At 49.9% G+C, this 144,179-nt stretch overlaps 2 protein-coding genes across 2 annotated transcripts; one reads left to right on the plus strand and one right to left on the minus strand.

The window, feature by feature from the left end:
- Positions 1-55,788: 55,788 nt before the first annotated feature.
- On the minus strand, positions 55,789-120,929 carry KCTD16 (potassium channel tetramerization domain containing 16). Its single transcript, XM_086621646.1, is given in 3 exon segments — positions 55,789-56,240; positions 120,097-120,499; positions 120,501-120,929. Coding segments are annotated over 3 exon segments (1,284 nt in total).
- A 9,207-nt stretch (positions 120,930-130,136) lies between these two features.
- Positions 130,137-137,471, plus strand: YIPF5 (Yip1 domain family member 5). The gene is given in 7 exon segments (XM_086621672.1): positions 130,137-130,147; positions 130,378-130,488; positions 132,311-132,483; positions 133,759-133,904; positions 135,917-136,098; positions 136,740-136,783; positions 136,786-137,471. Coding segments are annotated over 6 exon segments (762 nt in total). The 5' UTR covers positions 130,137-130,147; positions 130,378-130,387; the 3' UTR covers positions 136,902-137,471.
- Positions 137,472-144,179: the final 6,708 nt, after the last annotated feature.

The following is a 144,179-nucleotide window of genomic DNA, read 5'->3' on the forward strand; positions in this document are numbered from 1 at the left end:
AGAGCTGGGTGGAGAGAGGCTGCAAAAATGAGACTGGCCTTAACCATGGTGGACAAATGGCTTAAGACAGGTCTGTAGATCAACTCACTTAGATGGTGAAACCAGACAAGAGTTCAGGCACAAAAGCCTGTCTTGAGGGATGAAATGGAAACAAACTTCAAGGTAAGTAAAGCCTTGGAATAGTTGCCCTGAATTACTCATTTTCCAGGGTAATACGAGACAAAAGCAAGGCTGACACCGGAGGAACGGAGGAGAGGGTCAGCAAAATGAGCTGGTCGTTTCCCTGTGGGACAGAGGGACGAGGAAGCTGTTATCCCTTCCAGGATTTGCTCTAGAAAGCAATGTGGAATTGAAACTGTAATTTTTAGGATCCAGTGTGGTTATGGATTTTTGTTCTTCAAAGGTATTTTGTAGGTCTCCTGAGAATGGCAAGTGAGAAGCTGGCGATGGAGAGACTGTTATTTGGGAAAGGTTTGCCCAGAGGTAAGCAGGAGCTTCTGCCCTTCGCTGGCTCTTTGAACTCCTTTGGACACGTGGTGTCTGATGGCTCTGACAAAGCTTTGATTGAGACTTCCGATGCAGTGGATGATAGATGCTACGTGCTGAGGCTGCGCATGGGTAGGGCCTGGGGACTTGTTGGCAGTGGGGCTCACTGCGGTGGCTGCAGAGATACGTTGGCAAGCGTATGCCAGGGCATGGTATGGGTTCATTCAAGGTGTATTGACCAGCGATGTCCTGAACTCATCAGTAGATAGCATGTGATGGTGATGGCTCACAGCTGCACAGTTTTCCCATAGTTCAATTGGAGGTGAATTCATCTCTGATACGCAACGACGTTTTGAATTCCCATTGGGAAAGCTGTCTCAGCCTTTTTTCATTCCATTCTTTATAATCCATTGTGATTTATTCTACAAACTTACTGGGATTCTGCTGTCTCTGGAGACACAGGAGTGAAGTCAGCTGCTCTCAGCAGCAACAGTCAATACGTGGCCAAACTTTTCTTGATTTCCACTGTGTCCAGGTGAGTCGATGTGGCAGTGTTCATTGAACTGAAATGTCTCCTTTTAAGGTCTTCCACACCATTGTGTCATGATACGCACATTAATGACACCAGATTAAAGTAGTATCTAAAGAAGAATTTGTGCAGCTGGTGGTTAATTGTTCTCCAGTTGCAGCAGTTTTTTAGTCATCTTTATTTGTTGGAGTAGCCATGTATTTCTCCTCTTTCTAGGGAACCAGCAGAACTGCTTAATTATTCCATTGCTGTACTGATACTAAGGGGATGAAGCTAAGCAGATACCTTGTACTTTTGGAAATCTGTGCACTAATGAGATTTTCTGCATGAGCAATTTTGGAAAAGTTCTGTTTGTACTCGGTTTTACAAGCTAGGCAAGAACTTCTCTTAATGTTCCACCAGACAATTGATTAAAATTCCTTAATTTGAAAGAAAAATGTAAAAATACAGAAATAGAAGTGTTTATCAAGGGTGTCTTCAAGTCCGTAGTATACAGCATAGAGGCACAAAGCTTGAGGGATGGAGATTTTTTTTCTGCAAGAGATGTTGGTATGGTGGCCACCACTGGGCAGCGAATGTTCTTGGCTGCCGGCCGCTGAAGTGGCCAGGGCTGTTCTGAAGGTCAGTGCTGACCCACTCATGGTAAAAATCTGCCCCTCCACTTCTTTATGACTGAATAGACCTTTTAAATAGAAAGTCGTAAGATGTTTTTGACAAATGAGCTGGAATAATAGAGAGAGGATCTTTGTTTTTCTACTTCATTTTTGGCTCCAGCATTCCTTGCATCTGTGCACCAGCAGAAGTGGCTGTGAACTGTTCAAGGGCTGGCTAGAAACGGCGAAGGAGAGATAAAGAATCTCCATGCGGCCGCATCCGCCGCAGTCCATCTGCTCAGAGACATGCCCAGATTAGGTGCCTACGTGGCACTTCTCACTTGGACATCCCTCAACCAGGGTTTGTCCCTTCCGGGCAAATACAGCCCGGGATGTTTCTGCTGACAGAGAACAATTTTAGACCCATCTGTTCAAGCAGCAAGAGACCTTTCTTCTAACTCTGTATGTCAGCAAGAATGACTCTGTTTTGCTCTTTTTCCCTTCCTTTCCTGGCCCATTGTGCGCTTTAGGTTTGTGTTTTCTAGCCATCACCTGGTTTTACTGTTTGGGGTTTTTTTTGTGGGAGGATTGGGTTTCATACTTTTTCTGAGGTTTTTCTAATCTGCTTTTCAATAATATCTTTTTTGTCTTTCTGCATGATTTTTATCTGAGCTTTCCAATAGCTCTTCATGAAATATCATTAATCTGGACTTGATTCTTTGGCTGCTTTACCTAATCGTTCCATGATGGGATGAATGAAACACATTCATTGAGGAATTGCGGTGGGAGGAACTCTTGTTATTGTTTATGGTTTACCTGTTCTTTGGAGAAAACACTTTAATCTCCAGCACCATCAGACTTCTATAAACACTGACTGTGTTAATGAGAGTGCGGAAAGAAATCGCGTTTGTGCCAACAGTGGGGAACAAAAATATGTAATTTCTCCATTAGTCTATCAGGTTAGCTCATGTAAACAACATGATTAAATTTGTCTGTGTGCATCGTGCTATATAAATAATAATGATAATTAAAAAACCATGCAAGGCCCAAAGAATAACAAGATTATGTTAGGGAAGAGCTCGGAGGGGGATGGCAGCATTGAAACAACCATCGACAGACGTAATCCATCAGTGCCAGAGATGGTCTGGACACTGGTGACTGGTGGGGCCTTTTAGGGGCTGGAAAATGAACGCAGACCCAAAGTTGAATATCCCACCACCCCCAGTCTCTGTGGTGCTCCGTGTCCCAGGAACGAAGGGTCATAGAACGGAGTCGAAGCTTTACCTGTACGGAGACTTCTCGTGCGGGAAAGCAATCCTGAAGTGAAGGAGTTTGAACAAGAAGCGGGCTTCAACCTCAGCACCTCCCTGCATGCCTTTCTGAGCTGGTGCTTTCAATGCTTTGCTCACAAGCAAACCAAGTGGTTACTTAATTCGTTGTGTTAACCCTTTAAATAAGGCGGCGGAAGGGAGTTTGTGGTCATGAGATCCCTGTGTGGCACAAAGATTTTGGCTGCTGTTTAGGAGTTTCCTATATGAAATTTGAGTAGCTCTGTCAGTGGTGAGACAGACTCCTGTTAAACGGTGGTCACCTATGTCTATGGTCCCTGCTAAAGGCAGAATTCTCCGGGTATTGCCCAAACCCTGGCGAGAAGGGTGCGCTGTTCCCTGGCTCTCCCGGGCAGGGCTGGAGCATCCCGGGCTGGCGCACGGAGAGCGGCCACGGACCAGCCGGAGCGGTCTGGAGAGCTTCCCAGGAGGAAGGGCTCTGGGATGCCAGATGGAGTTTTCCCTGGGCTCTGATAGTTCTGCTGAGCGCATGCATAGATTGGAAATAAATTGGGAACGTGCAGAACGAAATAATTCGCAGCTACACTAAATTACAGGAATGGTCAGCGCTTTGGCACATGCAGATGAGCAGCTGGTAGATGAGTTCAGCAGAGCTGCCACGATTTGGGATTTAAAGACAAAGCCACTGCATGGCAGGGAACTGGAAGGTGGCTTTTTTTACCTCTCCGTGTTCGCTGCTGTCTCCAGCATGTACAAAACAGTGCTAAGTAAAAGCAAAGACAAGTGTTTGAAGTTATGGAAATGCAGCTCTGAAACATTATGGAAATTGGTGGATATTTGCAATAGTATCATTTACTTAATGTCGTGTTGATCTGAAAATAGCTGTTTTCCATTATGGAAAAAGAAAAAAAAGAAACATAACGTGCTGCTGCTTTATCCTTGTTTATTCCCGTGAGACTACCTAGATTGTCAGAAAGCAAAAGTAAGTGTGTGTGATTTAAGGGCACAACGGACCATGAGAAATCCATGAGTGTCTCAGGAGCTGCTGTATCACCATCTGTGGCTGCTCAGTGCTGCTGCCTGTGGAATAGGAATAAGGCTGTCCCAGAGCTGCAGCCTACGGAGCGTTACCCGGCCCGCACCGAGGGGAGCTGTGGCTTTAAGGGTTTCATCTCTACCTGCCTCGCCATGGCACTCATGTCCCTCCCTTACCACATCTAGTGGACCTGCCAAAAAAAGTGCTATTCAGACACTTCACAACAATGAAGATTCATGTTTCTTTTAGGGAGAAAATTCCCATGCAGATCTTTCCCGATGTCTTTTTCTTAAGAATGTTTGTGTGAATAATATTCTTTATTTAGAAATACAAAACCCTGTAGGTGGTTGAGGGTTTGCTATACTGTTCCCTACTGAGATTTTTATCAGAATTATTCTAGAACTCAGTAACGGATGACAGAAGAAGTACTAGATGGACTCTGAAACGCTGTAGATTTGGGACTTCACTGAAAACCCTTAGAAGATTTAAAAAATCAGTATACTTCTGTACTGTGTTGAAGCATCTTCCTTTTAGGCACTGCAGCACACTTAAATCCGAATCCTCAAAGATAATTTAGAGTCCTGTTGCGTGAGTATTAAACATACAATTACTATTAAAGGTCGAGACCTCAGTCTTTAATCGTGAACGTAAGAAGGTTGTTGTGATGGTGTGAGATGAGCATCACTACATCCAGAGTAATTAATTTCAAACTTTAGACACTGTCTGGCTCTTACGTGTAGGGAGGATGTAAGGCACCATCTTCCTTTCATGTAGACAGCGTGAAGCAGGATGGTTTCAGCACCTTTTGTTCTCACCCCCAGATTTGGTCCAGGCCATTTTCAGCCTGGGACCGGCAGTGAGACCAGAGGAGAGAAAAGACTTTCCGGGCGATGCACAGCGTGGGCACAGATACCCCAGCTCTGGACTCGAAACACGTTCTCTCTCCTGTCTGTTGGTTTGTGCCACTTTGGCTGCATCCTCTACCCAGTAATGGTGGAAACTAACCCCACCTGTCCGAGGGCATGCCCATCCCATCCCTGGTTTTGAGGTGGTGCCACTGCACCTGGAAGGAGGGCAAGACCAGGGGCAGGTTTGCTGTGAGCGCGCTGCTGTCCAACAACTCCTGCTTTCCTGCGCCTTGATGCACAGTTAGGTAGGCAGCTCAGCAAATCTCCACGGCAACCCCATGTGTACCATAAAATTGTGAATTATCTTGTTTAGAGGAGGTTCATTAGGAAGATTAATGAGGTATTATTTTCCTCTCATTCAATGTCCTGGTACAGAGGGGGCACAGCAATTTTCCCAGCTGTGCGCAGCAGCAATTGGGCCTCTCCAGGGTCCGCAGCACCACGGCGCTGTGATCAGTTAAACTGCTCAATCTTTGGAAGTGTCGTTTGTCAGCTTAATTAGCCCTAAAGGAAGCACTTGTTTTAAAATAGGACAACAGTTTTGTTTTTCCCCGAGAAGGACATAGTGTTATTAGCAGTAGCAACTTGTTTAAATGAAAGAGCTTTTAAGCTGAGTTTTGTATGAACCCCTACGAATCATTCGGGTTTTTCCTTCCGCCCCTGAAGTCTCCGGCTTGTCCGTACCCTGTCTCCTGGGAGCTGCCAGCCTCATCAGCGTCGGATTAGTGCAATTTCGTGGTTCTGCAAGGGGTCAGGTACCATCACTCAGCGAGGCAAGACAAGTAAGATGTCTTTGTCGAGGAGATGGGTAAGCCATGCAACAGTCCTGCTGTCTGCTGCTCCTTTTCAGCTGGGACGTTTCTGTCTTTGGTTTATAGCAGAAGAATTCAGAATTTCTTATTGTGCTGTTCTTCCAGGGTTAAAAGGTCAGAGCAAGTCTTGGAAAAAGCTGCAGAAAGCCGTGGCTGCGGGTGAGCCTGGTGTTACGTGTGTGCCACAGGCAGATGTGACTACAAAAACCAGTTCAGGCTAAAAATAGCCACTGAGGTTTTAGATAGAATTAAAATTTGTGGAGGAGCTGGGACTCAATGAGCATCAACAAGCAGATCTGTAGCCCTATTCCCAACCCAAGGATGATAGCCTCGATAGACTTCCTCCTTCAGAGAAAATTAGATGCTCTTGTTTTTAAAAAAGGAACTAGGTGTTAAAAAAACCCCACCTCTACCTGAACATTCTATTTCAGTCAAGAAAATATGTCCTCAGTTTCAGGAGGTGTTCTGTAATTATGATCACAGTTATGTATTTTTTCTTATTTATTATTATTCATACTATGTGTAACAACTGAGTTTGATTTAGGTGGTTTTTTGCGCTGTGCTTAAAAATACGAAGCTTTCGGATGTGTTTACTGCTCTGTGTTTTCTGCCCCGAGCAATTATTTGCACAGCTGGAACCCTCGTAAATTGGTGCTGGTTTCAGACTGCCCGAGCCGAGGCGGTTTTGGTGCGAGCAGGGGCAGAAGGGCTCCCCACGCCGTGGTTCAGCAAAGCTGCTCTTCAGCTCTGCATGAGCAGCAGGGGAAAAAGTCAAATTCCTGAATTTCGGTGCTGTCTGAGCCATGATTCCCCGTTCTGAGCTGGGAGCTCACACCGGCCGCTCTGCCAGCGGGGTTGGGCAGAAAATGCCACGACAGCCGCAGGGCAGCGGGTCCCTGGTAGCTCCAGGAGAAGGTTCCTCCACCTGGTTACGGCCGTTGCGGCTGAGCTCTGGCTCAGGGCTTCAGTCGGGCGCTCTGGCCCTTAGCACGCTTGGATTTCTTGTTCCTTTGTTTGTTTGGGATTTTTGTTTTGTTTTGTTTTTTAGTGATTGTGTTTTCACTGATTCCCACGGCAGCTGTAGGAACAGCAGCACAGAGCCAGGTGATGGCCGTGGGGCACCGGGCACCGCGCAGCCCCCCTGCCCGTGCCAGCAGCTCCGCTGTGCCCATCTCTGCCACGTCCGTCGGACGGGCACCACGTCACCGCAGAGGCTCCCAGTCTGGTTGCGGGGTGTTATGGGAGGACCGTGTGGGGCAGAGTAATTGCAATTTCAGACGGTTCTCATTATCGCCGTGCTATTAATTACTTTAATGATGCATATATTTAGATTGAAAATATGATACCAGGAAAGTTTAATTAAAAAAATCAATAACTCATTAACAGATTATTGCTATACCTACATGCATCACCATATTAATCTCCCGTGCTGGAAAAGCAGTTGTGATCCAGGTCTGCGCCCATGGATCTTTGTTAGAAGCGATTTGTTGGTAGGACAATCACAAAAGGAAAGTTATTCAGTCGCCACTTCAAGAGGCTGTGGAACACAAAGCAGATCAATTCTTCCCTTCGGGCTAGGCAGAGCTGGCACGTACCCCAGGTAATATTTATTCTTCCTATTTTTATTCAAAGAGAAAATATTGTTTTGGTGTTTTTGTGGCTGGTTGAAACTCTCTCCTTTCACAGTACGTGGGAAGGAATAAGTCATCGAACTTTTAATTTGCTGCCACAGTTTTGGGACATAACCCAGGAATTTTATCACTAAGCAGCACACCTCGATGTCGGGGACGAGGCACCCCCGCTCCTCCGTAGCCACCACCGGCTGCGGTGGGACGTCTGCCCGGCACCGAGGGACCGGCTGCTGCTCTCACGTGCCTGAGGCGGCTCAGACGTGTGACTGAAGGTTTAGCAGCACTCTGGGTTCCTGGGAATGCATCTGTGTGTGCGTGTGTGCACACATACGTACCGAGCAGAACGATGTCTGGTGTTTCTCAGCGGCACAGATGGGAGAAGGAGCAGCAGTGAGCTCTGGAAACCACCCAAATGTTTAAATGAGAAGCGAGCTGAAGAAAGGACGTTTCGGAAAATGCATTTTGTTCCTTAGTGGATAAAATACGCTCTTTACTGGTGTGTTCCCATGCATCAGAATAGTCTTTAATTAAATTATCCTGACTGGTACAAAGTCATCGTCTCTCAGGCAGCGACAGACTCACACTGCACAACGGAGACCTCGACCAGCCATGGGGACCATTGCTGGGCTCTGCAGACTGGTAGGTCCAGTCCGTGACAGCCTCTGGATTTATGCCAGTGACACAGAAAACTGCTGGTTTTCAACCACTGCACTCCTGTTACGTGGATCTCTGCTGACCTGCGTCAAAGCTGCGGCTGCGGGTGCAAACGGGCCGGTAACGGGGGCTGTCTGTGGCACCAGGCTACAAATACAGGCCGTGGCTTTTCAGGTTGTGAGTTCCTCCTGGTGGGAGGCTGCGTTATTGGCTGCAAGCACTTCTCAAATAATATGAATTTTATTTTTTATAGTTGTTATATTTATTTTTATTTCAATTCGTTACAGCGTAGAGAGCAGCAGCAAACTTGGTGCCATGCTGCTCTCCATGCCCTGAGGACACCTGACTGGCCCCACCAGGGACCCCCTGCTGCTGCCGGTGTCCTTGTGGCCCCGTTTCAGTTGGGGGCCATCGGTCCCTGCCCCAGCAATACCGCAGGATGCCAATGTCCATGCAGTTAGGAGAAAAGGAGCAGTCGGCTGAGTGGGGAACCACACGCCTGCAGGCATCTCCTCCTGAAATCAAACATTGCTGGTTATCCACCTCTGGTCTGGTACGTGGGCATTAAGCAATTGATATGAAAACAGCCTTGTCCAGCCCTGCAGGGTTCCAGGACTGAGCGGATGAGGCCTCAGCTGATGCCCGGGCAGCTGCTGGCATCACCATGTGTCTTCCAGAAGCCATTGGGGTCTTCCCTGCCCATCACAAACAGCTGTCTAGAGAAGGTATGATAAAACTTGGATAAAATTTTGGAAGCGCTTATCTTAACCAACACATCATGTTTCTGTTTCTTCTTTTATTCCCCTGATATCTGAGGTTGTTTGTGGATTAGCACTGGATTCATAGCAGTTATTGAACTTGGTTCAATCAGTCGCTGCACAAGCAGCTTTGCTCCTGATGCTGCCTGAAGCAAAGAGGTCCTCTGCTGACCCGGTCAGTCCCTGTGACCACAGGCACTGCTGCAAACCTTGTCTCCAAAGGGTGCTTGGAGGAGCATTGTTCTGATGTAGGAGTTTCCCAGATTTGATGGCACCCCTGTGGTTAAATGAAAACCGGCAGGTTTCAGCTCATCTCAGTCCGAGTGGGACGGAGATGCACACGCAGCAGCTGGAGTCAGGGCTGGGCACTAAGGGAGCCTTCTGCCAGCAAAGCCAACCACCAGCTGTCCCCCCGGGCTGTCGCTGGCAATTCTGCCAGTGACCCGTTGCTGTACCCGTCCCCTCTCCTCTCCGCCCTTCGCTCCCGTTCGTTCGGCTGCAGCAGGGCACGTTTCTGCTGGTGACGGACCCGCTGCCCCCAGTGCCACAGGTCACCTCTCCGGGTGCCTCCTACGTCCCCTGGAGCTTTCTCCATGGAGAAGATGTGACACGAGCTGTTTGCTCAGGTACAATGGGTTTAGGGAGGAAGAGCTTGAGAAGGTTTCTTTTTTTTTTTCCCAGCTAATTAATTTTTCTTTTAGAAGATTTTTTTTTTTGCTAATTTACTGGGGGTTTATTATACTTAAGAAAAAGGTACGTTCACATCCACAACAATTAAAACTGGCTTTACCATTTTCTAGATTCTCCATCTAACTCCTCAAGCTTAAGATGCAAGAGTCATGAGAGAAACCCTTGTGGGTGCACCCTATTGCAGGCATCAGGTCACACCCCAAGTTTCCGAGCCTGTAAGTATGTTAGTGGTAACAACAATTCATTATTAATAATTCTGCTCCAGCCAATGTGCAGTGCTTTTCATCTTCATTGTGCTGTATGTACATTAACTAATAAATCTCCACAATATCCCAGTGAGAGTGGTAAGTGCTGTTATTCTTGTTTTATGGATAGCAAAATGAGATACAGAGAGGTTAACAGCAAGTCTAATTGGACAATAATTACCCACTTACCACACTGAAAATTAAGAAATAATCCTCCCATTGTCATTACATCAGCAGAACAAGGAGAGAGCAGTGTCCACGTTGTCCCTATCCCACCATTTAGCCGAACAACTTATAAGCGAATGAAAGCACAGGGAGTGCAAGAGCAGACAAATACGTTGTTCCTTTTTTGTTTAACATCTATTATCCATCACTGAGTCACTTCAGGATAGAAGAAAATTACTAAATTTCCTCTGAAATCTATTAGGGGATGATTTAAAACAAAGTCAAGCTCCATTTGTAAAACATATCTTTTGGAAAAGAAATAGAAAAAATAGGATTTAATTACTGATATGGACTGATTTCACTTAATTTTTCTGAGGAGAGAAAAAAGCGTAGAAAAAATTTTCTGACTTAAGACAATAGGAAAACCAGGACATCCAGAATTTTCCTGTGACAGATACGCTGGTTGCTGTGTGTCCTTGTAGGGGCTATCCCCGTCTTCCAACAGACCAGGTTGCTCAAAGCCCCATCCAACCTGGCCTTGAACACTTCCAGGGATGGGGCAGCCACAGCTTCTCTGGGCAACCTGTGCCAGTGCCTCACCACCCTCAGAGGGAAGAATTTCTTCCTAATACCTAGTCTAAATCAGCTCTTTTTCAGTTTCAGACCATTGCTTCTGTGTCCTACACATAAGGGAAGAGTTAATCAGTGGTTATAAAAATTCAGGCACTCTAAGTATTGTAGAGTTTTTTTGAAAACTTTATCTCTGAATTAATTTGAAAGTGTAGATCAAGTCCTAAAACCTATTTTTAAACCTTAAATGCTTTCTAAAAGTTTTACCTGAAGATATTGCTCTGTCAGACTCCCAGAATGGGCAGGAATGGCTGCACACAGATAGAAATAAATGATTGCCTATGCAACTTGGAGAGATTTCTGGTATAGCATTTAAAAAACTAAAGCACGAGGATAACATTGCCTACATAGTCGTATTTCTGTAGGTGTTTCGTGATCAGTACCACACAGTTTGTTGTGGAATTAGATGCAAAAGAAACATAATAGTATTTTCCAGTTTTTTTTCAAAAATGTGTAAGGTCCAGTACAAAAATCATCATCTTTATCTGGGAGTGAATTCTGTAGCACAAAGGTAACTTTTGATTAAATTCTATAAAGATGGCCAATAGATCTGCAAAAATCTATTATTTGCAATTAATTTCAGTAGAACTGTTCCATAAGCTCTCAAACTGTGAGCTCAGAAAGGAGATCAGCCTTTTGATGCACGATTTTTTGATGTGAATGCTTCTCCTAGTAAAAAATGATGGCAAACAAAAATAGATTTTCTGTCATGGGTGGAATCGTTCTTTTTCTTAATGCACTCCAAATATTTCTGTAGAGAAACATCTGCTCTTTAAATACATATTAGAGAACATCAAGGAAAGTCGATACCTTTTATCAATGAGTAAAATATTAAAACTAATGATCTGACCTGTTTCTTATTTAGCTATTGATTCTGCCTCTCTCTCTCTTGTTTTGTTTTCCTGAAAAAACACAAAGTTAGAGATTGGGTTTTAGAATCAGATGGAACAGCCCAGGTTGGAAGGGACCTGATCTAGGTGGTCCTGCTCTGGCAGGGGGATTGGACTAGATGATCCTTTGAGGTCCCTTCCAATCCCTGACATTCTGTGATTCTGTGACCTCAGAAGATTGTCTGGTCCAATTTTTCATGGGAAAGGGAGCCTCGATGAGATCACCTAGAGCCTGTCCAGTCGCATCTTGGAAACGTCCCGCTGGGGACTCCACCGCATCCCTGGGAAGGTTGTTCCAGTGACTGATTGTTCTCAGGGCAAAAAAATAATCTTCCTTAAATTGAGATGAAATTTCTCCCAGTGCAACTTGTTGCCTTTTGTCTTCTCCATGTGACCACATGGTTTTCTTTTCTAAAAAGAGTGGCAGGGGATGAAACATTTAGAAGCTGTTTCAGTGCTTCTTCTCTTGACCTGAGTAATTATTCTGGCTATCTTTCTGAGCCCAAAGCTAACAGCAGAGTTGATTCTGGTCCGCTGTAAACAAAGCAGTGTGCTTCTATTCATCAAATTACTTTGCTTTTCTCTGAAGGTCAGGGTGAAAACACTGACTGAGCACCTGAGATAAGTGGGAACCAACGCCGGTGCCTGGGGCTTCCCAGTGCCCACCTCGACGCTCTGCCAGCGGCCCCGGCTCTCCTCCGTGGACCTCCTTCCCTCTTCACAGTATGTTAGAAGATGCACTTTTTGTTCAAATTGGGTTTCTGACGAGTACGTTTAGTTCAATAAAAGGTTATCCAGCTGCAGTTTTATATCTGGCTGCGCGGCCGGGGAGCAGCTGGACGTGCTCCCGTGGCCCCACGCTGAGACACGTCTGTCCTCTCACGCTGGCGTTGGGACACCCTACGCACACCCATCCCACGGGATGAGGCTCAAGTGGGTGGATGGGAGCGGTGCTGAAGGTGCCCAGTGCAGGAGCAAACTGGGGTGTGTGGTGGGCAGCACCCCTGCCCCACGCCAGCCCGCAGCCACGGTGGGCACTGCCCCGTCGCGGTGGCCACCGCTGCACTTCCACTCTGCGGTCAGAGGGGTTTTGCTCGATGGTTGTTCCTCTTGTGATGGGTGAATCACGTCATTCTGAAATGGCTCATGTGAATCAATCTGTTTAATGTGGTGCTGGAAGGGTGGGGGCTTCTACGTGTTTTATTTACATTGATGTTGCTTTTAGTGGGAAAACGGTAGGTTTGGTGCATAGATTTTAATCAGGACTGAAAATAGCTTCTCAAGATAGAACTAAGATTGGATGGAACAATTCATTTTTATATGAGTCTGAACTGCCTGTTTCAGTGATTCGAATGATTAAAAATTGAACAGGAGATTGATCCTGGATTAAATAAGCAATTGAGTATTTTAAGTTGCAAGTAGTGCTGTTGCGAGTAAACGAAATAAGCGGCTTCAGCCCTGCTTCCCGAGGGCCACCCTGCCCCGTCCAGCACCAGATGGCTTAACCCAACACGCTGCTTGAGACAGTTCTGGATGACACCAGTGCTGCCCGGGGAACCCACGCTCCTCTGGCAAGGAGCTCTTACCTGTTGCCCTCGATTATTCTTGGGTTGCCCAGTACAGCTCGACAGGCTGAAAGCGCGGTCAGCTGCGAACAGAGGGAGAGAAAATCCCAAAGTCCACAAAGGGCAAAAATAAGTTTAAAAGGTTTAAATGGGCTGAGTGGCACCAGGGGCAGCGTGTGCCTGGCCACCTGCTGCTGCCCCAGACACGAGGGATGTTCTTGCTGCAGGAGCAGGGGTGGGATCCTCGGCGGTGCTCGTAGGGGTGGCTTTGCAAAGGAATGTCCTCTGCGCCTCGGGGAAGGCGCGTGAGACTGCTGAAGGCAGCGCTGGGAAAAAGACTGCCGAAAAAAGTGCCTTTCTAATAAATATTGAAATAGGCCCTTCCCAGAGTTGGGCAGTATTAGTTCTGGCGCTGGTTCAAGCCTGTCTCTCATCGAGTGATTGATTTCTTCATTTCTGCTCTCTCCTGCCGGCCCCGGGGAACGTGATCGAGTCAAATCTGCAGAACCTTAAAAGCGCAGCGAGTTTATCGGAGCGGGAGGGGGGTGCTGGGGGGGAGGCCGGGCACGTCTCGGGCTGTGCGCTCGCAGAACGAGTGATCTCGACAGCCTGATTTCACCTGCTGCTTTGGAAGAGGCTGGGTTGGGGTGTGAGAGGTGGGATTAGTGACCCAAGGGGCGTTTATGCAGGGTATGACCGTGCCATAAACCACCAGTGCTCGGGGCTGGTCCTCAGCCGGGTCCCCGTTGGCATCAGTCGGTTCCTGCCACGGAACTTCAGAAACGCGTTTTCTGTTTTTCTGAAAGAAGGAGGAGTAGAGCAAAGCTGCTGTGCCTGGCGGGGTATTTCCAGATCCTTAAACTGGATTACACTGTACATAACGTGCGTATTTCTTGCTCCTCCTCTCCTCCTCAGACCCCTGTGCTCAGGGCACCAGCAGAAATCTCCCCCCTGCCGAGTGCTGGGCAAGAAAAGATGATGATCTGATGCTGAGGATGAGCAAAGACCAGGACGTGCAGGTGACACAGGTACTGGTCCATTGGCATTTAGCACATAGTTTCTGTATTTCAGGTACAGAATCTAAAATTTAAATCTCCTGTAGTCAGCACAACATCACAACAGAAGGGAAGAGGACAAGGGACACGGGCAGCGTTTCTTCCCTTGTGCCCAGAATCTCACCGCGAAGCGGTGCCACAGGGGCGGCTGCGTGGGGCGGGCGGGTGCAGCTGGCAAAGCACCAACCTCCCCAGAAGAAGAAAAGAATCACAAGTGCCCGAGGTGTCGCTGGGGAAAGCTGGAAGAGCGCAGTTTTCTTTCAGACCAAGACAATTTTACGAGCGTTTTTTAAATAACCCGCACGTTGGGTTTTTGTTCATCCTTGTTTCTCTGGGAAAAGGACAAGCTGCCACCAGCACTGTCTGCCCCGGCGCGGGGAGCGTTATCTCGCTCTGCAGCCTGCGCCGCGTCGTCCTGGGGCAGATCAACTCAAGAAGGTCAGTGACTCTCTGTTTATTTACATATGTAGTGGTTTTGTTTCCGCTGCGAGTTCTTTGTCACAAGGTTGAACCACCCTGGTAATTGCAGCCGTTGGCTGACTTCGGTGTCCAGGGCCGTAACTAACTGTGAAGAAATGCAAGAAATAACAAAGCGGTCAGTAATGGAGCATAGAATCATAGAATGGTTAGGGCTGGAAGGGACCTTCAAAGGTCATCTAGTCCAACCCCCCTGCAAGGAACAGGGATATCTCCAACTAGATCAGGTTGCTCAGGGCCTCGTCCAACCTGGCCTTGAACGTCTCCAGGGATGGAGCATTCACCACCTCATAAAAACATTTCCTCGTGGGCAGCACACGTTTAAGTTCCTAAGCTTAAAGGACTTGGGAAAACTGCACCAAACTCAGTTAAAGCGATGGTTGTCTCACCACGAAGTTACTTGCAATGCTTTTTTGTTGATTTTACCCAACACTGTATTGTTTTGTAAACTGAGATTGTTTTTATACTTCACGAGAATGATAAATATTTGTTGGCTGAGTTCTGCTATTATTTGGGTCAAGTCTTTCAGTCAAGCAGAACTGTTGGGAAGCACAGGATGTGATTTTCATTGATTTCCCGTTTCTCTCCAGGACAGGACAGGCAGTGCCGCAGGTCCCCAGGAGCTCTCTGCTGTCCTGTGCATCCTCCAGAAACGTGGAAAAGTTCAGCCAGGCCCTCCTGAGAAGCAGTCCAGAAATACCCTGCAGACAGACGGGATAAGGGCAAGGTCAGTGCTCGGCGGTTTGGACTCTTTCCCATCTGCTGTCCAGGTAAACCATCTCTTAACCCTGCAGAAACTTTACACACTGCTGCTGCTGGAGATGTAAAAGTGAAGGAGTTGAGTAGAGTTTAGCAGGAAACTATACGGTGCCCAGAAGAAAAATAGCTTTTAATTTTATAGTCGGTTTTAATTGATATCTACCTGATGACTGTTTTAGCTTGTTTTTTACTGAAGGGTTGAGCATTGGGTAAGATCTTTTACAAATATGACTCAGGACATGCACAAAGTCAAGATGACTACATAATGCTGTGCTGCTCAGCTGACAGAGCAGGAGAGAGAATAAATGTTAAATGCAATTAAATATACAACAAATTTTCAGTGTATGGCATCCCAATCCACCAAGAAATTTTGCTTGCTTCTGGCCAGGAAAATGTCCTATTCATATTGCTTGGAAAAAATAGTTACACTGCTTATGCTTATTTGCACACTTACAGCTTACTAGAAGCAGGCTGATTTTCCCCCACTCGCTGACACAGTTCTTTGGAGAATTCCTGCTATTCCAGTATCAGCAATACTGTGCCTGTTGGGGGAATGAATTCCTGCAGGAATTTGGTTTCCAAACCGAAAGATGCAAGACCAAAACACTCCTCCTTCCCAGACACATCCAATGACCATCTATATTGAGGAGAAAAGAACGTGTTAAACACACGGACACATTATCCTTCCCTGGCAAAGGAGGCTGCAGCAGGCCCGGTGGGCACTGGCAGGGTGCCCTCGGGCCGACACCAGCCGCCCACGCATCCTCCATCTGCTGCCCAGCAGCCTCCTCGCCCAGCGACGGCTCCTGACCCTGCGGCAGGAGTGCCACGGCCGCGGGGAGCCACCAGCACCGCTGCTCTTGGAAGGGCAGCGCCTGATGAGAGTGGTAGAACACTGGAACAGGTTGCCCAGAGAGGTGGTGGATGCTCCATCCCTGGAGACGTTCAAGGCCAGGTTGGACAAGGCCCTGAGCAACCTGATCTAGTTGGAGATATCCCTGTTCCTTGCAGGGGGGTTGGACTAGATGACCTTCGAAGGTCCCTTCCAGCCCTAACCATTCTATGATTCTATGATTCTATGATTCTATGATCCGCGCTCAGCCTCCAGGATTGGAGTTGAGTGAGATGAGGACCTTCTTGAAAGCCAGTCCTTAAGTCACAGCCAGAACCCTGAGCAAGGCAGAAAAACTTCACCTACTGCCCTGAAAAATGTCCAATAAGGATATGTTGAATTTATAATGGGAATTTAGCCCTCCCACATTCTAAAATAATTTAAGAAACCTTAAAAAATTAAATCACATTCAATCCTGGATGAAAGGAAAGGTAATGGGAGAAAGTTTCTCCTAATCAGTTTAGTGTCTCGGGAAAAAGCAGAAAAAGAATTCTTCCTGTGCGAGTGGAGCTGTTCCTTCTTATCCTTCTTACTCCAACGTAAAAACCAAATAAAGCATCTGGAATTACAGTGAAACTTACTATAAAGAGCTCAGTTAAATCTTCCAAATATCTCTCAACCAAGAGTTTCAAAAAAATAAAAACCTTTGCTGACTAAAGAGAATAGATCAGAACACTTTGAGGTTTAAAAAAAGAGTATCGTATGTTGAGGAAGAAAGATGAGGCCATGTCATCACAGGACAGGTATGGGAGTGTTTTATCTGAAAGAATATATCAATGATCCGAGAAAAACCCACACCTGCAAGGTATTCCCAAAGCATCTCCAAACACACAGGCTGCAGGCTGCAACAAAGAGGTAGTTATACAGTTGTACAAATTTAAACAGCTTTTATAAAGACAGATTAGGATTGAAATAGGAAGGAGAAGGACCATCATGATTAAGATAAAATGAGTGGAAGAAAATAGCCCTGGAATTGCAAAAATGCTGGAGTGGGTCACAAAACGGGAGGTGGGGTAAGGAAATTTGAACATCATCTTTCACAGAAGTTATAAGCAGAGTGGGATGTGGGAATTTCCCCTTCAGTGAAAAAATCAATAGGGAGAGTCAGGAGGAAGGGATTTACTGGATTACAGCATCAAAAGCATTTAAATTCTCCATTCCCAGGTAGCCTGTGTTTGATGTATTCCTAGTGAGTGTGTCCCTTCAGCTTCCGCAGCGCTGACGTTTTCACTCTCTGATCTTCAGGGTTGTTTTCCAAGTGATGCAAAAGAAACCAGCAAGGACCATTAATACACAGTTTATCTGTAGTATTGTTCATGTTCAGCTTTCAGAGCAATTACGGAATTACACCGTTTCTGCAAGAACTGAAATGGATGCTGAAGGACAAGGAGCAGAAGCAGGACCCGTTTCCCGTTCCTTTTCACTGGGAAGTTCACAAAGGACCATGTGGATCTTACGTACGTCCTTTCACGTCAGCAAGAGTTCTCCACCCCTGGGTGCAGCCTGGAGAGCCGGGGGTCAGCAGGTGGGTACCCAGCACCGGTGCAGGCTGAGCTTCGGGGTTTGCAGGCACGTTTCTCGTTAGTGACTCCATCAGCTGCTGAGAGGGGAGAGCTGCTGGCAGCAGGCAGAGAGAGGGCCTCTTCCCACAAAGCCATGAAAGCCCTCAGCATACATCACAACGACAAAGCAGTGACCCTCCTCCTCTTTTTCTCGTACAAAGTTTAATGCAGCTTTTCACATTTCACACAAGGATATTAAGAAACAAATTAGCCTCGAAACTTCAATTAGTCCAAATCCCAATGAGGCCCCTGGGAAGAGATAACCAAGTAAACAAACTTCTTAACGTTCCCCCAGCAAGACCAACTGTCAGGACAGTGCTCTTCAGAAAATTAATCAAATCAGTTGCCCAGAGAAAATGGCCCAAGACGACTTTCTCAGCGTTTACAGGAACTTCTGCCAGGTGTCGCTGCTATTCGTGAGGTGTAGGTGAGTGGGAAACTGGCCATCCTACCAATAACGACGGGGTTTGCGTTGCCCTGCTCCAGACCTTACGTGTTTTCCAGACAAAGTGGCATTTCAGCAGCTGTGTCGCTGTTTCAGGCAGTCAGTGCCAAGGCAGGACTTTGGCATTTTGCTGCACAAGTGATCCGTGTGCTCCGGAGGTTTTCGGGTCTCTCTCCAAAGTTTCTTCTGTGAGACTATTTGAGATCATAAGCCAACCTAATGGGCTTGGGCATAGTTTGTGTCAGTTCTCCTGCTCCAAACATGGTGGAGCCAGACAAAATTGCAAATTATCGTGTGCAGTTGCCTTTTATAGCAGAAAATCTTAGAGACGTGGTTTAGTGGTGGACTTGGCAGTGTTAATGGTTGGACTCGATGATCTTCAAGGTCTTTTCCAACCTAAAAGATCCTATGATTCTCTGATGATGCATGCACAGCTTAGGACTGCCACAAGCCCGTAATGAACAAAATACAATCCTCTTTCTGGGAACCCTTTTCCAGACATGTCCCATGCACCAGACCCAGTGGGACGAGGACACCAGTGGCTGTGACAGTGGTGCTCACCTTCCAAGATAGGACCCACGTGGGAGTGGAGAGGAGTGCCGTGAGTGTAGCTGGTAACATTTACCCGTGTGCTTGACTGCTGGAGTTTTGCTGGCGATTGCTGGAGCGAGATAAAAGTGTTCCAGGAAGAGAGGAGCAGGAGGAAAAAAATGAACTCCAAATATGCAGAGGAGTGTCTTAGTTTTACAGATGCGCATGGCAGCGATCAAAACACCACCTGCACACCCTGGAATCGAACACTTGCCCTGAGCTCACAGGATGCACAAAATATATGTTTAATGAAGCAGCCAGCCGTTTGTGGATCCAGGAGGCTTAAGAAGTGGAGTGTAGGATATGTGTGTGCAATGCCTGTTCATGGCAGATTATTTGAGAGTAAAAGAGGAAAACAGATCCATTTCATCATAATGTTGATCTTTGATTTTTATGAGTTAGTAGGTGGAGTCCCAAAGCTTTCAAAATAAGTTCAGGTGCTACCTGGAGTCTTTCGGAGACGTGTAGGTCCTTGTAGCATGTCTAGTAAAGCTGGGCACGCTTAGTGAAGGTGAGCCATTGAGCAGGGTGAGCCAAGGTCCTCACCCACATCTCGAGGTGCTGAGACCCCTCAGCATCTCCAGCCACAGGAGGAGGCTGAGCCGTGGCCGCAGCGGGCAGAGGTGACTGCGGAGGGGACGACAGCCAGTAAATAGTGGGGTGGCACAGAACCTGGGCAAGACTTTTCCCAAAACACTTGCCTGACGTTAGCCTGGGCACGCACTCACTGCTTGATGCTCGGGTGCTGGACTGAGAAGTCGTGGGCACATTGTCAGCTTCAGGGTCCCTACGTCGCTGCACCAACTCCGCAGGGACTGGCTTCCTGTTCGGGTGTCCCGGGCAGGATGAGGCCAGCGCCGAGTCCGTCTGTGCATCTCAACGACCGGCCGGGCTCCTCAAGCATGGGAGGGTTGTGATGGTGATAACCACGGGCAGCTCGGCTCTGCCCTCCCTCTTCAACCCTTTGCACGTGGCTCGGGATCCTGGGATCCCTCCAAATTTGGAGAAAATCTGACATCAGAGTGTGTTTTTTGCTTTCAGAGCTCGCCCCGAGAGTGCCTGGCACAGTCAGGCAGGGAGAGGCAGGCGAGGACGTGCCATCCCCCTCGCCCAGGGCTCTGCCCGTCTGTCCTCGGCACCCACATCTGCTCGTGGCAAGGACGCACTACGCCTTCACGAAACATGGTGGTTCAATTTGAATTTATTTTCTGTAATCATTAGCAATAATTTCTAATCAGAATGAGATCTGCTGATGGATGGAAATAGTCCCCCAGAATTGAAACGGATACTCCCTGAAATCTTTAGTTCAATGCTTTTATTAAGATGTCAGTGATTGCCAGATTTAAATACACATTTTTAATCCTGAAAATTGTCGTTATGTGAATTATGATCAAGTCCTAATATGCCCAACTTAGAACAAAATATATTGGAAAATACATTTCAAGCTATTGCTTGGACTGCAGCCTAATACATCTTAACTGTAATAATTGCTTTCTCTGAATAGGCTTGGTCACACAACAAACACATTACTAAATTTTAGGAGTGAAAAAAATGGAAATAAAGAACAGGCTTTTTTCACACTATTTTTATTTTAGTGTGCATCAAATCCTGTTTTTATAACTTATTAATGATAAATTGATCTCAGGAGATATCAACTCTGTATTTACAGAGTGTTTAGACATGCTGGGGGCTGTTTTAAATGTACCAGCTGCTCAGAGCCGATTTAAGTACCCAGATGTTCTTATTAGCATAACATTCAAATGCGGTGCCCTCCTTATCTGCATCCTCCAAACGCAGGAACGCAACAGCGTGGCACCAGCAGCACAGCAGATCCGTGCAGGAAAAGCCCCTTCTCCTCCCCCCTGGGACCTGCCCAGGGGTGGAACCTGCAGCAAAGCACAGCTCCACCACCCCATCACCCCTGCAGGTCCTCTCTCGCGGTCATGGCCGATGAGGTTGGGTGTGAGCTCAGCATGGAGAGGCACGTGGTGGTGGCGATGGAGAGATGGGGCTTCCTGCAGACGGCACGGGGAGGCCGAGGCTGAAGAGCCCTTGGGTTACCCGTGAGCAGCTGAAACCCGACGAGCCTCTGCGTGGTTTGGTCTCGCTGCACCGCGTCGTGTTCATGTGGTTGTTGCTGCTCTGCTTTCTTCTGCGGTGGTGTTTTTTTTTTTCCAGCTCTGCTCTTGTCCTTGCTTTGGATTTTTGAGGGATGAGCTATAATGGGAAGTAATGTTAGTGGTCTTTGAACCAAAGGAGCTGCAGGTAATGACAGCAAATTGGTGTCTGGCTCCACGAATTGCAGGTTACAGAAATGGGCCTGAGTCGCAGTTCAGGGCTGGAGTGCTGCAGAACTGAAAAGGTCAAATCCGAGCCCGGAGTGACTCTTTTCTGGCGTGTTTGAATGTTGCAGGGAGGTCTGTCCATCTCTCCGGTGACGAAGCAGCAGAAGCCTCGTTACGGCTTTTCTGAATCATCTCGGAATTCTCCCAGGCTTTCAGAGTAATCTTCAAAGTTAAAAAAGTTCATTTAAGTTTTCTTTCCTTATTGGGTATTTTAAAACATGCTTTCTATTGCTAATCACGATGAAAATGACAGCAATTATGACATAAAGCAAATGTTATCACAGGGGATATAAAGCCCTTTTACAAAGGGGCTGTTCTCTCCAGGTAGCAGAGGTGAGAGAAGACTCTTCAGCACCTCATTTTCAGTTTTCCATTTCAAGTCCTAGGTTGTTTCCTAAAGAAAAAAAAAATCTTTTATTTCAGTCTACCCACGAACAGGAATTTTATGAAATTTCACCGGGAAATCTCCATTCACTTCAGCTCAACCTCCTAAACCCACCACACTTCCACGGTATGAATAAGCACCTGGACTTCTGAATGTTTTAGACCAACATCCAATTTTATCTCTTTTTTTATTTGACCTTCCACTATGCTTTAAGACTGTTAAACAGCTTCAGTCCCCAACCGTTTTCTCACTGGGATATTTTATGTATATGACTTTCCACATACATATTTTTGTTCTTCATTTTTCCTTGCAGCAACTTTGAGCAATCCCTCCCAGCACTCGGTGCCTGCATTTTAATACCGTGTGGTTTTAGCCTGGATGGTTCCAATAACTGGAAGCTTTACTCTAGAGATCAGGACCATCTGAGGAAGAGAGATGGAGGCTGTTTGGGGGCTCCTCGCTCCCCCATTAAGAAACATCCAACTACCCACAGGAAATACAAAGAAACGGCAACAACAGAACTGGAAATAACTTCGAAGTCAAACTGGTATCTTGTGAAAGATGAGGAAAACATTACCAAGAAAATATCAGAGGCTCAAGAAGGATTTTCCTAGGCACTTTGTTACAGAAGTCTTTACCACCCCCCGCAGAGGCAATCAAGACTAATGGGAACATTAGTACAGCGGAGGACTACATATCAAAAGAGTCCCTGGAGCAAATAACACCCAGTAACTAGAGCATCACTGGCACCGTGCTCCAAACCACCCCATTCTGTCACAGACATGAGTAAAAGGGTCGTAAACAGCAGAGAGAAAATTTTTGCCTTGTGACTGCAAATAAGCACCCAGCAGAGCTGTTAAAAGTTGCTTGCTGAAGAGAAAAATATGATTCTTCCAGTTTTATGGGCCATGTTCAGATAGCTCTTACTCCTGTACCATAAATCCAATTTTCCCATGGATTAAATGGAAAGCCATCACAGGCTGTGCTGAATAATGCACTGGGCTGTCACACCTCTGCTGCGCGGTGTGCCCCTCCTCCTCAGCGCTCACGCACGGCTCTGCGGCGCGGCGGTGCCCACGGCTGCAGCGGGTGCCAGCAGCACCGCTGTGCTCGCCGCCCCGGCTGCCAGGCTTTGCAGCAGGGCTTCCCACTGCAGGCATGAGGAGTACCACAGGTACCATCACAGATGTTCACGTGGGATCTCGGTTCTTGCATGAACACTTGGGTCATTTTGGTAAATTTAAATTAATTAAAAAAAAAAAAAAGTTATGGTAGAGTTTAAGCTGAAAATACACAGCCAGCGGTGGCTTGAGCAATATCTGACTGCCCCAGAAGAAGGCTCGCAGAGGTAGGTGCAGGGGGACGTGCTACCACACCACGTATGTTGTGTGCCATGATTAATGCTAAATGAAAAGAAATGCCACTCACTGCTCTGTGTTTCAAATAAACAACCCGAGTCAGCCGATGCAGCAAGAGGTGCTCCAAGGTTGCTCCTCGCTATATTTAGATGGAAGGAAAAGATCCAATTTCTCAGGAAACACTGCCTGAGACACGTAAGAATCATAGAATCATGGAATGGTCTGGGTTGGAAGGGACCTCAAAGATCATCCAGTTCCAACCCCCCTGCCAGGGGCAGGGACACCCTCCACTACACCAGGTTGCCAAAGCCCCATCCAACCTGGCGTTGAACACTGCCAGGGATGGGGCATCACGTATGGGGCAGCACCTCAGTCACTTGATATCAACATTTGTGTATTTTCCTTTATTTTGCTTTTATCTTTTGAGTCTCTATGGATGTTTGGGAAATGTGGCAGGCTCTCCCTGCGTGCTTCCATCGGTGGCCAACTTGAGATGCTCCTCTGAAGGCACAGCCCTGCTCGCAGTGCAGTCAGTGGGAATTTAATCCTCCCCTGGTTTACCAGAAACGGGGTTGGATTCGTTTGTTGTTGCGCATCCCTGGCACTGTCTGCTGCTGCTCTGCACGCTTGCACTGCTGTTCACCAGGATGATTTTGTACTGCTCCGTTCTTGCGCTGACGGCTGACCCTCTGTCGTGTTTTGCTGGGTGCGAGCGCACCGGGGAGCGCTCGCCTGCACGCTGGTTTCAACATTTGAACTCAGAAAAAGGCGTCTCCGTTTTTATTATTCATGTCTACATGTTGAAATTAATCTTCTCGTACTAAGGTGAAGAACAAAATCCCAGGCAGATTAAAATCCCCGGGTTTGGGGAGTTTCCTCGGGCTCCACAAGAACCAGGCTTCCCCCCAGGATTGCCGTACCCCTCTTCTGGAGCCGTTTCTGCCAGTCGGGGTCTCGAGGGCTTAAGGTCTGGCAATGCCACCGGCTGGCTCGGGGCAGCCGCCTTCTGCTCGAACGCTCCGCAGAGATGTGCCTGAACGCGTTTGGGTCAGAGCAGAGTCAGTTTGAACACTTTGGACTTGAATCTTATGTGAAAACGGGCGGCTAAAAATAAACCTATAGAGATTCCTGGAAGCAATGCTGGGCTGTGGGTGGGAGAGATGGGCACGACGTTTTTGAGATGTCAACTCTTTTCTCACTCAGTTGGGTTGGAAAATTTAAATTCTAAGAATTTTCCTGAAACAGTAGTCGGTGTTAGGAATTTGAGTTCTCAATCAGAGCATCACATTTAGATGTTATCACGCTGTAATTTCGTCTGGGTTTGTCCTTGGAACTTTTTTAAACCAGAAGTGAGCAACGACTTCTAAAATGCAAAGTCACTTCAAATCAGAAAATATTTTTTCCAAAAAATGAAAGATGCGAGAGCTGTCAAAGCTAAACCTTCATCCTCAGTCACAGCCTATGGAGCTGATATTGCCCGATAATAAAATGGTTTTTTTTTTTTTGCAAAAGCGAGTGGTGAACCAAGAGTGGTGAGTGGGGGACTCAGCACCCCCCATTTCCCACCATTTACCTGATCCCCCAGGGAGCATCTGCCGCGTAACCCACAGAGTAAAAATGACTCAAAGGTCCCTGCTCCAGGTAAAGGCCAGTTCTGCAGGAGGGTGTTTGCTGGACACAAGTGACCGTGTTAACGGAGCAAGTGCTGGCGAGTTCTTGGTGTCCTCGCTCTGCAGGCACGGGGGTGCCTGGGGGCACCGGCTGCGGGCGGCTCCGGACGTGCTCGTCCCCGTGATTTTATTCAGGTACCAGTTTTAACAATTTCAGCTGGATGCTGACAACTGGAATCAGATTTGCGCGGGGACACTGGCGAAAGGCCGTGTTTTATCGCCGTGGCGCAGACGAGGCGCAGTGCTTCTATAAATGTTTTATGCTGCCCAGATTGCAATTCAGTGTAGAGACTAAAAAAAAAGTGCCGTAGTAAAAGCCGCCGCGGCCGTGCGGCAGCTCTCCTCGCCCGCTGCCGTGCTCACTCCATTTCTTCCCTTTCCATCCAGTCCCAGAGCTGTCCCCAGCCCATTTCTCTCCAGAACAGATTTAATTCCGTGTCTGTCTGTCTGTCATCCTCTCCCTCTCCCTCTTAGGACCCCAGCTGCTTCCCCACTAATTGCACCACCTGACATGACACAGGTATTTTCATAGCTCCAGTAAAAGCCGTTGATTATTTTACAGGCTGATTTCCAGTCTGTTGTCTGATGAGTTCCTGGCAACCCGAGCGCAAGGCACCGGCGGCTGGATGGCCTCATGCAAGTTTAATGAAGCACAAGGTAAGTGGAAATACAATGCAGAGAGGAGGTCAGCAAAATCATTTAATTAATTAAATAAGATAGAAAAACTTTAATTTCCATGAGACAGTGTTATCTTTCTGGAAATGCACCTAAACACCAGTTGAGTCAAGAGGTGACCCGAGAGCTTGTGTTTAGGTGCATCTCCAGGAGGATTGGAGTCTCATCTAGCACGTGATGGGACGTTTCATTTCAAAGGGGACAGTAGATGATCTTTGAGGTCCCTTCCAACTCTAACCATTCTATGATTCTATGACAGTCCCACGCTTCGGGTGCCACTCGGGTGTGCGAAGTGCAGGCAAAGTCGGGACGTTTACGGGGAGCGGCGTAGCCTGGTATTGCTGAATGACAGAGAAAGCATCACTTGAGTGCTGAGAGTAATTAATATCTGTGGTTCCCCACAAGACCTTTAATCCATTGCCACAGAATACACTACAAAATGGTAAACTTAAGCTGAGCAGACCCTCCAGCCCTCCCCGCCTCTGCCCTGAAGTGGTTAATGTGCTTTAAAACACTGGTGTTCTCATGAGCTGTCGGCTGACTCCTGCCAGCTGAGCGGAGAAGTGACTCAGTTTTCCAGTTTAAGGGTGGCAGATGTGTGTGTGGGAGGGCTGCGAGCGAAGCGGGGGGTGGTGTTGTTTTTAAGGCAACCAAAATCTGCTCCACCAGCTTTAATGTAACCTGCTTTCCCCGGCCGGAGGCACGGCACGGCGGTGGTGGGGGTCCCGCGGCTGGGCACAGGCGCAGCTGCCCACACAGGGGTCTGACGAGCCCGAAGGGCAGAGGGGCAGGGGCAGGGGCACGGAGAGCAGCTTTGGGCTGCCCAGACCCTGTGCGAGGTCTCCCGGGAGCCGTGTCCCTGCTTGGTCTTTGCAGCGGATCCGGCAGCAGTGGGGCCGGCTCAGGTGCTGCGTTTGCCAAACCCCCTCTTCCGCTCATCCCGCCGCGATCCCCCGTGCCCTCCGACGCGCAGGAAAGCCTCTGCCAGCCTGACCTGGATGTGCACCTCGTTTGTTTGGCTCAAAGACGCCTTGCTTTAACGTTCCACCGGGTGCTGGGCAGGTCAGAGCCCTGCTTTGAGCTCTGCCTAAACGGCAAAAAGCTCTAATAAAAAAATCAAACATTAGTAAGTTCTTGCACTTCCCAGTGTAGGTACAGACGAGACTTGAATGATGCCAGCAGGACTTGGAGGGCAGCTAAAGTTTATTTTTTATCCTTTTCTTTCTGTTCTCCTTCAAAAAGAACAACTAATTGTAAGCACCTGGGATGTGGGCTCCAGTATTGAAAGGGTAATTTGGCACAGGAAGGATCCGACAGCAGCGCCTCATGTTAATCCAAACCCGGTGATAAAAGTACGGTCTGTTATTCATAATTAGTCCTGTCTCGAACTATGGAGGTTACCAGTATCCAAAAGAGCCGTTTTGGCTCCGGAACAATGCGCCGTCACAACATGCAGCGCAGCGGGAGACAGAGCTGCTCAGCGGCTGCCGGCCCCGCTCCGGCATCTCCCAGACATGTATCACCCCCCACGGACCCTCCCCAGCCCCTCCTGCACCAGCCCTCTGCTTTCCCAACGACCCACACAGGGCTGAGGCGGAGGCAGGACCTGTCCCGGTGCAGGGGTGATGGCAGCATCCGTCTCCTCCGGGCACGGCACGCAGCCAGGAGCTCCAGGGAACAGCAGTAACGCTCACCCGGGAATCTGAACTTCAGCATCACTGGTAACAGCTTATTAGTAGAAAGAAGAAACCAGCGATCAAAGATCTCACAGTGGAGGAAACGTGGCGTACTTTGAATTGTTCTGCACAGAACACAGTCTTCAGAAGCATCGTTTTCCTTTATGCTTGAAAATTAGAGTCTCTGCTTTTGAGTTGCTGGACCAGGAAACCAGAAGCAGCGTTTGTGCGATGGCTGAGAGAGACGCTTCTCTACGACGCCCAAATGAAAACTCATTGCAAATGTGCAACAAGAAGGAATGCAAATGTACAGACGAAATGGCAGATGAGTTCAGCAAAGAGAAGCGCTGTGTGTTTAGTGGAAAATGACACAGTAACGTGTCTGCACACTTCAGATGAGAACCACATTAATTCATTCCAGAGCTGGTTCGTTACCGTACTCCCATCACAGCGCTACTTCGCGTGGTGACAGTGGAATTCCTGCCGGAACCCTGCCCCATCCTCGCAGAAAATAGAAGCAAGTGGCAACAGATGGCAAGAGAGGGCAACTACTTAGGAAAGGCCAGGGAAGATGCAGAGTGCTGGTTTGGGTTCGCAGTTTGAAATATAGCTCAAGGTCACAGATCTGGAGATCTGCAACCTGCTCCATCTCACTGGAGATGTCCTGCAGCGGGACGCAAGCCTTTCCCTCTTCCCCGCTATGTTGAGAAGGTGAGTGCTCAGCTGCCTCAGACCCCATGTGGGAGAGCAAAGAGCGGGGATGGCGTTAAGATTTACTTTATTCATATCTGTAAAGCATTTAAAATCCCCATAGGTGATGGAACCTCGAAGGTCAGAGTTGGTTCGTTTCAAATCATGCCCTGGAAATAGGTGGTACCAAACACGGCACCAGGCCAGGGCTGAGCTGGACCCTCATGTATTGGCACGTGCCTAGTGAACCCCCGGAGCCAGACCCCAACGCTCTGCACTGGGAGGGCTTTGGAAGGGCCTTTCAACACGTCTCAGTGATGCATGGGTGGGAAAGGTGGTGTGGTTTTGGTTTTTTCTTTAGATCAGTATAGGAACTGCTATTGTACCATTGCTGTGTCAAAATTGTCAATCAGAGGTTTGAGGAGGTTGTTTTTTCTCTGCCCCTTTTAACCATCTTTGTTTTTGCAAATTAAAAGATGTTTTCCTGTTAGACTCAATTTCTACTTCAAATAAGTAGCATTTATGCTGGGGAGAAACTCTTCAGACTGCTCAGGAATTGGGCAGTAAATCAACGGCAGCTCCAGAACGCGTTAGTGATGCTGAGAAACTGAAATGAAGTCGCGGATCGACAGGAGGGTTTTCAGAGCGACACACGAGTCAAACCACACCTTGTCGGTTTGGACCTCTGGGTGATGGTCTCTGAGAGCTGATGCTTCCCCGGTGGCCTTGGAGGGTCGATGAACCGCCACGAGACAGCAGCCATCCGTTGTACTCCACGACGACTCCATTCAGCAGCTATTTATGCACGCTCCAGATTTTCCAGTACTAGATGAAATCCCACTGACGTCTCGTCTCCATGCCCATGTGAAACCTCTGCTTACCTGCCTGCCTCTAGACAGGAGTAAAACCCTCCTTCTGCTTCTTCATCAGTGATAGAATTACCTAGAAACGGAACACGCGGGAAGCAGCTTGTAGGTGCTCTGAGCTCCAGCTTCCAGCGCCAAGACAACTAAACATTTGGGGCTGAAGATCTGCAAGGAGACACACCGCTGGGAACTGGAGCAAATGAAGCATTGAGAAGGCAGCAGCTGCTCGGCGAGCAGAACCGCGCGGCCCCGCAGCGCACCCGCGGCAGCAGGAGCTTTGCTTTTCCTTCTTCCCTTTTTTTGGCTCTACCTCGCAGTGCCGGTCGGCAAACGGGAGGGAGAAATGACCAAGGGATTCGCATCTCAGCCCTGGCGGCTGTAGCACCACGGGGAGGTTTCCCGGCGGCGAACGCGCTGCAGAGATGAGCGTTGTGGAGCACTCAGGCTGTGTGAAGAGGCATCCTTCTGCGAGGCGAGCGCTGATTTCTGCCCACAGCAGCCTGGGATGTGGCTGCGTGTTGAACGATGGGTGTGTTTCCAGGTGGTACGTTTTTCAGGTGTCCACCCGAGGAATGGGGTGTATTTCTGGGGACACGGGCTGTTCCCTGTTTCGCCTGTCTCTCTGATAGGTACTGCTCTTCACTCCATCCTTTGCCATGTTGAAGCCTCTCCGGAGGGCTGGCACCCTGGGTTTGTAGGGCAGGCAGCCCAGAAACCAGCTTCCTTTATGCACCTCACTTAGGAGCAGCATATGGAAATGATCCGATTAATCATCTATGATTCCTTGCGAGCACGTTAGAATGGGATCACAGTGTTTGCGCAAAGGAAATCTTTTCCATGGCCACACTTAATTTTGTTGAGTAGTCTCAGTGCTGTCACATCCTGACTCTCCTGTACCTGGTGGCACGTGCTCAGGCTTCTGTTGTTCCTGGTCTCTTCACTTAATTAGTCCTTCTTCCTTACGCTAGCCCTGAAACGTCATCCCTGCACCAGCTCAACATGTCTGTTTTATGATTAATTTGCCTCGTGCCTGAACTCTGAGCCCATTTTAAAAGCCTCAGCAGCCTGGGACTTCCTACGAGGTTTTCCATTTCCTTTTCTTATTTACTGTAGAAAATTGCTGATGGAAGAAAAAAAAGTTCTCCTTTTGCTCATGGAAAATACATCAGAAACTGAATACAGCTTCAAGGAATAGCTGAGGTCCATCTGGCTGAAGCAGGAAGGCAGAAACCAAAAGGGGACAACAAAAGGGAGAACATCTGGATTTAGGTCCCGAGATATCCATGGAATAGGCTGACGTACCAAAATACCCAACTCACCACCTTAATGACTCGGTGCGTGGGGGCCCTTGCTGAAACAGGGGTGGAGAAGAGGGAGCGAGGATAAGCAGGGATTATAGAGAATATGAACTAACATCAGGTTATCACCCAGAAACCTGTTTCCTACAGTACTTCTGTCCTCCCTCCCTGGCTCGGGTTGTTCTGAAACGCTCGCACTGGTGCCTCGTTGCAAAGCTCCGGCATCTTCGTCAAGAAATAGGGTCCAGCAAGAATGGGCTTCCGGAGTCAGGGGGTGCTGGAGCAAGTTTCCATTCTGCTCAGCCTCTCTTGGTGACCTTGGCAAGCCTCTTCTGCTGACCATTCTTCGTCTGCGAGGGGCTGGTACCACCTCCCTTCCTGCTGCTGTGGGCGCAAAAGGTGCTTATATGTATGTATATACACACGCACATATAGAATCATATCATATAAAAGTTTTCTGCATTGAAATACTTGGAGGTGAGTTAAAAAGCAAATACGAAGTGTTTTTGTGGTTGGATATGTTTGTCACTGTGTCACAGCAGTAGCTCATGGTGTGAGTAACGGTTATAAAAGCACTTTGAGCTTATCTGACAGTAAATGTTTTGTGGCTGTTCTCTATTTCTGCCCCTCGTATTTTCAACTCCTGACTGTGTCATCATTGTTTATTGGCACCGAACTCCCGCTCGGCGCGCAGAGCCGTGCCGGCTGGGAGGGCCGCGGCAGTGCCCGGCGTGGGGAGCGCGGCGGCGGGCACGGGGGCAGGATGTGGCCGGGGCAGCGCGGCAGTCCCGGCTGATTTCACACGCCGTGGCAGAACTCAGTTGGGATGCCCGGTGCAAGGGAAGGTTTCAGGATCAGGTGAAATACGGTAGCTCGCTTTTGAGCATCGTGAATTTTCAGGTGGGCAGAGCTGAACGAATTGCCCTTTACCCAAAAATGTAATTTCTCTGTTGCAGAAAAGCAGCGTTTGTGAAGAGCTCCAAGCTGGGCAGCCCCCGCACGCCGTCTCTGACCCGTAACAAAGCAGCATCCCGTGGGGTGTGGAGGCAGCGATAAATTCCGTATTGGCACTGGACAAAATTTAATATCTGCTGCATTTTCCTCTATGTAGGACGGTACTTACTGCAAGGTAATGTGCTGGCAATGCTGAATAATTCAAGTAGCCAAAGGCACTTCTAGATACAGGCACACGTACTTCAGACCTGCAGCCCTTCCTCATCCCCTTCTTCAGTTCTGGCCCCCACCGAGCCCTCCTTGTCTTTGTGAGGCTGTGGTGCACAGCTCTCAAACGATGAAGCTCTACCTCCTTCAGCCTGTGATCAGATTATCTCTGCTTTTACCCTGGAGCGCCGATTAAAAAAGAATCCCATGCAATCCTACAAAAAAGCATGGAATAGGGGAAGACTGGTCACAAAGTGCTCCCTTTCTGTGTCGCCGTGCACACCACACCAGGCACCGCTGCTCCTGCTCGTGGAAGGCCATTGAAGCAGGTGCTGTGTTCATATTTATAAGTCCCCACTGAAACACTGTTCGAGCAGCTCGTGGGAAATGCTGCACGTGACCGGGCTCCCCAGTGCCCTCCGTCCTCCCGTGCTTCTTGCGCACATTATGCTCATTGCCAGTGGAATTTCGTGTTATTCATAATCTGCTTTTTAAACCTTAAAATGCCTGAAGAGAGGCGTTGACGTCCCTGTTCTCCCCAGATCCGCCCAGGGAGTGCTGCTCCCTAAACAGGAGGCTCTGCTCAAACGAGCTTAAAAGTAACAGGCAAACGAGCTGGGCCAAGCGCTGGCGGGCGGCTCGGGGGATGCTCTGCCTCCAGCAGCCCAGAGCCCGCGGGATGCGGTGCTCCCGGCTCTGCCGGCGCCGGGAGGGAGGAAATGGCGTTGCCCCCACATATTTCTACTTTTCTTGGGTTTTTCAAGAGTGACATCAGCAGAGAGCATTTCTGACCTAAACCTGCCAGGGACAGAACGCTCCGCCGGAGCCTGTGCCTTTGCTCGGCCGGCAGCTCCCCGCTCCATCTCGGTGCTCGGCTGGTGTGGCAGCCTGGGAGCACTCGCCAGTTCTTTTCAGCGTGTCATTACTGGGCTATTAGCTGCCTGTGAACTGTGTAATTGAGACAGAGCGGATTATGCGTGCACAGGAGATGTTGCCACGTGTCCTCACCTACCCCTGGACCCGCTGGCACACGTACCCCGGCGGTGGCTGGCAGCCGCGGCCGCCTTGTCCCATGATGTTGCTTGTTCGTTGGCATTGGCATCATGCCATGTTGTTTGTGTAGCTGGGTTGAACGGGCATAAAGAGAGAAGAAAAATGAAAGGTGAATATTCTAATGATTTTTCGCATGAATTTGTACCAAATTTTGAGAGGAATGATGGATAACTTTATGAATAGGTAGCAATAAACCAGATACTCATTTAGCAAGAAACAGTAGAGCCAGGTGAGCCTTAATTCCATGACTCTTTTTCACTGAAACGTCAATGATCCAGGTATTTTTACTGCTTTGTTTCTGTTGGTAGACTCAGAAGCCAGATGAAACCACTGTGAAGTCTCAACTGACCTCCCTAGAGCACGGGGACAAAATCCTTCCCAGCCAAACCCGCCGTGTGTCAAATGATGTGTCGAATGTTACAGAGCTACTGGGTCTGATCGGAGGTGATCTGCTGTCCTGGAGCACCAGGTGACACATATTGTTTTTTCATGATCAGTTTCAGTATAAAAATAGAACAAGAAGGTGAAGCCTGGGGAGAGATGGACAGGAATGTTAAGGCACATCCATCGCAGAGGCTCAAAGAGTGGCACAGATGCACGACGGTGTCTTGTTTTGGATGTATTTGGAGACCTTTTCCAGTTTATTATTTTCTGACGGTAGGATTCGAGTATCCAAACACAGGTGTGGCTGCGGCTGACCACATGCAATGATGCCTTCTGGTCAGCCGTGTACCAGAAAACAGGAAAGATAAGAGTGCTTGCAGAGCAGTGGTTTCCAAACGGTTCTTAGACATTTCAGTAATTAGGTCTAGGGATCACAGCGGGAAATGGCAGGGCAAGGTGCTTAGGAAGAGCTGGTCAAAACATTTTTTATGAAAACAGGAACATGGATATGTTTAATAATTTTCTTTGAAACATTAACAATACAATTAAAAATTCCCGTGGAGGAACACAGAGCATTTCACCAGGTGGTCGGGTGGGCACAGGCATTTATTTGTTTTGGTGACCAACTCAGTTCCTGGTCCCTCGTCCCGTTCCAGTCCCTGAACGGTGGCTCCGTAACAGCCCCTGGGAACTGCTCCGGGCAACTCTGCGGCCGCTCCGTGCCAGCCCCTGCCCGTGGCCATGGCCGTTTCATGGTGGTAGAGCCCCCCGGCAGGATGAGGCCATGCACCCCTCCTCTTCTCTGCAGGACATCTGTATTGCACCGAGCAGTGCTGCGCACCCCACCGCCCGCAACGCTCCTCCCGCAGCCCTGGGCTTGGAGGCTGCGCTCCAACCAGTAGGAAGGAGGGAGCGGAGCTGATGGTGAGCACTCCCTGGGCCACGCACCGTTGGGACAGAGGGACGTTTCTTTGTGGAAATGCTCAGAGAAGTGAAGGCAAGTGAATATAGGTGTGAATTTAGCTAAAGTGGGACTAAACCCTGTTTTGAGTCTCCTAAACGAAGGTAAGTTGAACCCAGGTCCCTTTGATTCTGAAAACATTTTAGAGATTTAATGATTCAGCCAGTTGTTTTGCCTGATTGAAAACGCATAATTCATTGCACATTTAAACTCCGCAGAGTTCAGGTGTTTCTTGGTGCAACGTTTTGTCTTAGTTCTTCATATCCAGGGAATCCTCACGTGGGTGTGGGCAGGCAGAGCGCCAGAGGGAAGTCAGCCCTCCGGGGGATTTGCAGGTGACCTGGAGAAAAAAGGCTTTCAAATCCGTATTGATCCAATGTTTTTTTATTGCTCTGAACTACGGAGAGCACGGACGGGGACGGGCGGGCAGAGGGATGCCAGCGTGCGGCGGATGCCACGTGCTGGCGGCGGTGCCTGCTGGGAGCGAGGTGGGGCAGGTCCATCCCGCCTGCGGACTGCAGCACTGGGGAGATGAGCCCCCGCTGATGGTGGCCAGGGGTCCCTGGCACAGCGCACCAGGAGCCGCTGGTACGTCTGGCCACGCTGCACCCAGCTTGGCTGGGGGCACGGCTCAACCTACAACTGGGATGGGACCTGCTGCCACCAAGCTGCCCCCACTTAGCAATGGGGTGAGGCAAAGCTGTTGAACAGCTCACAGTATTACGCTCAGATCCATCATATCTGGAAATATTTGTTCTGTCCCCTTTTTTTAAAAAAAGTCTTGGAGAGTTATTCGCTTATCACAGAGGAGCATCGTGTTTACGGGAGCGTGGATCGAGTCTGCACTTGGTTTGCTCTTCCAGTCTTTGGCCGTGTTCTTGTCCGCCTGGTGCTGCGCGCGGCGACCAGCTCCGAGCAGGCACACCGGCCAGGCTTTGGGGTGCGGGTGCGCGTCTCTGCTCTCCCACGGATGCCCACTGGCACCTATAGTACGAGAGATTTCTCCTGGTGTAAAACCAAGGTGGAGGTGTGGAGATCTGTTCTTCCCGAGAAGCCGAGCCGTGTCTGCCGGCCCTGGTGAGGGGGGTCCCCAGGGGCTTCCGCATCCAAGGTGGAGAGCAGCAGCGTTGCTGCGCTATGTGGGCAGGAATGAGCCGGGGAGACATTTCCCAGCATGGGGAGAACAATTCGCTTCCCTTCTCCGGCAGTTTTTAAAGTATTAGCAACCATGGTAACTGGGACAGGAGCGCAGCCAGCGCGCGGTGCGTTCAGCTCGACACAATTATCTCTGCAGAACATTAACGGTAAAAATAAACACGACTTGCACCAGATTCCTCAGCCGCCTCGCTCGGTGCCGTGCGGGACCTGCCGAGGGGTTGGCGTGGTTTGGGCGAGCGTGTCGCACGCCGAGGCCTGTGCGATCGGTCGGTGACGACGGCCCCTCTGCCCATCACCATCGCTTCTCCTTGAGCTGCGTCTGGGGAAGAAGAGGAAGACCTCGGCAGCTTTAGGTCTGCAGCCCAAGACACGTGCAGGGTATCTTGTTGGTAAGCTCTCTGCAGGCTGAAGTACACCATGATCTTTCTTTTAATGGCTATTTCTGATTTTTATTTCATTCTTATGTTACTTAGAGAAATCCTTAGCATCCCCTGAATTTACTGATACACCAATACATCTGCCTATTAAGCACAACTGTTTCCACTCAAGATAGCTTCTGGAGAAGGTAGGTAGTGTTTCAGCAGTACTTACTGTATTTAATATGGCTTATGCATTGCCATGCTCAAACACTTGGAATCGATGTTTGCTCTTATATCTATTGGCCAAGATCAGTAATAATTGAGATTTGATTGATAAGAGTGCGTCATCCGTTGACAGCAGAACGAACCTTGGAGAGCAAGGGTCTTGGCTTAGAAATGCTGGGTAAGCTCAGCTGAAGGTGCACAGATTGTGCCTTAAAGCAATTGCTAGAAATAAGTTTAGGAAGAAAAAAGGATTTGGATGCTTCATTTTGTCAACAAACATATTGTGACTTCAGACTCAGAATAGTTTGGATTTGACATCTCTGCCTCACATCAGTGTATACTCTACAGGAGATGGCAGAACGTGGGGAAAAATCATTAGCAAATTGGTCTTGTTTGAAATCAGCCATTCATCATCAGTTTGTGCATTTCAAATTGCATTCACACTCAATGTTGGGCATGAAATATAAGCCCAACGTGCTTTTCTCATTTGTAGCGTTGTGATAAATTCCTCCTCCGCCTTCAGCAGAGGAGTAGGATTGAAAAGAGCCACGTCAAATACTCCTCCGTTTTCGTTTGCAAGTGGATCACCAGCACATTGGGCTCCCGTGCCTTGTCAGGAATGGGTCACTGATAGATTCACAGTGGCAAATATTTAGTGACAAAACGACACAACTCAAATCACTACTAAGGTGCTGTGGTTTTATTTCCAAACCCATAGAAGAAGTTCCCTGCAGTGGGTGAGGACATCCCGACTGCAGAGGGACAGAGGGAAGAGCACCTTGTGTGCCACATCGCTCCTCATCAGGATAGCAATTAAATCATCAAGCAAAAGCGTGTGGAAGGAGGGAAGAAAGTTTGAGTACAGGAAGCATAAAGATTGTCTTTTTTCCCTCGTCTTTTTTAGTAAATGCTGTGGAAATCAAGGGAAAGGCATAGATTGCAAGCTCTTAACCACTAAAGATTTTTGCAAGAGTCATTTCCGCCAATGTCTTACATTCCATATATAGATCTTGAGCCTGTGCTTTTAAGGGACTGACAAATGCACAATAACCCCAGATGACTGTTGCTTCATTGCTTGGCCGTACAGATAAGAGGAATGCTTTCTTTTGATTGAGATCTTAAATCAATTGTTCCTTTACCCAGTGCCTAGTGGTTATTATCCAAGGAGAAGATAAAGTTCAGATGGTAAATTGTTAATATTGTAAGAAAAATGTCTGTTGTGTCCTGCTTAAAGTTTCCTGCCCAGATGAAGTACATCTTCCTATAGCATCTAAGATGGTGCGTAATCCATCAGAGTACGTGTTCGATCCGCGGCCGTCCCGGCTCGCTCCGTCGCTGCACCGCTGGGTGTTACAGCGCAGCTGTGCGGGATCAGCCGGCGCTCGGCAGGGCTGGGGGGCAGGTCCTCGCTCCCCACCATCCCTGGCAGGGCTGGCGCTCTGCCCGGGCGAGGGGCGAGCTGCCGGCAAGACCCTGCCCAGCTGTTGGGGAAAGGAGCCAGCTGTGCCGCAGCACATCCCCTTGTCCTGCACCAAAGCATCGGGGACTGCGCTGAGCTGGAAAAAAGCCCCAGGGGGTCCCTCGCTTCAGGCGTGCCTGTCCCTGTGGTTTCCCGTGGGTGACACGTGGAGGTGGAGGAGGGCAGGGGCTGCGGGCCAGCCCACCAGCAGGGAGGCGGTGGGATGGAGCGTCCCGAGCTGTGACCACCGGATCTTTTGCTCTTGAGCCACCAGCACTTTGAAAGCAGAGTCCTTAAAGTGCTTTCTGGGATTATTCATCGCCTTTTCAAGTTCCACGACTACAGTAAAAAATGAAAACTGTTTCGATGTTCTTCCTTTATCTCTTTATATCTGTGTTACCAAAGATACCAAATTTCCTCTCGAGCACTCAAAATACATAGTCTCACATTTGCTTCCCAAATGAGCAGCAACTGTAATTCTTCATCTGCTCATCTCTGATTTAGCTGGGGTCATTGTATTTCATACCAATTTGTTGGTGAATTTTCACCTTGTGTCATTGAGAGAAATAGTTCTGTTATTTTCTGATGGTGACTCATGTTGCACCTTATGAACTTTAACTAGTCTCAGGGTCATTCTCATTGACAAATTGCTGTAGGCTGCTCGAGTAATTATTTGTCCTTGGGAAGATATATGTCCTCTATTGAAGGTATCCTAAGAATAAAACGATCTCACTATTAAAATGTCTACTCTATCACTAGAAGATTAAATACTTACCCTTTCGACTAGTTCACGATAGTCCTTGGGAAGCAGAGATGTACAAAAAGTACTAAAAGCTACTCCATGAAAGGCTGCTTTGTAGAGAAGGTATACAATTAATATGAATGTATATAATTAATTCTGATATGTTTCTATTTTCGTTTCATTTTGGTGGTTTAGATCTGACGGCGATCACCAAGGAAACTAAAAAACGCTCATGGCTCTCCACATCCCAGCAAGGTGGATTTAGATGCTCCTGGTCAGGGGCAGCTGCTTCACTTGGGTCAAGGACAAGAAGTGCCAAGTGGTCCCAGGTAATGGCTCTCCTCCTTCTCTCTCTCTTGGGTTTAAAGCCATCTCAGGTCCCCACTGTGATCTCTGACAACTGTTCTTGAAAGGTGACCTCCACCACAGCTACCTGGGGCTGAAGGAGGCAGAGCAGGAGCCCCAGAGCCTTTTCCTGGCCAAGAGACAGGCACAGGCAGGATCCAGCAGATGGAACTCCGGTCTGGCTCGTATCTTTGGGTGCTGCCACAGCAAACGTGCACAGAAGTTGGCAGCGAAACTCCGTTGGTTCATTTAAGCTCCTGCGTGCCAAGTCTGAGCCCACACAGCTACAGCCCTGTGCCCTCTGTTTTGGTAAGTGGCCAGAGCAAGGGGGACGCCCTGAACCTGAGCTTGTTCTCTGAGATAAGCTCAGAGAACTAAAGCAAACCCCAGTTTCCTCGGAGTCGATGGGAAGCCTGAGGGAAGGCTGGCGAGCCAGGATCTGACCCCACATTTGGTACGGAAGCAACAAAGGGTGAAGAAACTCTGCCCTGGCAGATCCTGGTTACCAGCCACAGAGCCCAACTCTGTAGCAAACTCAGACCCGTGTGTGGGGCCGGATCCTTCCCCTCACCTGCTCCTCCAGGTTCAGATTCAAGGACCCGACATAAAAGAGAAATTCAGTTTCCTCGTTGCTCCCTCAAACCCTCTTCTATTTCCTGTCTCCTTAACGCAGAATTTGTGGCGGTGTCAGCTGCTGCTGTTGTGACAGATGCTGGAAGAGGCTGGCAGTATTTTTGGTGCTAAAAGCAGTACTTCTCTGTTGACAAACTGTTAAAAAAAGAGATTTACTGTTATGGTGCTGCTTCCCCTCAGGGTCATTTTCTAGAGGGAATGACTTTGGCTCTGTCAGTCGGGGCCGTGCCAGGGCACAGCACCAGGAGACACGTGGGCACCAGAGCCCCCGGGGAAGGACACGCAGGCGCCAGGGCCCCCGGGGAAGGACAGTGTCCCGCGTGTCCTACATGCTCACCCGACAAATTCAAAATAGCAGCTGGTCCAGAAGCGAACAGCTCTTCACGCCGAGTTCCTTGTTGGTTTTCCTGCACTGTTGAGATTCCACTGTGAGTCTGGTTCTCGCTGAGAGGCAAAGAAGTTCAAAGATCCTTGAACATATCCATGCACTTAAATTTTTTTCTGCATTGGTGTTGTCCCAAATGGTTCCATTAACTCCTCTCCAGCCGAAAGACAACGGCACGGCCCTACTCCAGGACTCACTTTTCCCACCCGGCTTTGCTGATGACTCGGTGCCTGGAGCCGGGAGCCCCCGCGTCCCCCAGCCCGGCTCTGCACAACGTCCCTCATTTCTCTTCCACAGAAGCAAAAAGTGGCTTTTCCCACTCCTCTGGTTGACGTGCTCATGACCAGCTGCACACGTTTAACGTGTGGCCAGGGTAAACTTCTGAGTTAGTGCTGCTTTATGGATGTCGTGATGATGTCCTACTCCATGCCACCCTCCTCCAAGCAGTCTCTTTTTTTCAGTATATGGCTTGGAGAGCTTGTACTGCACAGTTTGTGCTTTTCTTGCTCTGGGAATAAATAGATGGCAGTTGTCAATCTAGGACGTTTCACCAACGTTGCATGCAGTGGCTTTTTTGGCTCATATAGACACTTCGGGGATTTTAGATGATCTTTTTGAGTGCTAACAGAAATCATGTAGCTACACAGCTCCATTAAAGGCTTTGCAAATATTCTACAGGAAGTGTCTCCTGCCTCTATTGAATTCCTGATTTTTTCCTATTGACAGGAATCAATAGCATCATACATGAGGAAACAGATAAATATATATCAAGCTAACGAGATGTAAATGGCTCTTCAGAGCAAGTTGGCCTCACAAATTTCCACTTGTCTCTGCATTTTCTTATTGTTTGGCTAAAATATTCAGCTATGCATGTTATCCCACTCACCTTGAATGTATCTGAAACCTCCAATCTCTCTTCAACGTGTTTTCAGCATTTTGCAATGTCAGATGTTGCTTCCAGCTGTAAGAGACATTATCTTTTATACTTCTTTAAAGTAAAAGCAATTTAGAGCATTTACATCTGCAGACACAGTAGCTCCTTGTGGAGCCCAACACCCAAGAGGTGCTTGTTTTTATACACTATTGGACTATATCAAAGGCAGCATTGTAGAGTAGTTAATGATTGCCTTTTCATGTCAGTTTTTAAATTCTTGTGTAGTGTCTTTATTATTCATACCAATCTGTCTGTTAGATCGTCTTCCATAGACACTCCAGATTAAATTTTCTTCATTATCATTATAGAACTAGATGAATAAGTGGCACATCTGTTCACGGAGTGGTTTATTATCTGTTCTGATGAGGTTTTGGATGAATAGCGGAATGACTTAAATATGGAGCAGAGAAACGTGTGCAGCTTTATGCATAATCTTAAATTCATAACCAGTGCTGCTAACTCGAGGAATCTGATTCTATATAGAAGAGGCAATTATTAATTAATGATCTGGGCCAATTTATCACGAGGGCCAACTTAATGAAGGGACAAGACAAGACAGAAAACAAACCTGCATGTGAAACAGCACTAATGAAGACCCACACATTGTGTAACTGGTTCTCATTCCGTCACTGCAAAGGAAAACTCTATAAATATTTCATAAACACACCATTCTAGCCATGTAAAGCCAAATCGCACCAATAAATCTACTTATCCAGAAGTTATTTCCTAATTTCTTACAGCTGCTTCATTTACAAAGGAGGACGCTGATCATTTGTCTAGCAAAGAGACAAAAAGGCTAAATTTTCCACACCCATATGGTAGTGGTGGTTTCCACAAACGCTCCCAAATGGCAAAGCACACGCCATCCCCTCCTGCCTTGGCTGTCCCACAGGGAGGCAGAGCCCTTGGGGGCAGCTCTGGATGGGCACAGCAGCCAAGGTTTGCCAGCTGCAGGGCAGGGTCCCTTTCGGAGGGGCTACTTCTCTCTTCCATGCCTCAACCATTGCTTGAGGTCCCGAGGAAGGTGCCCCAGTCTCAGCTGGGTGCCAAGGTGGGAAGGAAGCAGAAGGAATACTGGAGTCTGGAGTAAAAAAGTCCTGCTCCTCTCGGGTGCACCGAGCACTGTTTGATGCCCAGAATGTTTGACAAGGCACTTTATTGACTCCCTGCAGATGAGGTAAAACGAAGCGTCGGATTCTTATATGATCTTTATATGTTTATTTTGGGAATGTGAAAAGTAAGTGGATTGTATGTAAAATATGAGCCCGTGTCAGACGGAAGAGCTGTGTCTTGAGACCCAAGTGACAAATCACTGGAGCTGCAGGAGCTGTCAGGGTATACAAGGTTGCCAGGAACAATCAATGAAATTATGGCCTTGTACTACATGGTTGTTTATCTGCTATTATGGAAATAAGGTACCATCAAAACTGTTGAAAAAACTTGAGGATTACAGTATGCACAATTTTGGGATATGACAGCAACATTTAATCATGTTATTCTGACAGGTTCTGTTCACAAAAAAATAAATCTAAAGTTCTACTGTTGTTGCCTGCATATAGCTGAAACGATAACAATTAATGTTATTTGTCAGCTGTTGTGCAAGAACAAATTTGGAATAGTTTATAGTGTCTCAGCTGAAATCCCAGAGTAGCACAGGTGATATAACAAACACAAGGACACTCCTTATCAGTATTAGCATTCAATCACAGAATGGTTTGGGTTGGAAGGGACCTTCAAGATGATCTAGTTCCAACCCCCCTGCCATGGGCAGGGACACCCTCCACTACACCAGGTTGCCCAAAGCCTCATCCAACCTGGCCTTGAACACTTCCAGGGATGGGGCAGCCACAACTTCTCTGGGCAACCTGTGCCAGTGCCTCACCACCCTCAATGTAAAAACTTTCTTCCTTAGATCTCATCTAAATCTGCCCTCTTTCAGTTTAAAGTCATTGCCCTGTGTCCTGTCACTCCACACCCGTGTCCAAAGCCCCTCTCTAGCTTTCTTGTAGCCCGTTTAGGTACTGGAAGGTGCTGGAAGGTCTCCCCGGAGCCTTCTCTTCTCCAGGCTGAACAGCCCCAACTCTCTCAGCCTGTCTCCAGAGCAGAGGTGCTCCAGCCCTCGCATCATCTCCATGGCCTCCTCTGGACTCACTCCAACAGCTCCATGTGCTTCTTGTGCTGGGGACTCCAGAGCTGAACGCAGTATTCCAGGTGGGGTCTCAGGAGAGCAGAGCAGAGGGGCAGAATCACCTCCCTTGACCTGCTGGCCACGCTCCTCTTGATGCAGCCCAGGACACGGGTGGCTTTCTGGGCTGCCTGCGCACGGTGCCAGCTCATGTTGAGCTTCTCATCCACCAGCACCCCCAAGTCCTTCTCCTCAGGGCTGCTCTCCATCCATTCTCCACCCAGCCTGTACTTGTGCTTGGGATTGCCCCAACCCATGTGCAGGACCTTGCACTTGGCCTTGTTGAACTTCATGAGGTTCTCACAGGCCCATCTCTCCAGGTCCCTCTGGATGGCATCCCTTCCCTCCAGCGTGTCCACCACACCACACAGTTGGTGTCGTCTGCAAACTTGCTGAGGGTGCACTCGATCCCACTGTCCATGTCACCGACAAGATGTTAAACAGCACCGGCCCCAGTACTGACCCCTGAGGAACACCACTCGTCACTGCTTCTCATATTGCTGCTTCTACCAGCAAAAGTGCCCATGGGATTAGCAATTCTCCTGGATTTCAATGGAAAATCTGCACGAACGAACAGCCCAGCAGACAAGGGCACAGTGTGGGGCTCCGAGCGCTGCCGCACAGCACCGGCTCCGCTCGGGCTCTGGAGTCCTCCTTTAATGGAGAAAAAAAAATTCAGCTAATCCCACTTGATTGTCTTTTGCTGTCTAGAGTTATGTGGAAATATTTAGCTTCCATCTGAAAATACGTAAGGAAAGTTAATTTAATATATCATTTAAAGAACAGATCGTTTTACACTCAAAATTCTCTGCTGCTAATAAGGCATTAAGAGCTTAATTTCAGGCTCAAGCTCAGATGTGGGAGAGAAGAGGCATTCCCAGCCTCCGGCTCAGGCCCGGGGAATATCTCAATCACAACATGTTAGTATTTTTAGTAAACAATATTAATTGAATAAGCACATTTTCAAAAACAACGCAGAAAAAGCTTTTTGCCCCAAAACTGTTCTCACACCACACTGTTGCCTACAGTTTGTTGAGATGCTTTGCTTTTCTTATTTATTTCCCAGATTCTGTAAGTCAAAAGGTTTGTACTATGGCTTTCATGAGGAGATGTGGTTTAAGCCTAAATCGCTGTTGTAGGAATCTTAAATATTTTTTTTTCAAAGTTTAGTGCAGATGAGCTTTAGACCATCGTCTTTGTGATCCATCATACCAGCAGCTACTGACCATTTTTGTCTACTTCTGAAGGTAGTGTCCATCACCTCTGCTCTTGACGAGCCCTAAGGAGAAAAACATTTACCAGGATCTATTAGAACAGTCTAAAAAAAAAATGTAGAAATGACATTTTGTAGACAGAGTATGATCTGATTGGAAGATAGCAGAAGCTTGACGCTTTCCCTCAAAAAGTCTGTGCTGCGTCCTTATATAGTTCCTGTCATCACAGCATCCACGCACCTCACTCCGCCTATCTTAGGAGATCCTTTTTATATATTTTTGCATCAATCCCGTGGGGAAAGATTCCAAAAGAGGAGAGCAGGATGCCAGACCCCATTCAGCTGGCATAAAACTCACCTGGAGCTCCGAGCCTGCCATCTCCTCTTGGCTCCAGCCCCTTCAGCCCAAAGCCCTAAAGTGCTCCCCAACGTGGCCCTCGGTGCCCACTGCTGGAGCAGCTCCGATTCCTCCTGGGAGCAGAGGGGTGGGGGGGTGTGGGCTGCAGGCGCCGGGCAGGTCCCATACAGGGGGGTTTGGGAGTCCCTGGACCCCTCCTTGGAGCTGCCCGTGTGCTGAGGTCCTGCATTCCGCGGCGGAACCGGGGCCGAGGGTCGGGGCAGCACCCACAAACGGAGCCGGAGGGGTTCCTGCCGGGGCGTGGGCGCTTCCCTGCCCCTGGATCCAGCACAGGTATGGGCACACACTTTCTTTCCAGCAGACACGGCATTTGCCCAGGAACTGTCCAGAACTTTATATGCCTAAATTTGACACCACATACATTTAGCTATAATAGTAAAATCAGTGGGACCATTAAAGTAGATTATGCACTAATAATTATGCAAATATTCCTTCAGTGAAACTATAAAAATCTCATGAAGATTTAGCATATGGCTATTACAAGGAGAGAAATATGTGGAAAATGAAAATGAAGATCATTAACTTTAAGGAGTTAGGGGAATTTTTTTGTCATCATTTAAATACATGATCTGGGATGCCTTTGCAGGTTTAACCTGGAGGAGATGATTAGTTATAACAGTGCTAAAATACAACTGCAGGATGAAAATTCAATCTGCCTGGAGAAATGATGGCTGGAAAACAGAGCTCATCTGTTTTGTCCTTTTAGAAAGAGCTTAAATACAGTAGCAGGGCATTTATAAAAAGCAGAATAGCATTTGTATTCCTATCAGGCAGATCTAAAGGGAATATTTTCCTGTTTCAGGGCATAGATGAGTGGTTGGAAGAAATTACAAAGGGGTTTGGCTGCTCCCCCCTCCCATGCCCCTGGTTTCAGCTCTGCCTGGAAGAGCAGGAGACTCGCTGCGGCGCCCAGTGCGGAGCAAAGCGGGTAACTGGTTGCCCCACCAGCCCTAACGGCCGGCCATTGCGCTGTGGCTGCTGGTACGAAATGGTGCAATATTTGACAAAGAGGCCGCCCGAAGGAGCGAATTCAGTTTAATTTAGTAAGCTGGGTTCAGCATCCAGGTCCTGACACAACACTTGGTACTTAATTAACCTTAAACATACAGGAATCCCTGGAAGTGCAGATCCCATGGTGACAGGCGAGTCTTTGAGGCTGATGGCTCTATCCTGATGGGAAAAACCACATTTATTTGATTTTGTTTGGTTTGGTTTGTTTGGTTGGGTTTTTCTGGTTTGTTTGGTTTTGTTACAACGAAGTACCAGCTGGAGTGTGTTGAAGTCAGAAACTCAAAGTGCATTTTCACCATTGGCCCCAGCGCGTGCCCAGTCCTGGTCCAGTGCCCACCCGCCCGCGGCAGCGCCAGCGCGGGGACTGCAGCGCTGCTGGCAGAGGTGCCTGGGGAGGTACCAGGGGTCGTGCTGCGGTGGGTGCCAGCTGGCATGGTGTGGGTAACCCGCACACTGAAACTGCACAAGTCGAGCGACTGTGTGCCCATGTCTGGCACTGGGAACCGGCGGCTGCAGTGGGCTGGGGGCACTGGCAGCCGGACCCCCACCCTGTCCTTCCCCGGGAGCCAGGGCGTTGGGCTGGGGTTAGAAGGATGGGCGGACGCACCCAGGCTAATACTGCTGTTAATTGAGGGATCATTAGAGACGAGATGTAGTTTTAATCCGTCTGTTACTGCACGTGTGGGCACGGACCGTGGCTGTCGCCCATCCCAGGCTGCTCGTCGCCATCCAACCCCGTCATCAGCAGCACGACCGCGTCACCCGCCGGCAACCACGCGTGGTTGGTGCTGCCCCAAAGCTGCAGCCGTGCCTGCGCCCTCCGTGTTTGCTACTGGTTTGCGCCTGGAGCCGTGCTGGTTCAGCCCATGAGCTCTTCAGCAACCACAGCTTCAGACTGGATTCATTCATTAACGCGAAAGGCCGGGGAGAGCTCTGGCAGCAGCAGGAGAAATGGTGTTTCCCTGTCGCATGGCACGTGGCTGTCCGGCGGCACGACGAGGCCGAGCACTTCGCACACCTCTGTCCGTGTACCCACACCCTGAGCAGCGTCAAGGTCGCAGCGTAAGTAAAGTTCCGCAGTTGCTCGCAGTGCCCTCAGTCAGGCAGAGAGCGCCCTATGGCAAAGGGAGGAAGAGGGTGGGATGTAATGGTCCTAATGAATAATTATAAATAGATCAAGAGCTGTTCTTTCTGCTAACAGCGAAAATAAAAGCTCACAGCTACATGAGTAGCACCATTTACTTTAGCGCTGGTAATATCACTAAACTACACGCTATTCCCAATACATTATGTTAAAATTACACACATTAGATGCCTTTATTGGATTTTTTAAAATAATTAGAGTAGCTTAATAACAGCTTCAAGTAACGCAGGCGAGAGCACAGAGAAAGCAGAAATGACATTTTCGGTGCGTGTCCGTGAGCGTCTGCACCCTCCCAGGTGTCCCGTAGCGGGCGGCTCGTCTCACATGGGGCTAAGCCTGTGACTAAATGGAAAAGGAGGAAACAGGATTTATCTGTGGAGGAAGAGCCGAGGTCATCGCTGCTGCTGCCAACGTGCACAGTCCGTTACACGCTCGGAGCCCTTTGGCCTCTACTGCTCCTCTGTTGTGGCTTATCTCCACTTTACATCGACCCATAAGGAGGGAATAAGGGGTGGGGGGAGCAAAGCTAGTAATGGTGTTGGAGTGGGATGAACTGAAATAGCTCTGGGTGGGTGCAGAGAGGTTGCGGTTCCGTCAGACCCTGTTTCGTCACTTCTGCTGCCGTCGAGGAGCGGGCGGTGGCAGAGCCCAGCTCGGGGGGCACGGAGACTCCAGCCGCCCCCGGCTCCCTGCCCGCCGCAGTCCCTCTTCACAGCGGTTCCTCCCCCCCAGGAGCTCCCCGGGTCGCTGCCTCCTTAGCCCCGAGCTGTGGGTACCCAGCGCTCCGACCTCTGGGACTTCCGCACTGCAGACGCGGTCCCGGACGACAGCGCAAACGCCGGGAGAGCCCCATCGCTCCGTGTCCAGCCGAACCCACCTGCTGAAGTACATTCACATCGAAATGTGCTGAATAATTTTTGACAGTCCGGCACCACGTGCAGCTGGAAGAGCTCTGTGACCACTGCCCAGGCGGCTCGAGGGGGTAAGTCCAAAGCAGGGTTCCTTCCCGTGTTCCTTCTGCTGGCCCAGCTCTGTTCCATGGGTAAATGGACATTCGCAGGAGCCACTGGTGTGGGCTTCCCAGTACCCTCAGCACTGAACTGGGGAATGTTTTGCTTCAGTAAAGACTAAATAAGATCTGCTAAACTGCACCCCCAGCTCAGTGCCTGTGTTAAAAGTGAGTCTGAGGTGACTTTGAGAACTGGAGTCTGGTTTGGTTTTTAATCACTGTCCTAGAATCCAGTCTCTACACCTTTTGTTCAGATTTACATCTCTCATCTACACTTTTGATTTTTTAAATTCTATTTTTAAAAAAATATTTCTTATTTGATAGAAAACTCTGTTTCATCTTGAAATTCAACTTCTGGCTCATATTTTTGATCTAGGAGTGGGATACAGACCGATCACAGCAGAGATGATGTGTGCTGCCAGGAATGAGAAGGACCCGTCCCGGTGCCCTCGCTGGACAAAGAGCCTCCTCCATCCCCGCGGCTCCGTGTGCCAGCAGTGGAAGAGGGACCAGGGGAGAAACACAGGATGATGACCAGACATCACAGTGGCTTCAACGCAGAATTCCTTATTTATTCTGCAGGCGTGTGGCCGGCCAGGCAAGCAGCGTGTATTCGGCTGCTTGATAGTGCATGTTCAGTGGGCAGCTTGGGAAAGCCCGGCTGCCGAAGGTTTAACCCAAACCAGCTGATCATGGGCGCCCACCAGCCCTGCACAGGTCCCAGTGCTCTCGTGGCACCATGAGGATTAACCAGCAGCTCAGGACAGGGTTTCCTGTGGTCACTGCCCCCCCACCAAAGTCCCCCAGGAGAGCGTGAAGCCGAGGGTGATAGGCAGAGGGCTGTGCTGCTCCTGCTGCCACTGCTTCCATCCCCTTCCCATGGCCAAGTTCATGCCCGTGGCTCGGCCTGGGATGCACATACGACACCAAACGCCTTTTTTGTCTTTGGTTGACTTTTATTTATCAATAAAACAATACTACAAAACATGGGAAACATCTGCATTAGATACAGATCTGCTGTTACTTTGCCAGTTTTTAACCTGCTGTATTTACGGGGACCCCCCCGACAGACTTCCCGCGAGCCGGAGCCCAGGGGGCGGCTGCAGCACCAGCTCCCGCGCTCCGCAGCAGCAGCAGGAGCGAGCAGGGAGTGAGTATCTGCTGCTTTCTGCTCTCGCATGAGACAACCCCGTCATCCCAGTTCCCTGCAGTAGGTCACATCCTGCCCCTGCCCTCGGTGCAGCGTGGAGAGACTGTTGCCCGGGGTCTGCGTCCCACCCGCCCCACTCCCACCCAAGTCCTGCCTGCGGTGGGGAGCTTCCCTCTCCACTGGATAGCACCGAGCAAGCTGCTGAGCTCCTCGTTTGCTCCGGTTTTGGGGCACACTAATAATTTATTCCCATTTCTGTCAAGCCACGATGCCCCACACATCGCCAACTGTGGGAATCGCTCAGCTCAGCGCGTGGAAAGGGCGATGCGGGGCCTCACCGTCAGCCTGCCCAACCCAAACCTTCTCCGAACACTGAGTGCTCGGATGGCTCATCGTTCTGGGAGCCAGGGGTTACATCTGGGCAGGTGTCCCCTCCTCTGGTTTGAACCAGCAGTGAGTAGGGGCCGTTGATCCCAGCACCCCTCAGGGGCACCCTCCAGGCATGGGGCACATCCAGATCCAGCCTGGAGCTGCTCATTTTGATCACAGACTGGAACCACTGGAACTCGATCCATGAGAAAAAAAGAGTTATACGTATGTAGAGCTGTATTTCTATATATAAGCTCCTTTAATTATATAGTTGTAAGGCAGATTAAAATTATTTTCCGGTATCACCCAGTATTGAAGGAACCCTCTCCTGCTTTCCGTGCACGCCGTACAGTGCTGCGTCAATAAGGTAATTAAATCCTCAGTAATTATCACACAGATAGTCTAACCTGAACAGCCACTGCTCTTGCACACCTGCCCTGGCACTGAGGGGGGACAACACAGCCCCCAGAGGTGGTCGGAACAGCAAATTCAGTTTCCTGCCCTCGAAAAGGTGAGGGGGTGCTGCTGAGCCCCCGCTCGGGATGGGGCGGGAGGTGCCGGGGAGAGGATGCTGCCACCCCCCTGCCAGTGCTCTGCTGCCGCCGCGTGTGCTCCTCCGACGGCTGAAGGACCACGGGACGGGGGGGAGAGGGGCAAGTCGAGGGCAGATGGGCCAGAGTACATCAATTTTACAAAACACACCTTCATCTCAAATTGATTTATTTCGTTTTGTCTCTGTTTGTCTGCCCAGGCAGTGGCAGTAGTCCCGGACACCCAACTCCACCTCCCAAAGCTCAGCAGCTCCTTCTCACAGGACTCTCTTCCTGGGACAGACGGGTGTGCTCGTCCTCAGGGCTCCCGGAGAAGATGCTCTGCTGCCAGGAGCCATCCCTGGGCACCGCTGGGAGCGGCCCCAGACCCTACCAGACCCCGGAGTGCGGCTCAGGCCGCCGCACGCTGACACGGAGAGCGGCTTCGAACCCGTCCAGCAAAACGTGCTGCTGTGTGTGGCAAAGGCATACGGATGTTGGAAGGAGCGAGGTTGTCTTTTAGTAACAGATGCTCAGGGGTGAAGGTGGGTGGCCAGGGCGGGGGAACAGGTTGTCAACAGGTCCATGGAAAGGAGACTACTCCGGAACGGACAGCGAGCCTGGGAGACAGGCCTGGGTGGGGGAAAAAGGTGTGGAAGGGGAATATGCTGGAATGTGCAAAAATGCAAACGTTGCTGATCTAAAAGTGAGAGATTTCAACTTCTGTTCTCAGAAGTTCTCATTTTTCAGTTCAAAACAGATCTAATTCAAACCAAAAAAGAGTTCCCAGCCTGCAGGGAACGACCTGACACGACCGGATGCTAAACCACGGCGGGTGAGAAAGCGTGCCCGTACCTATCTGTGCTTCGGGGAGCACACGGATATATGCCAGCTGAAGGATACCAACTCACTTATTGTTGTCTGTGCTCCTGCAGCGTACACGCATGGATTTATCGGCACGGCGAGACACACATCAGCCGCCCCACGCCCCGACACCCACAGCTGAACGTTGCACCAGCACCTTGCTGGTCCCGAGCGAGGCGCTCCCCTTCGCTCACCCTCATCCCAAACCTTCCGAGGCCGGAGCAGGAGGCAAAGCCACGGCTCCCTCTCCACCCCCCAGCCTCCATAAATCGGGGTTTTTCCAGCAGCTGGAGCAGGGCGAGCGGGCAGGGGCCATCGCACCGCCGGCTCCGCGCGGCTCAGCGCCGGGCTTGGTTGGTGATTTCTGAGATGTCTCTTTCTTTCTTTCACGGTGTTATTTGCACCAGGGAAATACAGCAGGCTAAAAGCTACATGTTTTGTTTGTTGGTTGTTTTTTTTTTTTACATACCACAGTAGAAACAGTTACCGAGTTATATTTGTCAGAGTCACAGTAGTTTATGCATATTTGCTATTCACAGACTGCAGAATATTGCCAATAACCTCACTGGTGGGGACTGACACCACGGAGATACATGCATTCATGTGAGACCATAATCAATGATGTCTATACTGAATTAAGCACATTCATTTTTTTTTAAACACCTTCCAGTAAAATCGATTCCTTTAAATTTGTAGTTAAAACTTTTTTTTTTTTTTCCACAATTACGCACAAAATAACCTGTAAACAATTTGACATTACACTTATGTACAAGTGAACCACGTTGGAAAGTAGAGAGGTAATTCAGTGGGTGCCACTTAACCTACATGGATGTGCAACAGACTGACTCAGCCACAGCAAAGTCGTTAAGTGCCTGTATGAGGTCCGAAAACGTCCCATGAGCACGGCCCCGCCGAGACCAGAGAGTCACCACCCCCCCAGATCCCGATGCCCCCTAATGTGGACGTGTCCGTGTAACGCCGGGTGGGATCGTGCCCTGCAAACATGGGGAAGGGGCTGACCCCCCTCCCCGTCCCGCACGCTGGTGCCTCGGGGACGGGGACCATGGCCGGAGGACACGGGCGAAGGGATGGCGGGGGACCCCCCCCCGCTGAAGTACAACAAATCCCCCCTCACCCAGCTGGGCCCTGCCGTCCTGCTGCTTCCCCTTGGAAAGGTTTGTCTGTTTAAGTCGGAATTCTGCTTTTTCGTGTTTGCTTCACCATTGCTATAGTTTAAAATCTGTAACTTCATACTTATAAACTGGTTTTTAACTAAGTGATATCGATGCCAAGAAAAATAAAGAATGTCTTTTTGTAATATAAATAATTTAAAAGTGCTTTTTTGTTCTTTTACTGTTAATCTACAAAACCCCGTTGGGGCATAAACTATCCATAAGACTGGACAATTATTTCGTACCATGATATACATGGGGCCTTATGCATAAAGTACTCTGAAAGTCAAGTCCACGTGCACACTCGCAGCAACGGAAAGGGCTTCAGGGCAGGGTAAGAAGCTGGAAATTTTTCTCCAGCCTTTCTAGGGTGAGGAGAGCAGCGTGAGACACGGCTGAAGGGCTCTGCTGCGTTATGGTCATCACCAATAAAGATCAACCTTGTTTTCTCCTTCAGCCCCCACTTTGCCGACAAACGGACTCACAAAACCAGGATTAAAACCCCGAACCGCGTCCCCCAGGGCGCTGCGAAGCATCTGTACGGTGCGTGCGGACGATCTAGGGAAAAAAAATTAACTTGGTCCCCGTGAGTCTCTGTAAACTCACACCTTCTCCCTTTGGCTCCCCCGAGGCTGCGGGTCCCGCTCGGGGTCTGTTTGGGGGTAACAAAGCCCTCGGAAAACCACATGTCTGACAGCGAAGGGCACGACGTGTGCGGCTGCGACGGGAGCCAAGCTGAGCCCCACTGAGCTGAGCCCAGGTGCCAGCCGTGCTCGCAGCCAGGACAGTGCCAGGGCACCACGCGTGCCCAGCAGCCGGGGGGGGGGGGGGCGGCTGCATTGCCCACCCGCGACGGGCACAGCCTGCAGTGCACTGGTGCGGGGGCACGGCTGCCCACGCCGTGCCTCCAGCCCCAGCAAAGCTTAAGCAAGAGTGCTCCAGGGACCGCTGGGCATGACCATTGCCAACCCAGAGCTGTTGGCCGCGCACACAGGGATGAACGGCGCGAGCAATGTAAGCAGATGGGAATTTTGCTACAGCTGAATGTCTTTCCCTTGTCCTCACAGATGCAAGTGCCATTATTTTTTGAGGAAAGGCGTTTTAGCAGAGCCTCGGGCCCACTGAAGTCGACGTACATTTTCAAATTGGTTTCAACAGAACTTCTGTTTGGTCTCTGCTATGTGTGGAAAGCAGCTCAAAGCCCAGTTTGCTCCCCAGATCCCACAGCAAGAACACAGCGCGCTGTAGCTGAGTTTCATTCTGCCAAAAACATCCTCGGGACAGACACGGGCTCCCTCTCCAAAACAAATTGAGCTGGATACTTTCAGAGCTCAAAACACAGCCACCTTTTTGGCAATCTGTGACTCCAATTCCATTTCCCCGCTGTGCTGCATCCATCTCCCTTCTCTCCCTCCCTGCCTCACTCCAGCGGGCGAGCAGAGGGGCTGCAGCCCACTGCCCCTGCACGGCCCCAGGGAAGGTGCCCGAGGTGCCAAGCACCGACCGCGTGCCCCTACTTGTGCCGAGCTGCCGGTTTGGTTCGAGGTACCTCTGGGACACCCACCTATTGCAGGAATTGCTCCTGCACCTTCCAACAGTGCACGGTGTCACATCCTGCAGATGGAGGAGAACCACCTTGCCAAGAAGGCATGAGTACGTGTGCATATCTAGCTAGCTATATATATGTATAGGTACTTGTATAATGTATGAATGTATGTGTACGTGTGCATGACATTATTTTAGGGAAGAGGTCTTCCAGACTTAATACATCACCCGCCTGCGATAAGAAAAATGACCATCTCGGTGCCTGTACGGGAGGACACCATCAGCAGAAGGTTCGGTTGCCCTTTCCCAACCTGCTGCTGCCCACACGTGAACTATGGGGCCATCATGGAGCAGTGGTTTTAATTTCCCTGGTGCCCGTCTCTACCTGGCCGTGGCTTCTCCACACCATCACACAGTGCCCCTGTCCCCTGCTGACCCCCCAGCCCCGGTGCAGACCTGGCTCGTGCTGGCAGGATCCCGTGCCTGGCGCTGGCAGGGTCCCATGCCCGGCAATGGCAGGGTCCTGTGCCCAGCGCTGAAAGAGTGCCGTGCCTGGCACTGGCCCTGCAACCACAGGACAGCGGCAGTACAAGGTGCCCAAAGCACAGCTCTTTGGTGGGTGCAGTTCTTGCCATGGGGTACAGGTGGCCCAGAGAAAAGCAGCGAGACAAGGAGGGCGAGAAGGGCCCTTCGAGCTGCGCAGCATCCAGCATTTTGGCTCACCCCGCGGGGAGGGGGCACAGCTGCCCACCACTGCCAGGGGCTTGTCGGCCGCAGAGGCTGTTCCACCCAGAGCCTGCCCGGCAGCCTGAGCAGCAAAGAGCCTCCCATGCCCAGCCACAGCCACAGCCACCTGCACAACTATCCCAAGGTGAAGCTCACCCAGGACAGGACCCCTGCAGTAGCGCAGCCCAGGAGCACACGCACACGAGTGTGCACCCGGTGCCTGGGCACCTGCTCCGCTCCGGCTCCGTCCTAAATCGTGTCTCCTAGCAGCTTGGCCCGCCCGTGATTACTGAAGTTTAAGACCTTTATTTCTGTAGCTCTGGAGAGTAACAACCATCTCATCGCACACTGAAGACGTGAAGGCCACATAAATCAAGCCCATTTGGGCGCGTTTCATTTGGTCTAATTTTTCTACAGTTATTAATCACCGCGCAATCCCGTGCACCCTGCACGTCCGTCTGGGAACACGCACGCACACCCCCCCAGCGCCTGTTCTTCCACTCTGTCACACGGATTTTATAGCCCAAATAGTTGTGATATTAAAAAGAGACAGGGAATGATCGGGAGCGGTGGGAAGGACAAGGCTTTCCTGCTGCCAGGGAAAAGGGGTGATGCATCCCAAACTGGGTACTCAGCTGGAAATCTCGAGGCAGAGCCCTCCCTGCTCCCCAGTTCTGTTTGCCTGGTGCTGGAGCCGGGAGGTAAGATGCAGGAAATTTTGAGTAAGAAAAGAAAAATGTTATAAACTAACTAAAAAAAATAACTAAGAGGAGCCAAATCTGCCGATCTTGTGCAAAACACTGATTTCCATGTGAGCGTGTGCCTTTCGAGCAGGGGAGCGGAGGGAAGGCTGCACGGCCCAGCGTCAGTGAATGCCTTAAAACCTGAATTGGTTCTGGAGCCCGATCCCAAGAAGTGCTGAGTGTCCTCCCCGAGCCCAGCATTTCCCAGGTCTGACCCCCTCTTTCACCATCCCCACTCTGCGGTACCGACACCGCGTGTTCGCTGTCACAAACAGCCCCTTCCCACATGTAAAACCGCAGCAGATGATGCCAAGCTGCCGCATCCATGCCCTCTTCTCCAAAGACTGGCACGTGGATTGCTGGGAGGGCTTTTCCCCCTCCTTGCAGCCCACTCATCCTCATGGATCACTCCGGACAAGTATTGCTTCCTTTTCGGCTGGTAGGACGGGCACCCTCACCGAAAAACACCGAGCGACGTCTGCAGCCGAGCGCTGGGTCCGCACCGCTGCCCTGAGCTCCCGCAGGCCCCGCAGCCCTTCACCAGGTGTGCGGGTGCAACGGAGCCCCGCGGGCACAACGGAGCCCTGCGGGCACCCAGACCCCACCTCGCTGACACTGCGTTGGCACAGGTGATCTGTGCCTCCCTGCCATCGCCTCCTGGAGCAGCCTCTGAAATTTAAGAGGGGGGCAGCCCTGGAACCTGCAGGACGCTAAATAAGTCGGAATCAAAGTATTTTGTGTTACCAGCACTACCATTTCCCATATTTTCTTTATATATATATATATATAAAATTCCCTTCTTCCTGTGCCTTTAGAAAATGAATAATTTATCCCAAATACTCCAGCTGGTTTGTTCCCAGCTATGACCAGAACAGCTTAGCTGGGGCAATTCATTTTTCCATTGCTTTCCCAGGCTCACCCATCCCAGCAGCCTGAGCTCACCCCTGAGCCAAGTCCCCCCGACGCTCGCCCACTCCAGGTTTTGCTGGCCCTGTGCCTTTGACCACTTGCTAAGCCCCGTTCCTGGCCGCTCTCCAGTCCGGTGTTACCCCACAGTGCCAGCCTGTTGCACCCCACGGACCCGTTCCCCTTGCCCGATGGCTGATGTCCTGCCACCGGCTGCGGACAGGACAGACACCAGGACGGGCTTCTGCGGGACGGAGCGTGGGCACCGTCCTCTGGGGTTTTCCTTTTCCCTCGAAACGCGGGTGGCTGGAGCGGCGCGGCCCCCCCTGCCAGCAATGCCCCCCCAGCCAAAGCACTAAAGGCAGCCTCTGAGGTGGGTCATTTCTTGTGTTGCCCCTGTGCCGGGCAGGACCCAGTGCCTGCCTGGGGCCACCACTCCTGGCGAGACTCCAGCCACCCTCACCAGCACAGCCGCTCCGCCTGCCCCCACGCTCAACCCTGGGACAATTCCTACAGCTTTCCAACCGGGATCATCACGCACTTAACCGGCTGGCACCGGAGAGCCTTGAGAAACACGACAAGAGGCACGGGGAGGGCACAGAGGGAACAAGAGCATCAAAACCAAGTGGAATATTTTGCTGATGGCAACACGGCCCCCCACGCTGTTCCCTGGTCTCCACTGAAACACGTTTACAGTGTCCCGGAGAGGGGGGGAAGAGGGGGAGAGACAGTGAGATGGGTTTTCTACTGTTCAGCCCTCAAAGACCTGAAGAAGAAACAGAACATCCACAGACTGCTAAAAAATGCTCTTTTCTGAGAAAGTGCAGTTATAAGGAGAGAGCCTGAAAATCTTTAAGCAATATATATTGATATATATATACATATATATATACACAGAGATATATATACACATATATATATGCACATATATATACACACATGCTTAAGGTAAACCGCCAGGGCCAAGCTCGTTTCTCTGAGCTGTGCTCATCCCTCCAAACAGACGCAGGACAAGGTGGCCAGAGGACCCGCGGCCCCCGGCCACTGCCCGCTCCCGCCCGCGTTGCCACCAGCCTCGGCCGCACCGCGCGTGAGCAGCTCTCCTGTCCGTGGGGTTGTGCCCTTCGGGAATTCAGCTTGTGCAAGACTCGGAGCTGACAAATAAAAGCGTTTGTCATTGTGCTTCCACGACTGGAAAAACATCGTTACCCTAGGACTATAAACGTTAAGGTGAAAGAGGCAAGTTAGGCAGTACTACGGAGATGGATTTTTCTTTTCTTTCCTGTGACCTAACAAATAATTATTATTGGGAATTATTTTTGTACCACTTGGAATCTTGCCCTAACGGCAATAAGGTCGTGTGCTTCCCCGCCCCGAGCCTATAGGTGGTACTTCCGCAGCAGTTCGGATTGCCAGGGATGCTTCCTTTCCGGAAACCTGTCTGGGATCTTGATTTTGAGGAAATCCTGGATACATTTTTCTAGCTCCTCCTCAATGGAGAGCTTCTCCTTCACTGCTTTTTTCTTGCTGGAGTTGGACTCCCGGGAGCCGGAGGTGAGAGTCCGGAGCAGGTCGCTCTTCCTGCGGATCTCGGACTGCTGCAGCAGCTGCACCGGCCCCTTCTTGGCCGGCCGGTCCAGAGTCTGGATGTTGGGCTGGCGGGTGACGGGGCCGCAGATGACGGTCTCCTGGGGGGAGCTGGCCTCCGACTGGCTGTCGCAGCTCGACGTCGACAGCTCGTTGCACGACGTGCCGCTCTCCCCCTCCTTGTCGCCTTTGCCGTTCTTGCAGCAGCAGTCGCAGTGGGACGAGGACCAGCGGGAGGGCTCACCTGCAAGAGGAACAGAGAGCGCCCGGGGTTACCGACAGCTCCGAGCCCGCCGCGCGCCCCGGCACGGGCTGCTCCCCCTCTGCCAGGCTCACCGCCGCCAGCCGAGGACTGCGGGAGCAGGGAGGCAGCCAGCATGGAACCGCTCGGGGTTTCCCGAATGTCACCACAAACCATCACCACGACCTGCACCCTGTCTCAAGAGGGAGCTGATTTCCATTGCCACTGGAGCCCCGTCACCCGCCCCACTCGCACGCGTTGCTCAGGTCCCCGCAGCTCCCCTGGAGACCCAAGGCACGTCTGAAAGTTTCCCGAGATCCTCGGTGAGACACAGTCACGCGAGGATCCGTCCCGTCCGGTGTTCACCGGAGTGAGCGACCACCGCCTCAGGGGCCCTGATTCTTTTCAGGCTGGTGACAATTTGCTGCCACCACGTCTGCCCACCAACCCACGGCCCGACTCCGAGCAGATCACACGGGGCTTTTTCTCCCTTAAGACAAAATCCTGGTGAAGCCCAGAGAAATTGTGCCTGAGGAAAGACAGAGAAAAAACAGAACAAGGACTTCGGATTTTGTCATTCCCCCTCCGTTCCTCCACGTTTTACCCAAATGTGGGGTTCCTTTGAATCCAATAAACTCACAGGTGTGAACTGTGGTTATGGGGCCAAGGCCAAGGTTACTGGTTCAAAATAAACAAAGAAATGATGAATTTTTGGCTGCGGAGGAGGGCAGCGCCCAGGAGGCAGGACCCGGCACCGCCTGCTGCCCCCTCCCACCCAGCCACTGCCTCTGCAGAACACAGAGGGTCCGGCAGCTGGTGTGGGTGCCGATCTCCTCTGGCGTGCACCGAACCACATCAGGGCTGGGTAGCAAAGAATGGGACCTGTTGGTGTGGGAAGGGTCTGTCCGTGCTGGTGTGCGGAGCGAGGCCATCCCTGAGCTGGCTGCAGCGACCGACGGGTCCCACCTGGGAACCCCGGAGTGCTCAAATCCTGCCCAGCCCTCCCAGCCTGAGGGTCCTTCTGCCTTTGGAAGGACAGTGCCAAATACGCTGCTAAATCCAACCTATCTCGCTTTTTCCCTGTTTGCCACGTTCAGTTAAAAACCAAAGACCCGGGGATTCTGCGAGGATCTTCTTCGCGCAATCACGCACAACGGCAGAGTCTGGTCCCTCATTAGCAACTGCACATAACGAACCAGCACGGGCAAACACCCTGCCAGGGGCTCTGCCCCACAACAGCCCACTGTAACCAGCATGGACAGATGAGCCGACGGCTCCTGCACAGCCATGGCACCGTTCCACAGAGGTGTCACGGTGGCCATTGGCTACTGATATCAATGAACATCTCCCCAGCAACAAAAAGGGCATATACAGCCACTTTTTATATGCAGAACGGGGTACCAGAAGGTGCCTCCAGGGAACAGCGATGGGAAGTTGTCTTCTCCACGGTTGACACCTGTAGCACCCCTCACTTCTCCAGCCTGAGGCTCCACAGCACGGGCAGCCCTGGCTGTGAGATGGTGCAGCCGGAGCTGACAGCGCCCACCCCTGCACCCCCAGCCTGCCTGGAGCCCAGCCCCCGCAGACAAGTCACCTCGCTCCTGCAGGAACCTCTCTGTGACTTGGTCATGGCCCAAACAGAGGCTTTTGGGCAACGTGGTCCTTCATTTGCACAACCCACCGGTGATGGGAACCCCGGAACAGCACTTAATTGATTTCCTGATTCATGGAGCGCACGTTTCAGCTGGAGACCTGCCCAAAGGCAGTAATCCACGACAAAGGGAAGAGCTGGTGTTGACAACAACTGCTCCCTGCCCAAACCACTGCAATAATCATGGATTTAAATGCCATTTGGAAGCGTCCATCTTCCCACTAAAATGTAATTACCATTTCCAGCTCACGCAGACTGGTAACAGGTCAAGAGAAGCGTAATTTAGCTCAGCAGCTTCGGACCAGCAACAGCCACTGCCCCCACCCGTGCTGGGAAACTGGGGGCCCTGGGCTGGTACCACACCCCGGTGCCTGCAGCGTTTCTCACAGCGGTGGGAGCGGCAGGAGAAGGGAGCGGGGGGGACAGCGGGGTCAGAGCTGCAGCATCGGCCCGGTGGCTTTCGCAGCAGCGACGGACGACGCGTGGTGCTGGGATTGCGGTCGCGCCGGCGTCCGAGGCGACCGTTTGCTGCCACCGCTCCAGAAACAGGTCCCCATCAAAAAAATGGAGGAAAAAAGAAAAAAAATAAAAGGAAAAATGCTGCTGATGCCGTCACAGCCCCGGGAGCAGGCGCTGGAGGAACGGGAGCTGCGAGCTCATGGCAGCAAACTGGCAAAAAGCGGCGCTGCTGGCGGTCACTGCCCTGCTCTCCCGTTTCTCCATCTTTTTCACACCCATGAACACAACACATAGAAATTACAGAAACAGGTGGAAAAACAAAAGTCAGGAAGCCCCTTTTCATCTCTTCCTTCCTCTTCCTTGTCATTGACAAAGGAGCCTTTCAGTCTGTGAGCTGTGTGGCTAAATTTAATTTATAGACTCGCTTCAAGATCTGTTCTGTATCTTGTCTGAAAAAAGTCAATAATGGCTAAATTGAAATTTTTTACAATTTGCCGGGCTTTGACAAAGGCATTATGGACTGAGCCTTCGTGAAGCCCTGATCACACGTGCTCCTGAACACACGACGTGCGGCTCCGCGGTGCAGCCGACGTTGGAGCTCGCCGAGGGTTTTCCTGCACGGCAGCTCCCACCCAGGGGCTGCTCCGGAGCTCGGCCCTTCCCCAGCACAGAACTCTCTGCTCCAGCGCTTGAAAGGCAAAATTCATCAGGTGGAAGGGAACGGAGAGGGGGTTTCTGGCCGGCCCTATGGAAACTCGGAGCTGCTGGGAGGGCAGGGAGTGCCTCCGGCACAGCAGATCCGCGCTGAGCCTTGCTGTTTGCTCTGCACTCGCCTGTAATCGCTTTTTCTTTCCTCACCTGCAAATTGCATCATTTTCCCCTGCTGCTCGTGTGCATTTAAGGATGACAGTGAATCCTAAACAGGGGAAACACACTGAGGGCACTGCTCCTGCCACCAGCTCCTTACGACGTGTCTTCCCTCCTCCGGAGCCCGGGCTCCCTCCCCGGCGCGGCCGAGCTGCCGGCACAGCACTGGGGTTCGCCCGCTCCACACTGGGATGAGGCACTCCCACTGCCGTGGCTGCTCCCCACCCCACGCCGGACCAAATGAAGTCTGAAAAATGATGAAAAATGAGTCGAGAGGGAAAAGGTCACTGCTCAGGTCTGTTCCCATCAGCGGGCCCTCCTGCATTCCGCCCCGGCTCTGAGCACGGCAGTTCTCGGAGCCTCCCTAACAGTTTCTCAGCAATTCATAGGGACGTTCAGCTAAAGCCCATCCACATCCCAGAGGAGCAGGACAACCCATGAAGCCCAAATCAAAGGACAAAACTCCAACAGGGACCTGAAGTGCCCAAACAGCCCGGACCCCGAACAAATGTCGGGCCCCTGCAGCGGTGCAGGACAGTGCTACAATCATCTAATGAAGTTTTGCAAACGGGAGCTAACATCTGGCACGCGCTTACGTTGCCGACACCTCCTCGCACCTTCATAGCTATGGGGAAGAAGAAGGGGTCCAGCCCCCACATCCCCACTGGAGGGGCCGGATGCTGCTCGGGGATGGCCTCGTGGGCAGGGGGACCCATCAGCTGCCATCAGGCACATCTAGAGTATATACTTCATTACCACAAAACAAGCTTTTTATAAGTTAATTAAGATCTAATAGATGCTAATTTCACTTAATGAATATTCACCAATGATGGGCGTAGCACGGTGAGCCGGGAGGCAGAAATGCATCTGTTCATGAGGCAGAACGGCAAAAATCCGCTGAGATCTGGGTGCTGGAAAGAGCTGCAGGGTTTGGAGAGGTTCCCAGGTTCCCTGGAACACCGACACCGGCGTTCCCTGGGACCGGGCTTGGCAGGAGAGCCGGTGCCCAGTGGTGACGCTCTGGGAGGCAGAACACCTCCACCACGGATCCAGGCAGAGACCCCCAAACAGCCCCCGGAGAGGCGAGAGCTCGGCAGGAAAAGAAGGCGCAAAGGTGGACACGTTTCTTTTTGACAACTACATTTTGGATACGATTAAAGGGGGGGGAAGCCTGTATGCACAAACACGGCCTCAAAACCCACCCAGCATCGTGCGGCCAGAGCCCTGGGGTGGGCAGCTGGCACTGCCAGGCACGGACTTTTACCTTTAGCTACAAAACGAGCCTAAGTTTTATGCTGAAAAGAGCTTGATATAATCATTACGAGAACAACACACCAGGCTGGCCAGAGTGGTACATTAAGAAAATCTAAAGAGAGAGGGAAAGCTATGGAGAAAATTGAATTGCCCTTTAGGATTTAATGAAGTAGGGGAAAAAAAAAATAATTTTCATGAAGCTATCTTCAGATACCAGAGGAAGAAAAAAAAGAAAGGTTCCAGTATTAAGCAATAATACATGAAAAATACATCTGTGCCAACCAGGATCAAAGTAATTACCGTGCTATGAGTCGGAGCTTTAGCTGGAACAGTGCTGTGGAACACCCGATCTCGCACCAAGCAAGGTGAGCTCCGCGTCGGTGCGGGGCACAACGAAAAGCGCCTCATCTCCTGCTTCCCAAACTCCCTTCGCCCAGTTCTGACTCCGGCCCGGGCTGCGGCACCCTCCGCTCCCCCCACAGCGAACGTGGGCTCAGGGCATCAGTTCTGTCACCTCCCGGGAGCCAGAGGGTGCCGGGGGGGGCCCAGGGCAGACTCACCAAAACCCATCTGAAAACCGAAATCCAAAGGCAGCTGTGAGCCCCAGGAACCCGCGAGTGACCCCATGGAGGGAGATGCTCCTTCTGTTGGTGCCTTTCAGCCTCGAGCCCCCATGCCAGCACCCCTGCGAGGCTGCCACCGCCTGCACCGGGGCTCGCGGCAGCCGCTCTGGGCCGTCCTGCAGGACATGGCTCCCCGGGGGTGGGAAGGGTGCTGGCAGCGCCGGAGGGGACGCCCAGCCCTTGGAGACCCTCCCGCCTGCTCCCTGCCAGGGCAGTTCCAACTGCCCCACGGCACGGCCGGGCGCTGCCACGGCACACGCAGACGGTGTGGTGCCCGGCGTGGGAGCATCTCTGAATCCCAGAACAGTCACACCTCTTACTAAATCCCATATCAAAAGCCAAAACATACCTGGAAGGCCAGGAGAGAGCAAACCCTGCAAGCCGGGTCGCTCCCTGGCACTGCACATCCGAAGCCTTTTTATTAGAGGAAAACTGCTGCCAGGGCCAATTTATTCATTTGGGCACCGTTTTCTCATGCAATAAACATTTTTGCTGGAGTCCCAGGGATAACCTAAGTGGCTCAGGTGGGAGATTCCATTGAGCTTGGGGCCGGGTCAGCAGAGAGCCCTGAGCCAGCCTGGGCAGCCATCGGCTTTGGGAGCGCAGTGCCCGGCTCGGCGCAGCTCCCGGCACTGTAAACCCACCCGGTTGTGCTGCTGTGCGGGGCCAGCTCGCCTCTCCCCCCGCTTTTGGGTGCTGTCAGGACGAAAGCCAGAGCTGACAGAAAAAAAATAAATATTCCTCTGTGTTTTGAAACGGGAGGAAGGCACCTGCAGCGGCAGCACCCCAGGGCTGAGCAAGGACGGGTGCTGAGCCCCGAGAGCGGCCACCGTCCCAGCGGCAAACTGAGCATCACACTGCTTTAACTGCAGAATTCATTAATTAATGGCTAAATGCTTTGAGATTCTTGGATAAAAGGGGCTAATTAATTCTGGCCTGGCTTTCCTACTTTTCTCCCTGATCTCAGCACATTTCTCTCCCAGTGCCCTAATTATAATTATTATTATTAGAAGCTTCTGAAGAAGCAGTAAAGCCTCTGATGTATAATTGACACGCAAACCATCAGCCATCCAGTTCTTCTCTTCTCCTCTCCCCCTTTCACAACAAACACGCTGCCAGCAGCGAACGGGAAATCCCCACGAAGGACGATGGGGCCATGCAGCTCCATCAGCAGCTGCTCCTGGGACGGGCACCGCACCGGCCCCATGGCAGCTTCCAGGGGACACGGCTGGGAACGGACAAGGGCTTCGGGCAGCGCCCTGCGGGCACACACTGCCCGCCTTTGAAAGCAAACAGAGACGTTTCCAGTATCCAGACATCCATTACCTGTACATCCGTGGGCTCTACCAGCCTCTCCGTCTGTGACCATCCTCATTTGAGCCACTTTCCTCTCCTGCTGTTCTCAATCCAAACTTGCCCATTTATGTTGTCCTTTCACCTTTTATTCTTCTCACTGCTTCTTCTCCTTTAGAGTTTCATTGCTGGGTTTGTGTTTTCTATTTCTATTTCACATTGCTCTTCTTCCTTGTCCCCATGAACTTGACCTCTCAACTCTTCTCACTTTTTGCTGGCTTTTTCCACACTTTTATCTCTTCTGCTGGGGCTAATTGCAGCAGCTGATCCCCATTTGAGCAGTAATTAACACCACTGCCCAGGCACCCAGGACCATTGGCAGGTGGGAACAGGGCAGGCCCCACCCCCTGGCCAGCTCCCTGGCACCTCTGTCCCACGGGGTCCCATCATCCCAGTGCTGGAGTGCTGGTGGAGCCAGTGCCCTCGCCTCCACGCTCACCTCTGCTTCCAACCTTGTGAAGCGAGCGTTCTCCTTCCAACACCAAAAACTGAAGTGTTGAAGCTTTTGCAGAACATCACACGTGATTCATATGGTAAATAAAAAAAATGGACTGCCTCCAGGTCTGAAGATAAGGCAACGCCGGTAAAGTGCCAATTTGATTTAGATCACTCGTTGATGCATGCACGGCGCCTCAAACAGTTTTTGCATCCATGTATGAATTAAAGGTGTTGTGATTGATGAGAGACCAAGGTCTAATTGGTGTTTTAATAAATACATTCTGACTTGGTAATCGAGCTAGATTTATCAGCAGAAAATGCCCCTGTCTAAATAAAATTACCAAGGTAAAGCTCAGGAACAATGACGAATGCCACGCGAGTAATTGGCTCCGGGATCAGCGCTGGCAGCAGGACGGACATGTGGTAGATTTATTTGCATTTAGGATCAAGTATCTTGAGTAAAATTTCTGCAAGCAAACAAAACTGGGGAAGGACTTGCCAGCAGTGTTATTGGTTTGAACTCTCCCGTCTGTCCACAGGCAGCAGCGAAGGGGGAGGAGGGGAAGGGGTAAGGGTGGCTGCCAGGCACAGGTGGGAAGTTAATACAATATTTTATTTTACCCTCTGGGAGCAGCTGGAACACCTGGGTGCTGCCGTGGCCAGGACTGGAGCTGCTCTCCGCACATACCTGGTCTCTCCCTAGTCCATTCTACTAATTTAAATTTTCTATTTAAACGTTTTTTCCATTAAAATTTCCTGAACTTGCCCATCCAGTGTAAAAACCAGAAATGCCTGCCCATGATCTCTGTGTCTGGGAGGTCTGCGATTCGTGCAAGAGAATTTCCGTCGGTCCAGAGCCAGCACACACACTTTTATCGGGAGTCTTCCAGTACTTTGTCATTTTATCAGCACTCCTGTGATCTTTCCTAAAACACTCAATTCTGGAAATGAACTTCTGTAAGAGCATCAGATTTGTTTGAAAATAAAAATAAGTTCCCCAAATGGTGGAGAAAATATGAGCCCTGGTGTTAAAATACCAGAAGGCACATTAAATGAGCCGAAATGTTTGTATACGGATCTTTCTCAAAATAACAAGCGATGAAGTTAAAATACTGAGTGGAAAGAGAAGGAAAAGTGTGAGCAGCAGTACGGTAAGAAAGAGAAACCATTTAGAGAAACTGGTCAGCCGTGGCCATCGACGCTGTCAGACTGTCAGAAAGCTGTGAGGCACCCCGAGCCGCGCACTCTGCAACAAAAGCCTCTTTAGCAGAGGAAAACCACCTCTGTGGCCAATTTATTCTTTTGGGCATCACTTTGCTGTGCAATAAATACCTTCCACTCCACCTGGAGCGCCCCGTGCTGGGGGACTCGCCCGCAGACAGCCTGAACCTGGGCTGCTCAGCGCTCGTCTGAAGCAGCACACTGGTCCTGGGAGCACTCTGCAGCTCCAGGTGTCACCCACCCGCGCGAGCAGACGGTGTGGCACGGCACCAGCCTGGCCTTACCCGTGCACCAGGTCCTGCCCACGGCATGCGGTGGCCGCGCCGCTCCGCACCCTCCGATCGGCAAAGCAGTGGGGGAGACTCAGCCCAGAGGGACGCTCTGGGCACTGCTCTGGGCAGGCTCTGACGAAGCCCGGGTGGCTTCTAAAGGGAGGTGGGCGGGTGGCAGGAGGGAGACCCTGCGGTTCAGCACGTGCCACCCTCGAGTGAGCTATTTCCACGTTCAGGAAAACTCCGTTCCGTCTCCTACTATGAAGATCTTTGAGGTCCCTTCCAACCCTAACCATTCTATGATTCTATGATTCTAAGATGTGTGGTGATACCTCAGCAAATGTCTCCATCGTTAATTCAGGTCATCTGTCAACTTTTAATTGTTTCTGCTTCTGGTCTTTTCAAATCAATCCTTTTTCAGACCTCTTTATCAGCCTAACCATAGCTGTCTGCTTAACGAAATCCTTCTCTGGTGGCACTGCAGAAATCATTCAGGCTTGTGCGACCCAGATTTATCTCATCCACTAAGTAAAATCTTTGGCCAGAGCAAAGCAAGAGCGTAGCTAAGGAATACTCTTCCAATTCTCACCTATATTTTTCACTGACTGTTTCGCAAGCATTTAGCCTGAGAAGAAAAGTAAAAGGAGTAGCCTGGTTTGTAGGAAGAGCTGAAGAGGTCTGACTGTCCAGCATTTCTGACCCAAGAAGTAATTCAAGGAGTAATTCAGTGCTGCTGGCTTCCTTGCTTTGTACTCCCCTTTCCAAATACTGTGATTAGAAACAATATTTGGCCATCAGGACTGTGGCATTTCAGTAGATCTTCCTCTGGGACAATTACATTGATATGAAAAACTGAGGCAGAAGTCTTCTTCCACCAGTAGTGTTTGCTCTTCCTGTCCTCAGTCAAACATCTCCAGCTCGTTTAAGTGTGGTGCACAGAGAGTTAATAGCTGCCACTACCAACACCTTCTTCCTTCTTCAAGTCCAGTTTTGCCCCCTTGAATTTAAGACTTTTCTGTATCTTTTTTGATCTATTATTGCAGTATTAATAACTTATCTTAATGCAATCTTTTCTTTTACCTTCTGTTTAAATTTACGCTCGAGAACTTGAAAGTGAAGTGGGATTGCATTAAACCAGCCTGGGCTACAGAGCGAGGGCTCTCCTTGTCTTCCCGGAACACTGCCCTGGCGCTAACGGCGCGAGCGGAGACCGGCACCGCCAGTCCGGGAAACCTCCGGTAGGGCATTCACTCCAAGAGCCAGAAACCAGGGAAGCAGTGCGGGCGGATCGTGGACTGAACCTGATGTAGTCCTGATGGTTATCAAGAAAGAAACTGCAGTCATCCGTTAATTAAAACACAGGTAAAACCAGATTAGTGTGAATAATCGGAAAACACGTTCCCTCTCAGTGCCCTAATTTTAGAATCACCGGCATGAGCGTTACTGCGGACTGCTCAGCAGCGAACGAAATGAAATTCAGAATCAGGTGAGTGTCACCAAAGCATTAATGCCTAAAAGCAAAGCTAGACCTTCCCCCCCCACCCCCCCATCCCCTCCCCACCCCCCCACATATATAGTCGCATGCATCTATGTAAAAAACACAGTTTACATTCAAACTCAAGCCCTGTTTTGGACACTTGTTTGAATTAGCAAAGCCAAAGTGTCTGTTCCTCCTGCTTCTTGGAGATATGTGTTATAAAGTGCTGACAGATGGTTACGGTAATGTGGGAGCCAGAGTTTTTGCATTTTTGAAAATTAGAACTCATGAACTCAGTAATGCTCTGGAGATATGAAGCTATCATGTCAGCCTATGTTGTTCCAATTAATTGCAATCAATTGCTAATTGAGAGCTATTTTAAGACTTGTCATTACTCTGAACATAATGTAGAATAATTTGTGTGTTCCCCTTTACCCCCACCACAAATGACATCGGTGCAAAGAAATCTCAGGAAACAGAATAAAAAAGAGTAACAGGAGCCCGATTCCGGATTTGCTTCTGCTTCTGTTGCAGGTATGATAAAACTAGGAGCTGTAAATTGAAAAATGTAAGAGACAAGGACTGAGACGAGGAATCTCAGTGACTTCTTGGGGCTCCATCTCTAAAACTTTCCAAAACGGCAGCTCTGATGTAACCGAGTAAATACAATTGCTCACCCCTGGGATTTCCCGACGGCACAGATGTCTCATTTGTGGGAGCTCATGTCTCCAGAGAGCGTTGCACCTCAAACCCCAGCAACGACAGAGAAACAGTGCAGAAGGCAGAAGGCAAAGTGGAGCCCATTTTTTTTAGTATGTGATAGGAATGGGTTGTCCAAAGACACGTCACAGACTCCAGAGAGGAACTGGGGAATTTGGGTTTAGAGGCAGACAAAAGAAAAGCTTGAAGTACACCTAAATTAACAGGTTTGCAATGGCATCGCTCGCACAGGACCCGGCAGCCCCAGAGCTGCCAACACGCAGGCAGGGCCACCGGGATGCGGGGCGGGCAGGGGGCCAGTGCTGGGCGGCAGGGACGCGGGCACCCCCAGGGGCACAGCCTTCCTCCCCGTGCCCGGCACAAGAACGGCACATTTCTGGGAACCGCCGTAGGCAACAAACGTGTTACTAACTGACTAGTGGTTGGCAAATGGGAAGATTAAACAAGACGTGGGAGCCGGGAGACGCTCCTGGTTAATGATGGCGACGCTCCAGAGCTGAAACTGCACAGCCCAAAGCTGCGTGCTCCCAAAGCCGTGTGCTCCCAAAGCTGTGTGCTCCCAAAGCCGTGTGCTCCCAAAGCCATGTGCTCCCAAAGCCGTGTGCTCCCAAAGCCATGTGCTCCCAAAGCCGTGTGCTCCCAAAGCCGTGCATTCCCAAAGCCATGTGCTCCCAAAGCCATGTGCTCCCAAAGCCGTGTGCTCCCGAAGCCATGTGTTCCCGAAGCCGTGTGCTCCCAAAGCCGTGTGCTCCCGAAGCCGTGTGCTCCCGAAGCCATGTGTTCCCGAAGCCACGTGTTCTCAAAGCCGTGTGCTCCCAAAACCGTGTGCTCCCAAAGCCGTGTGCTCCCAAAGCCCTGCCCAAAGCCCCCGCCTGGAATTCCACACTCAGGCTTCCCACGGACTGTTTTACCAACGCGTGCATACGCTCACGGGGAAAGGACGAACCGTTCGGAATCGGTTTACCGGGCAGCAGAGCGGGTTGGTTCGTGTCTTTAGCCGCACCGCCTTTCCCACAAAGGCCCCCAGATCCCCACGGAGCTGTTCCGACACAAAAACCAAACGGCCTAAAGAACTGCTCGGCGCTCAGCAACAGGCGGGATGCTGCAGAAGCAGCGGAGCCAGCAAATCCAGCAGGGATGGCACTCCCGGAGGAAGAGGCTTTCCGGAGTAAAACCCGCGCGCTCCAAGACGGCGAGGCTGTCACTCAGCACCCGCGTCAGACACGCACCGGCCTGACAAGCTATTTCATGATGTCAAGCAGAAAAATCCCCAGGCAAAGAGATAACTAATTCTTAAACGAGGAGTTCCTGCTCACAGCGCTGGCTTCAACCAAGCAGGAAGATTTTTTTTTAAATCCATCCACAGTTCTGCTGTCTTTTCATTGCATTTGGTCAGGCTTACAGCCGAGCAAACTCCGGTCTCCTTTTAAAAGACCCATGCTGAACTTTTTTCACCTCATTATTTAATCACATACTCTCTTCCCTTTCATTTCCACCCAGTCCTCATATATAAATATATACTACATATACATCTATATCTCCTTGGATCCCAGCAGAGGCTTCTGTGGACAATTATGCTTGCCATCATCACATGGATAAATTCATCCCCTTTCGCCTCTCATTTGTTCCATTCTCGCAGTCTCTCTGTTGCTCCAGTTTCTTCTCTCTCACGTTTTACTCTCAGCATCAAGTGATTTGCTGTTCCTGGAGTATCCTCCCATTGCCTCTTCGTCTCTACTCCAGTGCTGTTCCCAAAAGCCACCCTTCCCATCAACTGTTTACAGGGGCTTCTCGGTCAGGTTTCCCTCCGGACTCTACAGTCCAGTTTTCCTTTTCCTTGGGGTTACCAACTTCTCGTCTCTTTTTTTACTAGTCCTTTTCCTTCACTTTACACGTAGGCAGCATGGAGGTTTATGATGCCATAAATTAATAATTAAACTGTAATAATAGGCAGTGAGCTGTTATACAACTGAAATGACTCAGTTGAAGGGGGGACAGGAGAGATTCTTTGAATTTACAATCAAGGTTACTAAAGGTTAGTTACTACAGCCACGCTGTGCATCCTTGGAGGGCCAGGCTGGCTGAGGGGCCTCAGTGTTCACCCCCAAGCCTGGCTGGCACTGGCACTGGCAGAGCTGAGTGGAACAGCTGCTTTCGGGATGGGGAACAGTGACGTGACGAATGCCGTTATTATGGAGTGAGATGAACCATGGCTCGTGCACCTGGACCAGGCGGCAGTGAGAGGGTAAGGACCAGGTAAGCAGCCAGGAACGGTTCTCCTGCGAAGAGACCCAACTGAAAAAGTTGCGTGTTGAAAACAATGACTTTGGAAACCACGTTCTTCTTCCCTGTTTAAAGCCACTACTAATCTCCCAATTGCCATGATATGGTTTCTTTCTTATCCTGAACTTGTTTCAAACAAGCTAATGTCTTTCACTTACAGTTTGGTGTTGCACAAAACAGCCACGCGTACCCCACGCGGGGACAGCAGCCGCGCAGCCAGGAGCTGCCCCGTGCCTGGCACCCCTTGGCCAGACAGGCTGCACGTTGGGTGGTTCTCAGCGGTTGGCACCAGGCACCGTTCCTGCATCGCAAGGATGTGCCCCGAGCGAAGTCGCAAATTACGTCCCTGTTACTGGGAGTTCACGTTGCAGTTGACTCAGGACGTGCCACAGCGCCTGCAGCGTGTTCCTGCTCCTCCACCGCTCCGCGCGTGGTGTGTCACTCTGACAACGGCACCAACAACACACAACTCACGCTCTTTGCCGCGGCAGCGCCTTTTCAACAGCATCGGACCGACCCTCGTTTGTCACACACGGCTTCTGGAACCCGCGGTGCACGGCGCTGGCGGCACTGGATGGCGGTGGTGGGCCAGGAGCCAGGAGCTGGGAGCCGTGCTTCAGGGGCTGGTGTGGCTGCCGGGGCTCAGTGCCCGCCCCGAGCCCATCCTGCTGCCCAGTGCCACCAGCTCCAGCTCCGGCTCCGGCTCTGGCTCCCCACCCGCGTGGTTCAGCTGCATCGAGGTAAATGCTGCAGTTATCAAGAAAACCAGAAATGAGGGGCTGATGGGCAAGGGGGGGCCTGCAGGGCTGCTCTTTGTTAATTATTTGGAGCATGAGCAAGGCAGCTGCTGCCAGGACAGTGGAGGGTAGTCCGAACCCACAGTCCGAACCCACAGCCCGAACCCGCAGCCTGAACCCACAGCCAGGGCATGGGCTGTGCCGGAGCTCTGCATCGGGGCTGCTGCACTTCTGGGAGCATCAGATATCCCACTCCATGGGGGCAGATGTTTGGTTTTTATGAGCTATTTAAGACACTCTCTGGAAGTTTTCATTTTTTTTCCTGTCTGAACCTCACAAAAGAGCCTCCTGCTCTATAGAGATAAATCTGGTTCACGTGAGAGAAACACTCCCAGCCACAGCGGGCTTTGCCTTAAATCCCGTATCCTGCTGCTGACGTTGCTGTGGCTTAGCCTGGTTTATTTTCTGTCCACTAAGTGCTGAATTGAACTTTAAGAAACGAATGGTTTGGTTTATCAGTTTTAGCATCAAGACCAAAGCACTTTTGCATCAAATAAACACATGCAGTGGGAGACCCTCCGGATACCGCTTTTAAAAAGCCAGCAGTTTATTCCAAACATTTTTAGCACCAGCTTCAAGATCATTAAGATTATCCGTGCCTGGGCGGTCCTAATTGCTCCGAGATCCCGAGCTTTTCTCTCCTGCCAAGCAGAGGGCCTGGAGGGGGTGCGGGGTGCGGAGCCGCGGCAGCAGCCTGGTGGGACGGCTGGCACCGCGCTGGGCTCAAGTCCCGGCGCCTGGCAGGTCTCCGTGTAGGGCACTGGAGCGCTCCAGCACACAGCATCAGCGTGAACGAAACACCGACTACTTCTGGTTTTGCAATGTATGAAAAATAAAGGTGGAAACCAACGGATGCCCAACGTGCCCCATCACTTCTGGCTCCAGGGGAGGCAACGGTGCAGGAGGGGACGTGGCCTCCGGACGAGTCATTCCAGAAGATGAATCAGTAACATTTGTCAACCTGCTCCGTGGGAGTAAATCCAAGTGAAATCTGGAGGGAGTGACATTTAGAGATGGAAAACTGAACAGAACACAGCACCCATGCCTGGGGGATGGAGGGATGCACTGGAACACACCGAACCAGAGAAATCTCCTACTGAAAGCGATGGGGAGATGGGCACAAAGGGAGGCAGCAGGGACGTGGCACCCTTTGCCACCCGCAGCCGCAGGAGCCACCGACAAATCCCGAGGCAGTGACACCGCTGGTACTCAGCACCGTCAGCTGCACACCTGCCCACGGAGAGGGTTTCCTACCAGGTTCTGCAGGGTTTTACTGAATGGGCCTGGAGGATAATTTGATTTTTTTGAGGTGGGCACACTGGGTTGGATCAGTTTGGGGAAGATAAACTGGCTTTGGTTAACTAATACACAGCTCTGTCCTGCATTTACAGAAGAATAAAATGTTGCGGGTTTTTTTTCTGTCGAATCTAACACATTATTAGATATTGTCTTCCATATATTTCTACAGGAGGATGCAAAAAGTCTTTAGAGGTGTTAGTGGCTCCTATTAAACTCTGTAGGGTTTTAGTGTCATTTACAGAGACTCTACTGCTATCAGCATTATTAAATTCCATATAACTTCTCCATATGAATGCAGAAAATCTCAAAAATTATGAGTCCAGTACCTCTGTGGACGAAAAACATATTCACAGGAAATCTCAGAGCACTACAGATCGTATCCAAATAATAACAATGGAAGGATTTTTCTACACGCTGTGATGTGAAAACATGTCAAACGTGGAAAAATTGGACTAACTGTCCTTTGACCTAGAAGAACTGCTGAAAATTTACGTAAGCTCTCAGCTATGTAAAGACTTGATCCTAATCCCTCTGGAAATAGCGTGAGTGGTTCTACTGACTGCAAAAGTTTCCCAAGGAGCGCAGTGGCTGCGGCTGTATCGTAGTGATGTACTTTTGTACTCTTTACCTCATAGACACTTCATTCCTTTAGAAGTCACTACATCTCTCAGCCATCCAAGATCCAGTCAGGCAGGCTGAGAAGGCAGCCTGAGCCTAAAGAAACCTACGGAGGGAAAACCCAGTATCTATAGAGTTGGTGTCAGCATCGGTATGTCAGGCTTCCCAGGCTGCTTTAGTAATCACTCCTCAAGGCAGCACCTCTTGGGTTGGCGACGGAGCAGGAGCAGGTTGTGGGTGGCAGCAGCCTGGCTGCGGCCGCTTGGGTGACTGGTCTGTTTGCACAGGGTGACCTATGGATGTCGCAGAGGAAACCACCTGCAGGAAACAGGACAGACAGGAACACACGACATCCAGGTTCACCACCGTCGCGTTAACGCGATGGGAGGGAGGCTTCGGAGACGCCCTGGAAGAGCAGTTGGCGCTGCGGGAACTGTGGGAGCCGAGGAGTAACTGGACGTACAATTTGTGTTTTCTTGATTTCTGTTACTCGTTTTAGGTTTGATCAGAAGTCCTTGTAATGCACTTCTGGAGCGACTGAACACAGCGCTTCCAGCAGGCATCGGAAATCAGCAATTACAGACACCTCTTCCACACCAGTCCATGAAACAGCCCTCAATACAGCAGCAGCCAAGGCAGACCCAGTCCAGCCCAGCTGGTCTTGGATCTGAGCAGGGACCCAGACTGGTCCCACCCACCAACACGCCAACAGGGCACGACTCAGGGAGAAATGGGATCTGCAGCAGAACTCAGGGAAACCTTCCCATAGGACATGGAGATGTTGGAGCACGTCCAGAGGAGGCCACGAAGATGATCCGAGGGCTGGAGCACCTCTGCTATGGAGACAGGCTGAGAGAGTTGGGGCTGTTCAGCCTGGAGAAGAGAAGGCTCCGGGGAGACTTTCCAGCAGCTTCCAGTACCTAAAGGGGCTACAAGAAAGCTGGAGAGGGGCTTTGGACAAGGGTGTGTAGTGATAGGACACGGGGCAATGGCTTTAAACTGAAAGAGGGGAGATTTAGATTGGATATAAGGAAGAAATTCTTCCCTCTGAGGGTGGTGAGGCACTGGAACAGGTTGCCCAGAGAAGCTGTGGCTGCCCTATCCCTGGAAGTGTTCAAGGCCAGGTTGGATGAGGCTTTGGGCAACCTGGTGTAGTGGAGGCTGTCCCTGCCCATGGCAGTGGGGTTGGAACTGGATGATCTTTGAGGTCCCTTCCAACCCAAACCATTCTGTGATTCTATGATCCTGCAAGACAACAGGGTGTTGGGATGGTGAAGAACCAGTGCCTCCAGCAGGACCCTCGTACTGGTGGGGACAGATCCTGGCTGAGGGATCGCCATGCCCATGTATACAAAGGCTTTCTGAAATACCAGAACACACGTAACCGCTTAGACGAAGCGATAAATGAGCAACACAATTATTTCAGCAGATATGACATTGTGCCTTACAGCTGCCACAATAGACGAGCTATTTCAGTTGGAGTTCCAGCAAACACCTTGTAATGTTTTCCAAATATTTGATATTGGACTAAAACATACTTTCCCACGCGTACCTGACAGATTCAGAATAAAACAGGCACGTTATGGGTGTTTTTACATTTATTTTCACATATTTAGTTCTGGCACTGAAAAATCATTTCACCTGTTTTTGGTGCCTGGAAATGTCACCCAGTTACTCACGCAGGGCGCAGCCGGTTGTTTCGCTATCGGCACAACAGCATTAATTTGACAAGTGGGCTGGGAATAAACACCATCGGGAGTGCCACGTGCGGCTCGTGCCAGCAAAACAAAAAGCACCTACAAAACTGCCCCTCGATTAAAGCTGTGCCTTCAGTTGTCATCCTTTGGTTCAGATGGAAAGTACTTTAGCAGATATGACGATGAAGAAGTCAACTGCGTCCTTCCTGCCAGGTCCCTCTGGACACGATTGGCACTTGCCCGCTGCCCACTGGGGTTGGCAGAGGGCGAGGGGGACCCTGGCCTGGGGCTAAGAAGCCCCTGTGCCCAGCTCTGCCACTGCCAGAGGGGACGGGCTGAGGCCTGGAAGTCAGAGCTGTGCCTTTGTCACTCCCCACGGCGAGGCCATCGCATAGGGAACGGGATGCCCCAGCCCTGCTCCGCACCGGGAACCGTTCAACGGAAGCCGTGCAGGAGATTGCATAGGAAAAGTCTCCTGAGAAAACAGGGCAGATTTAGCAAAGCAGAGCGTTCAGCTGCTGTAATCACCCTAATTACTGGAGACGTTTCCTTTCTCCCTTCCCTCCTGCACCCTCTGGGGCCCTTTTGCCTTCAAATCAGCTACGGAAACAAAGCGATTCGGTCAGTAAGAAGCTTATTAACACACGATGCAGCTCAGCAGCGCGAGAAAACACGGAACACCATGAAGATCCGTCCACCCCAATGTCCTGACAGACAGACCGACCCAAACGCGGCAGAGGGGCTTTCCCTGGCAGGGAGGGACTCGGTACAGGGTGGAGAGGAGGAGGAGGAGGGCCTCATCCTGCACATGAAGGGCTGCAGGACCCAGCTCAGCCTCAGACACCCTCGCCAGGGTGGCCCACGTCCCGCTCCACCTCCCCGAAGCTCGCTGCTGGGGTGGCCGGCTGCGTCCCTGCGCTGCGGGAGGCTCGGTGCCAGCACGGGTCCTGGAACCAGCTCCCCTCTGCCTCCCCAAGCCTGTTCTCTCTTTTCCCCACATACCTCGGCAGCCCATGGTTTAAAAAATCTCCCTCAGCTCTTCTTCTCATCCTAATTCCCAGACATAAGGGGCTCGTTCAGAGCCGGGTTTTGAGAATCATTCTGTGCCACACCAGTCACTGACGCTGACCCAGGGACTGGCTGCTCCAGTCTTTCCTGTCGCTTTATTTCAGCTTTATCTGGTGAAACCCCAATGCTGCAACCTGGTTGCATTGCTCAGGAAAGATAAATTGCAGCCTAAATGCACGCATGGCCTGCTGTTCAACAGGCTTGTTTCAGTGTTTTGTGGTCTTTATTTATTGATCAGCCAGGAGAACCAGACCTGGTACCCTGAGCTATCCCAGCGGGGCTGGGAGCCAACGGGAGCGCTGGCACGGCAGCGGGTCCGGGAGCTTGCCAGTGGGATGGGGAGCTTGCCGGTGGGATGGGGAGCTTGCCAGTGGGATGGGGAGCTTGCCGGTGGGATGAGGAGCTTGCCAGTGGGCTCCCTCAGCCCCAGTGGGAAGGGCAGCTTGCCGGTGGGCCCCTCGGCCCCAGCGCCTGCGCAGGCTCTGGCCCCACTGCTTTGCACCAGCCTCATTTCAGCATCGCTGCTCAGCCAAAAATAGGATTAAGTAAGCGGTGAATCCAGCTTTTAAGTGGTGCAGACAAATAGAAATATGATCGTTAAATTGAACAAAAAGGCCCAAACTATAATTTACGGAGTCTAAATGTTTCAGCTTGAACTCAATACATTACCATGTAAGAAAAGCTACTGCTTACGCTGTTCTTATCTTCCTTGTGAGCTCTTGGGCCCTGCCACCACTGTGGCAGGCTGCTCCATCCTCACCCGTCTCTGGTGGCTTTGCACCCTCGCGAAGCCGCTGTCAGGCAGGCATGAACCCGGCCAAAGGCATCTCTCCTGCATCCTGGGGGAGCTGACGCTCCTGACAGCTTTGCTCTGCAGCCTTTAGAAGAAACTGCAAATCCAGGGAGTAATTTCTAACGGGAGCTGTTAGAGCTGAATTAACGCAGAATAACGCACACGCACCCCGGTGCGCCACACGCACAGCTCACACCCGGCCGACAGCCCCGGGCAAGGCTTGCGCTGGGTGGGAGGTGCAGGCTGGGGTCCCAGTGCAGCCACGGTGGTCCCAGGACTGGGATACCGGGAGCAGCAGCAGCCCTGTGCGGGGAGCCGAGGCTTTGACCCATCGGGGTCCGGGGGCAGCGGGTACGGCCGGCTCCTTCGCAGCAAGGAGGGAGCAGCTCAGCGGCTTTCGGCCAGGCGGAAGCGCACGTTTACACCCGGAACGTCGGCAGCTCCGGGTGCGGGACGCCTGCGGCTGGGTGCACGGGTTAGCAGGATTTATGCACTCTCTGGGGCTTAACATTGCATTTCACACTCTCGAAGTTCAGCCTATTGCTTTCAAAAAATAAAACAAACTCCTATTCAACATGGGAGATTAATCTCTAACACAAAATATTTAATTAATACAGCGAAATTTCATTTCATGGGTACTTGCGTTTGTGCTATGATAAGCATTAGTTGAAGATCAGCGTATCACCAAATACTGCCTAAGACAAAGGAATCATTTGTCTCTATTGCAGTCAAGCACAACAAACAACCAAGCAGTATTTTGGCACAGCTCTGTAACGTTTGCTGTATTAGTCCTTTACATGAATAATTTACAGCTAAAGGTCTGTCTCATCGCCATCACCAACCCAAAAGCCAGTTGCACTAGTTATGATATCACAGTGACATCTTGGCTGAAAGTTTTCTCTTCACCAGCCTCCGTATTTGATTGAATTGAAGGGATTTCGCTTACATATTAAGTGAAAAATGAAATTAAAACAAACATTACTCGTATCCAGGAAAGACGCACAAGTTTTGTTATGGATATTCAACCTCGGTAAGGTGGGGCTTCGGTGCAAAGGGACTGAGTCCCCTCACCCCCAGTGGTTTAGCTGCAACGTGGAGGGACAGAGGGAGCAGATGGGACGTGGCGTTCCCCAGGGCAGAGGTCTCCCCGTGCCAGCCCTGGGCTGGAGACAGGCAAAAGCAGCGACATGCACGGCCGGGACGTGCTCTGCTCCTCCGCTGGTACCCGCCCTTGGGACCGCAGAGAGGGCAGATGAAGCATGAAGACCTCATCCAGGTCCTGCCGAGTCCTGTCCCACCACTGGTCCTCTGAGCAGGAACCCAGAGAAGCGGCGTGAGCACAGGCTTGTCGCGCAGCACCGTCCGTAACAGCCCGCAGCCATCGGGGTGCCAGGGAGCGCCTTCCTCGGGACCCACTGCACCGCTCCAGTCAATCCTCTTTGGGCTCCTGCCTTACAGCATCAGCCAGGCCCTTCCGGAACGGCCCTCTGGAGCTGGGAGATTGGGGACAGCGCCGTGTAACCGGTCTCCCGGCACCGCTTCGAAAAACTGCAAAGCAGCAGCAGGGGCTCTCTTGTTACGGAAGCGCAGCTGCGGGGGGAATGTCTGGCTGTTGGAGGCTGTTCTGCTCCTCAGGGAGGGGGCGAAAGGGCTGTCGGGAGCACAGGCTAACCACGTCCCGACCCTAAAACCACGCCGAGTTTTACTCGTTTTTAAGACATAGTTTGACAACCAGCAGATGAGTTGTCCTCTCGCCACTGCCAGAGCAGCCCCGGGGCTACCCCGTCCTCCCAGCACAGCGCCGGGACTGGGGTCACCCTGTGGCGGGCAGTGAGTGCCTGGCAGGGCTGGGGCTGGGGGGGGACAGCCGGCGGGGGGAACCCCGGGACCCTGCGACCCGTGGGGCAGGGCAGGGAGCTGCTCTGCCATGGCACACGTCGCCTCCGGCCAGACCCCCGCTCACCACCGGAAAGCTTCACAACTCCAACCAGTGCAGTCAGACTCTCATTTGCACATTAAGCCTTTTTATGCCTCTCTTACTGCATACGAGGGCCATAAAATAAGCAGCAATGTAATTTACTTACGCTTCAAGGCCCCTTTACGGAGCCAAAATGATTTATGGGGCCGCAGTGCACATGACCGACAGGCCCTTAATATTTAACGGCTGTAAAAATATTACACAAACGCCATGTATTACCGAGTCACTTTTGGCCTACAAACACATTAAGATAGCTCTGCACACATTGCAACTGGTCAAATATTAATCATTGAATAATTTATCCTGGGAATTTATTTTGTTTGAGAAAAAAAAAAAAAAATCCCTCAGTAGATATATTTGTCCACTCTAGTGCAAATACATATTTATGATATGGTTATTGGTCTAAAACACGTTTTCTGGTATCCTCATTTCAGGATACGCATAATACCAGTCAAATCCATCCCTAGGAAGGGAATAGGAGGAGGGCCCAGCAGAAGTTTTATATGCAGGGCCCGCTTGGCCAAACGCTGCTGCTGCGCCCAGGGAGCTCTGCAAACGAGCGGCTGCAGCCTCTTTAAAAATTGATGGCTTCGCTGGAACTGTTACGAAAGCGCCGAAGAGAGCACTGGAGCTGATGGAAACACCCCAATGCATGAAGCAGAGTCTGCAGGAATCCTGGCAAGGCTGTGTGCCACGGCAAGGCCACACGTGCCATGGCAAAGCCACCAGCACCAGCTCCCCCAGTGCACCCAGGACCCTCCTGCTCTGCGCCTACTGCGAGAGCCCCCACCAACCTCCATCTCTGCACCCACATACACCCAAAAAACAAGGGGAAATGAAAGCAATGAACAGGTACACGTAGAAGTGGTGAAAGGTGTTTGTCTCCCACATCTTCCAGCCTCTGTACGAGGAGGGGGACGCAGTGGCACGAGGCTGCGGGGTTTTTAGGGAGTGCAGCTCACGCCAGGAGCACGCCGCTTGCTCGGCAGTGGCTGTCAGCCCTCGCATGGAACCTCCTGCTTAAAACATTTTGGTGGTGGGTGGAAGATTTTCACTGGGAGCAAGACTTTCCTCTCTCCGGTTCACACTATAATGATCAAATACGTTTCTAAAATCACCCCAGTGACTCCTCAGAACACAACGGAATGGCCTAGGTAACATCATCCTGCAGGAATAGGAGATTCCAGCCACATTCACATCAGAGGGGTCAAGGAAGAGGTTCCTCATCACAGCAAAAAAAAAATACCCTGCCAGTGGGTCCGGGCCCCTCAGTAGCAGTCTATGCTGCTTTGAAATTGAGCTCAGTTGTGGTCTGAGCTGGGAGCGTCCCATCTCCAGGAGCAGCTCCCAAGGACCACTCCGTGCTTCCGCAGGCACCGCACGCAGCTCGGGCAAGACCGTGCTGAGCCTCCCCGAAAAGCCCAGAACGCAGGAGCTGGGCTTTGAGCTGCCGAGAGAGAAGTGTAAATTTCTAGTAAACTGTGAGAGATCCTCCAGCTCCCATCACAGCAACGAGCCTGACGTTCTTGTAGGAAAATATAAACTTAATTTTAAAACATCTGGGAACTTCCATTAAGTGATTTATCATGCAACTGATGAAACTGCAATTTGACTTCAAAGCCCTAAACAGCATTAAAGAAAGCCTTGTGTGCTCAAATTAACAGTAAAATATTTGACGCTGAAAATGATTGTAAAAGCAAACAGCGTTGTTCTCCCATTAGCCTAACACCACAGATCACTGCACGGGCAGCACCCGGGTCACCATGCATGGCCCGTCCCTGCGGGTAGCAGAGCCCCCCCTGCACCCGGGGGGCCCAGACGGACCCACTGTCCTGCCCGGTCCCAGCAGCTCTCACCTCTCTGCAGGTCACCCTCGGAGCAAAGACCCAGCTACAACAGGACATCCCCGGCCGCAGCCTCGCACCCTGCATCCCTCGCCTCCGTGGCTCCTCGGGCAGCGGGAGGACTTTGCAGGAATTATGGCTGCAGAAGCAGCCATCCTGCTGCCGGAGCCGCTCCGAGCTCCAGCGGGGCCGAGCTGCTCCTCCTGCTCGCTGGGAACCAGGGGCAGCGCACGGGGCGGCAGGGCACCTCCTTGGTGCACGGCTGCCTCTTCCAATAACTAGTCAATAAGATCCCTATTGATCTAATGACCAGCAAGAGAAGAAAAATCTGCTTTTCTTTTTTTTCTTTAAAGGGCTGTTGGCAGCTTCCAGGTCAGAGCTGAAGAGCTCCGTTGGCTCCGCGCCTGTGTGCATGGGGAGAGCTGCCCCGGAGCCCCAGCACCTGCATCCTCGCAGAGCTCAGCATCACACAGCCGCGGGCGTTGGGAGAGCATGCCATGACGTGCCCGGAAAGGACAATTCTGAGCGAGGTCCATGGCACCCCACGAGCTGACTCCTGCAGAAACTTGCCTTATTTGATGACCTTGGCCTTGATTTCAGGCTGTGACTGAGATGAACACAACCAGCACAGAACACACATATTTATATGTCCACTCTCGTGTTTCTTCACGTTATCCTCAGATAATGCCCAGGGCTGCTCCAATTCAGGCCACCTGGAGCAATCCCCAGTGGAGCTGAGCAGCGGCCCCGGGAGCTGCTGGAGCCATCCCACTGCTCCCACCCTGTGCTGGGATGCAGCAGCTCTGCCCAGGGAGTCACAGCTGCTGCCACCCTATGCGTGTCCCACAAGGCACACAGCATGAAGGAAGAATACCACTGCCTAGAAATGTTTAGTTTGAAAAAAAAAGAATGAATGGAGGAAGGGAGGGAGGGAGGAAGAAGAAATACGTTGGTAGATGGTATTTATTTATCTTCTGAAAGGAAACAGACTCCTCAGGACTGAATAGCTCAATTAAGCACTTGCTGGAATGACAGATTTACTGCTTGCTCAACAAATGCATTTCAAACCAGAAGTAGAACTGGGATGAGAGAACTGAGAGATAAGGAGAGCCTCAGATTACCCAGGAGAGGATCTACCGCCCTGCACAGAAACCAGAAGCTGCTACAGAGCCGAGTCAGACGATTTGTTTTGCAGCTCTTGGTCCCTTGGAGGGAAGAATGGCTCCGAGGGGCTGATCCTGCTCCCCAGCCTCTGCTCCCTGGGCAGTCCCAAAGGCCACCAAAGCCCCAACCCCAAGCAGGCTGGGGGACCCACCAGGAGGCTTGCTCTATCAGCTTAGAGGTTCAGCTCCAGCTCCAGCTGCTCTCGTGGAGACAATTTTTCCTAAAAAATAATTATAAAGCCTTTTAAATCTTAAAAACTAGGTGCAGGTCCTTCAGGTTAATCCTGCACCTTCCGGGGGCATAGAAAGCGCTGGATCACATGCACCTAAAAGAGCAGTTAAAAAAAAAAAAAAAAAGTACTTTTTATTCCAGGTCCTCTGCTGAACAACGATCTGCAGCTCCATCAAGGAGATGTTCTGATTGAACCAGCCAGAGGATCGCTTACATCAGTGAAGGTAAAACTGTTCCCAGCCAAGCTCTCTGGCACACATTTTTCATTTCAGCAAACCAGCAGCCATGGCAGGAATTCAAGATTTGCAGGTGCCCAGATAGAAGCTCAAATCCTCCCTATTACTAAACCTCCACGCAATTACGGCATACAAATGACTATCCCTTCCTCCTCGCCCAGACTTAGAAAGGATTCATGGTTTTTCCATTTCAGGCAGATTTTCAAAGGCACAGAAGACTGTTGCGTGTAAAACTCCCAGTGATACTCAGTGACATTCGGGTCCTTGTCAATCATTACGTCCTCAAAAATCTTCACCTCTGTGATTGACACATCGTTCCTTTGGCTCTCTTCTTGATTAACAAGAATCACAGAGAAACAATTACGCATCCTGTCATGACTTTCTAAGGGAGCTCCACAATTACACACTTTAATTAATATTCTTGTTCACTTCAGAGAAGCTTTGGGTTTAGGTCTACTTTTCTGGCAACCAAGTTGCACCCATAGCATGGTTTAGAGCTTTGCTCCAGCAGCCTGAGGAAAAGTGCAAATGATAAAGAAGATCATTCATGAAAACGTTTTTCTTTTTCAAATGAAAATTTTGAATGCAACCCAAGACAACCAGCGATCTGTTTCTCACACCCTTGCTTGTTGAAGACTCCTCTTCTGCAGCACAACTGTACAGCTGCAGTTTTGGTGGTCACCACGATGGACATCAGAAGTTGTTCCTCTGCCAGTGCCTGAGACTGCAGCTGAACACCGAGTGCAGAATCATCCTCCCAACCACATTATGCAGCTCATCTGTATTGCAATTTGCTGTCATAAATTTCTCTGCTCGTTCAATATACTGATTGTGCCAGGAGTGTCGTGAAAGGAACAATTGCACAAAGCCTAGCAAGTACCAGAGTGTGAATCAGAAAGAGGAATTTTCCCTGCAATTAGAAACAAAACGGTGCTGTGACTCGCCTTGCAAGAGGGTCATGCGTTCAGAAGCAAGGCAAGAAGGGAACTATTTTATTTTTAAAATCAAGGAACATTTCTGGGGGGAAATACAAAGTGCCTTCAATTTTGACATGTCTTTTTTTTTGCCAAGTCTTCTTATGTGAAGAATTACAGTTAGTTCTGTCTCTGCTCAGTCGCCTTGTTGTACGAGTAAACGTGACCCGGCGCCCACTGCCAAATTCCAAACCGAGGGTCGTCAGTGCCTGGATTCAGGATCCAAGTTGTCCTGCTGGAAAGCACGAGTCACGAAACCTGCATTTTAGGCATCCCCAAGATTCAGAGAGGTTTTGATCCTAAGTGAGGAATAAGCCAAGCAGCCACTGAAGCTACAAGCGACTTTCAGTCTGAGCACCCGTTTTCCCACCAGCCTGCGGGCGTTTTCCCCTAACCACGTCCCTTTGCCTTGCAAAACACCGTCAGCAGGTGAGGGCAGGGCCACCCCACCGCCGGGCCCTGCTGCTGCTCCTCTTCCTCCCAGTGCTGCAGGCTGGCCGGGGCAGAGGTGCCCACGCAGCCACCAAGCCCTCCCTGGGTGCCGGGGCCGCTCCCCTCGGTGACAGCTGCATCCCATGGCATCCGTATAAACGCTGTACGTGCCACTCAAAACCGCAGTCGAAATGCCAAGAGCAATTACTTAATTGCTTTGATCCGTGCTCTGGCGAGATCCACGGAGCATAATTATATTCTTGCTTTAAAAGAGGGAAGAAGAAAAAAAGGCTTTATTTTGATGTTTTAGTGTTTGCTTCTCAGCAATATGTGCTTAAAGGGAACTACGGCAATTTCTCTTTCCAATGCCTGCTTTCTACATCTGAAAAAAATAGGAATAGCTGCTGCACATTTGCATCTCAATTTTAGCTCGAGCTACTCGACAAGGATTCAGCTAAATGAATCGGCACAGTTTGCAAAGAAAGCAGCTGAAGTAAATAAAACCTCCAGGGATGCTGACAAAGAGAGGCATGGAAATCAGGATCTGCTCTTTCACAGTGAAGGAAATCCAGCACTTAAAGTGTGATCGAAAGCCCACTGAGCCCTTCCCTCAGCTCCAGCAGGGTTTGGACGGCACCCGAAAGGTCTGGCCACCGAGCGCAGCCCCTGCGGCTGGAGCCTGCTGGGGCCAAACCCATACTGAGATCCAAGACCTGCCACGGGCAGCGGAAGAGGAGGGCACGAGTCCCTGACCCATGGTTTGGGGTAGAGGGATGAAAGAGCAGGAGAGCAGAGGCAAGTCCAGCTGCCAGTGCCCGGGCGGCCCCGCAGCATCCCCGCATCCCCAGGGATGGCAGAGGGGCGTCCGGGGCTGCACATACCACCGATGGGTGCCAAGGGACCAGCCAAGCTCCCGCGAGCCCTAAGGCTTTATTCCGAGCAGCTCTCTTTCAAAGTTTCATCTGAGAGCGTGAAAAATGCCTTCATTTTCAATTCACCCAGGGAAAAAGTGAAAAATATTGGCCAGCTGCACTTTTTATGGGGAAGTTATGAGCACTGATCTTTGAGAGCTGAAAAATACGTACTGCTTTTGCATAACAATTACCTTTTATGTTTTTCAAGAGGGCTGTTCCCTTTACTGCCTCCTCAGCCGGGGCCAAATTCTCTCCTGGTCTCAACCACTGGAGCTCGGCTGCCTCCAGCCACACTACAGCAATTTACCCCAACCAGGGCTTTTACCCTTGGTTTTAACCCTGAAGGTCACGCAGGCTCAGAGGGAGAGGTTTCAAAAGCGGCGAGGACTCGGCTGACTAATCCTGCCTTCCAGGGGAGCAGAGGCAGCTAATGCTTCCAAAAACCCTTCCCGGAGTCCGTATTATCTTAAAGTGCAGCGCGGTCGAGGGGCTAAAAGCAGAGGTGGGGCTGATCCGGCTGCCGCGGCGGGAGCTGAACGGACCGGTTTAATTAGTGAGGCTGAGCTGAGATGGAAAGCTTTCATCCTTTGATGCAGCAGAGAGGACACAGAAGAGGCAAATGATTTAAAAGGTGCCCGTTGCCCTGGGCTGGCTTTCCCCGGGTACTCTTCCCTTTTGTTCCTCAGTTCCTTTTGGTCCGGCGAAGGCGGCCGCTCACAATGCTTGGCTCATTTTATCTCAGAGAGTGGGAGGAAAAAACTGCTCCTGTGCACAAGCCTGCGGCGGGTCACATCAGACGGAGCGGCAGCTCCCAGAAAACACTCACAGCTTTTTTCATCAAGGCTGCCCAAAATTGCCGTCCTGGGGACGGCCCAGCCAGCGAGGCAGTAGGTGACAGCCGCTGTCAGATGAAGGCTCAGTGGGAAAAGTCATCGCCACAGGTTTTATTCCAGGACGGAACAGCAACAGGCATCGTTTCAGAAGTCCCCGCTGACCACCCGTGTATGTACATGTATGTCATGCACCGTGTTGCTCCAGCACAGAATGTCTACAAGCCCCACAGAAAGGGCACTGGCTGTCCTGGACGGTGTTTGTGGGTTCAGACACTTCCCATTTTCAGAAATCACAGAGAAACTCCACAGGTTTTGAGCTCTCGGCAGCAAAGCCAGAGCTCTCTGTACAGGGCTGTCATCATCGCGGCATTTCGGAGCAGCCACAAGGAAAAGAGCACGCTGCTGGCACCAGTGTACGACCAGCCTCCCCGTTCCCGATCCATAGGGAGCCCTGGGCATGCTGCGACGCCGGCACGGCTCATGGCACCGCTGGCACGTGTCACGCGGGGCGCGGAGGGAGACGTCGCAGCAGGATTTGCCCTGCAGACCACTGCAGGTGTACACAGAGCTTTCCCTGCCAACCCTCGTACTCAGAACAACTGAATCCATGTTACGTGGTTGTACAACACAAATCCTAGAGCACGTTTCAGGAAGGGACTGGTAAAGGCTGACAACGTTTGCAGTTACTCCAGGCCGTGCAGCAGCTGTGCATCTCAGGAAGCATCTAAGCAAAGTTTTGCCATTTTTTGAACAGAAAGATAAAACAACCCAAGCACTTAGCTTTACTACGTAAAGCTTCACATAGAAAAAAAGAAATCTGTTTTTCCTTGAAACCATCTTAGGATAGTTGTTTCTCCAGAGCCAGATGAGGCAATGACACAAGAAGCTATAAATTATTTTTTTTCAGAAAGCACCTGTATGGCCATTTTCATCTGAGACGTGAGGAAGGAAAGGCCTGAGACACACAGTATTTTCGGTGAAATATCTCAAGAGCACATTGAGCCAGGAACAAACACACGAGCTCCCCTCTAGCAACAGATTGCTTTCTAATTCACAGAATGCAAATGCAGATGCTGTTCCTGGCACTTAACCAAACTATTGCACAACACATTTGTTTCTGGAGTAGCAGCATTTAATACAGTAGCAATAAAAGGGAAAATAATACCTGGCATCCACCTGTATTTCTGGTTTTGTTATTTCTGCACATGATACTATGAAGATCCCAAACCAAAGACACAAGCCAGCCCGGCAGAGATGGCAGGCTGCCTGTCCTGGCAAATAACGACCAGGGAGGAAGTTGAACAAGTATTTCTGTGAATGTCTAAGCCTTCCAGTGCTATGGTCACCTTAGGGGTCATTCTGCATAACGAGGTGACCCAGTATACCCCCTACCTGGCTCCTGCCACTCAACTGGGAGACAAAACGGTTAACTTAAAAAAAAAAAACCAAACTGCTATCAAAGCCAGTGATTCAAAATCGCTTCCGCTTCAAAACATTTTGGCTCAGGGTCAACAGAAAGACAATAACCTGCATGAACACCACACAGAGCCTGTTCTCTGTGTGTCAGTTTTGACACGTTACAGACACGCGTGTCGGATCAGCGGGCTCGGCTGTCACAGCCCTTTGCTCCGCTGCGAGCCCCGGGTGGTGGCAGGAGCCCTCCTGCTCCTGCTCTCTACGAACCAGGAACGTCTGCTGCTGCCAAATGAAGAAATTTAGGAGGAAAAAAAAATACAAAAAAAATCCACATCTTTCCTCTGCTGGAATGACTCCAACAAAAACCAGAACATGCTTGAAAACAAGAAATCGTAAGCTGAGGGTCAATATCTCACCCCTCAGTGACAAGCAAGGGGAGATGCTGTTGTTTTTACAGATATTTTCTCCTTCTGCTTCCCACCAGGTTCCACCGCTGTGGCTGGCCGTGCCCCCCTGGCCAGCTGTGCCCCCCCGAAGCCTGGCAGCACCCAGCACCTCCCGTGCCCCCCACGGCGATCCAGCGCCCCTTCCTGAGGCAGAAGCCCCCACCTCCGGGCAGCCAGCGTGTTCACCCCCTCTTTCCTATGGGTAAAAACTCCATTTCCTTACATTTCAGGCCAGTTAAGTGCATCAGGGTTTAATGAGAGGGTCGCCCTAATTAAGCTGCAAATAACACTTTCCCCCTTGAAAGGAGCCCGTTTCTTCCCCCACCGACATCAGCCAACCATCTCCGTCAGCAGAAACCTTCCCCGTGCACCGATCTCGGAACACCGGGGGTTACTGGCGTGCCACCACGTCACACAAATTGCCCCTTCTCGAAGGAGCACTGAAGTACATCATGCAGTTACTCCAAGAACAATCTGCTGGTGCCAGGGACAGTATTTTACACACGCCACGAATTTACGCTTTAAGACTAAATGCTGCCAGTGAGCCCCAGCTGATACGCTTCCCTCCGCTGGGTTTTTTCTTCCTCCCTCCCACTTCTTCTGGCCCCCGAGTCACACACTAATGTATAGCTGGAATTAATGACAGGCTCCGGAGCTCCCGGGGAGGGGAACAGCCGAAGGGGAGCCCCGGCAAACCCAGCGCCCGCTTCCCCGGGCACGCAGGAGACGGGGCAGTGTGATCCGTGCACTGGATTCCACTGTCTCTCCTGCCTTATGCAACCCAGACCAGTAATATATAACAATGTATGTAAGACACATACTATAGTAACGTAGCAGTGATATATTATCTTATATAATAATATATATAGGATAATAATGTTAATAAATGTTATATATATACAATCTTATGTGTCTGCATATACATATATTAAAAAAATCCCCACTTTTTAACAGGGATTCATTCAGAGGGTTTGGCTTTGAGGACAGCTTTCGGGCAAGGCCTGGATCCTGGTTCACCCATTTGATGTCAAGTGAGCTGGGTGCTGCTATACAGAACAGCAACTGCTGTCCCGGCGTTCCTGCCGAGAGCCCAGAGCAGGCACTCCCTGCTGGTCTACAATACAGTAAAAACCAAACCAAAGCGAGCAACCAAAACCAATCATACAAAAAAACCCCAAACCCCACACCTTATTTTCAGCTCCTGAAAACCATACCAGAGCCATGATCTCGATGCAGCTCCTCCTCTGCAGAGCAAGAGTAGATGGTGACCACGCTCACAGAAGCAAAAATGTCTGAGTTCCCCGATAATGAAGTGGAAAACATCATAGTTTTCGCAAGAATAAAGCCCAGAATAGACCCTAAACCTGCATCTTGCAGGATCCCATCAGCTGAGGTCGCAGCTGATGGGGCTCAGAATTAATTTAACAAGGCACTTGCTCCTGACATCACCTTCTGGAAGGGGAAGCCAGCATGAACCCAGCAAGACACGAACGTGCTGGGGATGCCCAGAGGCCATGGGTGGATTTGGGTCAGGTGGAGCGTGTGGGAGACTGCAAATACAGGCACAGCTCTGACAAAATATGTATAAAATACATGTTTTATGTATATATATATATATACACACACATACACATATATATCTCAATATACACATATACACCTCGGGATACATCTGCAGAACATGCATGTATTCTGCATTGCTTAAAAATTAAAACCATTTGGTGCTCGCATTCACCAAACCAACCTGACCTTTGGAATCCTTGAGGTCCATTTCATAACCAGGACCCTGGGAACTGAATCCTCAGTCAGGTCCAACGTGACACCAGTTCCCTGGCCCAAAGATGTGCTGGCAGCCGCTCGCTGCCCGGTGCAACAGCAGCTCTCATGGCACGGCTCAGGACAGGCAGCCTCACCTTCTACATCTTGTCTCTTGGTTAACGATAAATATAATGTCTAGACTTTTATCTGTTTATCTAGATTTATATATATCCACACAATAACCTTATTTACCTAGAAAGGATGTTGTGTGGAGCAGTAAGCAAATATTTGATGAGTATGACCTGAACTTTAACTGTTATTACTAATAAAAATGTCATCTTGAAAATCAATTAAGTCCCACGGAACCAGATTCTCAGCAGAGATGAATCGGTTTATTTCTGCCGAAGTCAGTGAAGTTAAACTAATTTACACAGCTGCTAATGCCATACAGATTTCTGAACAGTAATAAATAGTCTATTCTTTCCTTTATTTAAACAAAAATTCACTACTTGTTTAAAATAAAAAGGCCTTGCTGGAATAGCTACTGAGCTTTCTGCCTAAAGGAGATGCTGCTGCTTTTTTTTTTTTTAAACCAACAAGCCAAAGCGGTTTTCTGAATTCTTTACCTTATGTAATATCAACTACCCTTGACACAACCATAATGAAATCAATGGCAAAAAATGCATCTTGTTTGGTCTCTGATCGATTTTCTTGTGTTTGAGTTAACAAAATACTGTAACTTTTAGGTAATCACTTATTTCTGCTGCTCGGGGAGAGGCATCCTGCAGGAGGGCAGGAAAGCGGCGCTGCAGGTGCAACGCGTGGGGCGCGAGCCTCGCCTGGGGAAGCCTCGCACAGGGAAACACCAGGATTCCCTTTTTGCCAAGCGGCCCCTTTTCCACCCGATTTGCAGAGCGGAGCCGGGAGCTGCGGCTAAGGGAGCCCCTCCGGCAGGGCAGCCAGGCTTCCGCAAGGAAACGGTCCGACAAATTCCGCGTCACTAATTCCACGTAACTCAACCTCCCAAACTTTATGGCCCTCCGAGGTCTGCCACGCAGGTTTGCTGCCTGGCAGCTGCGGTCTGTGTTCCCAGTTCTGTCCCAGCTGGTCCCAGGCCCGTGGCTGGGCAGAGCCCCCAGGTTGATGACTCTGAACCTTGGCTGGAGCAGAACCTCCCAGCGCCCACCAGCAAGCCCTGCTGGTCCCTGCAGGGCACAAAGCCCACCCCGTCCAGCCTCACACTGAACTCTACACCTGTTTTAACCCCATTCTTTACTTCCTGAAAACATATTTCCTTTCTGCTTTCAGTACTTTATAGAAATGTCAATGTACTGTACCATAAAGATTTAATTACAGGTAGCTAATGAAAACACTGAAGTTAATACAAATCTCAAGGTAGCGTGCACAAATACAGCAAGGAACATTTTCACATACAAGTGAAAAAAAAATCAGATGGCGTATACCCTGGGTAAAGTGTTTAATGCAAGCTTAACTAAATTCTTTCAGGTTAATTAAATTCTTCTCAAACAATTATTTGTTTCCTATTTGTTACAGAACACATTGCAAAGCATCCTCCTCCACTGCCATGTATGCAGCAATTACACATACAGTTCGGTAATTGTTTTGTCTCATGTGTCAGATTTTGATTAATCTTTCTAAACTCTTGCAAAACACAGCAGAGAGAATTTAAGAGTTTCTACACATATCTTTCAGAAGCTGAGATACTGATCTGAGTTTAAAAGAAAAAGAGTGCAAGTACAAAATCTTAAGTGCAGACAGAGACCAGAGCATTTTCCCAAGGAAATCTGCCCTTTCCCCACGGAACTGGTGGCCACTGGGCATCACTGCAGCCAAGAGCAGGGACCAGCTGTAAAGACAAGGTTTTATGATTCATGCATTTGTGCAACTTGATAAAGGAGGGAGTTAGATGTATAAAACGAGCATACAACATTCCATGTTTCAGTGCATGGAAAAATCTAACAGAAATAATTCCCTGCCAACAGCCAATTCCAGTTACTGATGGGAAAGAAGGCAACGTGCATCGGCCCCCAAAGCCCCTGTGGCTCCTGGAGAGGTGCTGTGAGCACTTCTGCTCCAGAACCAACCCTGTGCATCTCCCCATCATTAACAGAACGGTTTCTCTTCCTCTACAATGTTTCAGTCACAATAGCATTTTCTTTAAAACTTAGATTTATCCCAACAGTTACGGAAATTCAGCCACGGCGTTTGCTAGCTAGAAGATCCAAGAAGAAACTAAATATAAACAACAGTGGCACTGACTTATCTAGTTTTTTAATCCAAACTTAGTGAAATTTAGAAACTTGGTTATGAGCACAAAACGTGGAAAATAAATCAGGTTGTGCAACTTTGACTGTCAAATGGAGCAAAGAAAAGAAGCCATCGGAAAACCTGTGGCAAGATGTTATCCTGAGAGCAATCTCATGATGCTTATCAAGACAAATTTAATTCTCTGTCTTATCAGGAACCTGCTTCTGAAGATCACCAGGATGGTACAGGAGCAGAAGCACAAATCACCAAGGACGTGGCACGGCTTTGCCCTCAGTGCCTGTGCTCCACCACGAAGGATCGCTCCCCACGCACACACAGCCCAGCGCTCCTCAAGGCCCGTTGGCTTCAGAGCTCTTCGGATAAAGCCCCCGTTGCAGGAAGAATTGTGGCCAGCCTCACTGTTGTGTAGCACAGTGTAAAGCTGTAGTGAAGCACGGTGTCAGGGCCAGGAGGGAGCATCAGGTCTCCTCTGCCACGTTCGTCCTGCACCGGGCTCAACCATCCGAGAAAGGTTCATTGCCGTATTTTTTGAGAGACGTAAGAAACTGAATTTTTTATTTCACAATTAGGAAGCTCAGAACGGGTCTAACTGTGGGAAAGAGTAATTAGGCATTTGCAGTGAAGTCTAGAGGGGTGTGGATGTGAGGGTGTTGTCGCATTCATCACATCTACACATTACCTCCACTCGGGAAACAGGAGCTTTAAACCGAGCTTAAGCTCTTCAGTGGGCTACAGCACAAGTTACTAACAGCTTGTAAGACGAGGTGCTACATATTATTCATGATCTTTAAACTACTATCATCATAGGAAGCAATTATCAACACATACAGAACCAGAATAATTAGCACATCATTACCAATAAAACAGGGTCATCAAATAAAAGATACAAGATAATTACATTACATAACCACACAGTTGAAAAGGCACAGAAAATATATGGGAAATTAGTTAAGACCAAGAAATGATTAGGCTGACCAGAACCAGGGAGATGTAACTGCAGTAAAACAAAGGAAATGTCACCGCCCTTCCTCGCAGCTGGACTCCGCGCTAGGGATGAAGCGGCCCCTATCGCCGTTATCCCCTCTCCAGCACGACCTGCTGCTCTCTGAGCCCATCATGTAGGAAACACACATGGAAAATGAACTGATGAGGAAACTAATAATTACCAGCTTCTACACGCCATGATTTCACCCTGAAACAGTCCTGAGTGATCAAAGACAGGAGGGAGAACAAAGCCATTAGTGGAAATTGTGTAATCAAATAAATGTTTACAGCAGAACTGGCACTGAGGGAAAAAAAAACAGGAGTGTGGGACTAGATGGGCAGGGTGGTAACTCCAGAGAGACCAGAGACACGAGCCTGGCTACAGCGACACACACCCAGGGTCCCTCATTCCTGCTCTTACACCTTTGTTGCTCCAGGCAGACTTGTGCCCACACCCCATTCGTTTTGCCCATTAGGGAGCAGCAAAGCGGAGCCAGCGGGACCCGGGCTGGCATCGGCTGCCGTCACTGCCACACTGGGCAGACAGGACTGTGGCTATCTCAGGATGTGCTTCGCTGGAGATCCTTTGGAGAGGAAACGCCACAAAACTAGATGATAAATCACTCCTGAGCACAAGAAGCAGGAGCAACAGGAGGATGGGCTTTCCCCGCATCCCTCGCAGGGCTGTGCCCACCTGGAATCGGCTCCTGGGGAGCAGGCGGATGGTGCTGGGTGCCCTTGGGCAGCTCACCATGGGTGCTAGGCACAGTCCTCAGCTCCCGACCGCCTGCGATGCTCAGGACACTCTCCGGGTTAGCAAACCCCAGCCCAGAGCTGCATCTCCACACCCAGCCCTGCTGCTCTTGATGAAAGGAGTCGAGGGTCTGGATCCCAGCGTGTCCAGTATCCGAACACATCCAGTATCTACTGAAAGCCGGGCGTCAAGCTTTGCTCCCTGCTGTGACAGCCGGAAGCACAGGCCAACCTCAGCCGCACACAGCTCCGCGCCGGCTCCAGCGGCTCCGGCCCCTCTCACGGGTTCGTTTTGGCACCGAAAAGGGAGATAATGCGGAGTCAGCAGATGTGGACCAGGCCAGGGGTGGTGCCGACAACTGCCAGAGCATGAAACGCACTGGGAGAGTTACAAATCCGCCGTATTTCACCCAGCGAAAGCACCCAGAAGCCCAGGGCGGGAGGGAGGTGTGTTACTGGTGAAGATCACCGGGTCACAGGGGGTCTGCTGCCTCCAGAGCACAGGGCTGGAAACAAGGAGCAATGGCATTCAGACCGTGGGAATGCCTGCTGCGCCCCACATCCTCCATCCTTTCTTCTTTCCCTGAAACCAGCTTTTTATCCTCTTGTGAGCAGGAAGGTGTTAGCACCCATAAAAACGGAAACACTAAAAGGCTGCTGGAAATTGGGAGATATATAACCGCAGACATGCTGGGAACGTCTTCACGCGCAGAACTGCAGTGTTCCGAGCACCTGGCTGGGAGTCGGATAAATCACAGGCTGAAAGATGATCCCAGGGAAATGACTTTATGGAGGAAAGGCGGCCAGAAGAGATGGCACGATCGGGCTCCTGGCACAGTGGACATAACGAGTGCGGGAACGGCAGCATAATAACGCAGCCCTCCTCCTGGAGCACAGGAGCCGAGCATCCCATTACGTGCCTGCACCTACATTATCCTGGGATGAGTTACACTTGACAAAGTGCTTTTCTGCAGCTCTCTGGCTTCTTTCAGCCCTCACACGTACATCCCAGCATCACTGTAAGCTACAAAGCTTCCCACCAGCAATATATCCCGTATATCATTCATGCTTATCACGTATATCACACCGATTTCCACAGGTAGGGACAAGAACAAAATCACCCCGTTTAAACAGAAAACAAGTTTAAGAAAATCTGTTCTCATTTTAGGGCCAGATCGTCGCTGCTCCGTGAACAGAGTTCGTGGATGTAACCACGGCAGCCACAAGCACGAGTGCAACAACCGAGCTCGTCTGCCCAGCGGGGCACCTCCAGGCACGCCAGCGGCACGGCCGGGCCACCAGTGCACTCGGCGAATGCACCGGGCACACGCGTGAGCTCAGCACCCTCCCGGGTCACATCTGGCTTTCGGTTGCACAGGTCTGAACACGACGTCATGCCCCTTGAAGGCATCCGTGTAACTTGTCCAGAATCCACTTACAGACCTCGAAATGCAATTCCTGCCGCTGCCAGCTCGGCCCCACTTGGACCCCAGGGTTTTCCCCGGGACCCAGCACATCCTGCCAGCAGAACGGCTGTTTGCACCGACACGGGCTCGGGGCGCAGGAACTCTTGGCTCTCGTGTTCTGCAGATTCTCTGTTCCACTTCTTGTTTCCTCACGTTACACCTGCGTTTGCACAGGTCTCGTCACCGGTAACATCGGTCATCCCGAATCGCTTGTTCTGAACTGTACCAACAAGTAAGGGCTGAAATAATTTACACTATCACTACTACCCTGTTTCAGAGCAATTTATTCCTATAGATATGAATTATATAGTTACTCAAATTGTTTAATTATTCAATTCTAAATCTTATGAATAACCCGGGTCCAGAAAGCGATCACTGCTGGGGAGGGGCGAGTAGAGGGCAAGGCACACGTCCCACCTGCTTGCACCACAGCAAGATGCTCCGTTTGAAACTACAGAAGCAACAGACTGGCGGGACCGAGGGAGAAGGCAGCACCCCATGGTGAAACTGGAGTTGGCTGCAAACACCAAATTGCTATTTCTGGGTGTGAATCTGCCATGCTGCCACGGTACCAGTCTGTGTTTTATGAAAGCTGATCGTTGGTGCTTGCCTGGCCCTGCATTTGCAGGGCAAACACTGCAGCAGGGCACAGGGATGCCAGGACATGGGGCACATCCTGCCCCTGTTTGGGTCATGATTTAAGGTACTGAAAGACATGAGCAAAGGAGGGAACTGAAGGGCAGGATGGTATGTGTGCAGAAAGTGAGCCAAAAACTTAAGAGGCGTTTTTATAACTCTGTTGATGTCCTCAAAGTCTTTTTAAGTATGACGTCCTCGTTCCCTCCGAGGTCACTAACAGCATCGCTCACAGATGGCACTTCTCAACTGAGACCATCTTTCATTCGCTTCCACCCCAAACGGTCAGTCTCAGCCCCGGGCACCGCACTCTGCCGGAGCCTCTCCCGAACCCCAGTGCCACGGGAGAGGGCACAGGGTCTCAGGCAGCTCCTCTCCTCTCCACTCCACATATTTACACGAAACCTCTTGCGCAGCCTGTCATTTGGAGAACCCCTTCCAACACCTTTGTTAGTTTTCTGTGCAAGTTCTCCGCAAACTGCCTCATTTGTCTTTGCTTCTCATTTGTTTCTGCATAATTTCACCCACCAACACATCTTTAATTAACAGTTCTGTGTCGATGATTCACAGATGCACCTTGCAGCTCCAGACACATTTCTGCTCCAGCTCAAACTCCCTCTCTCCGTCCCTCCCAGCCCTGGCGAGGTCTGTCCCTCAGGTCTAGTGAACACTGAAGATGTCACTCTCTTGCCACATTCACCACGTGCTTTTCTCCATCACTGTGGTCAACATCTTGATCATACAAGTAAACTCAGCCTCATAGTTTGGGATCACCCTCAGCTTGAGTGTCCCTATGTCCCCAGTCATGGCTACACCCCACCTTTCCAGTTCTTTACCCCAATCACTAAAGCAGCCATCTCTCTCCTATTTCCATGTCAACAAAATCCCCATCTCCATAACTGCAAAACACTTCTCTGGCTGTTCTACCTTCCCACTGTTCACATGCTACCAGGAGATCCTGGGAAACGTCACACCCCCAGGTGGCCCTCCAGCCATGTCACCCTGCAAACCCTTCCTCTGCCTCCTCTTCCTCACAACTGTCAGCTGCTGCTTCACCTCCCTCCTCTCACCTGAAATGGGGTTCCTGGTTGTCCTCCCAGAGACCCCCACGGGAAGCCGAAGGGCCACCTCGCCAAGGCTGTCGGGGAACAGCCTCTCATACTGACACCTAAAAGCAGTGACCTCTCTTGGAAAGGAGATCCACAGCCCATGTTTATCCCTGCGGATACCCAACCTGCAGGCGTTTTGCTCTGGGGACCATCAGCCAAGGCATCCCATAATTCCGGTTATCACTATTCATAGGGAGCAACGCAGAGAATCGCAGCCCCTAAGGCAACTCACTAAATACAAAAAATTGCATGAGTGTGCACGGAGCAGGGTTGTCTTCACATTTATCCCGTGCAAGCAAAAGGAAAACTAAGCTTTGGCATCTTTAGCTAACCGTGCATTCAGAGACCAGCATCCAAAGAGGGAAAAAATAAAAAAAAACCACAAACATTCCTGAGCAGAGAAGGTTGGCACAGAAAAAGAGATGTCAGAAAACACAGGCCGAGACCATAAGCTGCCCTGGCTGGCAAAGGAGACAGAGAGGAAAAAGAAGGAAAATGGAGAATGGCAAGAGGAATTCATGAATTATGTCTGTTTCTTGTAAAAACTGAAAAAAGAAAAAAAAACCTCTCTTCCAACACGGACTGTTTTTCAACTCCGTGCTGTAAACAGGCTCCCAAACACACCAGCTGCCTTTTTCCCTGCTGTTTCCCCTCGTTCGGAAGCCGCAGCCCCCTGGGAATGGCACTGCCACCGCAAAGGAGGAGAGAACAGACTGCCAGTGCCAGCGCTCACCTTCCTCCGGGACGGAAACCGCCACGGACTGTTTGATCGCTGGGGTGAGAAAACCGTTAATGATGTGTTGATGAACACGAAGCTAATTTTCCAACACATTTCCTACAAACTGTTTCTTTTGGAATTCTCCTCAGGGCCCAGAAAGCAGCTCAAAGAGCTGCTGTTAAACACTGGCTGGTGCTCCGGGATCCGTCCAGAAACCACGTCTGGGCAGTGGCTCCCCGGGCAGGCGGAGGGGTGGGGATTCCTGTTGGGAGAAACGCCTTCGCCACCCCGCTGAGGAGGAAGAGGAGCGGGGTAGACTGACCTGGTGGCGGTTGTTGGGTTGTTGTTGGGTTTTCCCTCCCCCAGAAACCCCAGGCGAAGCCTGAGGACCGCCACCGCCTAAGCTGGGCCAAGCGGAGAGCGCAAATTCCATAGCGAAAAGGAAATGTCCTCCGCTGCACCGCAGGGAAAAGCCAGGGCAAGTCAGCTGGGAGGGAGGACCAGACACGTGTGGGGTGACTTCGGGACCAAAAAGCTCACAGGAAGAGGGGAAAAAGAGAAAAACAGGGTATACAGCATGCAGCATCCCAGGAGACCAGCCTCCGCTCGGCTTTCAGCGCCTTTCCTGGCTGTAGAGTCGTGCAGGATTGCTTTATATGTTTAAAAAAAATTAAAAAAATAAATAGCAGAGGCATTAAAAATATCTATAAACCAAAAAGCTGCATGAAGCAGCCGTCGGTCTGTGCTCCGGAGCCTGGAGCAGGGTGAAGGGGCTGCCTTGCCCCGGAGACCTCGTCCCTCCCGGGAACACCCCAGTGCCGAAGCCCCGGCACTGCCGCGGCGCCGGCTGGGAAGAGCTGAGCACGGAGCGATGCTCACCACGTTCGCTTCCAGCCAGCACTTACAAAGGATCCTAAGAAATGTCATCTGGGAGGATGAGAAATTGAATTTTAAGCCCATAAAGCAGCACATGACCGTGTCCGTGACGGATCCCCGGCTTGCAGGGGCTGGCCCATGTCCCCTGCGGTGGGTGGGTGGGTGGGTGCAGGCAGTGGGTGCTGCTCAAGGGGAGGGTGCTGAGCTGTTTCAGTGCCAGCACCCCAACAGGTGACTGTTTCCAGGAATTTCTGTGAATTCCCAACGTCATCAAAGGCATTTCCAGTGTTGAGGAGGAACAGGGGGGTCGCACAAGGTTAAGCACCGCGCTCGCCGTGTAAAGCGGGTGTTTTCCACCCGGATCTAAGCGCCGCAGAAGACGGGTGCTTTGCATTTCTGTCCCTGTTCCGAGTGAGAAAGCACCAACTTAGCAAGAAGCCCACAGACAAATAGCTCAAGAATAATGCAGTTTTCCAATATAATTTGTACTGTACGCTGCAGCTAACGTGTTTTATGTTGAGGGATTGCCGATCCCCTGATTTTCCAGGCTTCTTAAGCCCATAATAAAGAGCACATGTCAGGGATTTCATCACCCACAGTCAGCAGCAGAAGCTCTTCTTTCTCAATGGCTAAGAAGGTAAAAAACACGATTATGCCCTTCTGCAGCGTGTGGCACTGGAAAATCGAGATCTTTGCCATGAACGGGGGCCCACGGAGCAGCACGTCAGCAACCCCCGCTCCAAACCCAGCAGCATGAAGGAAACGGCTCCATCCATCAAGTTACAGGAGGAGGTGAGCGGCCTTGGTCTCCTCAGCCCGGCTGCGGAGGGAGGAGGGATCCATCCCCACCACCCCCAAATCTCCGATGGGACCAGACGCAAGGGTGAGGGGCAGAAGGAATCGGTACCTGGCTGCTTCACATCAGAGCCAAAAGAGCAGGAGGGGGAACGGATCTGGCTTGTGCTCATCCTGCCATCCTCATCTACCCAAAGGGGTGACATTACTTTGGTTTCACACGTGAGAAACCCCGGATTTCTCTTCATACACTACCACTATTTTCCCTTTTCCCGACGCTCCCACCTGCTTACATACAAATTTCCTTTTCTGTCATTTACAGTTTATGATCCGACTTTCAATTTTCCCCAACAGAGAAATTTTTGCAATAAAGGGTGGGGCAGAGACAAGTAACCCCTGAGTATCATGAGCTGAAATGTTTCCCTTTCTTTCTCTTTTTCAAATAGCAATAGATACGAGCTACGGTACATTTTGTCCTTGGGTACCACTCCAAATTACTTGGGCCTGACACTTATTTTTCCTGTAATACAAACAGTATATGGAGGAGGGGTGAACGACCAGATTCATTTTGTACTTTGGATTCAATTTTGTTTAGATGACTCCCTGTCCAACACCACTATCCTGGATTTTTAAATAATCATACTTAAAACATGGAAAAAACCCACTTCTTCCTTGAAAACTAAAATTCACTGGTGATACAGTCAGCAGCAGAACAACTTAGTTTTGCTCACTGTCATCAAGAAGCATTTGAGCCACTCAAGTCGAAAAGCCCTGATTAGCACATGAAATAACATAAAGGATCCAAACAAAAGCAGAGCTTCACATCCCTCAAACACAAATACCCCAAACAGATAAAGCTTTGGCAACGCTCCTTTGTGGGATATCCCACTCGAGAGAAAAAAAAAATCCCCTTTTCCTTTGGGGAAGCTTCAGATGTCAGCTATCCATCAGCCGTTAATAAAAACCGACAGGACCAATTAAGACAGGAGCGATCCTGCACTGTCCTGTCTCCCTTCAGCCTGTCTAAAGCTGAATAATGCAAATAATTCCAACTGTTTGTGAATAAACAGCTCAAGAGTCAACCCACTTCTGTGGGAAGCCTCTACGCCAACATCGGGCCAAGGAAATTGCCTCAGTAAAACACTGGGGCTGGCTGCGGGAGGTGGGGATGGAGCACGTGTTGCTAGCCAGGATAGAATCATAGAATGGTTAGGGCTGGAAGGGACCTTCAAAGGTCATCTAGTCCAACCCCCCTGCAAGGAACAGGGATATCTCCAACTAGATCAGGTTGCTCAGGGCCTCGTCCAACCTGGCCTTGAACGTCTCCAGGATGGAGCATCCACCACCTCTCTGGGCAACCTGTTCCAGTGTTCTACAACTCTCATGGTAAAAAATTTTTTCCTAATATCCAACCTGAATCTACCTCCCTCTATTTTAAAACCATTACCCCTTGTCCTATCATAACTGGCCCTCCTGAACAGCCTCTCCCCATCTTTCTTGTAGGCCCCCTTGAGGTACTGGAAGACCGCTATAAGGTCACCCCGGAGCCTCCTCTTCTCCAGGCTGAACAGCCCCAACTCTTTCAGCCTGTCCTCATAGGAAAGGTGCTCCAGCCCTCTTATCATCTTCGTGGCCCTCCTCTGGACCCTCTCCAACTGGTCCATGTCCTTCTTATGCTCTGCGGACTCTCGGTGTCCCTCACACATGGCCCCACTTCTCCAGGACTCCGCTCCATCGCACTCGCTGTGCTAACGTGGTTCAACTGTGTCACCTTACACGTGGCAGCGATACCAGGGGGCACAGCCCAGCAGGGGACCCTGTCACCCTCTGCCCCACAGCATCCTCCAACACACACCCGGAGCTTTGCTAAGCCCGCACTTCAGGCAATGTTCTTCCCCAAATACATTTGTCCTAAATTCCTGACGTACCTCAGTATCATTCATGTCCTCCAAACAATATTGTCAACGTGGAATATGACAGTTTTCTCTGAAAATGTTTTATCTTATTTTTAAGCCAGTGTAAGGACTGAAAGAAACGTTTTCCTTAGCGGAGCGGACAGCACTTTGCAATCCTGGCACCAGCTCCCCCCGTCTCGCACTCGCTCCCCGGCTCCAAGTTACCTAACAGGGAAAGCAGCTAAATAAATTCAGAAAGGGGGAAAAAAGGAAAAAAGAGAGTGGTGGGAAAGCACCTTTTGCTCACCTTGAGTCTTTCTGAAGGAACTTAAGCACAGCAGAGTAAAGGAAAAAAGGACCTTCTTCAGTTCTCAAGATATTGAAAGCATTTTGTTCCTAATGGATTACCCTACTTTAAAAATAAACCAGATCAGATGCGTTCAGCTGAGCTGCATCCCATAACACCGAGAGCTTTCAGAGCTGGCCTCAGCACCTGCCCATTAGAACTCCATCAAATAATTACCTTCAATTTGGTTGGGGGCAGAGCTTTAACCTCCGACTGCAGAATTTGGGGGAAAATGCAAAAATCAAGCTGCAGCTTCTGACTTATTAAGGGTATTTTAACAGCCTGTTCTGCAGCCTCACGTGCTTCTACTTTTACCTCCTGGATACTGATGAGCCCAAACCTGCACGGGCAGAGCTCAAGTGCTCTGCCTTTGCTCCTCGCGGGCGTGTTTTTACATTGATGACATCCAAACCAGACAAAAAGACGACTTGATGCCATCAGGGATGCTTCATCATAAATTCCAGCTGAGCTTTTTCATTCCACTATTCCAGATCTATGTCAGGAGCTTTTGTCTCAGGAAAGACGAGTCTGACCCCATGACGTCCCCGTGGTGGGACACAAGAGCTCAGTGACCCTGGGACACAGCATCTGGCCCAGCACCGTGCCCCATCCTGCTCCCCAAAAGGCAGCCCAGCCCCATGCAGAGCTGCCTCCCGTATGCTGCGAGAACAGCACTGGTTTTATGGAGACATATAACCTGGTCCCATTTTCATTTCAGCATGTGGATCAAATAATTGTTTGGATTTTAATATTGAGTCTACGTTTCAGTGATTTGCATTTAAATGTGTTGTCAGAGAACTTCCAGAAATCTTTAATAAGACCACCGATTTGCATTTTAATGTCCACTTAAAGAATTTCAAGAAATCTTTTCATGAGAATAGTGTTATCTGAGTAATGTTACATTTGAGGGGAAAGCGAGCTGCCGAATTGCTACGTACAATTCTAACAAAACTACTTTTTTCAGACAGCCCAGCCTTGTTGGGCTTTGTTTAGGAAAAACAAGCTCTTACTGAAGATGCAGTTGGTTTACAGGGAAAGGTGGCGGTAAGACCCAGGCTGGTGGTCTCAGGGAGCAAGGCACGGGGATCTCGGCCCTTCGGTGAAGCCAGAGCCTGGTGGGCAGAGCCCCGCGAGGGGCTGCGAGCTCAGAAGCTGTTTGCTGGAGCTCACGGCTCGCTGGAGCTCTAGAAATCATTCAGCTGAGTAATGTCCCACTTGAGCCGTCCTGCAAGTTAAGGAACCAGCACTTTGTCTCCTACGTCAAAAGTGAAAATAGACAAAAGTGTGATTCTTTCCTGTTCTCCTCAACACAACGAATATTTTAACCTCCTTGTAACTCTCCCCATCTCCTCAGAGCGTGTTGCAGTAACTAAGCCTCTGCTACATTTATGCCTTTGGGTTACGGGACAACCCTCCTCTCTTCTAATCAATCCAGGGCCACTTATATCCATCAGATTATTGGGAAAAGGAAGCAAAGAGGCCAGGTAGAGTTTCTGAGAATGAGAAATAGAATGAGGCATCACAAAAGGTAAAAGTAAAGACAAGCTAACACAAAAAAAAAGGAAGAGAAAAGCCCTCGCAAACCCCAATCCTGCCCAGCCAGAAACACCCCAGTGAGGCTCAGCCCAGGGGAACCCTCCTCCCCACCATCGCACTCCTCTCGCCCAGCCAAGCCTCCCACTGCAGAGGGACAGAGGCTCACAACACAGACCACATCCTGCAGCCTTCAAAAAGAAAACCACGGTTCCCAACAGATTTGGGGCCCAGCCAGTGGCTGCACAGATTTCTGACATCCCTAGCTGACATTTTTCCATAAAGCAGCACAACACCAGAACACGTCTTTGTTATGTTAGTCATTACCAGCAGCATGGTTTTAAGTGCTAGGGAAGGAATCTGTGCTTCTGATCACCAGCTTTATCCCACACTCATTCCCAAGCAGAGCAAAACTCTAAGCTGATGTGCAAACAAGTTGGTTTTTTCATCTGTAACAACAGCAAAGAAATGGCTCCTTAGCTGGGGCTTTGTTACAAAACATTTGGACATGTCCTGCAGATTATCTGAACAGAAAATGAGGTTTCTACTCTGCCCAAGTTCTTTACCTTTTCACTTAAGCACTGAATATATTCCAGATGCAGAATAACTCAGCTGATCATAGAGTTAAATCATGCATTGAAGCTTAAGTTTTATTAAGTTAGCTTAAGAGTTTCTAGATTATGAGAACAAACAAAGGATTTAGTGTCTACAAAAACCCAAACAAACCAAAACACAAGCTAGGTTTATCTTTAAAATAAACCAGTCCAAAAATTCATGCATAAATAGTCAAAACAACTGAGAAGCCCATATTCCAGCTACAGTGCCAGTCTTACCTTCAGCCCTTGCACGCCCTTGCACACCCCAGCACACACTCACCAGTGCTCTACCACCCCCCCCACAGCGCCCATCCGGGCAGATACATGTGATTGACTTCAAGCCACAGCTGCACCAAATAATAGAAAATGCTGGGCTACAAGTGGTCGTAGGGGCAGTTGCCAATAACTAATGAAGACAGGCTCATCACTAGCAACAAGCGGAGGAACTTGGAGACTATCACAAGATTAAAATCAGTTCTTGTAGGCACCAGAAGTTACAGGAAAGGCAATGCCAGGGCAATACCTGAGCGCTGTCCTGCTGCCAAACGAATGTATAGCTGAGGTGCCAGTGATGTGGGTTGTGTTACCACGTGCGAGGGAGGGCTGCCCCTGTCCCTGCCCCTGCCCCTGCCATCGCCCAACCCGTCACACTGCAAGTGCTGCGGGCACAAACTTCTGCTCTGCAGAGGATCTAAGAGCTCAGATCAGCCTCCTCCGCCCTCTCCTCTCCCGTCTGAGCTTTGCTAAAATATGAATGTGCCTGTCCTGTGTGCAACAGAGATACCTGCCATTTCAGTGTACACACACACGTATGTGCTGCTCTCGGGCACGCGTGCTCTCCTAGCAGGGCTGCAACGCACGGCTCTGCCAACCCGCCGATGTCTTACAGTGCAACCAAACGTTTAAAAACTGCAATTAGCCAAGCGCAGACATGTGCAAGGAAACAGCACAATAATTAGTGAGAAGCAACTGGATACTTCAGAGTCTAAATTATCTAACACATAATTGGTACACAAGTACGAATATTTGTTTTGTTTACTCTGTGTGGGGTCACCTACTGCTTGCACCGAACAAAGCTGTCAGTGATTTTAAATGAACAGGCTTCTGCTGCTTAAGCCAATTATTTTCTCACCAGAGATCAGAGCGCCGATAAAAACGAACGAATAACCCAGTTTTTGATCAGCTGGAATGGTGGTTATGTGGCATTTTTATCATATTCTTCATTGCAATAAACATAAACAGAGTGTCACGTGCACCAACAGGGCAACTCCTGCAGTTCTTCTGAGCATGTCATGCCAGCTGATGTCCATCCCCACGCATCCGCCTCAGGCAGGGTGCTCCTGGCTTGGGGACTGGGGGGGCTAACTGGAGTACACGTGTTGGCGCTGGGGCTGCAGGAACCACCTGTCCGCTTACATCTGGGGGCTGGGTTAGTAGCCAGGGCTTTCTGATCATCTCAGAGGCACTGCAAGCTGCTTCACAAGCCACCGGGTTTACAAGCCCAGGCTCCTGCTCCTCCCCTGCTTTGCCCAGGTAGATCAGCCAGGAGGGATGAGGCCGTTGTCCCCGGGGATGGGGCACACGGATCGCTATGGTCAGTAACTCCAACAGCATATCAGATTAAAGTCGTCCTGCTGTGTTCTTCCAAGGTCTGCTCCTCACATTGTGTTTCCTAGCTCGGCAGCCACGACCCCACTCTTAGGGAAAGCACACGGGGTGGTCTTCAATGCCAGTCATCAGTTGTTGAGGAGAAAACAAGACAAGACGACCAGGTTTTGTATCATCTCGTATTTAAACAACAGCTCCAAGGACAGGGAAACCTTCCTTGCTGTAGAAGCTAGTTCTGTATTTCTGCTGAATTTGGGAGGTCAAACAAATAAATACACGTGTTATTCGGCACATTTCTATCAGGGCGCGCACACACATCAAACAGAACTTCAGCTACGAAGGCAGAAAATAATTTAGAGATGTCATTGAAATCAATTTATCAATGCTAATGAATGGGCACACGATGCTTCTGATCCCACAATCCCCAAGAGGTTTACGGATTCTTGCCTCAGGACCTGTGATCAGCACACGTCAGCTCCACGGGCTGATGAACACGGGCTCGTCAGTGGGTTCGGGCTCCTCTGGGGACAGACGGGGACATGTCCCTGTCCTGCAGAAGGGGATTGTTTTATACGAGGTTATATCCAGGTGGACGTGTTCAGAACAGCTCAGTAAAAATGTGACTCCTGTACATCCAAACAGCTTTTGGCAAACCGTTGTCGTTACGAATTTATCAAACCTGACCCGTCTTTCCGAAGAGGCTGTGTCGCTGCGCGCCGAGCTAGCGCAGGAGATGACGGAGCGTGTTAAGACAGACAGAAACACGGGCAAGTGCTTTGGCATACGCATGAGCATCCCCTGGTTTGGGTTTCAGACAGGAGTAAAAGAAGGTGCTTCAGGTTAAAAATGCCATGTCTGTGGAGTGGCCGTGGGCTCCATCCAGTCTGCCTCCAGAACCAGTTCCTGCGCAGCCCGGCCAGGGAAAGGGGAGGGAGGGAGCCCAGGGCACCCCCTGTCAGCACAGACCTTCCTCCCTGGTCCCACGGAGGGGACACGGTGGGAACCCTTTCCTGAAGGGCTCTGGAAATATCCCTGACTTAGGTCAGGTGTGTTTATGCGTTTGAACTCGTGTCGTTGCAGGCAGAAACAACAGAAATAACCGTGCTCCAGCCATGGCGCTGCTCACGGAAGCAGTAAGGAATACAAACAATCACATATCTAATAACCTTACGCAAAGCGTTTTAAAGGAAATATGATTTTCCCTAACCAAACGTTCTGTAAGGTTTAACATAATTTCTTCTCTTCAGCTACTCCATCCCTTGGGAACAAGCACATTAAACCACTGACGATCTGTACAAGCAAGAAAAGGCATCGCAACGCCATTATCCACACAAACCAATTCCAAATGCTTCCAATATTTAGAGAAGAGCTACGGCATGATTGCAACCAAAATCTCTGATCACTTTTTCAAACAATATTTAATCTGTCCTGTACCACAGCTCTGTAAAAGCTGCCTCTGCAAACAAAAAACACAGCGTGTAACTGAAGTTGTCGCTACAGCTGAGCAAACACATTCTGGCCAGTATTTTACTCACTAAATTGCACTTTTTTTTTTTGGAATATGTTCAAAATCAGGTCACAGAACTTGCAAACGTCTTCATCACTGGTATTTTTTTCTGGCTTTCTCCATCCAGTGGAGAACCCTGGCAGGGTCACGCACAGGAAATTCAGGTACAGAAAGATTTCTCTCTCCCCAAGGTGGTAGTTTATGTCACCAAACAGCACGGCGGACACTTGGAATGTGGTATCGGAATTCAGGTTTGGTTTTATGGCTGTGTAACATCAACGGTTGAACTGACACTGATTTCAAGGCCTGGTTTAATTTCAAGCCATCGAGACGGAGGTGGAGCGAAGGTGGGAAGATCCACACGGGACCATAATCTCGTGGATGTGGCTGGCAGGGAGCGGGCAGGAGGGTCGTGCACAGGTGCTGAGGGGACGTGGGACATCGTTAGCAAGGATGAAGCATCCCAGTGCCAGGCTGTGCCAGCAGACAGCTCAGCAGCAGCTTCAGAGAAGAGCGGTGGCAGCAAACCCCCATGGCAGAGCAGCCACCAACACTCAGTCCCACGGGGACGCGCTGTGGGGGCATGGTGCCCAAGATTCCCAGAGGGAAAAAGAGATGATGTAAAGCCATGACCTGCTTCCTGCAGCCAAGACCCAGCCACCAGCGGGCACACCAAGGGCCCACCAGCCTGGAGATCTCCACCGGTGATGGAGAGATGGGGTCAGCGCTGCTGTAATCTCCGGGGGCAGAGGGAGATCCCCTGCCCACCCCAGACCGGAGGGGCTCTGCTTTTGAAGGCAATGTTTCAAACACAGCATAAAGTGCACAAAGTTAACACTTCAGCGCTCTTTAATCCCCTCGTTCGGAAGCAGCAACACAAACTTTCAAATCTTGATGCTTGTGGGGAGAAGGTGGCAGCCTGGACCAGTGCCCTGTGCCCTTCGGCTGGCACCGCCTCGCTCCCCGACAGGGAACCAGGGAGAAAACATACATTATCCAAAGCAAGGAGGCAGCTGCGAGGATGGATGGAGTAGGCGGCTCTTGTATACAATGCTGTACAGTTTTCCAAAAAAATATTCATTCCTCATCCCCACTCACCCTATCCCCGTTACTATTAAGTGTCCGAGCGGCACCGAGGCCGATGCGCGGTGCGGGGCAGCCCCAGTGCAGCACACAGCCGCCCTTCCCGCGTACTCCCAGGAAAACCAGATTAGCTCAAACACCCCTGGCTATGGCACAGCCTTCTTGGTCAATGTCATCTTATCCAGGATAATTACGGAAAATCCTCATTATCAGAAATAGGTGGAAGGGCAATTTTTTGTGCTCCAGGGGATCCCAAAAGCCCTTTCTGCATCAGCGCGGCCGCCCAGCAAGAGGGGACACACCAGCCCCGGCGGACGAGACATCCCGCAGCCTTTGGAGCTGCGCTCCAGCAGCGCCCTGGTCCGCCCCGCAGCCCCCAGCCAGCCCCCAGCCAGCCCCTGCCGCACCCTCCAGCCCAGCCACCACCAAACCCTTCACGTTCTCCACCAGTTTCCCAGGAAACAGAAAAAAAAGTGACTTATGCCCCGCGCAGGACCCTGGGGAGATGTGGTCCCTGGGTGCCAGGTCCCTGTCACGGGAAAGTGCCTCCATCCTGTTGGCACTGTGCTCCCAGCCCCACGGCATTTTAAGGACGGGAACAGTGTCTTGTAAAACCCCGTGGGCTTTAGCGAGCAGCAGGGAGATTCGCACGTTTGCACGCGAGAGGAGTGAGTAATGGCAGCAGGCACGAGGGCGGAATAAATGAACCCGGTTACACCGACACCTGCGGCGGCAGCGCTGCCCTTACGCCGTACGTTCCCATCATAGAATCATAGAATCACAGAACGGTTTGGGTTGGAAGGGACCTCAAAGATCAGCCAGTTCCAACCCCCCTGCCATGGGCAGGGACACCCTCCACTACACCAGGTTGCCCAAAGCCCCATCCAACCTGGCCTTGAACACTTCCAGGGATGGGGCAGCCACAGCTTCTCTGGGCAACCTGTGCCAGTGCCTCATCATCTTTCGTGGAAACCTTCCCTGCGATCCTGCCGGGACGCACATGTGCAGCGCAGCACGGACAGGTAATGGGCCAAGAGTTATTTTCGCTGGGCCAGTCGCTTGATCACAGTCAGACCCCAGAAGCACGTCCCTGTGTCAGGAGGAGGCTGGGTAGACACTTACTCAATAATTTAACCCTTGGGAAATGTTGTTTTCCCCGGTCTAAAGATCTCAAAAACCTACAGGTTTTTTCAAACGCAGGAGACACTGGGACTCTCCTGCTTTCTGTGCTCTAAATTCCACCCCGACACCACGGACTGGCCCAAGCTTCCCGTGACCAGCGGCACACAGCAAAGAGCCCTGCCCAGAAGGAAGATCCACAAGCCACCTCCTGAGGAGATGCCACCGACCGCAGCCCCCAGCAGGCACAACGCCAAAGCACAACACAGGTTGGCACCCACGGGACTTGCCTGAAACACACGTTCCAAAGTCCCTCCCTGGGTGGGAGACTCGGGGCAGGAGACACGGCACGGAAAACGCACAGAGGTGCTTTACGCAAAACAACGGCATCTTTGCATGAAAATTAGTGCCATGTAGTAGGTGTAAAATATTCAGGTGGACATTAATAATTCGTAGCAGTACTTTTTTTTCTATAAAAGATTAAATAAGCTTATAAATTATGACAAAAATAGAACCCTATGTTTCACGATAGGGTTAGATAATAAGTATCGGATTCTTACTGGCGTAAAAGTGGGGTCAGTCTGGATTTATTCCAGCGCAACCAAGACCAGAACCCTGCCCCAGCACCCTTGGTCACAGTGGGCATACGTGGCCCGTTGAGCACTCCCGCCTGCCCACGGGCCGTCTCGGAGCGGCCGCGGTCCCACCAGCCTGGCACGGGACCTGCTCGGGTCCCGCGGGAGCAGAGCACCGGCCCGCAGGACTGCCGGGCAGGTCCCTGTGCGTCTCCAAGTGACCAGCAACAAGTCTACAGGGAAATAAAAGGGCCACCGGGAAGGAAATAGTGAATATTAGAGGAGTTTTAGGCAGAAATAGGGCTGTTTTCAATCTGAAGTTACAAGGAAAAGAGATTCTGGGAAGACTTGCCCACGTGCACAGACACACACACAAAGGGAAAGAAAAAGTGACACGTAGAGCAATAACGACAATAGTCAAAAAGGGATTTGTTCTTAACCGGTTCAAAATAAAAATAACTCGTGTACAAGTTCACTCCTTGGACCATCTGCATCTCATAAGCATAAGTTAAAATCCTGACACCATCTGTTCAACTGGAATTGTAACACTGAATTGATGGGCGAGGACAGCAGCCTCCTCGTTTCCCAACCACCTCGCTGCCATACTGGGATGAGACGGGGAAGGAAGAGCGGCCAACTTGGAGCCCCATGAGTCAGGGAGCTTGCTGCTCACCCCAGGGGCACCGGCCCCAGCCATCGGTGGCACGCGGGGAGCCGTCCTCACTGCCCCAGCGTAAACAGGCCACTGGGGTAGGACACCCGAAAACTCAAAGATAACCAGGATGAATTCTCTGGGTTCTCAAGGAACGTACTTCGTTCCCAACAACAGTGGCACGTTTGCCATCCAGCAAAGTCTGCAGCCCCGATGAAGCCCTTCCAGAAGAGGGAGATCCACCACTGCCGTGCCGAGGTCCCCGTCCCCTGGCACCACCCCAACACCCTTCGCTGGGCCACGGCGGTGGCTGTGACTGTCTGGTCCTCACCCACCCCGGCCAGGCACCTGCCGCCGTCACAGCTCTGCCTCCAGTCTGTCTCTGTGATGGACCAAAGAGGAGATGCTGAGATCCCACCAGGAGCCAGAGCGGTTGGTACTGTGAATTCAGGGATGAGTTTGGATTCAATGGCAGGAAAATGTGTGTGAAGTGTCTAAAAAAATCCTACCTTGCTAAATTAGCCAAGGAAGATTTACACCAGCTTGTAACTGATTATTACTAGAGAGGCTGTTGGAAGCCTTTGCATATTTTTATTGGTCCTAGTGGGAAAAAATCCATTTTAAGACGGAAATTAATAGAATATCTGCTAAGCCTTCTTCAGTGATTTTTTTTGCTTAGCAATATTGTAGAGTTACAAACCATCCATCATGTCCTGTGCTTCTTAGGATCAATTTCTTCAAGAGAGAAAAACAGAAGTGTGTTCCCCGACCACTGCAGGATGTCAAGTGAATGAAACTGAGGGAGGGAGGAAGGCAAAACACTGTCAAGTGTGTAAATCTTAAAGACGTAGCACATGCCCACTTTTTTCCTGATCAGTGGGCCTACGTAGGCATGCTCACAAATTCAATTAAGCTCTGTTCCCCAAGAAACCTATGTGCAGTGTTTCCCTGCAATTATTTATTTACTATCTGCCACGCAGCTTTTAGCTTTCATCCAGAAAACGCCTGGTTTCCGCTGTGTTTCCATTAGCGATGCTGCTTCCCAAAGGGTTTGTGGGAAGGTTTGCTCTTCTTTCCCCGTCTGCACGTGACTGCCTCCTTGCAAAGACGCGCTCCCACTCCGAGGCCGTTTGCACCAAAGCCACTCGCAAAAGCTGGGAAAGCATCACACAAACGAACAGAACTGAGCTCCGCTGCCAGCAGCCGCGGGCGCCGCCGGAGCCGCCCGTTTGCACCCAGACCTGGTCTGATCCCGGGTTTGCTGTTGCTGGATCGCGAATACACGAGCTCAAACCTCTGTGCTAATTTATTAATGCATAAGTAATAATTTGGCAGCGAATTTATTTGGGCATGGCAGCAGCGCAGCGGCGTGCGCCGCCCGGGCAAAGGGGACGGGAAACGGCGCAGCCTCGGGCAGCGGGTCTGAACCCCGTGGCTTATCTCTTGATACCAAAGAGGCTGCAGAGATGCCCGGGGAGAGGCAGACGAGCCGGTCGCCGTGGCCACGTGAACAGGACTCAGCTGCTTACGTGGTGCCAGCTTCGTGTCAGCCTGACTGGAAACGTGCGGGCTGCTGCTGGAGAAGAAAGGATGCAGTTATGAAGAGTTTCAAATGGATCATCTGCGCCAGGCTTTTGAGTTTTGGCACAGGAAAGGTTATTCTGACTTCTTAAACTCAGAAAATCTTTATAAAGTAAATACTGATGCTTCCTAGGCACAAGTCAAATATTTTGAAGATTTAAAAGTGGAAGTTAGAGCAGGGTTTGATTCTCCCCATTAATGACCTCCAATAGATCTGCCATTCTCCACGTGCTGCAGGCTACCATGGGCTGCCTAACCCCGTACCTGGGAAATTTTGTTGTATCTCTATAATGAGAGGTAGACTCGTTTGTATTCATTGCCCATCCTGCAAGCAAAAAAAAATCCAAACCAACTAACAGATATAACACAGGAATAGAACTAGTTGTGACATCCATTTCTATTTTAAGTCCAAATAAGGAGACAATACTGAGGGAGGGGAGGAGGTTTCCCTCCCTTTCCTAACCTCTTTCTGCGAGGGGAGGTTATTTTATTTGCTTATTTCTATCATGAAGGACACCAAAACCAGTGCACAGAAAACATACTATTGCTACTAAATGTTCATCTTTACAATAACACGTAAAGTGTTCATTAGACTTCTGGAACCCAAAGCATCTTTGCTCGGTTGGAAGAGGGGACCTGGTCTTAGCGAGAAGCCCCCAAGGGCTGCGGCGGCGGAGCACGGTGAGCAGCAGGGAAGGACCTGGGCTGTCCCCCGCAGGGAGGATGGCACTGGGTTGTGGAAATTCTTTCCACAGACCAAGCCTAAGCCAACGTTTCAGTCTCTCTGCAAGAAACGGTATCTTTTGACTTCTGCCTTCACCTACAGCACTCTCTAAGCAACAGATTCTTTAATCAAATCTTTACTGGTGAGAGCATTTTTACCAGCATCCTTATTTAAATATTCTTTGTCTACTTAAAGTAAGGCAGACCAGCTTTCTATCTGCAGACCGAATTGAAGGAAGGGAATGATTTATTCCTCACGTAATAGAAGTGCATTGACTTGAGAGAATAGAGGATTTGTTCTCTTGAATGCTCACAAAAGAATGAAATCAAGAATACCTAAAAACTCCTCTCCCCAGCTAGGAAACACTTGCTTCTGCATCTTGACAATTGTGGTTTCACCAGGGAAAGTAAAGACACCCTTGGGCTGCACGTGGTTGAGGTTCAACAGCGCCCAAGGGAATGAAAGAATTTATTTGAGCCATGGGTACAAAACCTCTCTAACTGACAGGTCTTGTGGTTTAGAGGCAATGGCAGGATTGAGAGAGTCATTCCATCCAAACCCAGCAGGAATGACAGAGGTAAATCAGACAGAAAAAAGCACTCAGGTTATGGCATGGCATGATCAACTTCTGAGACAAAAGGAACACAACTTTAAAGAAACTGTCAGCAGCATGTTGCCAAGAGTGACCTCTCAAGAGAGCACAGCTGTACTTAAACAAAGTACATTAAATATATTTTCTACGTCAAACAATGAGATATCTTCCATAGCAAGCCCTTCGGATTGGCCGAACCACGTGGGAGCGTAACTTCTATCAGGGGAAGAAGCAACACCGGGATAACGCGCTGCAGAAATGCTTGGCCAGATCTTCAGCTGTGGTAGCTGGTGCAGCTCTACTGGGCTCAGCAGAGCTTTTGTCATGGACCTGAGCTCTTCATAGTTACTCTGCTGCCTATAACACTATAAACATTGACAATAAATATAACAAATGTAATAAATAGTATTAGCTACGCATTAAAATGTTACCATTGGCTCCTACTGGGCCATTCATTCGGAAACGGAATCCCCCTCCAATTCCGCAAGAAGACAGTGACAAGGTTTCTTTCCACAACTATGCTGCAACATCACACCAAACAAAAAGAACCAGGCACCCTCTTGAGGACCAGCTCCCTGCCCTCACTTTGATGGTCACCTAAAAACTAAGAGAGTAAACCAAAGAAAACCAAAGCCAACATATTTATGAAATAATCAGCAACTCATGGAATTCCTCCGTGTTGGTTTCTGGATGTTACAAGCAAGGAGGTTTTAGACCTTCAGCGAAGCATCTCAGTTTCTTCGGAAGCCCCAGTCTCCTGCGCTGATGCCCAGCCTACGCTCATCTGCCATGCGACACTGTGCTAAGGCAACGACACTGCAAGAGAAAAGTCTGTTCAAATTTCAGATGAGAGCATCCGTTATTGATACAGGTGTTGCATTTAGTTCAGCTGATGATCAGTAACCACATTTTCATACGAGTGAAAATAGTAAATTTGCAAAAGGCCACCTTCACTTCCCAGTGCGAGGATCAGCCTCTGCAATCCTTCAGCTCCTTTGTGGAACAAAATGTTGGACTTTCCCACACTACCAGTGAAAACTCTGAGCTGAGAAAAATGCGGCAAAATTCCCTTTGTAGGAGCCCAAATAAACATTTTTTCAAGCTCTCTGATGGCATGCTTTTTGTTCACTCGAGTTTTGCTTTGAGTTTTTGGCTTTGAGAATATTTAAAGCGCAAAATTCAGTCGAAATCAGCATATTCCACTGGGTTCTATTTCAGCCTGATTTAATTCTGGTGTAAAAATATACTCTGATTCAGTTTGATGGAAATTCAACCTGAAGTCTTGAAATAAGTCTCCTCCAAAATACGTAGAGAGAGAATTTTTTCTTTAAATTTGGCTTTCAGGCTCTGGCCAAAGACTAACGCCCAAACCTCGTTCCCACCCACAGTCTGAGCTCAGAGCAAAGACGAGAGCTGCTCCCTCCAACGTAATTTTGTTCTTCTAGAAGTGCACACCAAAACTTGGGTTCATTTTCCTGTCTGAAATCAAAGGTTTGGGGATGTTGTAGTTTTTTTTCCAACAGACTCCAGAGCCCTGTGTCTAGAGCACAGCTACAGAGAGAGATTTTCACGTGCAGACTTCAAGGAGTTTGTTTCCGAGGTTTTCAGGATGGATTGCAAACCAGGACGGCCAGGGTTCTCTTCACCATATTTTTAGTGGAGGAATTTTTTAGCTGTCTTAGCAGCTAATCAATGAGCTCCCATAAATCACTAATCACTTTGTTAGTAGATTCAGAGGCAGCACTAGAAAATTTTTAACACTAGTGATGTATGAACCAGCTTCCTAAGCCCATCCGGTTGTTACAGCTGTAGAGTGCTCACCCCAGCGCTGGGCTTGCGGGTGGAAAGGCACGGTACATGAATGATAGTCCATAGAAAGTGGTCAACAGCATCCCACTCTGACTGAACAGTTTGTCTTTATGGGTATTTCAACAACGCTTATACCCAGCTAGTGAAGTGCAGAAAGTATTCTCACAAATCCAGACTTCTCGCTTTCTTCAAAATGTTATTAGAAAACTAATGCAACAAGCTCATTTGGGAAAACAAAGGAAAACATCCTGCACAGTGCTCTGATGCCCAATATGCTGCTGTTTATTCTGTTTTATTTATCCAGATCCTACAGCAGAGATGAAACCAAGGGATGTTCACTCCAAAAGTGCAGTTCCTAGGAAGGCCTTGGCAAGGGCCACTGGCACAGAAATAGCCACCAGCCTCCAACGCTGGACCAGGGCAGGGAGACATTACCGTATGCACTAAGCTGTTATATTACATACTCATGTTCAGACCTGAATCTTCACGGGCTTAAGAGGCATGGCAGGTGCTGGGCACTTCCCAAATCATCAAAATAACACGCTCACTGGATTTGACGCTTGAGTTCCACTGCTCCTTACGCACTTGGGTTAACACTGGGAGGCACAATAACGGCAGCAATGGTTTATTGCATTCCAGCATTAACCCGAGCACGTCTTCTCAAAGCAGCATGGTGACCTCACTTGAGCAGGACCCTTTGGACTGGCCAACTCATTCGCCGTTATGCTTTGGTGGCAGTTCAAGCAATTCCACCAAGTCTAACTCACTTCACTCTATTTTCTTCCTTTATAAAAAATACAGTTTTGAGCAAGTTCCATAAAAGGTTACTCTTGCCCTTTGCAAAGATGCAATTTAGATTTTGCTGCCTCTCTCCATATTTACTGTATGTTAGCCTTGAACTTGAAAAGCTGAAAAAAAAAGGCAAAGAAACTGAGAAAATGTTGCCGTTACAAATTTAAACAAATCCAGGATGGCTGGAAAAACCCCCACAACGCGCTGCAAGGAAGTGTTTGTCTGTGCATGCAGTATGTGGCTGATATTCCCTGAGTGGCAAATAGCTGCGTTATGTTTTCTTACTTACTCTCCTTTGCTCTTTCGGATCTTGTTCTCATAAGAACCACAACTACATTTCGGCAGATTTTAAACCAGGCCAGACCTCACCAGACTGAATAAAGCTGCAGAGAACCGGCTGGTGGGAGCCATCCCGAGAGCAGCCCAGGGATGCTGGGACGCTTCCACCCGTGATTCCACCATCCCAAGACAGCGGACTGGGCATTCCCTGTTTCCACACCTCCCCAGGACACCTGTGGGGGAACATCCCACAGGTACACATCTACTTTTATTACCACAAAACCCTCCTCTGATCAGTCAGCCTACCAACAGTGCCGTGGGACCTCACGTGCGCTGCTCCTGGAAAACATCCAGCTCAAGACCGCTGTTTAAACGACATTGATTTTTTTTTTCCCTCTAAATGCCAGCCCTCCTCAGTTAATCCTTTAGTCATTACAGTCTCTTTCTGGATCACAAAGCAGCAGCAGCAGCAATGGAAGCTTCACAGGTGAGTTCTGCCTCCAGCCTGTTCCTGCTCATCCTGCCACAGCAGAGGCAGTGGCCGGGTGCTGCAGGACGCGGAGCAGCCGGCACCCACGGCCGGGCGCTCGCCCCGCTGAACCCTGCGCCCATAGTCCCATTGTCTCCCTGATATCCGCCCTGCACGAAGCGCTCACAGCCCTCCCGACAGCTTGGGAAGAGCAGGAAGGCACAAACACCAGACCAAAACCCACTCAACAACCCCTTTGGGCAGTGCTGCTATTATCTCCTGAGCTCACAAACCCCCTTCCACCGCAGAGACCTCCACGGACACGGGTCGGAGCGGGAAGGGGCTTCCTTGGCCAGCAATCTGTGGAGTTGCTGTGCAGAAGTTGTGACAGAGCAAGGATTCGCATCGCCAAGTGGTGTTTTGGAGCAGCAAGGTAACAGATCTCCTCAGTCATGCCAAAGGTCTATCCCAAACATCACAGCCAACGAAGAGCATATCCAAAGGGCTATGAAATAACCAGCCGTGCTGTGAACACTGGGCAGGGAGAAAGGCCAGTACCCAGAAGCCACCCTTGCTGGTCCCTGCACATCACTCTCAGTACACTGTTAGAATGAACTCAGAGTCCTATATCCAACCAACTCTTACCAAGTTTGGTGTCAGTTACCCATTGAGCTGGAGATTCCTAGATTAATCTAACAATCAGATTTGACACTATTGGTTTCTAATAAATAATAGCATTTTTCATCTACGGAATAAGACCAACCAAAAACTCTGCAGGCTTTTCAGTCTGCTGTGACAAACTGGGACAAAAATCAACCGTCACTCAAGTCTGACCGAAAAAGCCAGGAGCAAGGTCCTTCTGAGATGAACACGCTCACAGCCTGGGCTGATTACAGCCCCCCAGCTGCAGATGAGCATCCCTGTGAGAGAGAATTTGGTTTGGCAAGATGGACCAGTTCACTGATGATGACAATAATTACCTGGAAACAGAAACATCGCCTGTCAACAGGAAAGGAAACCTGCATTATTCATTGGATTAGACTTTATTTTGTTATCTTTTGGGTCATTTTGATCTTCACTGATCTGAAACCAGACAGAATCAACGACTGGAACATACGACAGTATCGGTTTAAAGAGAGGAGAAAACAGGTGACATTCCTCTTCCACGTCTAACCCGTGTGACAGCACAGCTGTAGGTGTCACTGTGCAAGAGCATTCCATTTTATTAGTCAAATCTCTACACATTCATTTATGAGTCAGTGACAGATACACCAGTATGGGACCTTTTGGCCCTGTCACACACACAAGATGTGACGGGCTGCAGCGAGCTGCATCAATCCCAAGTGGATCATCTTGTAGAAAAGACACCAGGATTATCCCAGAGATACATCTCCACTGAACAGCCATCAGAGTGCATTCGCAGAGGGTATCCCTTGGCATTCCTCTTCCCTCCCACCCAGCCTCACCCCAGAGGATTCATCTGTCTATGCCAGGATAATCCGAGACCTACTTCCCAAACATCTCTGCACATCAGCCTCCCACCAGCAGGGGAAGAGCACACCCAGCCAGCAGCTCCTTGAAAGGTAAGGTGAGAAGGCCAAAATTTACAGCTGTCCCTGGTGCGAGCGGAGGCAGCACACGTCCTTCAGGAGCAAGAGCCTTGTCAATTAATTTTTGGCTTTCAGATCTACAGTGCCAGGAACACCTCACAGTTTCTTTTGAACATCTGGAGGTGCTTGAACCGCTCCACATGTGCAGATGTGAAGCTGCCGGCACAAGGCAAGGCTTAAGCAAATCAGACCGTTGTCTTGGTTTTCTCATGCTGGCTCAGACTTTGAAGCACGGCCTTAGGAAGGGCAGGGACAGTCGTCTGTCTAAATCCCCATATTCTTTTCTGCTAGTGAACTTGAAGGAGCACTAGTCAACTGCTTTCCACCTGCGTGCTGTGGGAAAACATTTGGGTTCAACTGAAGGCTCGACATATCTAACAAATTCTCCCTCACCGTGTCTTGATGTAGCTGTCAGTACCTCATCTTCCTCCTAGCTCTTTCTCTGCAGATTGTGTGTGAATTTTCTCTCCTTTTCCTCCATCTGTACTTCTTCTATATTTGCTCCTTTTTGCCTAGCAGCTCACCTCTCCCCCCGCTTTATTGCTCCAGCTGAGCAGAGGGCAACCTCCTTGTTGTGGTGCCAACCGCACTCCTCATCAGTGCTACCCACAGCGGCACAGGGAGCCCAGGAGTAACCACAAGGGGTTTGGCATCATTTATTAGGGTCAGGATCTCCCCCTGGGCTCCGAACTGTTCTGGGAGCCTATTGCAGTCTCAGCCACTGACAGGCAGAGAGAAGGGACGTGACATCAGGGGGTTTTGGGGCAACAGCAATATGCAGACAGGAGCTGCCATGCAGTTTCTTCCCTGCCTTTCCCTTCCCTTCCCTTGCCTTCCCGTCCCGTCCCGTCCCGTCCCGTCCCATCCCATCCCATCCCACCCCACTGCCATGTCACTCAGTTCCTAGCTGCTCTGCAGACACACGCACACAGCCTGCCGTGTTGCTGACCTGCTGTCTGAAGCTCAAGCCTTCTCCGTTTCCAACCTGTTACTTTGCTCTTCCAGTAAATCACAACATCCACGGGCAGGCCTGTCGCCCACCGTCCTGGCAATGGTGCAAGTTTGGAACCAGGCAGGAAGAGCTGGTCTGTAGGCTATGGGAGGTGGTGAAAAAGAGCGTGCTGCTGCTGCGGTGAAGTCAGGAACGGGGCCAGGCTACGCAAGGCTGAGCCAGCCCATATGCTGTAACACCCCCGCCCACACCACAACATTTACCAGATGTTCAAGTGCACATTTTTGATTCATCTCATCAGAAAGGTTGAAAACATCTAAAAACGAAGATCCAAGCACAGGCTATCACCCTCTTCAAAAACGAGAGTGTTTGGAGATGAGGTTTTACTTCAAGATCATCAAAACAACAGCAGGAGGGAAAAAAAAAACCACAAAATTGTTCGAGTCAGAAGTTCAACCTTAGCCAGCATAAAATTTAAGTAAACTCCTTTGACATAAGAGAAACTGAAGAGAAAGAAAACGCACGAGCAGAACCTCACATCCGTAACTCACACGTGCCCTGTGAGCGGGCACCAGGCTGCGACTCCCACCCCCCAGTATGCAGGAACCACGTTCCAGAGACCAGCCCAGTGACGGCTCCAATGCAGCGACACAGCCCCTCTCCAGACCCTCCTGTGCACCGGCCTCTTTGCAACTGGAGCGGAGCCCAGCTGTGCCCGGAGGCTGCACCGTCACCCCGGGTGCCACCTCTGCAGCCCATCTCACCACCCCCTCAGCAAACCAGCTGCAGGTTTGTGCGCTGGGTGTTTTCTGCGTGCCCTGCGTTTCGGGAAAACCTCCCCACAGAGGACACGAATCTCCCATTAGCCTTAATAGCACCTGAACTTGAACGAGGGAAGAAGCGCCATACAATATTAATGGTGCAATTTTGTTAATAGCACACGCTGCAGCCGTCTGAGTGGCTGCACAGTTTACACCCGCTTCGGTCCATCAGATCTACTTTCAAAAGGATTTGCACATGAAGAATGTTCTTTATCTTCATGTCAGCCACAGGCATTTACCTTCTGAGTAGTATTTGGAGCATACAATGTATTCAGTGTTGCTCCTTCTATTCTTCCTCCTTTGGAAACAATCTCCTTTCCCTGCTCTGAAGAGTCCCTCAACCGTTTAGTAGCTCCTGGCTCTGCAAAGACCACCTCTGCATCTGCCTAACCAGTCGTGTTGGACACCTCCCACGTTTCGGCCCATTAACCCAATCACAACAGCTTGATGAGTTAATGCTTATATAGACACAGTTGGCAGCTTCTAATTAAATAATTATGGCTAAGCAGCTGCAGAGAAGTTGTAACGTTCAACTAGAAAGCCAGATGTCAATTTTATTGGTCCTCCAAGTTTCACATGAAACGACTTTGGGAGGTTTGGAAGGGGGTGTCCATGGCTCCAGGTGAATGCCGTAGGTGCCGTGCCCGCTCTCAGCTCAGCCGCAGTCAGACCCCCGCGTGCGGCCGGAGAACCTCTGCAGCCCACCCACGGCTCCCGCCCAGCGCAGAGCGGGACAGACCCATCTGGATCGAGATAAGAGAGAGCAATTTGGCTGTTGCTTTAGCTTTTACCTGGGGAAGGACCCTTTGAAAAACCCACTGCTGCAAGGCATCAGTGTCAAAATCCACAAAGCTGATACGAGCCAAAGGCAAAGGCTGTTGTACTGGGTACGAGTCTTTCCAGGAACTTTAATTGGATTGGGCTTTCCCTGCATTGGTGGGAGAAGATTTTGTGACACCTACTATAGACTTTCACTCTCAGAAATTTGTCAGGTACCTCTCATCTCGGTACCCAGCCCTAGCTGTAGTGACGTGAAGCAATGAGCAATCCTTGAAGGTAAAAATTGGAGTAATCTGAAAATCAGGAGCCTGTGTTTGTTAATTTGTGCAAGACCGACCTTCATCCTCTCTCCAGTTAGCCAACCACTGTGCCTACAAAGAACTTTCATTTTTTCCTGATTTTAAATATAAATGCAAACACAATTTATTCTCATCCATTCCTTTAACTACATTAATTCTCCCCCCATAACTTGTACAAGACAGTATGACTTCAAACACAAGAAGCCTAATAATAGAAATCACCCATCCCCATTGGAATATAAGCGGATCCATGACCTTAGACCCGTTTTGCTATGAAATCCAGCTAGAAAACTGATTTTAAGTAAAACTATGCATGTCAAAACTACAGATGGCTTCTCAGGATGCTAACTTAAGCATCGTTACATAAGCAGATCAGAGCTGCCTGTTGAGCCGAGACACGAGAGGAGATGGCGCTGAATCCAGTATCGCACACAAACCATCACCTCCTGAGACATCTTTCATCTAAAACTTTTGTCAGCTCTGCACGTCACCGACCCCGCTACCCGGCGCAGCAGGTCTGCCAGCACAGCACCATCCTTCTCCAAACCCCTTGTCCAAAGCAGCAGCTGGCTGGAGCCCATTTCTACAAATGGACCGGGGAAACGTTCCCTCCTTCACCCTCTTGAAATGGAAAGGGAGGAAAATGGCCTCACGGACCTCTCGAATATTTAAGCACAGCGGTTGTGGAGTGATAGTCTGATACAGAATTACAGAATCAAAATCGCCCTCGTGTTACCATTGGTGACGGTGCCTCTACCTGACTATCAAGCAGAAGGTTAATGAGCCTCCTGGAGCTACCAGCTGGAATTACCAGAGCCGCGTGGGAGCTGAGGGGACTGCGGTGAGCAGGGCAGACACTGCTCCCTGCCAGGACAGTTTCTTTTCCATAGGCATGTTGCATAACAAGGCACAGCACCTTGCTTCCCTCCACCCCAGCCCTCATTCCAGAGCACACCAGCTGGCTCCGAGAAGGCCCCTGCCGAAAAGCAGCCGGGGACGGGATTTTGTTTTCCCTTCCCTGCGTGTAAGTGTGCCAGGTTTGCTGACAGATGGCTTGGCTGACTGTGCTTGACTATTACCAGGCAGCTATTACCTCTGTAAACTGAATCCCATTTGAAGATTTTCTGTGATTAAATCTGCAGTGTGTTTGTGAGGCTGGTGCTGCACCCCGCACGTAGCGGGGCAGTCAGATGGGTGATGTGCCCAGATGGGTGATGTGCCCAGCCGGAGGCCCCAGCACCCTTCAGCCCCAGCCACAGGATGCTTCTGCCAGCCTGTGCTGCCACCTAGCCAAGCCCAGCCCATCGGCTTCAGCCTTGCTTTACATTTCCAAAGCTCAAATCGCAGCGTATCCCCCACAGACCTAAATAAAGCCTGGGTCCGCAGCAGGCACAAGGAAATTTGCACTCTTTGTGCTTTTAGAACCGCACAGTCAGCAGAAGAGAGCAGCTTAAAACAGGTACTTCTATTTCCATCAGAAATGTCTCGTACTTACGGTAGAAGACATATTCAGTGTAGCTGGACCAGACCTTGTCGTCGGTGTACTGGTTGACAAAGGACGCCGTCACCGAGGAGTTACAGGCCACCATGTGGAATCCACACTCGGACAACATGTCGAAAGCCCTCTCCAGGTGCTTGAACTTGAGATAGAACCTGGAGGTGTACCTTTCTGGAGCCCTGTCTGGGTCTCTGCTTTCATTCAAACTTTCTCCAAAGACCTCTTTGACCAGAGCAATCCTTCCACAAACCAAAATCCTTGGGACCCTCCTGAATTTGGCATCTGCTTGGCTCTCCCTGCCGACAGTGCATGACCCCCGGTACCCGATGGTAATGAATCCCCACTTCTGATCAGGCGGTAAGAGCGATGAGGGTGCACATATTCTTGTGTCACTGCCTTGGGGAGACCTCTTCATAGTCACTGTGGCAATAATCGTCGGGGCTTTGTTTGTTGTCATCGGGAGTCAGGAGTTTGACCAAGTCCGGGAGCTGGAAGTACTCGGCCTCCCTCTTGAGCCTTCCCTTCTCTGGGAAGTGGTCAGGCAGAACCACTTGCTTGTCCCTGAGATAGTCCAGAATATAGCGGAAAAGGAAACCATCTCTGTCGATGAAGAATCTTCCCTTGGAGTCCTTGGCCAGATCGTTGGCTGTGTCTCTCTTTGGAGTGAACATCTTCCACAGCAGGGAGTGAGGGGTGCCAACCAAGGTGGAGTGGCGAGTGAAGTAAACCTGGCCGCCCACGTTTAGCTCCACTACCTCCGGGAAGGAGTGCAGCCCAGTCCCCTGCTCTCGAGGAGGAAGGTAAGTCCTGCAGTTGCCACTTAGAGCCATTGTACTGTAAAACAGAAATCAGCAGCACGAAGCAGCAGGACTATCAATCACATCAAAGTGTAGAATAAGGCTTCCAATATTAAGGAGAAACAGGGAGGGAAGGGGAAGTGAAAAAAGAAAAATGGCCAAAAGGTTTGTTTAAAAAAAATCTGAAATGTCCATGAGTGACAGTGTGGCTGAAGTGGCTTACACCCTAAGCCACAGAGGCTGGAGAGCAATCACTTCATGAAACGCAATCACATCGTTAGATCTTCCAACAAAGCCATCGAAATCAAGGTCAAGCCAAGCCCATGGTCATTCACAGGTCTGCCAAAAGGGAAAACAAAGTAAGACACAAATTACTCTTTCAAGCATTGCAGAAGCTGCAGCAGAGAAAAGCGGATCAGTTTAGAAAGCCAAGCTAGGGCTCCTGCTAAATAGGTATATTTTTTTGCAAGTACTACGCTTCTTTTTCACAAGTACTCATCAATGAAATAAATACATATGGCTCCAGCGTTTAAAAGAAACCACATACTTCATCTTTAAAGCAACATCTAATTTAGCCATGCACATGAGGGCACAAGAACGGCGAGCCTTACCTTGGTTACAATTAATGCATAGCTCTGGGAAAGGAAAGCAAAACGTTAAGACATTCAGAACACACATAGAGCCACACAGAGTCCAGTTGGTGCGAAATCTGATCCCAGCAAGGGACAGCAAAGGCAAGAAAAGTGCTCTTAGCAGCATCCAGGTAGATCTCAAGAGTTAAACCGAGTCGCAGGAAAGTTAACCATGGCAGGTGAGGAGAGAAACCAAAACGTACAGCACGACGGGGGAGAAGGAATAAAAAAAACACCCCAAACCACAGCAAAAAGCCCCGAATAAATGCGAGCGGGCTCGGCGGGCGCGGGGCAGGGGCGCGCGGGTGCGCCCTCCGGCCGCTCAGATGACTTGCAGAAACCCCGCAGCCTGCGCTAGGGGCTGCGGGGCTCCGGCGGCTCCCGCGGCGGCAGCGCCCCGGGCAGCGCGGCCGGCGGCGCGCCCATGTCCCCGCGGGCACCGCCGCCGGGGCCGGGCCGCTGCGGGGCCGCCCCGTTCCGCTCCGCTCCGCCCCGCCGGGCCGGGCCGGGCCGGGCCGCGGGGCCGCTCCCTGCGCCGCGCTGCGCGGCTCTGCTCAGCGGCGCGGGGACGGGAGCGCGGAGCGCGATGCCGATTGCATCATCTTAAAGGAGTCGGGCCGGGATGGGCGCCCGCCCCGCGCCGGGACCGCGCGGCACCGGGCACAGCGCCGGGCACAGCGCCGGCACCGCGTACAGCGCCGGGGCCGGGCGCCGCCGCGCCGGGCGCGGGGAGCCGGTGCTGCCCGCCCCGCTCGAGTTCGGGGAAAGTTCCTCCCCGCTCCGCTCCTCCGTCCCCTCGGGCCGGCAGCGCCCGTCCCTGCCCGCCCGCCGCCCAAACGTGCCTCTCCCGGCGCTGCTTTCAGCCGGCGACGCGGGCGGGCAGGGGGCGAGCGCCCGGCGCGGGGGGGCTCCCGGCGCGCACGGCCGTGGCTCTCAGGCAGCACCGGGAATTTGTCACGCGGCCGGAGCTCCGCATCCCCCCGGCAGCGACCCAGAAAGGGCAGGAGCCAGCGGCGGGGCCACCCGCCACCGCCGCGGGCCGCGGCAGGGAGGCGGCGGGACCCCGGAGCCGGCGCGGCCCCGCACCTGCTGCCTCCGCCGGGTCTTTACCGGGGGGGAGCGGGAGCAGCGGCCGCGGCTCCGCGCCCGCCCCGCGCCGCCCCGGCCGTGGGCGCGCCCGCACCGCCACCTCGCGTCCGCCGCGGCGATCGCGCACGATCGTCCCGCCGCTCTTACCGGGCCCGGCGCTGCGGGAGGAGGAGGAGGGATGAGCGGTGTGGGGAGGGCGGCGGGCGGTGCCGTCACCCCCGGCCCGCTCCGCTCCGCTCCGCCCAGCGGGACATTAAAACCTGCCTCAGGTTAAATAAGCACCGCACGAACATCCGCTGAGACCAAGCCACGGAGCTGCTGAAATCGCGACCAAATCGCGACCACGATACGCGCCCACCAGCGATTTCACAGCTGGTCGTGCCACGGTGACAGGCAAGTCCAGCTCTGTGCCGAGCACACACCAGTTCTGGGGAAAAACAGGTTATTGAGAACAGCAAACACGTGGGAAAATGAAGCCTTTTACTCAAACATTAACCAAAACCTGGAGGGGAAGCTCTGGCGTGGAGCCTCCATGGGAGGAAGTTACCGTGTGCAGATTTTGTTTGCTGACTGCACTTAACTTGCAGGTACTTCAGCCAGATTCTTCTGAAAACATGGCCATAATTAATGTAAAAAGCACAATTTTCGAGGCTAAGGCAAAAAATCGTTAATTTGTCTCCTTATAGACTTTTCCAATGCAAACCTGAGAGCTGAATGGGTTAATCAAACCCTCGAGTTTTACCTGAATCAGTTTGTTAATTCTGAAGCGGCTGCTGGGCTCCTGCGCCGTGGTCCTGTCTCACTGCCGGATCCGATTTCTGATTTTCAAAGCAGCAGAATCTGGTGCTACTACAGAGGCTGCTCCTTGTCCCTCAGAAAGAAGGGACCAAGGATTGTGCAAGGTCTTCCCTGCAGCTCTGGCGGGCCCGCTGAGGAAGTACCTGTCAGGTGCCCGTAACCCTGGCAAGCAGGATTTAAAGGTGTGATGTGAGAACACGTTAACTCAGACGTCCTCATTCCTTTTTCCAGAGTCTAGCACAGTCCATGGCATGGGCTCCAACATCTGCACCAGCAGTCAGATGAAATGACAGCTTCCTTTGGGATTACAGCTCATTAGTGCTGCCCCTGTTCAATGCCAGGAATACTGCATCAGCTTGTTCAAATGTTTTAGTTATTAATGTTAGTTAGTGTGCTGTAATAATAATGTTAAAATCAATTTTCATAAAGCCAGCGACGTCATATTGGCAGGGCTTGAGAATCAATTCTCTCCGCACAGTGAAAATGGATCTTGTTCACACAAGCCCCGAAGCCATTTGTGATCGCACAGAACAATTGAGATCCACATTTCCAAGGCAGGGGGTAAACCTCACCTGGGTAGGAGTTTTGGGGGCCGAGTGGAGACGACACGGTAAGTCTGATGCGCTGGCGCTCAGGGAATGGCGTGGTGATAGGAGTCTTACAAAAAATCGTGGTTCCTGACAAGCTTCTGTGACGCATCCTGACATGGATACCGTGTGATTAGCGAATACAGAGAGCTTTCAGCTCCCAGTCTTTTTGAAAAACTATAATCAGAATTGCTCTTTGAAAAGAACAAAAACCTTGGAATTTTAATCACAACAGCTTCAGAAACGCATCTGCACTTTTCAAACAAGAAATGAAAGAATTTCAGCTCCTGCATTTATTTCTTTACACGGGATGTTCCAATCATTTTACTGTAACACAATAGAACTCCCTTTGATGAAGCGACTTCAGTAGTAAAAGCATCACATCCTGCTTCCCTACCAAATACAAACCACTGCCCAAATCCATCGAAACGCAGCCTGAGAAGAGCGAAACTTGAAAATCTGGGCCAGATACACTGGTGACCTAAATGTAAAATACGTGTCAGGACCACACTAAGGCTCTGACCTGTTCAGCTGCAGAACCACCTCTCTCGTTTGAAGAGCAGCTACAGTTCTCTGGTGGAAAAGAAAAGCAGCACCTATCAAAGGGGGGAGGATGAAGCGTGCTCCACTTTTAGTAGATGCCTACATAACCTTCAACACAGCGAGGAGAAATTTAGCTTGAGCTTAAAGTGTGTGTTCCGAAAGTCACAGCAGAGCTAAACATGATACACTGATGGTGTGACATCACTCACAGGTTTGAGGTCATTCCTTATGACAAAGTGCTAAATTTGCATTCAAGCTCTCAGGAAATCATGGGACAACTGACTTCATCAAATTCCGTGGGTGCTAAAAATGGAGGTGTCTTAAAAGAGGCAGCAAGGAACGTAAGCCAGAAAAGATGGTGCGGAGCGGGGTCTGTAGTAGCCGTGGCACACATACGTACCACCGTACATCTTGCCGGGTGAGCACACGAGCTACAGATATGAATCAAGTCACCCACGCACCGTGAGAAATGTAGAAGCTGTTTAGCAGCTTTTAGCAACGCCCTGCAGAACGTCAAGGCTCTCAGAGAAGCAGCGATAATTTCCAGCAGAAATTGAAGGAGTCATCCTGGGAAGAAAAAAATATCAAGGTTGGATTTTGGACAGAAGATTTCAGCTAAAAGGCCACAGGGGAGCTTTCATCACTCTGGGTGATTTTTACACACAATAGTTAAAATAAAAAAAGGCAGAAAAAACCCCAAACAGTACTCGCAGTTCTAGGCGATGCTTTGATTCAGAGATGACTTCAAGGTGCCACCTCAGGATCCTTCAGCCACACATCCTGTAACATTCAGTGCTCCTCAGCAGGCTCGTATCTAAATACGGAGCCAAAGCAACACTGCACCAGGGCAAAACTCCAGCAAGCCAGAGAGAAGAGTGCAGCTGCTGAGAGGGGTGGCATGGCAAAGAGAAAAAGAAACGTCTGGCCCCAGCAGATGCGTTGGGCCCAATCCTGGCTTATTGTCAGAGCAATGTCGTGGGGCCTCTGGTTTCACTGAAAACCAGACACCACGTCCTGTAGGCACATGCCAGCACTGCCAGGCAAGATTTCCAACCTAATCTCAATCCGTAGCAAAGAACAGTATCAGAGCCCTGGCAGGAATAAATTCCAGGCTCTTGCAGAGTTACAGACCTGTAAGCCCCTTTTCTGAAAGGTGTCCATCGTTCCCAGAGCGAAGCGGTCTGCACTTTGCTCAGGTAGCTCTAGAAACTGAGTTCCCAAGAAGTGAGCCAGGCAAGAAAAAGTACGACACTGAGCTAAACTACCACATTATCCACTGATCCACCAGTGTGAATTACACACAGTGAGAGTCTCGGCTGCTGAAATCCAGCAGCATGTGTGAATAAGAAGCCCTAACAAATCCTTCGCTTTGAAGAAAAAGCATAAAGAAACGCTAAATGGCAGAATCTCCCTAAGAAAAAGCTCTGCTAGCAAAAGAGCGCGAGTGCCATAAAACGGGGTTTGGTAACGAGTACACGGCAAAGCGCTCTACAGATCCACCCTCGATTTTATTCATAACTCAAGTGTGTAATGTCTTTTCATCAAAAAAAGGCGAAAGAGAAGAGTATCTTTCACAGCTGCTCCACACGTGAGCACGGGCATGGTGCAAGGCAGAGAATTCCAACAGAAGACATGCGTCATATTTTCCCATCGTGTCACATGGAGTGTGGGCACAGCTTCTGCAAAGAAAACTGCGTGCGCCTTCTGTCCAACACCACGTCCAAAGCGAACTCGTGGCACAAGGTTCAGGGTTTTCAAAAACTGACAGTGAGGAGGAGTCATGTTCCACTGATTTAGATAACAATCACTGTACATCAGATAACATTTCGACCTTTTGATGCATCCACTGCTGACAAATCCTTTAGAATTCTGTACAAATGATCCCGGGGTGTCTGACACTTCGACAGACCCACCACGTACAGGGGGACAGAGACCTTGTGCGCTCCATCAGCATGCGAGGATGAAAGGCAATCAAGAATCCTTGTTTTCAGTCACCCTCTGTCAGGGACTTCCCTTCTCTCTGGCAAGTTCTGCCCCAGCAAAGCCTCCTTCGTCAGACTTCTGCCTCCCCTCCTTGTTCCCTTCCTCCAACATTCCCAAAGTTGTTTGAATAACACTTTGATCCTCAGTCTGGTTCAAATCGCCCCATTAGTACTGCTGGTGTAACTACAGTGTGGTTTTCAGTGTTACAGCTAAACATGGTTTGGTCCTTGCTGGGTGGCATTATTATGACATCAGCACCATGTAACCCATATCCTGATTTTACGAGGATCTTTTTACATTTCCCACCTTGCAGCCATTTCAAAGCCTCTTGCAAAACCAGACGACCACAGGCGCAGCTGGAGCTGGTCCCTCAAGAAAGGGACGACGTTTGCCAGGGAGAGCTTGGTGCCTTACTGGGCCATAGCTCTGGGCACGGCGGGACAGGCTGCCCATGCACTGCCCTTGCCAAGTCAGGCGGGAAGGAAGCAGCAGTGCGGCTGCAAGGCTTTGCCTTCCCTTGAACCCACCAGCCTGGGTCAGACCACGCGCTGCTACAGACACGTGTGAATCTGTCCTGCAAAGCTGAAACAGCCAATACCCTACAGCAACGTCGAGACGCCTCGTGCAGGGAGAACTAAGTAATGAAAGCTCTGTCTAAGCCGTGAGTAAATTCTAACGATCTAAGCGAATCCAAAGCCAGAAAGCATTTCACCAGCAGATCCCAGTCAGAGCCCACTGCCTGGGATCTGGGGCTTGTTTTACTGTCTGATGAGCTGCAATGAAGTCACACAGTTCAGCAAAGTGGCACTGAGTCTTCACCATCAGATACAGCCTGCACGCTCTACAGGTCTTCATGAAAGCTGGGATCTTCTCAGCCTTCAAACACTCATTTACCTGAAGTATAAATTTGTGAGAAGCAGCTCACACCACAGCTACTGCTCTCTGCATGATCTGTGGCTAGAATTCCTCCCCGTTATTTCATCCAGTTCTCCAAACATGCACACCTTTGGGAAGGCTGTTCTCAGGAGATGTCCTGCACACTGCACCACACGATGGGTTTTGCAGGAGAGGCTTGTAACAGGACTACAATTTAAATACAGCAATCTCACAAGAAGATCACATACATGAGAGTTTGTAACAAAATAACTGTGTCCAGAGCCAAAAGGAATTAAAAAAACCCAAACAAAACCAGATAAACATACATGTTCTTCAAAACAGCGACTCACACTTGCACAAGCACGTGTGCCCGCGTGGCGACCGCTGGGTTCCAGCACACATGGAAGCAGTGAGGCTGCACCACGCGTGGGATTGCAACTGTTCATGTGTGCGCAGCTCACACGTTCCCAAACCTCAGCACCTACCCAGTGACGACGATAAAGTTCACTCTGCAGTTCCAGCTACAGCCCCTCAGCCAGGGCTTTCCCCGGCTGAGCCCAGCAAAGCGCACCAGGACCACAGGCAGCCAGTAAAAACCAGTTCTAATTAACAGTCTGAGCACAGCCTTTGCCCCAGCCCTACACAGAAAAAAGGGGCAAAAGGACGAAAGTAGAGGAATAAATAGAGTGAGTGACAAAGGACTGTGAAGAAAAGGAGTTTCTTCACGGGAGAGTGTCTTCACAGTCCCAGTCACGTTCTTCTCAATTCCACAGTATTCCCAGCTCCTGCAGCGTATTTGTGAGGGACAGGCTAAGAGCTGCTCTTTAATCAAGACAAGAAGACTCATGGCTCTAGCAAATTTTTTGTCTGGCCTCAGGAAAACATTAATTTTATTTAATGTGGACAGGTGAAAGGGTATGAAGGTCTATTATTACCAACAGCAACTATTTAATTTTCACTCAGCAGCGCCATCACCTGCTCCGTTTCCTTCAGCATCCGCAGTTCCACATAAACTCTCCCATCCATGCAGCTGAACAGAGCACACCCTGTTCCCCTTCGGAGATCTCGACAGATCCTGGGGCAAGGTGTAAACTCACAGGCAAAATCACTTCGTGTAACTAAACTGTGGCCTTAAGAAAAAAAAAACAAACCAGCTTCAATGAATACCATGCAAAACAGCATCTCTAGGGCCAGAGTCTACTCTCTTATGTTCACCGATTGCAGAAAGAATTCTGCCTGAATCATGCAAATGGCATTTTATCCCTACTCGGCTCTGCATTTATGCAAGGATTCACAACACATTTTTTTCTTTATGAATAACAGGAAAAAAATCCTGGAAAGAAAGAGGTTTTGACAATTAAATAGTTGCTTAGTCATAAATTCCTCTATGACCTCAAATGCATTAATACTAAACTCTTACTGCAAACTTTCTGATGTTACCTGTGCACGGAAACTGTGGCAAACCCCAAACTTGGCATCCAGCTGGAAGCAGGTGCCACCGCCGAGCACAAGCAAGCGGAGTGAGCCGGGCAGACGCCGTGAGCCTGGCCGCCTTTGTGCTTTGCTTCGGGAAGTCACGTTAAAGGTGAGTGTCTGCCATGCGGCACATCCCGGTGCCCCGAACGATCCGGTCCCATAAGGATGCCATGGGTGGGAGGGGGCCGCAGGGGCGAGCCAGCCCCAGCCCCAGCCCCGAGCCCGGGCACCAGCCCACAGTGGGGTCCAGCTGCTGCCCCACCGGCGGGGCGGGCATCGCTTCTGTGCTCCCGCTCTGCCTGTGCCTGTTGCGTTCAGCCTCTCTCCAGCAGCAATTCCAGACTGATTACGGACTAATTGCAAACGCAGCAGTGACGGAGACCGCAGAACCGTGTGCGCGTTACCGCCATCCCTGGAGCCGTTTGTGCCCACTTCTGAGCCTCCCGAGGAACGGGTCACCATTTCCGTAGTGCCCTTCACGCCATCGCGCCGGCTCTGCGCCACCACGGCCGGACTCGCCCACGGGGTTTCCGCAGGGTTTTCACACAGGGCCATACTGAAGGCAGGATTTACAACCCTAATTATTTTTTTTTCCATGTCATTAGTGGCTGCACCAGGAAAGAACAGTAAAAATAAATAACAATTAGCGGTTATGCAGCGCATAACAGCTTCACCTCACAATAAATCAGTGTTAATCTTCCATGTCCCAGCTGGGAAGCAGTGGAGGGAGACAGTGACTACTAACGCTTTAATGCAGAGCGGAACGCTGCTCTTCGCATGTGTTTAAGCGTTTGGCTTTTCTGCAGATTTTAGGCAAAACGAGGGGAAACAGAAGCCGTGCTGCTCGGAAGCCCCAGTTCTAACGGGGACGCTGAACAAGGCCGGCTAACCCGCCGGCCCCGCGGGCGTGGGGGCTGCGCACCGCCCGCAGCGCTCAGGGGCGACCGACCCGCTCCGCAGGGCGAGCTCGGAACCCTCAAACCCCGCCAGCGGCAGCAGCTCGACGCGGCTACGGCCGCCATGCCGCGCGGCGCCGCCATCTCGCCTCGCCCCGCGCCCCGTCCCCATGGCAACGCCGCGGTGCGCATGCGCGGCGGGCACGGCGCCGCCGGGCCGGCAGGGGGCGCCGCTGAGCCCCGCTGAGGCGCTCTGCCGAGAGGGCCGTGCGCATGCGCGGCCCCGCCGGCCCCGGAAGCGTTTGGGTCTGCGGGTGACACGTCGCAGGGGCCGCGGCGGCGGGAGCGGGGTCGGCCCGGCGGGGCCGCAGGTGGGTCGGGGCTGCCCGCGCTGCCGCGGGGAGAAGAGGCGCCGGGGGCCGGGACGGCAGCGCGGGCGCGGCCGAGGGGGAGCGGCGGGGGCCGCTGCGGGGCTGAGCGGCCGGGGGAGGGGTGCTCCCGCGGCCCCGAGGGAGGGCTCCCCGGCGGGCAGGGCCGCTCGGCTCGGGAAGCGCTCGGGACCGTCCCGGGGCGGGTCTGCAGCGCCGCCGTTCTCTTACAGGCAGCCGGCCATGTCGGGGTTCGACAGCTTCAGCACCGACTTCTTCCAGACGAGCTACAGCATCGACGACCAGAGCCAGCCCTACGGTTACGGCGGAGCACCGTACAGCAAGTAACTCGTGCACGCGCGCCGGCGTGGGGCCGCTCGGTCGCGCTGCGGTGGCCACCACGGCCCAGTTGGGACCGGCGGGGACGGTCTGTCTGCCCGCATGAGGGCTGGCGCTTCAGCCAGCCCTTGGTGCCCGTCGCCGAGTTCCTGTGCTCGGCTGTGTGAAGGGTGTAACTTGTGTCCTGTAAAGGGGGAGGTAGAGCAGTTTCACGTCGAATACTCTGCCCTCTGCGTTTTAAAACAGAGACTAGAAAATGGACAGAAAGGTGATGTGACTAATTTTAATTATATGGATAATCTACGCATATTTGGGAAAAAAAAACCATTGTTCTGTAAGTGCATGTCCAGTCACTCGCTTAGGCAGTAAAACTTCGTTACAGTGTCACGTAAATCATAGAATCATGGAATGGTTTGGGTTGGAAGGGACCTCAAAGACCATCCAGTTCCAACCCCCCTGCCATGGGCAGGGACACCCTCCACTACACCAGGTTGCTCAAAGCCCCATCCAACCTGGCCTTGAACACTGCCAGGGATGGGGCAGCCACAGCTTCTCTGGGCAACCTGTGCCAGTGCCTCACCACCCTCAGAGCGAAGAATTTTTTCCTTAGATCTAATCTAAATCTCCCCTCTTTCAGCTTAAAGCCATTGCCCCATGTCCTGTCGCTACACGCCCTTGTAAAATGTGTCAGCGGGCGATGTCAGTGGTGGTGCTCAGGCTTTAGGGAAGCGTGGCAGACAGTTCCAGCTCTTAGGAGGTGTCTGTGAACATCTCGCCTCAGGCTGAGGGGTTCGGTGGGTTACGTGACCTCTGTGATCCCTGCAGTGGATGGAGCAGGTTGATGCCTGTTTGTGTCCTGAAAAGATTTACAGTGCCGTGATGAGGCTGAGCTCTGCTCAGCGAGGAGAGAAAGGAGAATGAGTTCTGGGTTTTCCTTCTTTATGTCATTTCTGTAGTTAAGTATTCTGGAGACATTTATGAAATCTCTGCAGTCAGACTTGAAAATGGTGGGTGGCAAGAATAACTCAACAGGTTTGTTTAGGAACAGAAGATAGCTTTGATTAGGCTTTTTTTAAAAAGTAGCAATGTATATTTTTATACCTATAAAATCTGTAACAGGAAGTATTCTAAAGACAGTATAAATTGATTTGTTAGTAAATAATTGGGAATGTGTGAAATAAAAACTGAAAAATTGCCTTTTTTCCCCCTGCATGGTGTCCGGTAGGTAGATGTCATAATGTGTTTAAAGTCCATATCGTAATTCCTCCTTCTATGTCATAATGCTGCCTGATGCACGTGGCGCCAAAGGGAAGCAGCAAACAGCTTTTTTTTTTAATATAGAGGATAAGAAAAGTGATAATATGAGCAACTTTGTTCACTAATAATGAGTTTGCAAATAACCATTCTAATTAGCAAATTACTGCGGGCATCAAATGAGGTGTCAGTCGTAATGAAGGGACGAGATTTGAATAAGTTTGAGATGTAAAATTTTCCTACTTTTACAGGTCTGCAGCCTGAAGTAGTCACTCAGTCAGTGGATAACGTTCATTGCTGCACGCCTGAGACTTAAAACCAGAAAGCAATACTAGTGGATATAGCAAAAATTGTCTTGTTTAGCTGAACAGCCGGGGGTTTAGGGGTTTGAATCCCACCATTTGATGGATGTGGCTGTACGCCTGAAAGGCCTGGGTCTGAGCAGGGGATCAGCTCACGTGGCTTTTTAAAAAAGAAGTTTGCTGCAACTTACTGAGAACAGGCTTTGCCTTTGCCAGGAGGTGTTCGAAGGAGAGCCGTTAGCTGTCCGTAACGCGGTGTTGTTCCCCGTAGGCAGTACGGAGGCTACGAGTACTCGCAGCCGAGCGGATTTGTCCCTGCGGACATGGTGCAGCAGCAGCAGCCGTACACCGGGCAGATTTACCAGCCGACGCAGACGTACACTCCAGCCTCAGCACAGTCTTTCTATGGAAGTAATTTCGAGGATGAGCCTCCTCTATTAGAAGGTATAACTTGTGCTTTGTGGCCAGAATCCAGAACTTCCCAATTCGGGGATAAGTTGAGTAGCAGGGTGTGTATTCTCTACGTCTAAAAGTGCACAGTTGATTTGAAATTCTCATTATTTTTTTACTTAACTGTATTTTGGTATATGAAACACATGTTCTCGTGTGAACTCCCGTGGTTCTAAATGAGTGCTTCGTTACCTCATGCCAGCTGGTGTGTGGAAGACGTGATCAAATGGAAACGTGGCCTCGTACAGCGCCTGTGGCAAACACTTAGTGTGTCTGTTGTTACAAATAATGCTTATAACTGCCCACCTTTTGTAAAATCAGTCGATGCCGTTAGTTTCAGTCGGTTCACTGGTTAGAAGTGAAATCTTTCCTTGCTGAAGAGGAATGCTGAACACTGCAGAAACGCCTGTGTAGAACACAGCCTGTGCAGAATGTCAGAACGGGTACGCAGTTCGTGTCTGGGTCGATGGTTTCAGTTTCCAGCTTATATCCATCATTGTTCAGTACCAAACAGCTGATGGAACCTGGCTGTTACTGATGGGAGAGACAGGTATTCGTGATACCTGTCATCTGTGCCTTATTCAGGATACGTTCCACCCTGCCGTGCTGGTTTTGGTGTTCTTCAAAAAAGTATTTTGTTTACGTGGATGCTTCCCCGAGCCTGGGGTGGGCAAACAGTCACTGTGAACATGGGTGTGACACACAGCTGTGGTCAGACTGTGTGGATGGAGACTTGAAATCTTACCTACCCAGAGGGAGCTGGGAAACTCCTTATCGTGAGACACAGTGTTGAAAGGGGTGGGTGGTTTCTTTAGTGGCTGGTTTATGGAAGAGAAATCCACTGAGGGTAATGAAGTGCAGAGAAGCTACTTTGAATTAGAAATCTTTGAGCCACCAGTCACTGGAGACTTGGTGAATCTGCGTGTTCTCTGCTTACACTCTCTGGTATGTGCCTGCTTTGGGCCACTTAGAGGGACAGGGTGCTGGGCTAAATGAATTTTGGGGCTGACGCAGACACTGTGCTTATGCTCTTACCCGGTCCTTTAGAAACCACCTTGTCACTTCCGAGCATTTGAGACCTGGAATCTGTGGAGGCAGCACACTCGGCAGGTTGAGGAAAGATGGAATGACTCAATGCTCTGGTCCCCATAGGAGGGTATCTGGAGAAGATTTGAAAGTAGAGGGGCAGGGAAAACAGGGTGAAGCGAACAGGGTGACAGAAAGGGGGAAAATGAAATAAACGTGTAATTCTTTTCACATGACTTGTAGAATTGGGGATCAATTTCGACCACATCTGGCAGAAGACTCTGACAGTGCTACACCCTTTGAAAGTAGCAGATGGCAGCATCATGAATGAGACTGATTTGGCTGGACCAATGGTCTTCTGTCTGGCTTTTGGAGCCACGTTGTTACTGGTAAGATATTGATTGCAAGACGTTGCTGTTTGTGCATTAGTATTCTTGGAAACACTGGGAAAAAAGCCAGGTTACCTGTAGGTTTATTGGAAGTGACTTCTTGGCATGGAGGCCAAAAAAGCACATCCTGCTCAAGAATTTGTAGCTATGTGGAAGAGGAGCTGGGGCTTCACACACTGCTGATGGAAATTAATGAGTGAACTGGCACTTCACTTCCAAGGTGTTTGAATCCAAGTCTTCGTGCTTGTTTTTTTGCATGGCAATTATTTCCATGTAATTCCTGTTTCTTTTCATACTTTGCTTTTGAGGAATCTGGCTCCTTTTGTCACAGGAGTGGGTGTGACTCGTGTTCTCAGATTTTTACCTGTTTGGGGTTTTTTTATAGGTTGAGATGGTTTACTTTCAGAATTATACCATACTTTTTGCAGTGTCTCTGCAAAAGAGAGAAGAGAGAGAGACTTCTGTCTTACCAGGAGTCAGAACAATTGACACATTAAATTGTTTTATTAAATATTTGAATAGCTGTTTCGTTTCTCCATTTAGGAGTTTCTTTTGTTTTTTTTAACTCCTATTGCATTTAATACTTACGTCTATTTCTCTGGTTTGTTTCATTGTATTCTTTGCTCTATACTCTTTATTCATTGTTCTTTCCTGTTACTCCAGAGGCCAGGAACTCAAAATTCCTGTGTAAAAAGTGATGTCATGAGCACTGATGCATTAGGCATGATTTCAGTATCAAGAGTCAGTCTGGTAAAACAGCTCTGAAGTAAATCTGCTTTCAGTTGTTTATACTTCTTAACAGGTCAGCAGCTGTTGAAGCCTGGTGGTTTTTTTCAGTTGAGCTTAATTGAAATGAGACTGTGCTTTAATGACTCAAAAGTGTCAATTAGGAAACGACAGACTAGCAGCAAATCAGTTTTCTGCTCAGTGTCTTCAGGCACTGCATTTAATCTTTGCCTAAAATTTCACATTGCTGTGGCACTTAGAAAACAGTGGCTTGGTACCAAGGGGGCTTGAAGCCTACTTTTGTGAGTAACCTTTATTTATGGAAACTAGGTCAGTAGAATTAATGAACTTCTTGATAATAGATACATTGGAATGTTCTTTTCCTAAGATGATATTACTTTCTCCTGTGTATTTTTTTTTAAAATACATTGTGTGTAGTGAAAGAAAACAAGCTTAGTCTAGCAAAAAGGATAAAAGGTGTGATTGTTTTCTGTAGTGCTTGAGGAAGAAGAGAGCTGGGTTATAAATAAACTTATTTTTGAGGTTAGTAGGGAGACAGACCTCCAAGCTGCACGTCGTCGTAGCCTCAGTAGCCACACGGCCCTGTGTTCCTGCAGGGGGGAACCTGCACGGGTCCGGTTCGGTAGGTGTTAAAAGGGAAGTGCCAGTCTCATCATGGAAAAACAGATGGTGACAAAGGACACACATTTTGGAATAATGCACGTGTGCTTTCTGCATGCTTGTTAGTAAGCAAAATTCTGAATTTGGCTTTTTAAAATGCACGTGCGTTAGCTCTGCCGTTCACGTGCGGTACTTTACAGCTCAGCTTCAGCTATTTTCAGGAATTTCTTACAATTTACATCGTGCTGGAGCTTTGTGGAGTCTGTCCTAAATTAAAGGACTTTAGCTCTGAATTTATCAAGAATTACCTGAATTACAATTTTTTTCTCTTTACACACTAGTTCTGAGAAGATTATTGTTGTAAGTAATCAATCGGCACGAGAAGTTAGTTGATTAAACCCTAAAGAATTCATAGGCTTTTGCAACAATTTGATCAAAATCTGTTCATCAAGATAAGTAAAGTTGGGATAAATGTGCCTCTTGGGTGCCTGGCATATACGGGTGTCCTGGAATTCAGGCTGTGGGAAAATGCTGCCTGTTGAGTTTGGATGTAGGAATTGGAAGTGAGGGGCAACAGGGGAAATGAAGATACTCTGTAAACGTTGTTTCCTTTTCCCTTTTTACTTGTTCTGGTACTGACCTGCATTACTCTGCTTGCCTTGCAGGCTGGCAAAATTCAGTTTGGTTATGTGTATGGAATAAGTGCCCTCGGATGTTTGGGGATGTTTTGTCTCCTGAACTTGATGAGTGTGACGGGTGTCTCCTTCGGCTGCGTTGCCAGTGTCCTTGGATACTGTCTTCTTCCTATGATCCTACTTTCCACTTTTGCAATTGTATTTTCCTTGCAGTAAGTACATAAAATTTACAATTTGATAATAGATTCCTCTCTTTTGAGATGGTGAAGGGAGTTATTGAAAGGAATTTTCATATTCAGTGATGAAGCTGCATGTAATTTGAATATGACAAGAATTTGTAGTCAGCGTAAAAACATAAATAGCAACAGTCTTAGATAATGGGTGGATACTGGTTTTATCTATAAGTCAATTAGCAGCTTTTAAATATTACACTCAAATAACACTGTCAAGTTTGTTTTCAGTCAGCTTTGAATCTAACAAGTCTCACTACCTGGAAAGTCTAAAAGTAATCATAATTTAAGATGCAAATTCGAATTTGGCAAACAGAAGACCATCAGTGTGATTACTCGTAACTATATGAAGTTAGGGACTGAAAAGAAAGAACTTGTTACAGTTACTTTACTCACTGCTTTTATGTTCATATGCACAAAGTTAATTTGTGGGTTTTTTTATGCTGTCACAATTGAGTAATACTGTTCTGAAGTCTTTACTGGAGCTGTATCATTTAAAAAGTCAGAGATAAAAACCAAACCTCATCTTAGAATCTGTAAAAGGTGTTAGGAGGAGTCAGTTACAACTCCTATAAGCATGTATACACAAGCCTTGTATGAATTCTCTATTTCTGTCTTTACAGGGGAATGATGGGGATTATTCTCACGGCTGGAATCATCGGCTGGTGCAGTTTTCTGCTTCCAAAATCTTTATTTCTGCCTTAGCAATGGAAGGACAACAACTTCTAGTAGCATACCCCTGTGCTTTATTGTATGGAGTCTTCGCTCTCATTTCTGTGTTTTGAATAGACTGTCCAAACTGTTGGACTCCAGTGGGCCAAAAGAAAAACATGAAACAACTTGGAACATTTAGTTGGACCAGAAGCAGCTGCAAACAACTGCGTAGTGTTGCTGTCACGAAACTTAGACCCGTTTTGAATCACCTGGAACAATGAAAACAATGTCTCGTGTTCACTTTTTTAGGACTTTGAATACTGTTTTCAATTGACCTGAGGTGTCTATAGCTTTAATAAGTGTTCATGCTTATCAGGTTAATGGAATTTCTTTCCCATTCCTATATCTTTAGAAAAGTGACTTTTGGTTGTTTATTTGAGGATTGGGGGTTTTGTTTGGGTTTTGTTTTTGGGTTTTTTTTTTTAGAGAGAGGGGGAAGGATTGCAGTTATAAATTGATAGATTCTGATCAGCAGAAGTTAACAGAACTGCAGATGCTGTAGATATGGGATACTCTCTGAATAAATCTGCAGTAATAAAGAACCTATTTCCCGTCCCCTCTTCCCAAAAGCAAAATGCACAAATGAATACAGTAATTAGAGTATTTTCTGTATTTTAACAAATACATTCTTAAGCTCCTTGCTCTCGTTTATGTGTTCATTTGATGTGATAGCATTTCAGGATTTAAGATACTTAAATTATGAATTAGAAAACAGATTCTTAAAAGTAAAGGGATCTGTAATTCTGTCACACTTGAAGTATGAATACGTTTGGATGTCTAAGTAGCTATATGTTCACTTGGATTTCTGATGATGACTTCAACTAGAGGGTTTTTTCCTAGTGGTGCACATACTAGTAGATGAAGAGTAATCTCTTTTGCAGTACTTCCAAGAAAAACACCATTTTGAAACTGTTATGCTTGTCAGTATTGTAGTTACTGTAAAATAATTTAAGGCATATTGATTAAATTTTCCTTAAATTTTGAAAAAGGTGTTTGATTTTTCTAGTCTCTTTTTTAGTGGAATTCAGTTACTAAAATAGAAACTTCGATATTGAAGCAAAATCGTATTTTAAACTGTTCGGTTAGTGGATTTGATACTTGCTTCAGTCACAAGTACTTTGTCTTGCATGAGAAGTATAATCTGGTTTGTGATGTTAGTCACTTCCAAGGAGTCTTACAAGCGTAAGAAGTGGGGAAGCAAAAGTGATCGTTCTTCACATAAGCACTTGATAATTCTTAAAATAAGCAAGAAAAGGATGCAGGCATATGTTAACTCATACTGGGAAGGGAAGGTTCCTTATGTAGATAGTAATTCCCTGCTCCCACCTCAGAAATTAAAAGGCTCTAACAAAGTGCCAGTTTATAACTAGGCTTTCTTCAGCAAGTTGATCCAAGGGATTTAATTTCGTTGAATTTACTGCGGGTGTGAGCCTGCTGTTCATTTGTCACGGCCGGGGAATGATCTTTGCATGCAGGAGTTGAATCACCGGCCAGACGGTTACGTGTTACGTTAACACCCAGTGTGCGAATGCCTCTTCAGAGGAAACCTTTCATCTTACTGGTGCAGGAATTAACAATTCCAAAGGCTCAGAATGTGGTTTTGTTCCCTTATCCCTTCCATACGCACGTTCACTTAGAAATACCTTCCTAGTGCCACTAGAAGCTGCTGGCCAGGTCTGGCTCTGTTGGCCAGAGCCAGGTTTTGCTTGTGCTGCTGGGAACGGTGGGAAGCGTTAATGGTGAGCGTAAAGCCTGCAGGAGTCCAACGCTGGTGCCCAAACCATTCTGGCTTCGGTGTGTGCTGTGACTGGCTGTCACAATGAGCCTCAAAACTCGCACGCAGACAGCTTCAGTGTCCTTCTAGAACGCAGTGTGAGAGCCCAGATCATGGGCATACCTACTCTGATGTTACCAAAAATTATCATCCTAAATAAAAGTGTTGAGTTGATTTTACTTAGCAAAATGTTTTACTCTGTACTCGTGATTTCTTTGGATTAGCAGACCACATCTGCCCTGGTGCAGAGTTCTTGCTCCTTTTGATGAAGAACATTACTTGCTGGTGGAGCATGATGTCCTGTATTTGTGCAAATAAATTATAGTGATTACCTTTACTAATGAGGCCTAATTGAATACAGTAGGTGTAAAAGCTCACATATTTTTGAGCACATAGGTTCTCAAATACTGTATTTTTGTGAAGTGGCTAATCAAGCCTACCTTGCAGATAGGAGTGTGGTTCATGTCTTAAAGCTTGCACTGATTCTGTAGACAGCTTCCAGGGTGATGGGTTGTGTGTCAAACTGCTAGAAATAACCTTTTCTCTCCCCACAGCCTGAGCAAACAGTGCACAAAAACACTACAATAAGCTGCTCTCGGTATCGCGCTGGCAATACAGCTGCTGAGGTTGGAAAGGCTGTATGAAAAGGTATTTATTTATGAAAAGGTTATTTATTTAGACATAAACGTTCACAAAGTCCTGGCGGTGGAGGATACTGCACGTTCTGCTCCAGCAGTGAGGTGTGACCACGTCTCCGTTCTTTGTCAGGCAGAATTCCCACTTAGCTCAACAGGAGCATTAGCTGAATCAACAAGATGAATGTTTGGCCAATAATTAATGCCAGGCAAATCTGGACAAACACCCTCATTTCCAACTAAAGCTGACAGGCCAGGACGCTTGGCCAGTGCCCCTACTCCGGTCAACGTCAGACCCAAGCCATGCCCAGCCCCCGAGCCTAATCCCATCTCCAGAGTGATTGCAACGCCTTCCACTTTATCATCTTTAAATTTCATCCCCCAAGTTGATTAAAATAGTCAATAGTGCAGACCGAGGGTGGGCTGTATCACCTGCGTTTGATAGTGATGCAGTCGTATTTATGAGCTCACATTTCAACCTTCATAGTAAATTTTTCTGAACTGTGTTAGTTGTAAATCATGATATCGCATCTGCTGCTTCCCCAGCTTTAATGAGACCAGTTACCAGTGGAAGAAGAGAATTAGGTTTTCCTAATCTGCTTTCCCTCTTACAGTCCCATATTGGCTGTTTACCACCTCATTTTCTTCTAGTTGTTTACAGACTGACTCTTTTAATTATTTTCCAGCCTGCTTATAGGCATGAACATTTGTTCCTCGGATCCTCCTCTTAAAAAGTGCTCTGTTTGTCCCTCCCTAGCTCCAGTGTTTGTGGCCCCAGCCCCATGCTTGCTGCACGTGTTCTCACGATGATTGCAGGTGCCCGACCAGTTGCTCTGTCCAGCTCCCCAGCATCCTCCAGTATCGTTTCATGCCTCCATGGACACACAATGAATAGAAACAGGCTTAACCTTCGAAGGGTGTAAGCATTTGTCACAGCTGGAGTGTTGGTGAGGGCTCATGTTAACCTCCTCCTCGTCACGCAGCGCCCGCTTGCTTTCCCTCTTAATTAACAGTCGTGTGCTTTGCTTTAACTTTCTGTTCTGATATATTCATAGAAACTTTTGTTACTCTTGTTTGCAGCTCTGTTTATTGATCACTTATTACTTTTTTTACCTCAGTGCAGGCTGCTTATTTTTTCATCATCTTTACTAGAAGAATATGCATCAAATTTTCTTTGATGGCCTCGTTTACTGCCATCAACCATTGAGATGTTATTTAGAGAAGAAGCTGAAATAATCAGACCAGAGTATTATAAAAATAGCGCTCTGTGTTTTAACTTCTCAATGCCTTTCAGACATACAGCTTCACCACTGAATATTTGGGTCTACTTCAGTCTTCAAACACAAGCAGAATGGTGGCTGTGAGAGCTTTCGGGCTACGCAACACGTGAGGATACAGTCTCACTTGGGAAACGAAGGCTCAGGACGCGGATTTCAGCAGCAAGGGTTCGGTGAGGAGAACATCTGCTTGATCAGCTGCAACTGGCTGTAGTGGTTTCTCTGGCTATTTTATACTCTCCTGGAATTCTTATACTCTAAATCCTTCCAACTAAACTAAATGTGCTTCACTATCGTGTACTCGGCAGTTTGATCTGGAGGTTGAGAATTCACAGTTTCATATGTCAGTAACAGCTTTCTGAGACGCAGATGTTCCACATTAACTTAATTTCAGTATCTTTTAAACCAAATGCATTTATTTATTCGCATGTTTACACAATCAAGATAACGATTCTGATGCCATGGGGTAGTTTATGTCTGTTTGTTCATTTAATGTTTAAATAACATTATCTGCTTTAAATACCAAGGTTTATGTGGGGTGTTGATTTTTTTCTTTTTAATTGAATCGGCCTCTCTCATTTACTTGTTAAATCCATGGCGATTTCACTGTCATATCTGAATAAAGCATCAGAATTAAATTTTAAATATGCATATTGACAAAAGAGATGATCATCATTATTATAAATGATTGATTGGTCCAAGCCCACATCATTGGATTAATTCTTCACTCCGCGCGACTGTTAATTCAGGATAAATTTGCAGCAATCAAGTGATCTTAACTTGTATGGCAAGTATGAAGATCTTAATGTTCTGCCTGAGCTTTAATTGAACTTAAAAGGCCTAATTCTGCCTCAGATCTGTTCTTAGCTTTGTTTCAGACCTGGAGTGAATGTGGAGCTTAAATTTGAAAATGATCCTTTTGTCTACATTAGCTAGTGACAGTTTTCCACCCGTAATTGCTTCCATCACTAGGCTGGAGCTTCCCCCCAGCACTGCTGGCCAGGCCACGGATGGAGCGCACGGTGGCTGGATGGGTGGCCCACAGCACATGCTCCATCCTCCGGATTTGTTGCAAATATACAGTGATTTATTCAGAGAATGCCAGAAGGGAAAAAAGCCACAAAAGGTCTCAAGCTTCAGAGTGAGGTAAATTGGGGCGCAATGTATTTAACAAATGACCACGAAAAACACAGGAAGAGAGAGAGGAAAAACACATTCCCTGGCTATGAGGTTGTTTAAGAGTCAGGAGCACTGCTCGCTCGGGAGTATTTTCTTGGCTTTTCCCTGCACAGATAAATCATCCCGGCAGAGCGGTGGTACGGACTCAGCTCTACCCTGGAAGCCCCGTGGTACCGAGCCCTGCACCGTGCTGCAGCAGGACCCTGGGCACAGTGTGCAGGATGCTCCGGGGATGCTCTGGGGATGCTCCCGGGTGGGGACTGGGTGTCAGTGGGGCCGGTGGGTGAGTGGCTGGGGTGCACAGCGGAGCCCAGGGAGCTGCACCGCTCGCACGAAGCCGGGAGCGAAGCTCCTGGGAAGAAAGCTGCACATGTTTCCCTTTCCGTGCGAGCATGCTGGAGTCTGCAGCAGATTTCTGCCTCCCGCCTGCCAGTATCGCCCTGTGTCTGTAGACAGGATGCAGAGGATAAATGGTAAAAAAAAACCAAACCAAACCAAAAAAAACCCCTTAATTCTTCTTTGTACAATCTTCTTTGTACTTTTCACAGTTAATGTCTTTCAGCTAGTTTTACAAGACATCCAAAATTTTACCTTGCAAAAAAAATAGATTGGTTTAATTAGGAATACAAGACAAAAGGAAGAACAAGGTCTTTTGGGTTTGCATGCACGCAAATGGCAAAACAACTAATTTTTTCTTTTTGTAAGTTCCCTTTATTTGGGATTGAGGAATGGATGACACAAAAAGGGCTGGGCTGTCTCCTGGATTCACAGCTGAATTGAAAGAGTTTTCCCATAAATTATAAGGAAATTTTCCTACAGGCAGAGCTGCAACAGCGACATGGTTTGGATTCAGATCTCAGTCTGGCACGTTCAGCCAGTTGTCATTTCTTTTTAGGCCAGTGTAAGTTTTACAGCGGGATGCTCAGTCTGTAGGCAGACAGGTGTACTCAGACAGAAGTCAGTGCTCATGGAGCCAATTCCCGTGGTGGAGCCCACTTGGCACCTCGTCCACGAGCTGCAAACCAACCGTTGATAGTTGTCCCAGCACAGCCCCACTAGCGGGGCGAGCCCCAGAGAAGGAGAGGAGCAGAGGGGGAATTTGGCATTAAATCAGCTGTGAACAGCTGATCTGTTGCAGATTACAGGTAAGAAGCAGGAGGACAAACCTGGAAAGAGGTGAACAGGCCAAGTTAAAACTTCTTGAATGGTCGATTATCAATGAAATCTGACTGGGTGTTTGTGTGACTTGTGCTCCAACATCACCCTTTGTTGTGAGCTCCGGCCGCTCCCCAGCCCACCCTCCCAGTGCCAACGGGGAAGGCAGTGGCCCTTCCCAGCTCCGCACGGAGCACCCAGACCGGTGTGGGGATGTGGGAGCGGGTGCTGCCCAGGTTGTGCTGCCTTGGGGGCTTCCACCCCCACCCATCCTCCTCTCCCGTCCGCCCCCTCGTACACAGCTGTGGGCAAAACAGCAGCTTCCCCCCCAGCTGCACGTGCCCTTCCGATTCTGTCGGAGAAGCAGCTGTAGCAACATCTGCCAGCTCTGCAAACATCTGCACCACTGCAGATACAGCTCGGGCTCTTTTCGCTCGTCCCTGGTGCCTCTGAGCGCCGTTATCGCTCGTTTCACCTTTCTCCGGGCTGCCTTCGGCTCGGGCTGGGGTGACCCCACCTCCCTGGCACGGAGGCGGCAGCGTCGCCGTGTGTGTGGGTGCCCCAGAGCGAGGGGCTGTGAGGCACGTTCTGTGCTGGAGAGGGGAGGAGATGGGGGACTGGCAGGGAGCTGGGAAAATCCTTACTTCCAGTTGAACGACAGAAGCAGTAAAAACCTCTATCACCAACCTAACTTTTGTGACTGTTAAGTAGTCGTACCCAATATTCCTGCTTATTCCCAAATAATAAGTGTTATCAAAATAATTTCTCTCCATCATGAATTATATATGAATGTGGTAGGTATTCATAATCTATTAAAAATTAGCCCATTTTGAGTAGCGTGAAAATATTCAGATTGTTTCAAATCGTGCTTTTAAAAGCAAGGGAGACTCATTTTGTCATTACACTGTCTCCTAGCAATGCTGTGCAGCACATGCAACTCGCAGCCAGAAATACGTGCTGAGTGGAGATGAAAAATATTGGTTTTCAATAGTGCCGTAATTCTGCTGCACAATACCTTATTCTTACCCGGAGCCCAGCTCTGGGTGAGAAAACTGATTTTATTGACCTGGAGAATCTCACCAGTTAGAACTCAGCAGTTTGATATACTGGAGATCCCGATGGACTTCAGATACTGGAGGTAAGAAAAAAAAAAAAGTCTTTAAACCCATCTGGCCCCTTTCCATGCCAATGCAGAGCTATTCCCTTCTGTGCACGATCCAGGCTACTTTTAAACGTGCTGATGACTTTCCACCACATTGCTGAGGGGCGGCACAGCATCCCTAACAGAGAAGGTCTCTGCCCGGGTTGGGATGAATTCCCCTCTGACCG

Source organism: Tauraco erythrolophus, chromosome 16 (genome assembly GCF_009769465.1).
Source record: "Tauraco erythrolophus isolate bTauEry1 chromosome 16, bTauEry1.pri, whole genome shotgun sequence".
Taxonomy (NCBI): Eukaryota; Metazoa; Chordata; class Aves; order Musophagiformes; family Musophagidae; genus Tauraco; species Tauraco erythrolophus.